Consider the following 135,686-nt stretch of genomic DNA (forward strand, 5'->3'; position numbering starts at 1 on the left):
CCATTACTGGGGGAGGAGACTGCAGGACAGGTGACTACAATCTATTACTCCCTGTTATCAGCCATTACTGGGGGAGGAGACTGTAGGACAGGTCAGTGCAATCTATTACTCCCTGTTATCAGCCAGTACTGGGTGATGAGACTGTAGGACAGGTGACTACAATCTATTACTCCCTATTATCAGCCATTACTGGGGAGGAGACTGCAGGACAGATGACTACAATCTATTACTCCCTGTTATCAGCCATTACTGGGGGGAGGAGACTGTAGGACAGGTCACTGCAATCTATTACTCCCTGTTATCAGCCAGTACTGGGTGATGAGACTGTAGGACAGGTGACTACAATCTATTACTCCCTATTATCAGCCATTACTGGGGAGGAGACTGCAGGACAGGTGACTACAATCTATTACTCCCTGTTATCAGCCATTACTGGGGAGGAGACTGCAGGACAGATGACTACAATCTATTACTCCCTGTTATCAGCCATTACTGGGGGAGGAGACTGTAGGACAAGTGATTACAATCTATTACTCCCTGTTATCAGCCATTACTGGGGGGAGGAGACTGTAGGACAGGTCACTGCAATCTATTACTCCCTGTTATCAGCCAGTACTGGGTGATGAGACTGTAGGACAGGTGACTACAATCTATTACTCCCTGTTATCAGCCATTACTGGGGAGGAGACTGCAGGACATGTAACTACAATCTATTACTCCCTGTTATCAGCCATTACTGGGGAGGAGACTGTAGGACAGGTGACTACAATCTATTACTCCCTGTTATCAGCCATTACTGGGGAGGAGACTGTAGGACAGGTCACTGCAATCTATTACTCCCTGTTATCAGCCAGTACTGGGTGATGAGACTGTAGGACAGGTGACTACAATCTATTACTCCCTGTTATCAGCCATTACTGGGGAGGAGACTGCAGGACAGGTAACTACAATCTATTACTCCCTGTTATCAGCCATTACTGGGGAGGAGACTGCAGGACAGGTGACTACAATCTATTACTCCCTGTTATCAGCCGTTACTGGGGAGGAGACTGCAGGACAGGTGACTACAATCTATTACTCCCTGTTATCAGCCATTACTGGGGGAGGAGACTGTAGGACAGGTCACTGCAATCTATTACTCCCTGTTATCAGCCAGTACTGGGTGATGAGACTGTAGGACAGGTGACTACAATCTATTACTCCCTATTATCAGCCATTACTGGGGAGGAGACTGCAGGACAGATGACTACAATCTATTACTCCCTGTTATCAGCCATTACTGGGGGGAGGAGACTGTAGGACAGGTCACTGCAATCTATTACTCCCTGTTATCAGCCAGTACTGGGTGATGAGACTGTAGGACAGGTGACTACAATCTATTACTCCCTATTATCAGCCATTACTGGGGAGGAGACTGCAGGACAGGTGACTACAATCTATTACTCCCTGTTATCAGCCATTACTGGGGAGGAGACTGCAGGACAGATGACTACAATCTATTACTCCCTGTTATCAGCCATTACTGGGGGAGGAGACTGTAGGACAAGTGATTACAATCTATTACTCCCTGTTATCAGCCATTACTGGGGGGAGGAGACTGTAGGACAGGTCACTGCAATCTATTACTCCCTGTTATCAGCCAGTACTGGGTGATGAGACTGTAGGACAGGTGACTACAATCTATTACTCCCTGTTATCAGCCATTACTGGGGAGGAGACTGCAGGACATGTAACTACAATCTATTACTCCCTGTTATCAGCCATTACTGGGGAGGAGACTGTAGGACAGGTGACTACAATCTATTACTCCCTGTTATCAGCCATTACTGGGGAGGAGACTGTAGGACAGGTCACTGCAATCTATTACTCCCTGTTATCAGCCAGTACTGGGTGATGAGACTGTAGGACAGGTGACTACAATCTATTACTCCCTGTTATCAGCCATTACTGGGGAGGAGACTGCAGGACAGGTGACTACAATCTATTACTCCCTGTTATCAGCCGTTACTGGGGAGGAGACTGTAGAACAGGTGACTACAATCTATTACTCCCTGTTATCAGCCATTACTGGGGGAGGAGACTGCAGGACAGGTAACTACAATCTATTACTCCCTGTTATCAGCCATTACTGGGGGAGGAGACTGTAGGACAAGTGATTACAATCTATTACTCCCTGTTATCAGCCATTAATGGGGGAGGAGACTGCAGGACAGGTGACTACAATCTATTACTCCCTGTTATCAGCCATTACTGGGGAGGAGACTGCAGGACAGGTAACTACAATCTATTACTCCCTGTTATCAGCCATTACTGGGGAGGAGACTGCAGGACAGGTGACTACAATCTATTACTCCCTGTTATCAGCCGTTACTGGGGAGGAGACTGTAGAACAGGTGACTACAATCTATTACTCCCTGTTATCAGCCATTACTGGGGGAGGAGACTGCAGGACAGGTAACTACAATCTATTACTCCCTGTTATCAGCCATTACTGGGGGAGGAGACTGTAGGACAAGTGATTACAATCTATTACTCCCTGTTATCAGCCATTAATGGGGGAGGAGACTGCAGGACAGGTGACTACAATCTATTACTCCCTGTTATCAGCCATTACTGGGGGGAGGAGACTGTAGGACAGGTCACTGCAATCTATTATTCCCTGTTATCAGCCAGTACTGGGTGATGAGACTGTAGGACAGGTGACTACAATCTATTACTCCCTATATCAGCCATTACTGGGGAGGAGACTGCAGGACAGGTGACTACAATCTATTACTCCCTGTTATCAGCCATTACTGGGGAGGAGACTGCAGGACAGATGACTACAATCTATTACTCCCTGTTATCAGCCATTACTGGGGGAGGAGACTGTAGGACAAGTGATTACAATCTATTACTCCCTGTTATCAGCCATTACTGGGGGGAGGAGACTGTAGGACAGGTCACTGCAATCTATTACTCCCTGTTATCAGCCAATACTGGGTGATGAGACTGTAGGACAGGTGACTACAATCTATTACTCCCTGTTATCAGCCATTACTGGGGAGGAGACTGCAGGACAGGTAACTACAATCTATTACTCCCTGTTATCAGCCATTACTGGGGAGGAGACTGTAGGACAGGTGACTACAATCTATTACTCCCTGTTATCAGCCATTACTGGGGAGGAGACTGCAGGACAGGTGACTACAATCTATTACTCCCTGTTATCAGCCGTTACTGGGGAGGAGACTGTAGAACAGGTGACTACAATCTATTACTCCCTGTTATCAGCCATTACTGGGGGAGGAGACTGCAGGACAGGTAACTACAATCTATTACTCCCTGTTATCAGCCATTACTGGGGAGGAGACTGCAGGACAGGTAACTACAATCTATTACTCCCTGTTATCAGCCATTCCTGGGGAGGAGACTGCAGGACAGGTGACTACAATCTATTACTCCCTGTTATCAGCCAGTACTGGGTGATGAGACTGTAGGACAAGTGATTACAATCTGTTACTCCCTGTTATCAGCCATTACTGGGGGAGGAGACTGTAGGACAGGTGAGTACAATCTATTACTCCCTGGTATTAGCCATTACTGGGGAGGAGACTGTAGGACAAGTGATTACAATCTATTACTCCCTGTTATCAGCCATTACTGGGGGGAGGAGACTGTAGGACAGGTGACTACAATCTATTACTCCCTGTTATCAGCCATTACTGGGGGAGGAGACTGTAGGACAAGTGATTACAATCTATTACTCCCTGTTATCAGCCATTACTGGGGGAGGAGACTGTAGGACAGGTCACTGCAATCTATTACTCCCTGTTATCAGCCATTACTGGGGAGGAGACTGCAGGACAGGTGACTACAATCTATTACTCCCTGTTATCAGCCATTACTGGGGGAGGAGACTGTAGGACAGGTCACTGCAATCTATTACTCCCTGTTATCTGCCATTACTGGGGAGGAGACTGCAGGACAGGTGACTACAATCTATTACTCCCTGTTATCAGCCATTACTGGGGGAGGAGACTGTAGGACAGGTCACTGCAATCTATTACTCCCTGTTATCAGCCATTACTGGGGAGGAGACTGCAGGACAGGTGACTACAATCTATTACTCCCTGTTATCAGCCATTACTGGGGAGGAGACTGCAGGACAGGTGACTACAATCTATTACTCCCTGTTATCAGCCATCACTGGGGAGGAGACTGTAGGACAGGTGACTACAATCTGCTACTCCCTGTTATCAGCCATTACTGGGGAGGAGACTGTAGGACAGGTGAGTACAATATATTACTCACTGTTATCAGCCATTACTGTGGAGGAGACTGTAGGACAGGTGAGTACAATCTATTACTCCCTGTTATCAGCCATTACTGGAGGAGGAGACTGTAGAACAGGTGAGTACAATCTATTACTCCCTGTCATCAGCCATTAGGGAGGGAGGAGACTGTAGGACAGGTCACTGCAATCTATTACTCCCTGTTATCAGCCAGTACTGGGTGATGAGACTGTAGGACAGGTGACTACAATCTATTACTCCCTGTTATCAGCCAATACTGGGGAGGAGACTGCAGGACAGGTAACTACAATCTATTACTCCCTGTTATCAGCCATTACTGGGGGAGGAGACTGCAGGACAGGTAACTACAATCTATTACTCCCTGTTATCAGCCATTACTGGGGAGGAGACTGCAGGACAGGTGACTACAATCTATTACTCCCTGTTATCAGCCAGTACTGGGTGATGAGACTGTAGGACAAGTGATTACAATCTGTTACTCCCTGTTATCAGCCATTACTGGGGAAGGAGACTATAGGACAGGTGACTACAATCTATTACTCCCTGTTATCAGCCATTACTGGGGAGGAGACTGCAGGACAGGTGACTACAATCTATTACTCCCTGTTATCAGCCATTACTGGGGGAGGAGACTGTAGGACAGGTCACTGCAATCTATTACTCCCTGTTATCAGCCATTACTGGGGAGGAGACTGCAGGACAGGTGACTACAATCTATTACTCCCTGTTATCAGCCATTACTGGGGGAGGAGACTGTAGGACAGGTCACTGCAATCTATTACTCCCTGTTATCAGCCATTACTGGGGAGGAGACTGCAGGACAGGTGATTACAATCTATTACTCCCTGTTATCAGCCATTACTGGGGAGGAGACTGTAGGACAGGTGACTACAATCCATTACTCTCTGTTATCAGCCATTACTGGGTGATGAGACTGTAGGACAGGTGACTACAATCTGCTACTCCCTGTTATCAGCCATTACTGGGGAGGAGGCTGTAGGACAGGTGAGTACAATCTATTACTCCCTGTTATCAGCCATTACTGGGGGAGGAGACTGTAGAACAGGTGAGTACAATCTATTACTCCCTGTCATCAGCCATTACTGGGGAGTAGTTTAGGACAGGTGAGTACAATCTATTACTCCCTGTTATCAGCCATTACTGGGAGGAGGCGACTGTAGGACAGGTGAGTACAATCTATTACTCCCTGTTATCAGCCATTACTGGGGGAGGAGACTGTAGGACAGGTGACTACAATCTATTACTCCCTGTTATCAGCCATTACTGGGGGAGGAGACTGTAGGACAAGTGACTACAATCTATTACTCCCTGTCATCAGCCATTACTGGGGGAGGAGACTGTAGGACAGGTGAGTGCAGTCTATTGCTCTCTGTTATCAGCCTCTTCAGGTTAGTCTCGTGGTCTCTATATGTAGCTGATAGTGATCGGGGTGGGGGGTGTAGGACAGGTGAGTGCAGTCTATTGCTCTCTGTTATCAGCCTCTTCAGGTTAGTCTCGTGGTCTCTATATGTAGCTGATAGTGATCGGGGTGGGGGGTGTAGGACAGGTGAGTGCAGTCTATTGCTCTCTGTTATCAGCCTCTTCAGGTTAGTCTCGTGGTCTCTATATGTAGCTGATAGTGATCGGGGTGGGGTGTGTAGGACAGGTGAGTGCAGTCTATTGCTCTCTGTTATCAGCCTCTTCAGGTTAGTCTCGTGGCCTCTATATGTAGCTGATAGTGATCGGGGTGGGTGTGTAGGACAGGTGAGTGCATTCTATTGCTCTCTGTTATCAGCCTCTTCAGGTTTGTCTGGTGGTCTCTATATGTAGCTGATAGTGATCGGGGTGGGGTGTGTAGGACAGGTGAGTGCAGTCTATTGCTCTCTGTTATCAGCCTCTTCAGGTTAGTCTCGTGGCCTCTATATGTAGCTGATAGTGATCGGGGTGGGGGGTGTAGGATCGGTGAGTACAGTCTATTGCTCTCTGTTATCAGCCTCTTCAGGTTAGTCTGGTGGTCTGTATATGTAGCTGATAGTGATCGGGGTGGGTGTGTAAGACAGGTGAGTGCAGTCTATTGCTCTCTGTTATCAGCCTCTTCAGGTTAGTCTCGTGGTCTCTATATGTAGCTGATAGTGATCGGGGTGGGGGGTGTAGGACAGGTGAGTGCAGTCTATTGCTCTCTGTTATCAGCCTCTTCAGGTTAGTCTCGTGGCCTCTATATGTAGCTGATAGTGATCGGGGTGGGCGGTGTAGGACTGGTGAGTGCAATCTATTGCTCTCTGTTATCAGCCTCTTCAGGTTAGTCTCCTGGTCTCTATATGTAGCTGATAGTGATCGGGGTGGGTGTGTAGGACAGGTGAGTGCAGTCTATTGCTCTCTGTTATCAGCCTCTTCAGGTTAGTCTGGTGGTCTCTATATGTAGCTGATAGTGATCGGGGTGGGGGTGTAGGACAGGTGAGTACACTCTATTGTTCTCTATTATCAGCCTCTTCAGGTTAGTCTCGTGGTCTCTATATGTAGCTGATAGTGATCGGGGTGGGGGTGTAGGACAGGTGAGTACAGTCTATTGTTCTCTATTATCAGCCTCTTCAGGTTAGTCTGGTGGTCTCTATATGTAGCTGATAGTGATCGGGGTGGGGGTGTAGGACAGGTGAGTGCAGTCTTTTACTCCCTGTTATCAGCCTCTTCAGGTTAGTCTGGTGGTCTCTATATGTAGCTGATAGTGATCGGGGTGGGGGTGTAGGACAGGTGAGTACAGTCTATTGTTCTCTATTATCAGCCTCTTCAGGTTAGTCTCGTGGTCTCTATATGTAGCTGATAGTGATCGGGGTGGGGGGTGTAGGACCGGTGAGTACAGTCTATTGCTCTCTGTTATCAGCCTCTTCAGGTTAGTCTCGTGGTCTCTATATGTAGCTGATAGTGATCGGGGTGGGGGGTGTAGGACCGGTAAGTACAGTCTATTGCTCTCTGTTATCAGCCTCTTCAGGTTAGTCTCCTGGTCTCTATATGTAGCTGATAGTGATCGGGGTGGGGGGTGTAGGACCGGTGAGTACAGTCTATTGCTCTCTGTCATCAGCCTCTTCAGGTTAGTCTCGTGGGCTCTATATGTAGCTGATAGGGATCGGGGTGGGGGTGTAGGACAGGTGAGTGCAGTCTATTGCTCTCTGTTATCAGCCTCTTCGGGTTTGTCTCGTGGTCTCTATATGTAGCTGATAGTGATCGGGGTGGGGGGTGTAGGACCGGTGAGTACAGTCTATTGCTCTCTGTTATCAGCCTCTTCGGGTTTGTCTCGTGGTCTCTATATGTAGCTGATAGTGATCGGGGTGGGGGGTGTAGGACTGGTGAGTGCAGTCTATTGCTCTCTGTTATCAGCCTCTTCAGGTTAGTCTGGTGGTCTGTATATGTAACTGATAGTGATCGGGGTGGGGGGTGTAGGACAGGTGAGTGCAGTCTATTGCTCTCTGTTACCAGCCTCTTCAGGTTAGTCTGGTGGTCTCTATATGTAGCTGATAGTGATCGGGGTGGGGGGTGTAGGACAGGTGAGTGCAGTCTATTGCTCTCTGTTACCAGCCTCTTCAGGTTAGTCTGGTGGTCTCTATATGTAGCTGATAGTGATCGGGGTGGGTGTGTAAGACAGGTGAGTGCAGTCTATTGCTCTCTGTTATCAGCCTCTTCAGGTTAGTCTCATGGTCTCTATATGTAGCTGATAGTGATCGGGGTGGGGGGGTGTAGGACAGGTGAGTGCAGTCTATTGCTCTCTGTTATCAGCCTCTTCAGGTTAGTCTCGTGGTCTCTATATGTAGCTGATAGTGATCGGGGTGGGGGGTGTAGGACAGGTGAGTGCAGTCTATTGCTCTCTGTTATCAGCCTCTTCAGGTTAGTCTCGTGGTCTCTATATGTAGCTGATAGTGATCGGGGTGCGGGGTGTAGGACAGGTGAGTACAGTCTATTGCTCTCTGTTATCAGCCTCTTCAGGTTAGTCTGGTGGCCTCTATATGTAGCTGATAGTGATCGGGGTAGGTGTGTAAGACAGGTGAGTGCAGTCTATTGCTCTCTGTTATCAGCCTCTTCAGGTTAGTCTGGTGGTCTCTATATGTAGCTGATAGTGATCGGGGTGGGGGGTGTAGGACAGGTGAGTGCAGTCTATTGCTCTCTGTTATCAGCCTCTTCAGGTTAGTCTCGTGGTCTCTATATGTAGCTGATAGTGATCGGGGTGGGGTGTGTAGGACAGGTGAGTGCAGTCTATTGCTCTCTGTTATCAGCCTCTTCAGGTTAGTCTGGTCTCTATATGTAGCTGATAGTGATCGGGGTGGGGGGTGTAGGACAGGTGAGTGCAGTCTATTGCTCTCTGTTATCAGCCTCTTCAGGTTAGTCTCGTGGTCTCTATATGTAGCTGATAGTGATCGGGGTGGGGGGTGTAGGACTGGTGAGTGCAGTCTATTGCTCTCTGTTATCAGCCTCTTCAGGTTAGTCTGGTGGTCTCTATATGTAGCTGATAGTGATCGGGGTGGGTGTGTAGGACAGGTGAGTGCATTCTATTGCTCTCTGTTATCAGCCTCTTCAGGTTTGTCTGGTCTCTATATGTAGCTGATAGTGATCGGGGTGGGGGGTGTAGGACAGGTGAGTGCAGTCTATTGCTCTCTGTTATCAGCCTCTTCAGGTTAGTCTGGTGGTCTCTATATGTAGCTGATAGTGATCGGGGTGGGTGTGTAGGACTGGTGAGTGCAGTCTATTGCTCTCTGTTATCAGCCTCTTCAGGTTAGTCTGGTGGTCTCTATATGTAGCTGATAGTGATCGGGGTGGGGGGTGTAGGACAGGTGAGTGCAGTCTATTGCTCTCTGTTATCAGCCTCTTCAGGTTAGTCTCGTGGTCTCTTTATGTAGCTGATAGTGATCGGGGTGGGGGGTGTAGGACAGGTGAGTGCAGTCTATTGCTCTCTGTTATCAGCCTCTTCAGGTTAACAGTCTGGTGGTCTCTATATGTAGCTGATAGTGATCGGGGTGGGTGTGTAGGACAGGTGAGTGCAGTCTATTGCTCTCTGTTATCAGCCTCTTCAGGTTAGTCTGGTGGTCTCTATATGTAGCTGATAGTGATCGGGGTGGGGGTGTAGGACTGGTGAGTGCAGTCTATTGCTCTCTGTTATCAGCCTCTTCAGGTTAGTCTGGTGGTCTCTATATGTAGCTGATAGTGATCGGGGTGGGGGGTGTAGGACAGGTGAGTGCAGTCTATTGCTCTCTGTTATCAGCCTCTTCAGGTTAGTCTGGTGGTCTCTATATGTAGCTGATAGTGATCGGGGTGGGGGGTGTAGGACAGGTGAGTGCAGTCTATTGCTCTCTGTTATCAGCCTCTTCAGGTTAGTCTGGTGGTCTCTATATGTAGCTGATAGTGATCGGGGTGGGGACTGTAGGACAGTTGAGTGCAGTCTATTGCTCTCTGTTATCAGCCTCTTCAGGTTAGGCTGGTGGTCTCTATATGTAGCTGATAGTGATCGGGGTGGGTGTGTAGGACAGGTGAGTGCATTCTATTGCTCTCTGTTATCAGCCTCTTCAGGTTTGTCTGGTCTCTATATGTAGCTGATAGTGATCGGGGTGGGGGGTGTAGGACAGGTGAGTGCAGTCTATTGCTCTCTGTTATCAGCCTATTCAGGTTAGTCTGGTGGTCTCTATATGTAGCTGATAGTGATCGGGGTGGGTGTGTAGGACTGGTGAGTGCAGTCTATTGCTCTCTGTTATCAGCCTCTTCAGGTTAGTCTGGTGGTCTCTATATGTAGCTGATAGTGATCGGGGTGGGGGTGTAGGACAGGTGAGTGCAGTCTATTGCTCTCTGTTATCAGCCTCTTCAGGTTAGTCTGGTGGTCTCTATATGTAGCTGATAGTGATCGGGGTGGGTGTGTAGGACAGGTGAGTGCAGTCTATTGCTCTCTGTTATCAGCCTCTTCAGGTTAGTCTGGTGGTCTCTATATGTAGCTGATAGTGATCGGGGTGGGGGTGTAGGACTGGTGAGTGCAGTCTATTGCTCTCTGTTATCAGCCTCTTCAGGTTAGTCTGGTGGTCTCTATATGTAGCTGATAGTGATCGGGGTGGGGGGTGTAGGACAGGTGAGTGCAGTCTATTGCTCTCTCTTATCAGCCTCTTCAGGTTAGTCTGGTGGTCTCTATATGTAGCTGATAGTGATCGGGGTGGGGGGTGTAGGACAGGTGAGTGCAGTCTATTGCTCTCTGTTATCAGCCTCTTCAGGTTAGTCTCGTGGTCTCTATATGTAGCTGATAGTGATCGGGGTGGGGTGTGTAGGACAGGTGAGTGCAGTCTATTGCTCTCTGTTATCAGCCTCTTCAGGTTAGTCTCGTGGCCTCTATATGTAGCTGATAGTGATCGGGGTGGGTGTGTAGGACAGGTGAGTGCATTCTATTGCTCTCTGTTATCAGCCTCTTCAGGTTTGTCTGGTCTCTATATGTAGCTGATAGTGATCGGGGTGGGGGGTGTAGGACAGGTGAGTGCAGTCTATTGCTCTCTGTTATCAGCCTCTTCAGGTTAGTCTGGTGGTCTCTATATGTAGCTGATAGTGATCGGGGTGGGGGGTGTAGGACAGGTGAGTGCAGTCTATTGCTCTCTGTTATCAGCCTCTTCAGGTTAGTCTCGTGGCCTCTATATGTAGCTGATAGTGATCGGGGTGGGTGTGTAGGACAGGTGAGTGCATTCTATTGCTCTCTGTTATCAGCCTCTTCAGGTTTGTCTGGTCTCTATATGTAGCTGATAGTGATCGGGGTGGGGTGTGTAGGACAGGTGAGTGCAGTCTATTGCTCTCTGTTATCAGCCTCTTCAGGTTAGTCTCGTGGCCTCTATATGTAGCTGATAGTGATCGGGGTGGGGGGTGTAGGATCGGTGAGTACAGTCTATTGCTCTCTGTTATCAGCCTCTTCAGGTTAGTCTCGTGGCCTCTATATGTAGCTGATAGTGATCGGGGTGGGTGTGTAGGACAGGTGAGTGCATTCTATTGCTCTCTGTTATCAGCCTCTTCAGGTTTGTCTGGTGGTCTCTATATGTAGCTGATAGTGATCGGGGTGGGGGGTGTAGGACCGGTGAGTGCAGTCTATTGCTCTCTGTTATCAGCCTCTTCAGGTTAGTCTCGTGGTCTCTATATGTAGCTGATAGTGATCGGGGTGGGGGTGTAGGACAGGTGAGTACAGTCTATTGTTCTCTATTATCAGCCTCTTCAGGTTAGTCTGGTGGTCTCTATATGTAGCTGATAGTGATCGGGGTGGGGGGTGTAGGACCGGTGAGTGCAGTCTATTGCTCTCTGTTATCAGCCTCTTCAGGTTAGTCTGGTGGTCTCTATATGTAGCTGATAGTGATCGGGGTGGGGGTGTAGGACAGGTGAGTGCAGTCTATTGCTCTCTGTTATCAGCCTCTTCAGGTTAGTCTCGTGGTCTCTATATGTAGCTGATAGTGATCGGGTGGGTGTGTAGGACAGGTGAGTGCATTCTATTGCTCTCTGTTATCAGCCTCTTCAGGTTTGTCTGGTGGTCTCTATATGTAGCTGATAGTGATCGGGGTGGGTGTGTAGGACAGGTGAGTGCATTCTATTGCTCTCTGTTATCAGCCTCTTCAGGTTTGTCTGGTCTCTATATGTAGCTGATAGTGATCGGGGTGGGGGGTGTAGGACAGGTGAGTGCAGTCTATTGCTCTCTGTTATCAGCCTCTTCAGGTTAGTCTGGTGGTCTCTATATGTAGCTGATAGTGATCGGGGTGGGGGTGTAGGACAGGTGAGTGCAGTCTATTGTTCTCTATTATCAGCCTCTTCAGGTTAGTCTCCTGGTCTCTATATGTAGCTGATAGTGATCGGGGTGGGGGGTGTAGGACAGGTGAGTACAGTCTATTGTTCTCTATTATCAGCCTCTTCAGGTTAGTCTGGTGGTCTCTATATGTAGCTGATAGTGATCGGGGTGGGGGGTGTAGGACAGGTGAGTGCAGTCTATTGCTCTCTGTTATCAGCCTCTTCAGGTTAGTCTGGTGGTCTCTATATGTAGCTGATAGCGATCGGGGTGGGGGGTGTAGGACAGGTGAGTGCAGTCTATTGCTCTCTGTTATCAGCCTCTTCAGGTTAGTCTCGTGGTCTCTATATGTAGCTGATAGTGATCGGGGTGGGGGGTGTAGGACAGGTGAGTGCAGTCTATTGCTCTCTGTTATCAGCCTCTTCAGGTTAGTCTGGTGGTCTCTATATGTAGCTGATAGTGATCGGGGTGGGGGGTGTAGGACCGGTGAGTACAGTCTATTGCTCTCTGTTATCAGCCTCTTCAGGTTAGTCTCGTGGTCTCTATATGTAGCTGATAGTGATCGGGGTGGGGGGTGTAGGACCGGTAAGTACAGTCTATTGCTCTCTGTTATCAGCCTCTTCAGGTTAGTCTCCTGGTCTCTATATGTAGCTGATAGTGATCGGGGTGGGGGGTGTAGGACCGGTGAGTACAGTCTATTGCTCTCTGTCATCAGCCTCTTCAGGTTAGTCTCGTGGGCTCTATATGTAGCTGATAGGGATCGGGGTGGGGGTGTAGGACAGGTGAGTGCAGTCTATTGCTCTCTGTTATCAGCCTCTTCGGGTTTGTCTCGTGGTCTCTATATGTAGCTGATAGTGATCGGGGTGGGGGGTGTAGGACCGGTGAGTACAGTCTATTGCTCTCTGTTATCAGCCTCTTCGGGTTTGTCTCGTGGTCTCTATATGTAGCTGATAGTGATCGGGGTGGGGGGTGTAGGACTGGTGAGTGCAGTCTATTGCTCTCTGTTATCAGCCTCTTCAGGTTAGTCTGGTGGTCTGTATATGTAACTGATAGTGATCGGGGTGGGGGGTGTAGGACAGGTGAGTGCAGTCTATTGCTCTCTGTTACCAGCCTCTTCAGGTTAGTCTGGTGGTCTCTATATGTAGCTGATAGTGATCGGGGTGGGGGGTGTAGGACAGGTGAGTGCAGTCTATTGCTCTCTGTTACCAGCCTCTTCAGGTTAGTCTGGTGGTCTCTATATGTAGCTGATAGTGATCGGGGTGGGTGTGTAAGACAGGTGAGTGCAGTCTATTGCTCTCTGTTATCAGCCTCTTCAGGTTAGTCTCGTGGTCTCTATATGTAGCTGATAGTGATCGGGGTGGGGGGGTGTAGGACAGGTGAGTGCAGTCTATTGCTCTCTGTTATCAGCCTCTTCAGGTTAGTCTCGTGGTCTCTATATGTAGCTGATAGTGATCGGGGTGGGGGGTGTAGGACAGGTGAGTGCAGTCTATTGCTCTCTGTTATCAGCCTCTTCAGGTTAGTCTCGTGGTCTCTATATGTAGCTGATAGTGATCGGGGTGGGGGGTGTAGGACAGGTGAGTACAGTCTATTGCTCTCTGTTATCAGCCTCTTCAGGTTAGTCTGGTGGCCTCTATATGTAGCTGATAGTGATCGGGGTAGGTGTGTAAGACAGGTGAGTGCAGTCTATTGCTCTCTGTTATCAGCCTCTTCAGGTTAGTCTGGTGGTCTCTATATGTAGCTGATAGTGATCGGGGTGGGGGGTGTAGGACAGGTGAGTGCAGTCTATTGCTCTCTGTTATCAGCCTCTTCAGGTTAGTCTCGTGGTCTCTATATGTAGCTGATAGTGATCGGGGTGGGGGGTGTAGGACAGGTGAGTGCAGTCTATTGCTCTCTGTTATCAGCCTCTTCAGGTTAGTCTCGTGGTCTCTATATGTAGCTGATAGTGATCGGGGTGGGGTGTGTAGGACAGGTGAGTGCAGTCTATTGCTCTCTGTTATCAGCCTCTTCAGGTTAGTCTGGTGGTCTCTATATGTAGCTGATAGTGATCGGGGTGGGTGTGTAGGACAGGTGAGTGCATTCTATTGCTCTCTGTTATCAGCCTCTTCAGGTTTGTCTGGTCTCTATATGTAGCTGATAGTGATCGGGGTGGGGGGTGTAGGACAGGTGAGTGCAGTCTATTGCTCTCTGTTATCAGCCTCTTCAGGTTAGTCTCGTGGTCTCTATATGTAGCTGATAGTGATCGGGGTGGGGGGTGTAGGACTGGTGAGTGCAGTCTATTGCTCTCTGTTATCAGCCTCTTCAGGTTAGTCTGGTGGTCTCTATATGTAGCTGATAGTGATCGGGGTGGGTGTGTAGGACAGGTGAGTGCATTCTATTGCTCTCTGTTATCAGCCTCTTCAGGTTTGTCTGGTCTCTATATGTAGCTGATAGTGATCGGGGTGGGGGGTGTAGGACAGGTGAGTGCAGTCTATTGCTCTCTGTTATCAGCCTCTTCAGGTTAGTCTGGTGGTCTCTATATGTAGCTGATAGTGATCGGGGTGGGTGTGTAGGACTGGTGAGTGCAGTCTATTGCTCTCTGTTATCAGCCTCTTCAGGTTAGTCTGGTGGTCTCTATATGTAGCTGATAGTGATCGGGGTGGGGGGTGTAGGACAGGTGAGTGCAGTCTATTGCTCTCTGTTATCAGCCTCTTCAGGTTAGTCTCGTGGTCTCTTTATGTAGCTGATAGTGATCGGGGTGGGGGGTGTAGGACAGGTGAGTGCAGTCTATTGCTCTCTGTTATCAGCCTCTTCAGGTTAGTCTGGTGGTCTCTATATGTAGCTGATAGTGATCGGGGTGGGTGTGTAGGACAGGTGAGTGCAGTCTATTGCTCTCTGTTATCAGCCTCTTCAGGTTAGTCTGGTGGTCTCTATATGTAGCTGATAGTGATCGGGGTGGGGGTGTAGGACTGGTGAGTGCAGTCTATTGCTCTCTGTTATCAGCCTCTTCAGGTTAGTCTGGTGGTCTCTATATGTAGCTGATAGTGATCGGGGTGGGGGGTGTAGGACAGGTGAGTGCAGTCTATTGCTCTCTGTTATCAGCCTCTTCAGGTTAGTCTGGTGGTCTCTATATGTAGCTGATAGTGATCGGGGTGGGGGGTGTAGGACAGGTGAGTGCAGTCTATTGCTCTCTGTTATCAGCCTCTTCAGGTTAGTCTCGTGGCCTCTATATGTAGCTGATAGTGATCGGGGTGGGTGTGTAGGACAGGTGAGTGCATTCTATTGCTCTCTGTTATCAGCCTCTTCAGGTTTGTCTGGTCTCTATATGTAGCTGATAGTGATCGGGGTGGGGGGTGTAGGACAGGTGAGTGCAGTCTATTGCTCTCTGTTATCAGCCTATTCATGTTAGTCTGGTGGTCTCTATATGTTCCTGATAGTGATCGGGGTGGGTGTGTAGGACTGGTGAGTGCAGTCTATTGCTCTCTGTTATCAGCCTCTTCAGGTTAGTCTGGTGGTCTCTATATGTAGCTGATAGTGATCGGGGTGGGGGTGTAGGACAGGTGAGTGCAGTCTATTGCTCTCTGTTATCAGCCTCTTCAGGTTAGTCTGGTGGTCTCTATATGTAGCTGATAGTGATCGGGGTGGGTGTGTAGGACAGGTGAGTGCAGTCTATTGCTCTCTGTTATCAGCCTCTTCAGGTTAGTCTGGTGGTCTCTATATGTAGCTGATAGTGATCGGGGTGGGGGTGTAGGACTGGTGAGTGCAGTCTATTGCTCTCTGTTATCAGCCTCTTCAGGTTAGTCTGGTGGTCTCTATATGTAGCTGATAGTGATCGGGGTGGGGGGTGTAGGACAGGTGAGTGCAGTCTATTGCTCTCTCTTATCAGCCTCTTCAGGTTAGTCTCGTGGTCTCTATATGTAGCTGATAGTGATCGGGGTGGGGGGTGTAGGACAGGTGAGTGCAGTCTATTGCTCTCTGTTATCAGCCTCTTCAGGTTAGTCTCGTTGTCTCTATATGTAGCTGATAGTGATCGGGGTGGGGTGTGTAGGACAGGTGAGTGCAGTCTATTGCTCTCTGTTATCAGCCTCTTCAGGTTAGTCTCGTGGCCTCTATATGTAGCTGATAGTGATCGGGGTGGGTGTGTAGGACAGGTGAGTGCATTCTATTGCTCTCTGTTATCAGCCTCTTCAGGTTTGTCTGGTCTCTATATGTAGCTGATAGTGATCGGGGTGGGGGGTGTAGGACAGGTGAGTGCAGTCTATTGCTCTCTGTTATCAGCCTCTTCAGGTTAGTCTGGTGGTCTCTATATGTAGCTGATAGTGATCGGGGTGGGGGGTGTAGGACAGGTGAGTGCAGTCTATTGCTCTCTGTTATCAGCCTCTTCAGGTTAGTCTCGTGGCCTCTATATGTAGCTGATAGTGATCGGGGTGGGTGTGTAGGACAGGTGAGTGCATTCTATTGCTCTCTGTTATCAGCCTCTTCAGGTTTGTCTGGTCTCTATATGTAGCTGATAGTGATCGGGGTGGGGTGTGTAGGACAGGTGAGTGCAGTCTATTGCTCTCTGTTATCAGCCTCTTCAGGTTAGTCTCGTGGCCTCTATATGTAGCTGATAGTGATCGGGGTGGGGGGTGTAGGATCCGTGAGTACAGTCTATTGCTCTCTGTTATCAGCCTCTTCAGGTTAGTCTCGTGGCCTCTATATGTAGCTGATAGTGATCGGGGTGGGTGTGTAGGACAGGTGAGTGCATTCTATTGCTCTCTGTTATCAGCCTCTTCAGGTTTGTCTGGTGGTCTCTATATGTAGCTGATAGTGATCGGGGTGGGGGGTGTAGGACCGGTGAGTGCAGTCTATTGCTCTCTGTTATCAGCCTCTTCAGGTTAGTCTCGTGGTCTCTATATGTAGCTGATAGTGATCGGGGTGGGGGTGTAGGACAGGTGAGTACAGTCTATTGTTCTCTATTATCAGCCTCTTCAGGTTAGTCTGGTGGTCTCTATATGTAGCTGATAGTGATCGGGGTGGGTGATGTAGGACCGGTGAGTGCAGTCTATTGCTCTCTGTTATCAGCCTCTTCAGGTTAGTCTGGTGGTCTCTATATGTAGCTGATAGTGATCGGGGTGGGGGTGTAGGACAGGTGAGTGCAGTCTATTGCTCTCTGTTATCAGCCTCTTCAGGTTAGTCTCGTGGTCTCTATATGTAGCTGATAGTGATCGGGGTGGGGTGTGTAGGACAGGTGAGTGCAGTCTATTGTTCTCTATTATCAGCCTCTTCAGGTTAGTCTCGTGGTCTCTATATGTAGCTGATAGTGATCGGGGTGGGGGGTGTAGGACAGGTGAGTACAGTCTATTGTTCTCTATTATCAGCCTCTTCAGGTTAGTCTGGTGGTCTCTATATGTAGCTGATAGTGATCGGGGTGGGGGGTGTAGGACAGGTGAGTGCAGTCTATTGCTCTCTGTTATCAGCCTCTTCAGGTTAGTCTCGTGGTCTCTATATGTAGCTGATAGTGATCGGGTGGGTGTGTAGGACAGGTGAGTGCAGTCTATTGCTCTCTGTTATCAGCCTCTTCAGATTAGTCTGGTGGTCTCTATATGTAGCTGATAGTGATCGGGGTGGGGGGGTATAGGACAGGTGAGTGCAGTCTATTGCTCTCTGTTATCAGCCTCTTCAGGTTAGTCTGGTGGTCTCTATATGTAGCTGATAGTGATCGGGGTGGGTGTGTAGGACAGGTGAGTGCAGTCTATTGTTCTCTATTATCAGCCTCTTCAGGTTAGTCTGGTGGTCTCTATATGTAGCTGATAGTGATCGGGGTGGGGGGTGTAGGACAGGTGAGTACAGTCTATTGTTCTCTATTATCAGCCTCTTCAGGTTAGTCTGGTGGCCTCTATATGTAGCTGATAGTGATCGGGGTAGGTGTGTAAGACAGGTGAGTGCAGTCTATTGCTCTCTGTTATCAGCCTCTTCAGGTTAGTCTGGTGGTCTCTATATGTAGCTGATAGTGATCGGGGTGGGGGGTGTAGGACAGGTGAGTGCAGTCTATTGCTCTCTGTTATCAGCCTCTTCAGGTTAGTCTCGTGGTCTCTATATGTAGCTGATAGTGATCGGGGTGGGGGGTGTAGGACAGGTGAGTGCAGTCTATTGCTCTCTGTTATCAGCCTCTTCAGGTTAGTCTCGTGGTCTCTATATGTAGCTGATAGTGATCGGGGTGGGGTGTGTAGGACAGGTGAGTGCAGTCTATTGCTCTCTGTTATCAGCCTCTTCAGGTTAGTCTGGTGGTCTCTATATGTAGCTGATAGTGATCGGGGTGGGTGTGTAGGACAGGTGAGTGCATTCTATTGCTCTCTGTTATCAGCCTCTTCAGGTTTGTCTGGTCTCTATATGTAGCTGATAGTGATCGGGGTGGGGGGTGTAGGACAGGTGAGTGCAGTCTATTGCTCTCTGTTATCAGCCTCTTCAGGTTAGTCTCGTGGTCTCTATATGTAGCTGATAGTGATCGGGGTGGGGGGTGTAGGACTGGTGAGTGCAGTCTATTGCTCTCTGTTATCAGCCTCTTCAGGTTAGTCTGGTGGTCTCTATATGTAGCTGATAGTGATCGGGGTGGGTGTGTAGGACAGGTGAGTGCATTCTATTGCTCTCTGTTATCAGCCTCTTCAGGTTTGTCTGGTCTCTATATGTAGCTGATAGTGATCGGGGTGGGGGGTGTAGGACAGGTGAGTGCAGTCTATTGCTCTCTGTTATCAGCCTCTTCAGGTTAGTCTGGTGGTCTCTATATGTAGCTGATAGTGATCGGGGTGGGTGTGTAGGACTGGTGAGTGCAGTCTATTGCTCTCTGTTATCAGCCTCTTCAGGTTAGTCTGGTGGTCTCTATATGTAGCTGATAGTGATCGGGGTGGGGGGTGTAGGACAGGTGAGTGCAGTCTATTGCTCTCTGTTATCAGCCTCTTCAGGTTAGTCTCGTGGTCTCTTTATGTAGCTGATAGTGATCGGGGTGGGGGGTGTAGGACAGGTGAGTGCAGTCTATTGCTCTCTGTTATCAGCCTCTTCAGGTTAGTCTGGTGGTCTCTATATGTAGCTGATAGTGATCGGGGTGGGTGTGTAGGACAGGTGAGTGCAGTCTATTGCTCTCTGTTATCAGCCTCTTCAGGTTAGTCTGGTGGTCTCTATATGTAGCTGATAGTGATCGGGGTGGGGGTGTAGGACAGGTGAGTGCAGTCTATTGCTCTCTGTTATCAGCCTCTTCAGGTTAGTCTGGTGGTCTCTATATGTAGCTGATAGTGATCGGGGTGGGGGGTGTAGGACAGGTGAGTGCAGTCTATTGCTCTCTGTTATCAGCCTCTTCAGGTTAGTCTGGTGGTCTCTATATGTAGCTGATAGTGATCGGGGTGGGGGGTGTAGGACAGGTGAGTGCAGTCTATTGCTCTCTGTTATCAGCCTCTTCAGGTTAGTCTGGTGGTCTCTATATGTAGCTGATAGTGATCGGGGTGGGTGTGTAGGACAGGTGAGTGCATTCTATTGCTCTCTGTTATCAGCCTCTTCAGGTTTGTCTGGTCTCTATATGTAGCTGATAGTGATCGGGGTGGGGGGTGTAGGACAGGTGAGTGCAGTCTATTGCTCTCTGTTATCAGCCTCTTCAGGTTAGTCTGGTGGTCTCTATATGTAGCTGATAGTGATCGGGGTGGGGGGTGTAGGACAGGTGAGTGCAGTCTATTGCTCTCTGTTATCAGCCTCTTCAGGTTAGTCTCGTGGCCTCTATATGTAGCTGATAGTGATCGGGGTGGGTGTGTAGGACAGGTGAGTGCATTCTATTGCTCTCTGTTATCAGCCTCTTCAGGTTTGTCTGGTCTCTATATGTAGCTGATAGTGATCGGGGTGGGGGGTGTAGGACAGGTGAGTGCAGTCTATTGCTCTCTGTTATCAGCCTCTTCAGGTTAGTCTCGTGGTCTCTATATGTAGCTGATAGTGATCGGGGTGGGGGTGTAGGACAGGTGAGTACAGTCTATTGTTCTCTATTATCAGCGTCTTCAGGTTAGTCTCGTGGTCTCTATATGTAGCTGATAGTGATCGGGGTGGGGGGTGTAGGACCGGTGAGTACAGTCTATTGCTCTCTGTTATCAGCCTCTTCAGGTTAGTCTCGTGGTCTCTATATGTAGCTGATAGTGATCGGGGTGGGGGGTGTAGGACCGGTAAGTACAGTCTATTGCTCTCTGTTATCAGCCTCTTCAGGTTAGTCTCCTGGTCTCTATATGTAGCTGATAGTGATCGGGGTGGGGGGTGTAGGACCGGTGAGTACAGTCTATTGCTCTCTGTCATCAGCCTCTTCAGGTTAGTCTCGTGGGCTCTATATGTAGCTGATAGGGATCGGGGTGGGGGTGTAGGACAGGGGAGTGCAGTCTATTGCTCTCTGTTATCAGCCTCTTCGGGTTTGTCTCGTGGTCTCTATATGTAGCTGATAGTGATCGGGGTGGGGGGTGTAGGACCGGTGAGTACAGTCTATTGCTCTCTGTTATCAGCCTCTTCGGGTTTGTCTCGTGGTCTCTATATGTAGCTGATAGTGATCGGGGTGGGGGGTGTAGGACTGGTGAGTGCAGTCTATTGCTCTCTGTTATCAGCCTCTTCAGGTTAGTCTGGTGGTCTGTATATGTAACTGATAGTGATCGGGGTGGGGGGTGTAGGACAGGTGAGTGCAGTCTATTGCTCTCTGTTACCAGCCTCTTCAGGTTAGTCTGGTGGTCTCTATATGTAGCTGATAGTGATCGGGGTGGGGGGTGTAGGACAGGTGAGTGCAGTCTATTGCTCTCTGTTACCAGCCTCTTCAGGTTAGTCTGGTGGTCTCTATATGTAGCTGATAGTGATCGGGGTGGGTGTGTAAGACAGGTGAGTGCAGTCTATTGCTCTCTGTTATCAGCCTCTTCAGGTTAGTCTCGTGGTCTCTATATGTAGCTGATAGTGATCGGGGTGGGGGGGTGTAGGACAGGTGAGTGCAGTCTATTGCTCTCTGTTATCAGCCTCTTCAGGTTAGTCTCGTGGTCTCTATATGTAGCTGATAGTGATCGGGGTGGGGGGTGTAGGACAGGTGAGTGCAGTCTATTGCTCTCTGTTATCAGCCTCTTCAGGTTAGTCTCGTGGTCTCTATATGTAGCTGATAGTGATCGGGGTGGGGGGTGTAGGACAGGTGAGTACAGTCTATTGCTCTCTGTTATCAGCCTCTTCAGGTTAGTCTGGTGGCCTCTATATGTAGCTGATAGTGATCGGGGTAGGTGTGTAAGACAGGTGAGTGCAGTCTATTGCTCTCTGTTATCAGCCTCTTCAGGTTAGTCTGGTGGTCTCTATATGTAGCTGATAGTGATCGGGGTGGGGGGTGTAGGACAGGTGAGTGCAGTCTATTGCTCTCTGTTATCAGCCTCTTCAGGTTAGTCTCGTGGTCTCTATATGTAGCTGATAGTGATCGGGGTGGGGGGTGTAGGACAGGTGAGTGCAGTCTATTGCTCTCTGTTATCAGCCTCTTCAGGTTAGTCTCGTGGTCTCTATATGTAGCTGATAGTGATCGGGGTGGGGTGTGTAGGACAGGTGAGTGCAGTCTATTGCTCTCTGTTATCAGCCTCTTCAGGTTAGTCTGGTGGTCTCTATATGTAGCTGATAGTGATCGGGGTGGGTGTGTAGGACAGGTGAGTGCATTCTATTGCTCTCTGTTATCAGCCTCTTCAGGTTTGTCTGGTCTCTATATGTAGCTGATAGTGATCGGGGTGGGGGGTGTAGGACAGGTGAGTGCAGTCTATTGCTCTCTGTTATCAGCCTCTTCAGGTTAGTCTCGTGGTCTCTATATGTAGCTGATAGTGATCGGGGTGGGGGGTGTAGGACTGGTGAGTGCAGTCTATTGCTCTCTGTTATCAGCCTCTTCAGGTTAGTCTGGTGGTCTCTATATGTAGCTGATAGTGATCGGGGTGGGTGTGTAGGACAGGTGAGTGCATTCTATTGCTCTCTGTTATCAGCCTCTTCAGGTTTGTCTGGTCTCTATATGTAGCTGATAGTGATCGGGGTGGGGGGTGTAGGACAGGTGAGTGCAGTCTATTGCTCTCTGTTATCAGCCTCTTCAGGTTAGTCTGGTGGTCTCTATATGTAGCTGATAGTGATCGGGGTGGGTGTGTAGGACTGGTGAGTGCAGTCTATTGCTCTCTGTTATCAGCCTCTTCAGGTTAGTCTGGTGGTCTCTATATGTAGCTGATAGTGATCGGGGTGGGGGGTGTAGGACAGGTGAGTGCAGTCTATTGCTCTCTGTTATCAGCCTCTTCAGGTTAGTCTCGTGGTCTCTTTATGTAGCTGATAGTGATCGGGGTGGGGGGTGTAGGACAGGTGAGTGCAGTCTATTGCTCTCTGTTATCAGCCTCTTCAGGTTAGTCTGGTGGTCTCTATATGTAGCTGATAGTGATCGGGGTGGGTGTGTAGGACAGGTGAGTGCAGTCTATTGCTCTCTGTTATCAGCCTCTTCAGGTTAGTCTGGTGGTCTCTATATGTAGCTGATAGTGATCGGGGTGGGGGGTGTAGGACTGGTGAGTGCAGTCTATTGCTCTCTGTTATCAGCCTCTTCAGGTTAGTCTGGTGGTCTCTATATGTAGCTGATAGTGATCGGGGTGGGGGGTGTAGGACAGGTGAGTGCAGTCTATTGCTCTCTGTTATCAGCCTCTTCAGGTTAGTCTCGTGGCCTCTATATGTAGCTGATAGTGATCGGGGTGGGTGTGTAGGACAGGTGAGTGCATTCTATTGCTCTCTGTTATCAGCCTCTTCAGGTTTGTCTGGTCTCTATATGTAGCTGATAGTGATCGGGGTGGGGGGTGTAGGACAGGTGAGTGCAGTCTATTGCTCTCTGTTATCAGCCTATTCAGGTTAGTCTGGTGGTCTCTATATGTAGCTGATAGTGATCGGGGTGGGTGTGTAGGACTGGTGAGTGCAGTCTATTGCTCTCTGTTATCAGCCTCTTCAGGTTAGTCTGGTGGTCTCTATATGTAGCTGATAGTGATCGGGGTGGGGGTGTAGGACAGGTGAGTGCAGTCTATTGCTCTCTGTTATCAGCCTCTTCAGGTTAGTCTGGTGGTCTCTATATGTAGCTGATAGTGATCGGGGTGGGTGTGTAGGACAGGTGAGTGCAGTCTATTGCTCTCTGTTATCAGCCTCTTCAGGTTAGTCTGGTGGTCTCTATATGTAGCTGATAGTGATCGGGGTGGGGCTGTAGGACTGGTGAGTGCAGTCTATTGCTCTCTGTTATCAGCCTCTTCAGGTTAGTCTGGTGGTCTCTATATGTAGCTGATAGTGATCGGGGTGGGGGGTGTAGGACAGGTGAGTGCAGTCTATTGCTCTCTCTTATCAGCCTCTTCAGGTTAGTCTCGTGGTCTCTATATGTAGCTGATAGTGATCGGGGTGGGGGGTGTAGGACAGGTGAGTGCAGTCTATTGCTCTCTGTTATCAGCCTCTTCAGGTTAGTCTCGTTGTCTCTATATGTAGCTGATAGTGATCGGGGTGGGGTGTGTAGGACAGGTGAGTGCAGTCTATTGCTCTCTGTTATCAGCCTCTTCAGGTTAGTCTCGTGGCCTCTATATGTAGCTGATAGTGATCGGGGTGGGTGTGTAGGACAGGTGAGTGCATTCTATTGCTCTCTGTTATCAGCCTCTTCAGGTTTGTCTGGTCTCTATATGTAGCTGATAGTGATCGGGGTGGGGGGTGTAGGACAGGTGAGTGCAGTCTATTGCTCTCTGTTATCAGCCTCTTCAGGTTAGTCTGGTGGTCTCTATATGTAGCTGATAGTGATCGGGGTGGGGGGTGTAGGACAGGTGAGTGCAGTCTATTGCTCTCTGTTATCAGCCTCTTCAGGTTAGTCTCGTGGCCTCTATATGTAGCTGATAGTGATCGGGGTGGGGGGTGTAGGATCGGTGAGTACAGTCTATTGCTCTCTGTTATCAGCCTCTTCAGGTTAGTCTCGTGGCCTCTATATGTAGCTGATAGTGATCGGGGTGGGTGTGTAGGACAGGTGAGTGCATTCTATTGCTCTCTGTTATCAGCCTCTTCAGGTTAGTCTGGTGGTCTCTATATGTAGCTGATAGTGATCGGGGTGGGGGGTGTAGGACCGGTGAGTGCAGTCTATTGCTCTCTGTTATCAGCCTCTTCAGGTTAGTCTGGTGGTCTCTATATGTAGCTGATAGTGATCGGGGTGGGGGTGTAGGACAGGTGAGTGCAGTCTATTGCTCTCTGTTATCAGCCTCTTCAGGTTAGTCTCGTGGTCTCTATATGTAGCTGATAGTGATCGGGGTGGGGTGTGTAGGACAGGTGAGTGCAGTCTATTGTTCTCTATTATCAGCCTCTTCAGGTTAGTCTCGTGGTCTCTATATGTAGCTGATAGTGATCGGGGTGGGGGGTGTAGGACAGGTGAGTACAGTCTATTGTTCTCTATTATCATCCTCTTCAGGTTAGTCTGGTGGTCTCTATATGTAGCTGATAGTGATCGGGGTGGGGGGTGTAGGACAGGTGAGTGCAGTCTATTGCTCTCTGTTATCAGCCTCTTCAGGTTAGTCTCGTGGTCTCTATATGTAGCTGATAGTGATCGGGTGGGTGTGTAGGACAGGTGAGTGCAGTCTATTGCTCTCTGTTATCAGCCTCTTCAGATTAGTCTGGTGGTCTCTATATGTAGCTGATAGTGATCGGGGTGGGGGGGTATAGGACAGGTGAGTGCAGTCTATTGCTCTCTGTTATCAGCCTCTTCAGGTTAGTCTGGTGGTCTCTATATGTAGCTGATAGTGATCGGGGTGGGTGTGTAGGACAGGTGAGTGCAGTCTATTGTTCTCTATTATCAGCCTCTTCAGGTTAGTCTGGTGGTCTCTATATGTAGCTGATAGTGATCGGGGTGGGGGGTGTAGGACAGGTGAGTACAGTCTATTGTTCTCTATTATCAGCCTCTTCAGGTTAGTCTGGTGGTCTCTATATGTAGCTGATAGTGATCGGGGTGGGGGGTGTAGGACAGGTGAGTGCAGTCTATTGCTCTCTGTTATCAGCCTCTTCAGGTTAGTCTCGTGGTCTCTATATGTAGCTGATAGTGATCGGGGTGGGGGGTGTAGGACAGGTGAGTACAGTCTATTGCTCTCTGTTATCAGCCTCTTCAGGTTAGTCTGGTGGCCTCTATATGTAGCTGATAGTGATCGGGGTAGGTGTGTAAGACAGGTGAGTGCAGTCTATTGCTCTCTGTTATCAGCCTCTTCAGGTTAGTCTGGTGGTCTCTATATGTAGCTGATAGTGATCGGGGTGGGGGGTGTAGGACAGGTGAGTGCAGTCTATTGCTCTCTGTTATCAGCCTCTTCAGGTTAGTCTCGTGGTCTCTATATGTAGCTGATAGTGATCGGGGTGGGGGGTGTAGGACAGGTGAGTGCAGTCTATTGCTCTCTGTTATCAGCCTCTTCAGGTTAGTCTCGTGGTCTCTATATGTAGCTGATAGTGATCGGGGTGGGGTGTGTAGGACAGGTGAGTGCAGTCTATTGCTCTCTGTTATCAGCCTCTTCAGGTTAGTCTGGTGGTCTCTATATGTAGCTGATAGTGATCGGGGTGGGTGTGTAGGACAGGTGAGTGCATTCTATTGCTCTCTGTTATCAGCCTCTTCAGGTTTGTCTGGTCTCTATATGTAGCTGATAGTGATCGGGGTGGGGGGTGTAGGACAGGTGAGTGCAGTCTATTGCTCTCTGTTATCAGCCTCTTCAGGTTAGTCTCGTGGTCTCTATATGTAGCTGATAGTGATCGGGGTGGGGGGTGTAGGACTGGTGAGTGCAGTCTATTGCTCTCTGTTATCAGCCTCTTCAGGTTAGTCTGGTGGTCTCTATATGTAGCTGATAGTGATCGGGGTGGGTGTGTAGGACAGGTGAGTGCATTCTATTGCTCTCTGTTATCAGCCTCTTCAGGTTTGTCTGGTGGCCTCTATATGTAGCTGATAGTGATCGGGGTGGGTGTGTAGGACAGGTGAGTGCATTCTATTGCTCTCTGTTATCAGCCTCTTCAGGTTAGTCTGGTGGTCTCTATATGTAGCTGATAGTGATCGGGGTGGGGGGTGTAGGACCGGTGAGTGCAGTCTATTGCTCTCTGTTATCAGCCTCTTCGGGTTTGTCTCGTGGTCTCTATATGTAGCTGATAGTGATCGGGGTGGGGGGTGTAGGACCGGTGAGTACAGTCTATTGCTCTCTGTTATCAGCCTCTTCAGGTTAGTCTGGTGGTCTCTATATGTAGCTGATAGTGATCGGGGTGGGGGGTGTAGGACTGGTGAGTGCAGTCTATTGCTCTCTGTTATCAGCCTCTTCAGGTTAGTCTGGTGGTCTGTATATGTAACTGATAGTGATCGGGGTGGGGGGTGTAGGACAGGTGAGTGCAGTCTATTGCTCTCTGTTACCAGCCTCTTCAGGTTAGTCTGGTGGTCTCTATATGTAGCTGATAGTGATCGGGGTGGGGGGTGTAGGACAGGTGAGTGCAGTCTATTGCTCTCTGTTACCAGCCTCTTCAGGTTAGTCTCGTGGTCTCTATATGTAGCTGATAGTGATCGGGGTGGGGGTGTAGGACCGGTGAGTGCAGTCTATTGCTCTCTGTTATCAGCCTCTTCAGGTTAGTCTCATGGTCTCTATATGTAGCTGATAGTGATCGGGGTGGGGGTGTAGGACCGGTGAGTGCAGTCTATTGCTCTCTGTTATCAGCCTCTTCAGGTTAGTCTGGTGGTCTCTATATGTAGCTGATAGTGATCGGGGTGGGGAGTGTAGGACAGGTGAGTGCAGTCTATTGCTCTCTGTTATCAGCCTCTTCAGGTTAGTCTGGTGGTCTCTATATGTAGCTGATAGTGATCGGGGTGTAGGACTGGTGAGTGCAGTCTATTGCTCTCTGTTATCAGCCTCTTCAGGTTAGTCTGGTGGTCTCTATATGTAGCTGATAGTGATCGGGGTGGGGGTGTAGGACTGGTGAGTGCAGTCTATTGCTCTCTGTTATCAGCCTCTTCAGGTTAGTCTGGTGGTCTCTATATGTAGCTGATAGTGATCGGGGTGGGGGGTGTAGGACCGGTGAGTGCAATCTATTACTCCCTGTTATCAGCCATTACTGGGGGAGGAGACTGTAGGACAGGTCACTGCAATCTATTACTCCCTGTTATCAGCCATTACTGGGGAGGAGACTGCAGGACAGGTGACTACAATCTATTACTTCCTGTTATCAGCCATTACTGCGGGAGGAAACTGTAGGACAGGTCACTGCAATCTATTACTCCCTGTTATCAGCCATGACTTGGGAGGAGACTGTAGGACAGGTGACTACAATCCATTACTCTCTGTTATCAGCCATTACTGGGTGATGAGACTGTAGGACAGGTGACTACAATCTGCTACTCCCTGTTATCAGCCATTACTGGGGAGGAGACTGTAGAACAGGTGACTACAATCTATTACTCCCTGTTATCAGCCATTACTGGGGAGTAGTTTAGGACAGGTGAGTACAATCTATTACTCCCTGTTATCAGCCATTACTGGGAGGAGTCGACTGTAGGACAGGTGAGTACAATCTATTACTCCCTGTTATCAGCCATTACTGGGGGAGGAGACTGTAGGACAGGTTACTACAATCTATTACTCCCGGTTATCAGCCATTACTGGGGGAGGAGACTGTAGGACAGGTGAGTACGGTCTATTACTCTCTGTTATCAGCCTCTTCAGGTTAGTCTTGTGGTCTCTATGTTCTTGTAGCTGATAGTGATCGGGCTGGGAGTGTAGGACAGGTGAGTGCAGTCTATTGCTCTCTGTTATCAGCCTCTTCAGGTTAGTCTCGTGGTCTCTATATGTAGCTGATAGTGATCGGGGTGGGGGGGTATAGGACAGGTGAGTGCAGTCTATTGCTCTCTGTTATCAGCCTCTTCAGGTTAGTCTGGTGGTCTCTATATGTAGCTGATAGTGATCGGGGTGGGGGTGTAGGACAGGTGAGTGCAGTCTATTGCTCTCTGTTATCAGCCTCTTCAGGTTAGTCTGGTGGTCTCTATATGTAGCTGATAGTGATCGGGGTGGGGGGTGTAGGACCGGTGAGTACAGTCTATTGCTCTCTGTTATCAGCCTCTTCAGGTTAGTCTCGTGGTCTCTTTATGTAGCTGATAGTGATCGGGGTGTAGGACTGGTGAGTGCAGTCTATTGCTCTCTGTTATCAGCCTCTTCAGGTTAGTCTGGTGGTCTCTATATGTAGCTGATAGTGATCGGGGTGGGGACTGTAGGACAGTTGAGTGCAGTCTATTGCTCTCTGTTATCAGCCTCTTCAGGTTAGTCTGGTGGTCTCTATATGTAGCTGATAGTGATCGGGGTGGGGGGGGGAAGACCGGTGAGTGCAATCTATTACTCCCTGTTATCAGCCATTACTGGGGAGGAGACTGCAGGACAGGTCACTGCAATCTATTACTCCCTGTTATCAGCCATTACTGGGGAGGAGACTGCAGGACAGGTGACTACAATCTATTACTTCCAGTTATCAGCCATTGCTGGAGGAGGAAACTGTAGGACAGGTCACTGCAATCTATTACTCCCTGTTATCAGCCATTACTGGGGAGGAGACTGTAGGACAGGTGACTACAATCCATTACTCTCTGTTATCAGCCATTACTGGGTGATGAGACTGTAGGACAGGTGATACAATCTGCTACTCCCTGTTATCAGCCATTACTGGGGAGGAGACTGTAGAACAGGTGACTACAATCTATTACTCCCTGTTATCAGCCATTACTGGGGAGGCGGCTGTAGGACAGGTGAGTACAATATATTACTCACTGTTATCAGCCATTACTGGGGAGGAGACTGTAGGACAGGTGAGTACAATCTATTACTCCCTGTTATCAGCCATTACTGGGGGAGGAGACTGTAGAACAGGTGAGTACAATCTATTACTCCCTGTTATCAGCCATTACTGGGGAGTAGTTTTGGACAGGTGAGTATAATCTATTACTCCCTGTTATCAGCCATTACTGGGAGGAGTCGACTGTAGGACAGGTGAGTACAATCTATTACTCCCTGTTATCAGCCATTACTGGGGGAGGAGACTGTAGGACAGGTGACTACAATCTATTACTCCCTGTTATCAGCCATTTCTGGGGAGGAGACTGTAGGACAGGTGACTACAATCTATAACTCCCTGTTATCAGCCATTACTGGGGGAGGAGACTGTAGGACAGGTGAGTACAGTCTATTACTCTCTGTTATCAGCCTCTTCAGGTTAGTCTCGTGGTCTCTATATGTAGCTGATAGTGATCGGGGTGGGGGGGGTATAGGACAGGTGAGTGCAGTCTATTGCTCTCTGTTATCAGCCTCTTCAGGTTAGTCTGGTGGTCTCTATATGTAGCTGATAGTGATCGGGGTAGGGGTGTAGGACAGGTGAGTGCAGACTATTGCTCTCTGTTATCAGCCTCTTCAGGTTAGTCTGGTGGTCTCTATATGTAGCTGATAGTGATCGGGGTGGGGGGTGTAGGACCGGTGAGTGCAGTCTATTGCTCTCTGTTATCAGCCTCTTCAGGTTAGTCTCGTGGACTCTATATGTAGCTGATAGTGATCGGGGTGGGGGTGTAGGACAGGTGAGTGCAGTCTATTGCTCTCTGTTATCAGCCTCTTCAGGTTAGTCTCGTGGTCTCTATATGTAGCAGATAGTGATCGGGGTGGGGGTGTAGGACAGGTGAGTGCAGTCTATTGCTCTCTGTTATCAGCCTCTTCAGGTTACTCTCGTGGTCTCTATATGTAGCTGATAGTGATCGGGGTGGGGGGTGTAGGACCGGTGAGTACAGTCTATTGCTCTCTGTTATCAGCCTCTTCAGGTTAGTCTCGTGGTCTGTATATGTAGCTGATAGTGATCGGGGTGGGGGTGTAGGACCGGTGAGTGCAGTCTATTGCTCTCTGTTATCAGCCTCTTCAGGTTAGTCTGGTGGTCTCTATATGTAGCTGATAGTGATCGGGGTGGGGGGTGTAGGACCGGTGAGTACAGTCTATTGCTCTCTGTTATCAGCCTCTTCAGGTTAGTCTGGTGGTCTCTATATGTAGCTGATAGTGATCGGGGTGGGGGGTGTAGGACCGGTGAGTGCAATCTATTACTCCCTGTTATCAGCCATTACTGGGGAGGAGACTGCAGGACAGGTGACTACAATCTATTACTCCCTGTTATCAGCCATTACTGGGGGAGGAGACTGTAGGACAGGTCACTGCAATCTATTACTCCCTGTTATCAGCCATTACTGGGGAGGAGACTGCAGGACAGGTGACTACAATCTATTACTTCCTGTTATCAGCCATTACTGAGGAGGAGACTGCAGGACAGGTGACTACAATCTATTACTCCCTGTTATCAGCCATGACTTGGGAGGAGACTGTAGGACAGGTGACTACAATCCATTACTCTCTGTTATCAGCCATTACTGGGTGATGAGACTGTAGGACAGGTGACTACAATCTGCTACTCCCTGTTATCAGCCATTACTGGGGAGGAGACTGTAGAACAGGTGACTACAATCTATTACTCCCTGTTATCAGCCATTACTGGGGAGGAGGCTGTAGGACAGGTGAGTACAATATATTACTCACTGCTATCAGCCATTACTGGGGAGGAGACTGTAGGACAGGTGAGTACAATCTATTACTCCCTGTTATCAGCCATTACTGGGGGAGGAGACTGTAGAACAGGTGAGTACAATCTATTACTCCCTGTTATCAGCCATTACTGGGGAGTAGTTTAGGACAGGTGAGTATAATCTATTACTCCCTGTTATCAGCCATTACTGGGGAGTAGTTTAGGACAGGTGAGTACAATCTATTACTCCCTGTTATCAGCCATTACTGGGAGGAGTCGACTGTAGGACAGGTGAGTACAATCTATTACTCCCTGTTATCAGCCATTACTGGGGGAGGAGACTGTAGGACAGGTGACTACAATCTATTACTCCCTGTTATCAGCCATTTCTGGGGAGGAGACTGTAGGACAGGTGACTACAATCTATAACTCCCTGTTATCAGCCATTAGGGAGGGAGGAGACTGTAGAACAGGTGTCTACAATCTATTACTCCCTGTTATCAGCCATTACTGGGGGAGGAGACTGTAGGACAGGTGACTACAATCTATTACTCCCTGTTATCAGCCATTACTGGGGAGTAGTTTAGGACAGGTGAGTATAATCTATTACTCCCTGTTATCAGCCATTACTGGGAGGAGTCGACTGTAGGACAGGTGAGTACAATCTATTACTCCCTGTTATCAGCCATTACTGGGGGAGGAGACTGTAGGACAGGTGACTACAATCTATTACTCCCTGTTATCAGCCATTTCTGGGGAGGAGACTGTAGGACAGGTGACTACAATCTATAACTCCCTGTTATCAGCCATTACTGGGGGAGGAGACTGTAGGACAGGTGACTACTATTACTCCCTGTTATCAGCCATTTCTGGGGAGGAGACTGTAGGACAGGTGACTACAATCTATAACTCCCTGTTATCAGCCATTACTGGGGGAGGAGACTGTAGGACAGGTGAGTACAGTCTATTACTCTCTGTTATCAGCCTCTTCAGGTTAGTCTCGTGGTCTCTATATGTAGCTGATAGTGATCGGGGTGGGGGGGTATAGGACAGGTGAGTGCAGTCTATTGCTCTCTGTTATCAGCCTCTTCAGGTTAGTCTGGTGGTCTCTATATGTAGCTGATAGTGATCGGGGTGGGGGTGTAGGACAGGTGAGTGCAGACTATTGCTCTCTGTTATCAGCCTCTTCAGGTTAGTCTGGTGGTCTCTATATGTAGCTGATAGTGATCGGGGTGGGGGGTGTAGGACCGGTGAGTGCAGTCTATTGCTCTCTGTTATCAGCCTCTTCAGGTTAGTCTGGTGGTCTCTATATGTAGCTGATAGTGATCGGGGTGGGGATGTAGGACAGGTGAGTGCAGTCTATTGCTCTCTGTTATCAGCCTCTTCAGGTTAGTCTCGTGGTCTCTATATGTAGCTGATAGTGATCGGGGTGGGGGGTGTAGGACAGGTGAGTGCAGTCTATTGCTCTCTGTTATCAGCCTCTTCAGGTTAGTCTGGTGGTCTCTATATGTAGCTGATAGTGATCGGGGTGGGGGGTGTAGGACTGGTGAGTGCAGTCTATTGCTCTCTGTTATCAGCCTCTTCAGGTTAGTCTGGTGGTCTCTATATGTAGCTGATAGTGATCGGGGTGGGGGGTGTAGGACCGGTGAGTGCAATCTATTACTCCCTGTTATCAGCCATTACTGGGGAGGAGACTGCAGGACAGGTGACTACAATCTATTACTCCCTGTTATCAGCCATTACTGGGGGAGGAGACTGTAGGACAGGTCACTGCAATCTATTACTCCCTGTTATCAGCCATGACTTGGGAGGAGACTGTAGGACAGGTGACTACAATCCATTTCTCTCTGTTATCAGCCATTACTGGGTGATGAGACTGTAGGACAGGTGACTACAATCTGCTACTCCCTGTTATCAGCCATTACTGGGGAGGAGACTGTAGAACAGGTGACTACAATCTATTACTCCCTGTTATCAGCCATTACTGGGGAGGAGACTGTAGGACAGGTGAGTACAATCTATTACTCCCTGTTATCAGCCATTACTGGGGGAGGAGACTGTAGAACAGGTGAGTACAATCTATTACTCCCTGTTATCAGCCATTACTGGGGAGTAGTTTAGGACAGGTGAGTATAATCTATTACTCCCTGTTATCAGCCATTACTGGGGAGTAGTTTAGGACAGGTGAGTACAATCTATTACTCCCTGTTATCAGCCATTACTGGGAGGAGTCGACTGTAGGACAGGTGAGTACAATCTATTACTCCCTGTTATCAGCCATTTCTGGGGAGGAGACTGTAGGACAGGTGACTACAATCTATAACTCCCTGTTATCAGCCATTACTGTGGGAGGAGACTGTAGGACAGGTGACAACAATCTATTACTCCCTGTTATCAGCCATTAGGGAGGGAGGAGACTGTAGAACAGGTGTCTACAATCTATTACTCCCTGTTATCAGCCATTACTGGGGGAGGAGACTGTAGGACAGGTGACTACAATCTATTACTCCCTGTTATCAGCCATTACTGGGGGAGGAGACTGTAGGACAGGTGACTACAATATATTACTCCCTGTTATCAGCTATTACTGGGGGAGGAGACTGTAGGACAAGTGACTACAATCTATTACTCCCTGTCATCAGCCATTACTGGGGGAGGAGACTGTAGGACAGGTGAGTACAGTCTATTACTCTCTGTTATCAGCCTCTTCAGGTTAGTCTCGTGGTCTCTATATGTAGCTGATAGTGATCGGGGTGGGGGGGTATAGGACAGGTGAGTGCAGTCTATTGCTCTCTGTTATCAGCCTCTTCAGGTTAGTCTGGTGGTCTCTATATGTAGCTGATAGTGATCGGGGTGGGGGTGTAGGACAGGTGAGTGCAGTCTATTGCTCTCTGTTATCAGCCTCTTCAGGTTAGTCTCGTGGTCTCTATATGTAGCTGATAGTGATCGGGGTGGGGGGTGTAGGACCGGTGAGTACAGTCTATTGCTCTCTGTCATCAGCCTCTTCAGGTTAGTCTCGTGGTCTCTATATGTAGCTGATAGTGATCGGGGTGGGGGGTGTAGGACCGGTGAGTACAGTCTATTGCTCTCTGTCATCAGCCTCTTCAGGTTAGTCTCCTGGTCTGTATATGTAGCTGATAGTGATCGGGGTGGGGGTGTAGGACAGGTGAGTGCAGTCTATTGCTCTCTGTTATCAGCCTCTTCGGGTTTGTCTCGTGGTCTCTATATGTAGCTGATAGTGATCGGGGTGGGGGGTGTAGGACCGGTGAGTACAGTCTATTGCTCTCTGTTATCAGCCTCTTCGGGTTTGTCTCGTGGTCTCTATATGTAGCTGATAGTGATCGGGGTGTAGGACTGGTGAGTGCAGTCTATTGCTCTCTGTTATCAGCCTCTTCAGGTTAGTCTGGTGGTCTCTATATGTAGCTGATAGTGATCGGGGTGGGGACTGTAGGACAGGTGAGTGCAGTCTATTGCTCTCTGTTATCAGCCTCTTCAGGTTAGTCTGGTGGTCTCTATATGTAGCTGATAGTGATCGGGGTGGGGGTGTAGGACTGGTGAGTGCAGTCTATTGCTCTCTGTTATCAGCCTCTTCAGGTTAGTCTGGTGGTCTCTATATGTAGCTGATAGTGATCGGGGTGGGTGGTGTAGGACCGGTGACTACAATCTATTACTCCCTGTTATCAGCCATTACTGGGGGAGGAGACTGTAGGACAGGTCACTGCAATCTATTACTCCCTGTTATCAACCATTACTGGGGAGGAGACTGCAGGACAGGTGACTACAATCTATTACTTCCTGTTATCAGCCATTGCTGGGGGAGGAAACTGTAGGACAGGTCACTGCAATCTATTACTCCCTGTTATCAGCCATTACTGGGGAAGAGACTGCAGGACAGGTGACTACAATCTATTACTCCCTGTTATCAGCCATTACTTGGGAGGAGACTGTAGGACAGGTGACTACAATCCATTACTCTCTGTTATCAGCCATTACTGGGTGATGAGACTGTAGGACAGGTGACTACAATCTGCTACTCCCTGTTATCAGCCATTACTGGGGAGGAGACTGTAGGACAGGTGACTACAATCTATTACTCCCTGTTATCAGCCATTTCTGGGGAGGAGACTGTAGGACAGGTGACTACAATCTATAACTCCCTGTTATCAGCCATTACTGGGGGAGGAGACTGTAGGACAGGTGAGTACAGTCTATTACTCTCTGTTATCAGCCTCTTCAGGTTAGTCTCGTGGTCTCTATATGTAGCTGATAGTGATCGGGGTGGGGGGGTATAGGACAGGTGAGTGCAGTCTATTGCTCTCTGTTATCAGCCTCTTCAGGTTAGTCTGGTGGTCTCTATATGTAGCTGATAGTGATCGGGGTGGGGGTGTAGGACAGGTGAGTGCAGTCTATTGCTCTCTGTTATCAGCCTCTTCAGGTTAGTCTGGTGGTCTCTATATGTAGCTGATAGTGATCGGGGTGGGGGGTGTAGGACCGGTGAGTGCAGTCTATTGCTCTCTGTTATCAGCCTCTTCGGGTTTGTCTCGTGGTCTCTATATGTAGCTGATAGTGATCGGGGTGGGGGTGTAGGACAGGTGAGTGCAGTCTATTGCTCTCTGTTATCAGCCTCTTCAGGTTAGTCTCGTGGTCTGTATATGTAGCTGTTAGTGATCGGGGTGGGGGTGTAGGACCGGTGAGTGCAGTCTATTCCTCTCTGTTATCAGCCTCTTCAGGTTAGTCTGGTGGTCTCTATATGTAGCTGATAGTGATCGGGGTGGGGGGTGTAGGACCGGTGAGTGCAGTCTATTGCTCTCTTTTATCAGCCTCTTCAGGTTAGTCTGGTGGTCTCTATATGTAGCTGATAGTGATCGGGGTGGGGGGTGTAGGACCGGTGAGTACAGTCTATTACTCCCTGTTATCAGCCTCTTCAGGTTAGTCTGGTGGTCTCTATATGTAGCTGATAGTGATCGGGGTGGGGGGTGTAGGACAGGTGAGTGCAGTCTATTGCTCTCTTTTATCAGCCTCTTCAGGTTAGTCTGGTGGTCTCTATATGTAGCTGATAGTGATCGGGGTGGGGGTGTAGGACCGGTGAGTACAGTCTATTGCTCTCTGTTATCAGCCTCTTCAGGTTAGTCTGGTGGTCTCTATATGTAGCTGATAGTGATCGGGGTGGGTGTGTAGGACCGGTGAGTACAGTCTATTGCTCTCTGTTATCAGCCTCTTCAGGTTAGTCTGGTGGTCTCTATATGTAGCTGATAGTGATCGGGGTGGGGGGTGTAGGACCGGTGAGTGCAGTCTATTGCTCTCTGTTATCAGCCTCTTCAGGTTAGTCTGGTGGTCTCTATATGTAGCTGATAGTGATCGGGGTGGGTGTGTAGGACCGGTGAGTACAGTCTATTGCTCTCTGTTATCAGCCTCTTCAGGTTAGTCTCGTGGTCTCTATATGTAGCTGATAGTGATTGGGGTGGGGAGTGTAGGACAGGTGAGTGCAGTCTATTGCTCTCTGTTATCAGCCTCTTCAGGTTAGTCTGGTGGTCTCTATATGTAGCTGATAGTGATCGGGGTGGGGGGTGTAGGACCGGTGAGTGCAGTCTATTGCTCTCTGTTATCAGCCTCTTCAGGTTAGTCTGGTGGTCTCTATATGTAGCTGATAGTGATCGGGGTGGGGGGTGTAGGACAGGTGAGTGCAGTCTAGTGCTCTCTGTTATCAGCCTCTTCAGGTTAGTCTGGTGGTCTCTATATGTAGCTGATAGTGATCGGGGTGGGGGTGTAGGACCGGTGAGTACAGTCTATTACTCTCTGTTATCAGCCTCTTCAGGTTAGTCTGGTGGTCTCTATATGTAGCTAATAGTGATCGGGGTGGGGGGTGTAGGACAGGTGAGTGCAGTCTATTGCTCTCTGTTATCAGCCTCTTCAGGTTAGTCTGGTGGTCTCTATATGTAGCTGATAGTGATCGGGGTGGGGGGTGTAGGACAGGTGAGTGCAGTCTATTGCTCTCTGTTATCAGCCTCTTCAGGTTAGGCTGGTGGTCTCTATATGTAGCTGATAGTGATCGGGGTGGGGGTGTAGGACTGGTGAGTGCAGTCTATTGCTCTCTGTTATCAGCCTCTTCAGGTTAGTCTGGTGGTCTCTATATGTAGCTGATAGTGATCGGGGTGGGGGGTGTAGGACCGGTGAGTGCAGTCTATTACTCCCTGTTATCAGCCTCTTCAGGTTAGTCTGGTGGTCTCTATATGTAGCTGATAGTGATCGGGGTGGGGGTGTAGGACAGGTGAGTGCAGTCTATTGCTCTCTATTATCAGCCTCTTCAGGTTAGTCTGGTGGTCTCTATATGTAGCTGATAGTGATCGGGGTGGGGTGTGTAGGACAGGTGAGTGCAGTCTATTGCTCTCTGTTATCAGCCTCTTCAGGTTAGTCTGGTGGTCTCTATATGTAGCTGATAGTGATCGGGGTGGGGGGTGTAGGACAGGTGAGTGCAGTCTATTGCTCTCTGTTATCAGCCTCTTCAGGTTAGTCTCGTGGTCTGTATATGTAGCTGATAGTGATCGGGGTGGGGGGTGTAGGACAGGTGAGTGCAGTCTATTGCTCTCTGTTATCAGCCTCTTCAGGTTAGTCTGGTGGTCTCTATATGTAGCTGATAGTGATCGGGGTGGGGGGTGTAGGACCGGTGAGTGCAGTCTATTACTCCCTGTTATCAGCCTCTTCAGGTTAGTCTGGTGGTCTCTATATGTAGCTGATAGTGATCGGGGTGGGGGGTGTAGGACAGGTGAGTGCAGTCTATTGCTCTCTATTATCAGCCTCTTCAGGTTAGTCTGGTGGTCTCTATATGTAGCTGATAGTGATCGGGGTAGGTGTGTAAGACAGGTGAGTGCAGTCTATTGCTCTCTGTTATCAGCCTCTTCAGGTTAGTCTCGTGGTCTCTATATGTAGCTGATAGTGATCGGGGTGGGGGGTGTAGGACAGGTGAGTGCAGTCTATTGCTCTCTGTTATCAGCCTCTTCAGGTTAGTCTGGTGGTCTCTATATGTAGCTGATAGTGATCGGGGTGGGGGGTGTAGGACAGGTGAGTGCAGTCTATTGCTCTCTGTTATCAGCCTCTTCAGGTTAGTCTGGTGGTCTCTATATGTAGCTGATAGTGATCGGGGTGGGGGGTGTAGGACAGGTGAGTGCAGTCTATTGCTCTCTGTTATCAGCCTCTTCAGGTTAGTCTCGTGGTCTCTATATGTAGCTGATAGTGATCGGGGTGGGGGGTGTAGGACAGGTGAGTGCAGTCTATTGCTCTCTGTTATCAGCCTCTTCAGGTTAGTCTGGTGGTCTCTATATGTAGCTGATAGTGATCGGGGTGGGGGTGTAGGACAGGTGAGTGCAGTCTATTGCTCTCTGTTATCAGCCTCTTCAGGTTAGTCTGGTGGTCTCTATATGTAGCTGATAGTGATCGGGGTGGGGGGTGTAGGACAGGTGAGTGCAGTCTATTGCTCTCTGTTATCAGCCTCTTCAGGTTAGTCTGGTGGTCTCTATATGTAGCTGATAGTGATCGGGGTGGGGGTGTAGGACAGGTGAGTGCAGTCTATTGCTCTCTGTTATCAGCCTCTTCAGGTTAGTCTGGTGGTCTGTATATGTAGCTGATAGTGATCGGGGTGGGGGGTGTAGGACAGGTGAGTGCAGTCTATTGCTCTCTGTTATCAGCCTCTTCAGGTTAGTCTCGTGGTCTGTATATGTAACTGATAGTGATCGGGGTGGGGGTGTAGGACAGGTGAGTGCAGTCTATTGCTCTCTGTTATCAGCCTCTTCAGGTTAGTCTGGTGGTCTCTATATGTAGCTGATAGTGATCGGGGTGGGGGTGTAGGACAGGTGAGTGCAGTCTATTGCTCTCTGTTATCAGCCTCTTCAGGTTAGTCTGGTGGTCTCTATATGTAGCTGATAGTGATCGGGGTGGGGGTGTTGCGAGTTCTATATAAAGCGCAGACTGAGCAGCAGGAAGAGGAAATCCCGAGCAGCCGGGGACAGGCAGGCTGGCGACAGTCGGTCACTCGCCCCACACATTGTTACTGACTATACTGGGAGGGACTACAGCTTCCAGCATGCACTGACCCCCGAGCTGTGGGATATAGGAGTATATGGGGTACACAGCGCCGTGTGATCTCTGTGAGGGGTTCACCATCTCTCCGGGCGGATTATAACATATCCTGGTGATATCAGACGTATCCGCCGAGTAACGTGACGCTCCAGGTGGCAGATAACCTATTCCAGGGGGTATATTACGCCTCTGGCCGGTGTGTGATTGTCTGATTGTACAGTGGCATGCAAAAGTTTGGGCACCCCTGGTCAGAAATCACAGTTATTGTGAAGAGTTGCAGAAGTTGAAGATGGAATGATCTCTACAGGCAGAAAGTCACAGGCACATCCACCGTGTATTATAGGGAGAAACAAAATTATCTTTTACATTTTAAAATTAATAAAAAAGGAAAATGAGAGGAAGGAAAAGTCTGTCCCCGCACGGTCAGTACTAGCAGCGCCCCTTAGGGGGGGATCACGGCTTGTAAACGCTTCTTGTAGCGGCCAAGAGTCTTTCAATTCTTGTTTGAGGGATTTTCCTCCATTCTTCCTTGGAGACATCTTCCAGTTCTGTGAGACTTCTGGCTCGTCTTGCATGCTGTGCTCTTCCTTGGAGACGTCTTCCAGTTCTGTGAGATTCCTGGCTTGTCTTCCATGCTCTGCTCTTTCTTGGAGACGACTTGCAGTTCTGTGAGATTCCTGGCTTGTCTTGCATGCTCTGCTCTTCCTTGGAGACGTCTTCCAGTTCTGTGAGATTTCTGGCTCGTCTTGCATGCTGTGCTCTTCCTTGGAGACGTCTTCCAGTTCTGTGAGATTCCTGACTCGTCTTGCATGCTCTGCTCTTCCTTGGAGACGTCTTGCAGTTCTGTGAGATTCCTGGCTTGTCTTGCATGCTCTGCTCTTCCTTGGAGATGTCTTGCAGCTCTGTGAGATTCCTGGCTCGTCTTGCATGCTCTGCTTTTCCTTGGAGATGTCTTCCAGTTCTGTGAGATTCCTGGCTTGTCTTGCATGCTCTGCTTTTCCTTGGAGAAGTCTTCCAGCTCTGTGAGATTTCTGGCTCGTCTTGCATGCTCTGCTCTTCCTTGGAGATGTCTTCCAGTTCTGTGAGATTCCTGGCTCGTCTTGCATGCTCTGCTCTTCCTTGGAGACGTCTTGCAGGTCTGTTAGATTCCTGACTCGTCTTGCATGTACTACTCTTCCTTGGAGACATCTGCCAGTTCTGTAAGATTCTGGGCTTTTCTTGCATGCGCTGTTCTTCCTTGGAGATGTCTTCCACCTCCTGAGATTCCTGCTCGTCTTCCAGTTCTGTGAGATTCCTGGTTGTCTAGCATGCTGTGCTCTTCCTTGGAGACGTCTTCCATCTTTGTGAGGTTCCTGGCTCTTCTTGCATGTACTGCTCTTCCTTGGAGACATTTACCAGTTCTGTAGATTCCTGCCTCTTTTTGCATGTGTAGCGCCCCACGGGGCAGGTGGTTAACCTACTCGTCGCCGGGCCGTTGACTGTCGTTGTCAGGGGCGGCCTAGCCCGGCTCCATTGCCCCGAGGCGTACAGAAGATGGCTAGGGAAGGATGATGGGGGTAGTAGTGAGGTGAATGTCGTGACGCCACCTGTGGTATGCAGCCAAGGGAATGGGCCGCCGCTGCTGTCACTGTCCTCCGGGGCAGATGGTAGTGTGACGCCCTGGCCGGGCCAGGTAGTCACAGATATACCCCCGCACTACACCAGTCCCCTAACAAGGTGACAGCAGCCAAACAAACCCTAGTCACCCCCCTCAGTGCTTGATGGACACACCAGGGGGCGGAGCCAGGCGGATGGACACGCCCACCGATGAGTTCGGATGGCCTGGGGCGGGAAAAGTAGTGAGATGAGTTTAGGAGGTGAAGTAAGGTGGAAGCAGGCCTGTGTGTCAGGTCTGCAACTAACTGACAGGTACCAGGGTAGGAGCCGGGGCACCTTTGGCTACGAGGCAGACGAATGCCTCTGCCTGCAAGAGCCGGGAAGACGGCTCGGTGGAACCGTGGTGGACCGGGACAGGGTAGTGGCCCGTCGGTACCGACCCGGGGAACCGACTCGGAAACCGGAGCACAAAGGGGGGTATTCAGAGCCTGAAGCTAGGTCCAGAAGCTACTGGGGGCTAGCTAATTAACTGATTGTGGCCAGGACTATAGGTTCTGTCCCACCCAAAGTGCCGACTGAAGACAAACAGCCCAACGAGGGGGATAGAAAGCCACCACTACGGCAGAGAGATCCCTCGGGGCAGCGTCTGCGGGCAAAGGGCTCCTTAGGCGACCACAAGCCGGGGAGTGGACTCCTGTAGTTGCAAGCGCAGGTAGTCCACCATCACACAAACGGTGCAGGAGAAAGGCAGAGACCACCAACCGGGTGGGGGACCAGACTGCAGCCGGCTGCGGGCACCGACCACCATCACCTTGGTTTACCAGAGACTTGTGTGTGTTACTAATCGTGAGTACATCAGTGCCCTCCAGCCGCCCATCTCCCTGCACCGCCCAACTCTCCCCAACGGGTCCCGGGGCCATCATCCCTACCGACGGAGGGGTTAACATCTTACTGCGCAACATCTCCCCCGGGTGCCCCGTAACTGCAGCGGTGGTGCCCACCTTCACCACAACCCGTGGGTGGCGTCACAAACTCAAACACGGCTCCGACTGTACACCTACGTCCCCCCCAAACCGTCAACCGCTTTTAAATCAGAGTGACCGTGGACCCCCGGGTCCGGAGACCCTCGAGCCACCCACTGAAGGCCCGGACCCGAGCGGCTCGCTACTGCCGAGCACGGGGCGACACAGTAGTAGCAGCTATAGATGATATTGCTCCCCACAGGTAGAGCGGGCCCCAGGGAGGATGATGATGGGAGTAGTGATAGCGGCTGGGAACAGCAGTACGGGTACTAGTCAGAGTCTATGGCTGCTGCGGCTCCAGGTTGTTTCCTCACTTTTGTTAGATGCACCCAGATAATACCGGTCACTTGCTATGATGGGCTCCGTCTAACCCGAATCCCTTCAGAGATCAGTCCGGTTTGGTGTTCGGTGGGTTTCTCCTTGTAACGCCTGTCTGTGGAACCCCTGGCTTGAAGCTACGAGGGGACCCTGGTTTTCACGAGTAGTACTCTTGTCCCTATCTGCAGGTGCCGCGGTTCTGATGTGGGGTCTGAAGTTATCCAAGGCCCCGGATCCTCTCTGGCACTGTGCTGTCAGGCGCTGTGTGGCCAGGGAAGCTTGAAACTTTCCCCATCCAGGCATATTCTGGAAAACCAACGTGAAGTATGATCTTCCCTAGGGTCCTGCCGCCCTGTGTGGTGTTGATTCCGTGGGGAGCAGAGATCCCTCTCCACACGGCAACCGTGTGAACTTCTCCTCCTTCCCACCGGGGCATCTGTAGATGCGACTGCTCCGCTGCTCTCCTGCTGGAGAACTCACTGTTGTGGAGGCTCCTGGCTCCCTCTGCTGGCTGCACCTACCCCTCCCAGGTCCTAAGCTAGTGGGACTGGGGCCCCTGCTGAGGGCATCCTATAAATGCTTTCTCTGTCGGCGACCCCTTGATTACCCGACCCTAGCCCAGTCCCCAGTGGGAACAGGGCAACCTGGCGTGTATTTGAGTGTGTAATGTGGTGAAATCGGGACTGACCTCTTCAGGATCCGAATTTAGCATTACACCCAATGTTGAGTGCAATACTCTGTGGCGACTGAAGCCTCAGGGGCGCCACACATGCACTACTTTTCCTTGGAGACGTCTTTCACTTCTGTGAGATTCCTGCTCGTCTTACAGTTCTGTGAGATTCCTGCTCGTCTTACAGTTCTGTGAGATTCCTGCTCGTCTTACAGTTCTGTGAGATTCCTGCTCGTCTTGCATGCGCTGCTCTTCATTGGAAATGTCATGCAGTTTTTTGAGCTTTTTGCCTCGTCTTTCTGTTTTGTGAGATTCCTCGTCGTCTTGCATGCACTGCTCGTCCTTGGAGACATCTTGCAGTTCTGTGAGATTCCTCGTCGTCTTGCATGCACTGCTCATCCATGGAGACGTCTTCCTGTTCTGTGAGATTCCTGGTCGTCTTGCATGCACTGCTCATCCATGGAGACGTCTTCCTGTTCTGTGAGATTCCTGGCTCATCTTGCATGCACTGCTCATCCATGGAGACGTCTTCCTGTTCTGTGAGATTCCTGGTCGTCTTGCATGCACTGCTCATCCATGGAGACATCTTCCCGTTCTGTGAGATTCCTGGTCGTCTTGCATGCACTGCTCATCCATGGAGACATCTTCCCGTTCTGTGAGGTTTTTGGGTCGTCTTGCATGCACTGCTCGTCCTTGGAGACATCTTGCAGTTCTGTGAGATTCCTGGCTCATCTTGCATGCACTGCTCATCCATGGAGACGTCTTCCTGTTCTGTGAGATTCCTGGTCGTCTTGCATGCACTGCTCATCCATGGAGACGTCTTCCTGTTCTGTGAGATTCCTGGTCATCTTGCATGCACTGCTCATCCATGGAGACGTCTTCCTGTTCTGTGAGATTCCTGGTCGTCTTGCATGCACTGCTCATCCATGGAGACGTCTTCCAGTTCTGTGAGATTCCTGGCTCATCTTGCATGCACTGCTCATCCATGGAGACGTCTTCCAGTTCTGTGAGATTCCTGGTCGTCTTGCATGCACTGCTCATCCATGGAGACGTCTTCCTGTTCTGTGAGATTTCTGGTCGTGTTGCATGCACTGCTCATCCATGGAGAGGTATTCCCGTTCTGTGAGATTCCTGGTTCGTCTTGCATGCACTGCTCATCCATGGAGACGTCTTCCTGTTCTGTGAGATTCCTGGTCGTCTTGCATGCACTGCTCATCCATGGATAGGTATTCCCGTTCTGTGAGATTCCTGGTCATCTTGCATGCACTGCTTATCCATGGAGAGGTATTCCCTTTCTGTGAGATTCCTGGTTGTCTTGCATGCACTGCTCATCCATGGATAGGTATTCCCGTTCTGTGAGATTCCTGGTCATCTTGCATGCACTGCTTATCCATGGAGACGTCTTCCTGTTCTCTGAGATTCCTGGTCGTGTTGCATGCACTGCTTATCCATGGAGAGGTATTCCCGTTCTGTGGGACTTCTGGGTTGCCTTGCATGCATTGCTCTTCCTTTGAAGACGTCTTCCATTTCTATGAAATTCCTGGTTCATCTTGCATGTGCTGCATTGTAAAACCGTCAGCTTGAGCCTTTTGAGGTCGTCTATTGTGGAATTTGACGTGTGTTTATGATCATTATCCATTTGTAGAAGCCATCCTCTTTTTTTCCTCTTTTCACTTTATTCAACGTCAGCTTTTTTACAGATGGTGTTGTGTTATGTTTGCATCAAGAGTTTGGTGAAATTTTATTGAACCCCTTCTTTCCTCTACCCATGAAATGTTTCCCATGCTATTGGCTGCAACCCCCAAGCATGATTGATCCACTCCCATGCTTAATGGTTGGCGAGGTGTTGTTTTCCTGAAATTCTGTTCCTTTTTTTCTCCACATATACCTTTGATCATTTTGTCCAGAGTTCTATTTTATCCTCCTAGGTCCTCAGGACTTGTGTCCAAAATTCTTCAGGCGTGCTTAGATGTTCTTTTGCAGACTTCTGATGCTGAATTTTAGGGTGAGGATGCAGGAGAGATTTTTTTTTCCAGAAGTTTTTTCCATGAAGGCCATATTTTGTGCAGGTGTCTCTGAACAGTAGAACAATGCACCACAACTCCAAAGTCTACTAAATATTCCTGAATGTATTTTGCAGTCAGATGGGGGTTTTGGTTTGCCTCTCTAGCAATCCTATGAGCAGCTCTCACAGAAATTTTGCTTGGTCTCCCAGACCTTATCTTCACCTCCGCAGTTCCTGGTAACTGCCATTTCTTGATAACATTTGGAACTGAGAAACTGGCAACTTGAAAATGCTTTTCTATCGTCTTGTAACCTTCTCCTGCTTTTTTGGTCCTCCACAATTTTCATTTTCAGAGTGCTAGGCAGCTGCTTAGAAGACCCCATGGCTGCTGGTTTTTGGCATGAGGTTAGAGCAGGCCGGGTTTTTATGAACGTGTGAAATCTGCATCACCCGGCCTTTCCTAACGATGATAGTGAACAAGATATAACACTAAGGTCTGAACCTTGGTAAAAAGTTATGAGCACACAAATCTCCAAGGGTGTCCAAACTTTAGCATCAGCCCATTTTTCTTTTTCCAATTTTTAAAATGTAGAAGATGAAAATACTTTTTTGCCTAAATACAAATTAAATGTGTCCTCTGTAACTTCATGCCTTTTAAAGCTGATTTAATCTTCAACTTGCTTAAATGTTCACAGTAATAGTAATTTTGACCAGGGGTGCCAAAACTTTTACATGCCACTGTATATTATGTATCGGTGTGTGACATCTCCGGTCAGTATGTAACGTCTCCAGTTGGTGTGTGGGACATTTCTGGGCGGTGCCTGACGCCTCCGGTTGGCATATGGTGTTTTTCGGTGCTTCGTGACCTCTCACTTCAGTGTCTGATGTCTCCGGCCGGTGTGTGACATCTCCATTTGGTGAGTGACATCTCCGGTTGGTGTGTGATAATCATGAGGGTTGCACGATGGAGAGTTGTCCCTCCTATTTGTGGTGTCAGGAGATTCCAGTGCAGAGCTTTATACACACTTGCTCAGGTTAATACTGCTGGTTGTGCAAATTCTCCTTTATCCAGTGCTGCTAGGGTTAATTAGATCCCCTGGTCTCCTGAACTCTGAATGAAAGTTATAGTCAGCTGTTCTATGTTGCTAATTACCTCTACTATGAAGACTTCTCTCCCAGCCCAGGTAATCGCTGGTGATAGTTTCTGCTTAGCTTGCCCCTAGAGGGAACCTGTGAACTGAGGACCAGGAAGCCATTAATTTGCTGTGTGAATATTTTGAGTTTTTCCCTTCTTTTGTCCTTTTTGGTTTTGCCCCTCTGGTCTGTTTCTTATTACTTCCTCCTGTCGTTTGGAGTGCTTTGTATGATTGCTGTTTATTTTACTCCTGTCTGTCTACTCCTCTCTGTGTCTTTAACTTAGAGCGGGACTAGCGTTCCCACTGCTCTTCGCACTATACAGGGCTGAGTCCAGGGAAAGATCAGGCTAGGCATGTGATCGGCGACGGGATTAAAGGACCCGTACAGAGACGTTAGGGTGTGATGTCTTCCGGCCGGCGTGTGACGTATCCAAGTGGCATGTGACGTCTCCAGCAAGTGAATGATTTTTTTTGCTGGTGCGACGTCTCCGGTCAGTGTGTGATGTCACTGGTCGATGTGTGACATTTCTGGTCTGTGTGTGATCTCTCCGGTCGGCATGTGACGTCTCTGGTACGTGAGTGATGTTTTTCGCTGTTGTGACATCTTTGGTCGGCTTGTGACGTTTCTGGTCAGTGTGGGACATCTCCGGTCAGCGTGTGACATCTCCGGTTGGCTTGTGACATTTGTGGACTGTGTGTGATATCTCTGGTTGGTGTGTGATGTCTCTGGTCAGTGTGTGATCTTTTTCTTCAGTATGACATCTCCAGTCGGTGTGTGACGTCTCCAGTCGGTGTGTGACGTCTGCGCTATGTGTGTATTGACCTCGCTCTGTGTGTGACGACCTTGCTCTGTGTGTAACTGTGGCACCCCTGACCTGGTCAGGCACCACAGAGTACTGCACGCATGCTGGGACAGTGCTTCCAGGTAATTCCAAAAGGCCAGAATGAGGTGTGTACACACAGACACATAGCAACCAGGTCTCCCACACCTTAAGAGGGGACCCTTGGGTAGCCCTGAAGAGGTTAGCTTTCAATTCTCAGCAAGGGGTGCAGTGGAGGGGCTGGAAGCTAGGTTGTGAGTCGCCCGGAGCACTGCGGCGGTTGCCTCCAAGATACTGCAGGGACTTCTCTTTAGGGACCCTTCTGGCAACAGGTATGTCCGGTTATTTACTTCTGAGTCGTGACGCTTCTCTTGGTTTGCGGTCAGGGTGGTGACCGCCACTGCAGTTTAATGAGCGTCTGGGGCTGATGGTGTCTGCAATTTGGTGGTTTAGCCTCCCAAGAGTGAGGCTGGCCCCAGGGGCTCGGGTGTATGTGTGTAGAACAACAGGTCGCAGAAGAACTCAGTCTCAGTCCAAAGTGTCTTGCAACTGGTTTTTACTCACTTTCAAGTGCTTCAAGTGGTACCCGGGCGATGCTGAGATACACCAAGAGAGAACCAGGTATCCTTCAGGCTGGCATAAGGGTAACTGCTGTTTCGCCTTCCTAGCACTTCTTGTTTCGGACAACCCCTGACTAAAAGTACCTTGGGATTCATCCAGGGAAGTCGCAGCTGCCTTTTCTCCCCTTCTAACAGCCAGAGGGGTAGTTGATGTACACAAGGGACGAGTACCTGTACGAGTGCTGAACTGTGGGGAGGAGGAAGCCAGACTACCAAGATACGCTACCATTGCCAAACTGTTTACTTGCCCAAATGACACTATACAACCTGTAGGTCCCCTGACACAAGCTGACTCAAAAGAGAACGAGACCTCCCAAAAGCAGTTAGAGGACTGGTGCCAACAACTCCATGTGGGAACTGACTCTACCCCCACCTACCAGAAACACGGGGTTCACCAGGTCATGCAGGAATTGGAGCAGGTCTTTAGTAAGAACCCATTAGACTTTGGTAGAATCAGAGGGGTGCAACATCACATACCCACAGGCAGTCATCCTCCCATTAAGGAAAGTCATAGGCTTATACCACCAGCCCATTACCAGCGCATAAAGGACATGCTGAAGGACATGAAAGAGGCAGGAGTCATTAGGGACAGTTGCAGCCCTTGGGCAGCTCCCCTGGTCCTGGTGAAAAAGAAGGATGGCACAATGAGGATGTGTGTAGACTACAGACGGATAAATTAGATAACACACAAGGATGCCTACCCTTTGCCATGGATAGAGGAATCCCTCGCTGCCTTAAAAGCTTCTAACTACTTTACCCTAGATCTCACTAGTGGCTACTGGCAAGTATCTGTAGCAGGAGAAGACAGCCTTCACCACCCCCATGGGTCTCTGTGAGTTCAACAGCATGCCATTTGGACTCTGCAACGCCCCGGGACCTTCCAGAGGTTGATGGAGTGCTGCCTGGGACACCTCAATTTTGAAACCGTCCTGCTCTACCTGGATGACGTCATCGTGTACTCCAAGACCTATGAGGACCACCTGAGACACCTGGCTGAAGTCTTTGAAGCACTATCCCGATATGGGACGAAACTGAAGCCATCTAAGCCGAAGTTCCAATACCTAAAGCCGAAGGTCCAATACCTAGGTCATATGGTCAGTGCGGAAGGAGTAGCACCAGACCCAGAGAAGGTCACAGTCATCCAGAAATGGCCCACATCCACCACCGTCTGAGAGGTACGTCAGTTCCTTGGCCTGGTAGGCTACTACAGGAGGTTCATCAAGGGCTATACAAAGATGGCGGTGCCTTTGCAAGAGCTCCTGGTAGGCCAAGCAAGGAAGGGAAAGATCTCCGGCCCACCATTTAACTGTGGAGAAGCAGAAGAACACTCCTTCAGACAAATGAAAGGGGCCCTGACGGGTGAAGAGATTCTAGCCTACCCTGATTACAGTCTACCATTTGTGCTGTATACAGATGCCAGTAATGTGCGGCTGGGAGCAGTGCTTTCACAAGTGCAGAAAGGCAAGGAACGCGTGATCGCTTACGCCAGCAGGAAGCTCCGGCCTACTGAAAGAAATCCAGAAAACTATAGCTCATTTAAGCTAGAGTTCCTGGCCATGGTCTGGGCTATCACAGAGCGATTCAAGCACTACCTGGCAGCTACCAAATTCAGTCTTCATGGACAACAACCCCCTAACCCACTTGGATACTGCTAAATTGGGTGCCATGGAGCAACGTTGGGTAGCCCGACTAGCAAATTGTAATTTTACTGTCAAGTATCGAGCTGGTCGCAAGAATGGCAACGCAGATGCTCTGTCAAGGATGCCTCACTTAGCAGACGAGGGTGAAGATGTAGATGACCTTGAAGAGATCGAGCTGCCAGCGTTCCATCGCCATGGAGCCAACCAGTGTCAGCAGTCACATACCAGCCACCAAGAAGTGACCCTGAATCCACTATCTCACTACAACTGGAAGGAGACTCAGGAGAATGATCCAGCGGTTGGTTTGGTGAAGAAGCTGATCACTCAACCTGGCGCCAGCCTTGACCCAGAAGCTCCGCCTGAGGCACAGTACGTATGGAGAGAGAGGGGTCGATTATTTATCCACCAAAACAAACTCTACAGGAGCATCATTGACCCGAAGACGCATGAGAAGGTGTGGCAGGTGGTTGTGCCACAGAAGGATGCTCGGATGGTGCTGGAAGCCTATCACAATGGCGCAGGCCACTTTGGTTGGAAGAAACTGGAGGCACTCCTTAAAGAAATATTCTACTGGGTGGGCATGAGGACTGCCCTGGAGAAGTGGTATCGAGACTGCGAGCCCTGCAATCTCAGAAGAAAAGACCATCACAGCCAGAGAGCACCGCTCCAGCCGATCCAAACCAAACGACCCCTGGAAATGGTGGCCCTGGACATAGTAAAGTTGGGGCTCAGCAGACAAGGCTACAACTATGCTCTCACTATAGTTGATCATTACTCCAGGTTCCTGGTGGTGGTATCAGTCAAGGACTTGACAGGCCAGACTGCAGCCAGAGCTTTCCAAGCCCATTTCTGTAGACCACATGGCTACCCAGACCAAGTGCTCACTGACCAAGGCCCAGCCTTTGAAGCTGAGGTGTTCAAGGAGTTTTGTAACCTTTACGGCTGCAAGAAGATCCGTACCACACCTTACCATCCTCAGGCCAATGGCATGTGTGAGAAGATGAATCACATTGTTCTTGACCTCCTGAAAACTCTACCACTGGAAGAAAGATGCCTGTGGCCAGAGAAGCTGCCTGTCCTTGTGGACATGTATTACAACGTCCCCGTGAGTTCCACGAACTGCACACCGGCATATCTGATGAGGGCCAGACCTGGAAGACTGCCAGTGGATCTGGAAATGGGAATTGAGACCCCCGAAGACCCTCTACAAGGTGCTGATTGGGATTCCACCCGCCAGGCCCAGTACAAGAGAGTACAAGAGTGTGTGGAGCGAAGCTTGACCCAGCAGCGGAAGAGACAAGAAAAAGCCTACAATCAAAATGCACCTGCTGCCCCTTTGATGCTTGGATTAATGGTTCAAGAGAAAGAGAAGAAATCACAAACTCAACAATCACTGGGAAGCAGAACCCTACACCATGTTACCGTTAACACCTAGCCATGAGAAGACATGCCTCATCAGCAAAGATGGAGGAAAGACGACAGCTGTGGTTTCCAGAGACCACCTTAAGAGATGCCCTGAACAGCTAAGAATCCCTGAGGAAGTTCCCAACCCTTCGCCAAGAACCAAGAGAGAAGATGATCCATACTGTGCTTCGAGATTTCCCTGCAAGTTGGCCTCAATACAATGGAGCCGTTGTAATTCCAGTAATCACCTTCCCTCAACCCAGAGAAGAAGTTAGAGGACAAGAAGAACCTGTTCAGAACCTAGAAGAGCCAAGTGAATCTGAATCAGAAGACAGTGCACTGGTATCCGCACCCAGTACACCCATCACTCACATTGAGACACATACACCGGGTGGGAGGACACAACCTCAAACAGATGACAGCGTAGTACTGCGTAGATCAACCCGCAGCAACTTTGGTCAGCCCCCATTACGGTATAGAGAAAGTACAGTTTAGTCTAAAATGTTTTTATAGAGAAACTGCTTAGTTTAAAAATGTTTGACCTGTTTACAATTAAGCAATGTTTAAGTGAAATGTGCCCACAAGAACTTTTGTGTGAACTGTTGAAGTATTTCCTTCCTTTTAGCACCAAGTTACGTGCACTTTAAAAATGGACCACAGGCTATGAACTGGCTATAGCCACAAACTCTCGCAATATAAAAAGTTACCTCAGTGGTACCAACCTCAGAGCATGCCTGTTTATGGGGCCTGGCTCTCCAACACCAGGGAGCACGCCTGTTTATGGGGCCTGGCTCTCCAACACCAGGGAGCACGCCTGTTTATGGGGCCTGGCTCTCCAACACCAGGGAGCACGCCTGTTTATGGGGCCTGGCTCTCCAACACCAGGGAGCACGCCTGTTTATGGGGCCTGGCTCTCCAACACCAGGGAGCACGCCTGTTTATGGGGCCTGGCTCTCCAACACCAGGGAGCACGCCTGTTTATGGGGCCTGGCTCTCCAACACACGGAAGCTGGTATGCCTGTTTATGGGGCCTACCCTACACCACCCTCCTCAGAAGAGGAAGATTGGAGGAAAGGTCTGGGATAGAGCTGGTCCAGACCTGGTCACCAAAGGGACCAGTGACCTACCTCCTGGGAGTTGCTGGGTGGGACCAGGACTTGTGGGTGGTGGTGGAATGGTACCTGGTATGTTTAAATGTAAATAACCCCCCCCCCCTGTGTGGGAAAAGTTTGTATTTATCTTTTCTTGTCTTTGCAGCCCAAGGACGTGCTGATGATAACTAAGGGGGAATGTGGCACCCCTGACCTGGTCAGGCACCACAGAGTACTGCACCCATGCTGGGACAGTGCTTCCAGGTAATTCAAAAAAGGCCAGAATGAGGTGTGTACACACAGACACATAGCAACCAGGTCTCCCACACCTTAAGAGGGGACCCTTGGGTAGCCCTGAAGAGGTTAGCTTTCACTTCTCAGCAAGGGGTGCAGTGGAGGGGCTGGAAGCTAGATGCAGTGGCAGTCAGAAAAGGAGGAGGAGCAAGCCAGTCTGGAGCAGTGTACAGAAGTTGCTGAAAGAAGCAGATGTACAGCCACGCTAGTCAGACCCTGCATGTGTGGTAGCTGTTAGTGGGGGAGTACAGTGACCAGAAAGTCAGTCTGAAAGACGCCTGAAGAGAGGCAGTCGAGTACGGGGACTGCTGGTGATTGGACACGCACAAGGAACAGGTCCCTAGAGCCAGACATCCATTTACTGATCTGCTAAACCTACCAGTGAGGGGACTAGAGGTTCCTCACCAAAGATACAGAGTTTGAGCCTCAGCAGCAACAGGGGGACCCATAAGGAGATAGTATATACGGATAAGGCTGCACATCAAACTTAGATAATAGTATAATGCCTCAAGCATATGGACAAATATTGGAATATACAATGAAAAATGCTACTTGCTAATTTGAACATGTGAATAATGAATTGCATACCTGCCATGAATATTAGGAAAAAGGAGATATTTAGCAATCGCATTGATCAATGTAACTGAGCCCCAAGGCCTCGTCAAGGTATATCTCTATATTGGGGTCCCTAGCTCTGTGACCCTAACTGTGTGTCATCTCATTGCAATTAAAAACTGCTATGGGTGGAGAGGGGTAACTAAGGACTTTCTTATATAGGAGATGGAAAAAACATGGCCGAAAGGGGCGGAGCTGTGTTCACATTCAGAAAAAAACTACATATAACTGAATAGGATAACTGAAGTGAGCACTAATAAGGAGGAGTATTATCCATAAGTAGTAGTATCCATAAGGAGATAGGGCCAGAAGCCATCTCACCTGGTCCACGTTGCTGGCAAACGGGCCAGAAAGGGGAGGAAAGGCAGTAGCGACTTCCCTGGCTGAATCCCACGATACTGCAAGTCAGGGGTTATCCGAAACAAAAGGAGTGCTAAGAAGGCGAGTTAATAGCTACCCTCAGTTCGGCCTGGAGGAGTTCCTGGTTCCACCTGGTATAATCTCAGCATTGCCCGGGTATCTCACCAACCATCTAAAAGTGAGTAAACAAGTTGAAAGACTTTCTGGACTGTGACTGAATTATTCTGTGACCTGTTGTTCTACACACATACACCCGAGTCCCTGGGGCCAGCCTCACTCTCGGGAGGCCACAACACCCAACTGCAGATTCCATCAGCCCCAGACGCTCGTTACAACTGCAGTGGCAGTCACCCATAACCCCGACCGCAAACCGAGAGTGGCGTCACGACTCAGATGTAAATAACCTGACATACCTGTTGCCAGCGGTAATCAAGTGGAGCCCCTGTGGTGTCCCAGAAGGTGGAGTAACGTCCCTGAGGCGAGCGCTACAGGTGGGCGACACATTCTGGCGTCACAAACAGGATAAGGACTAGACCCATTAGGACAGGTGACACATAACAACCTCGCACTGTGTGTGACGACCTCGCTCTGTGTGTGACGACCTCGCTGTGTGTGTGACGACCTCGCTGTGTGTGTGACGACCTCGCTGTGTGTGTGACGACCTCGCTCTGTGTGTGACGACCTCGCTGTGTGTGTGACGACCTCGCTGTGTGTGTGACGACCTCGCTGTGTGTGTGACGACCTCGCTCTGTGTGTGACGACCTCGCTGTGTGTGTGACAACCTCGCACTGTGTGTGACGACCTCGCTCTGTGTGTGACGACCTCGCTGTGTGTGTGACGACCTCGCTGTGTGTGTGACGACCTCGCTGTGTGTGTGACGACCTCGCTGTGTGTGTGACGACCTCGCTCTGTGTGTGACGACCTCGCTGTGTGTGTGACGACCTCGCTGTGTGTGTGACGACCTCGCTCTGTGTGTGACGACCTCGCTCTGTGTGTGACGACCTCGCTGTGTGTGTGACGACCTCGCTGTGTGTGTGACGACCTCGCTGTGTGTGTGACGACCTCGCTGTGTGTGTGACGACCTCGCTGTGTGTGTGACGACCTCGCTGTGTGTGTGACGACCTCGCTGTGTGTGTGACGACCTCGCTGTGTGTGTGACGACCTCGCTGTGTGTGTGACGACCTCGCTCTGTGTGTGACGACCTCGCTGTGTGTGTGACGACCTCGCTCTGTGTGTGACGACCTCGCTCTGTGTGTGACGACCTCGCTGTGTGTGTGACGACCTCGCTCTGTGTGTGACGACCTCGCTCTGTGTGTGACGACCTCGCTCTGTGTGTGACGACCTCGCTGTGTGTGTGACGACCTCGCTGTGTGTGTGACGACCTCGCTGTGTGTGTGACGACCTCGCTGTGTGTGTGACGACCTCGCTCTGTGTGTGACGACCTTGCTCTGTGTGTGACGACCTTGCTCTGTGTGTGACGACCTTGCTCTGTGTGTGACGACCTTGCTCTGTGTGTGACGACCTCGCTGTGTGTGTGACGACCTCGCTGTGTGTGTGACGACCTCGCTGTGTGTGTGACGACCTCGCTGTGTGTGTGACGACCTCGCTGTGTGTGTGACGACCTCGCTCTGTGTGTGACGACCTCGCTCTGTGTGTGACGACCTCGCTCTGTGTGTGACGACCTCGCTCTGTGTGTGACGACCTCGCTCTGTGTGTGACGACCTCGCTCTGTGTGTGACGACCTCGCTCTGTGTGTGACGACCTCGCTCTGTGTGTGACGTCTGCGCTCTGTGTGTGACGTCTGCGCTCTGTGTGTGACGTCTGCGCTCTGTGTGTGACGTCTACGCTCTGTGTGTGACGTCTCCGCTCTGTGTGTGACGACCTCGCTCTGTGTGTGACGTCTACGCTCTGTGTGTGACGACCTCGCTCTGTGTGTGATGTCTGCGCTCTGTGTGTGACGTCTGCGCTCTGTGTGTGACGTCTGCGCTCTGTGTGTGACGTCTACGCTCTGTGTGTGACATCTACGCTCTGTGTGTGACGACCTCGCTCTGTGTGTGACGTCTGCGCTCTGTGTGTGACGTCTGCGCTCTGTGTGTGACGTCTGCGCTCTGTGTGTGACATCTACGCTCTGTGTGTGACGACCTCGCTCTGTGTGTGACGTCTGCGCTCTGTGTGTGACGTCTGCGCTCTGTGTGTGACGTCTGCGCTCTGTGTGTGACGTCTACGCTCTGTGTGTGACGTCTCCGCTCTGTGTGTGACGACCTCGCTCTGTGTGTGACGTCTACGCTCTGTGTGTGACGACCTCGCTCTGTGTGTGACGTCTGCGCTCTGTGTGTGACGTCTGCGCTCTGTGTGTGACGTCTGCGCTCTGTGTGTGACGTCTGCGCTCTGTGTGTGACGTCTACGCTCTGTGTGTGACGTCTCCGCTCTGTGTGTGACGTCTACGCTCTGTGTGTGACGACCTCGCTCTGTGTGTGATGTCTGCGCTCTGTGTGTGACGTCTGCGCTCTGTGTGTGACGTCTGCGCTCTGTGTGTGACGTCTACGCTCTGTGTGTGACATCTACGCTCTGTGTGTGACGACCTCGCTCTGTGTGTGACGACCTCGCTCTGTGTGTGACGTCTGCGCTCTGTGTGTGACGTCTGCGCTCTGTGTGTGACGTCTGCGCTCTGTGTGTGACGTCTACGCTCTGTGTGTGACATCTACGCTCTGTGTGTGACGACCTCGCTCTGTGTGTGACGTCTGCGCTCTGTGTGTGACGTCTGCGCTCTGTGTGTGACGTCTGCGCTCTGTGTGTGACGTCTACGCTCTGTGTGTGACGTCTCCGCTCTGTGTGTGACGTCTACGCTCTGTGTGTGACGACCTCGCTCTGTGTGTGATGTCTGCGCTCTGTGTGTGACGTCTGCGCTCTGTGTGTGACGTCTGCGCTCTGTGTGTGACGTCTACGCTCTGTGTGTGACATCTACGCTCTGTGTGTGACGACCTCGCTCTGTGTGTGACGTCTGCGCTCTGTGTGTGACGTCTGCGCTCTGTGTGTGACGTCTGCGCTCTGTGTGTGACATCTACGCTCTGTGTGTGACGACCTCGCTCTGTGTGTGACGTCTGCGCTCTGTGTGTGACGTCTGCGCTCTGTGTGTGACGTCTGCGCTCTGTGTGTGACGTCTACGCTCTGTGTGTGACGTCTCCGCTCTGTGTGTGACGACCTCGCTCTGTGTGTGACGTCTACGCTCTGTGTGTGACGACCTCGCTCTGTGTGTGACGTCTGCGCTCTGTGTGTGACGTCTGCGCTCTGTGTGTGACGTCTGCGCTCTGTGTGTGACGTCTGCGCTCTGTGTGTGACGTCTACGCTCTGTGTGTGACGTCTCCGCTCTGTGTGTGACGTCTACGCTCTGTGTGTGACGACCTCGCTCTGTGTGTGATGTCTGCGCTCTGTGTGTGACGTCTGCGCTCTGTGTGTGACGTCTGCGCTCTGTGTGTGACGTCTACGCTCTGTGTGTGACATCTACGCTCTGTGTGTGACGACCTCGCTCTGTGTGTGACGACCTCGCTCTGTGTGTGACGTCTGCGCTCTGTGTGTGACGTCTGCGCTCTGTGTGTGACGTCTGCGCTCTGTGTGTGACGTCTACGCTCTGTGTGTGACATCTACGCTCTGTGTGTGACGACCTCGCTCTGTGTGTGACGTCTGCGCTCTGTGTGTGACGTCTGCGCTCTGTGTGTGACGTCTCTGGTCTATTAGATGCAAGAGCTACTTTCCCATATGTGAGATCAGAACAAGATAATCTGCAGAACACGGCTCCTGATACACACGGTGCTGTATTCTGCAGAGTATCGCAGCACTGACCTGTCCAGTTTTCTATCGCTCCGGCAGCAGATAAGATCCCGGCTCTCAGGATCACAGGAAGCTGCAGTCGGTGTAGGACCCTGACACGCTGGAGCTGAGGGGGGATGACCGGGCATCTAATCTGCCATCACCAGCCCAGGCACTGGGGACCCACAGCTCGGCAGGCAGCATCACACAGGATAGGATTAGATACACGGCTCAGCAGACAGTATCACACAGGATAGGATTAGATACACGGCTCAGCAGACAGTATCACACAGGATGGGGATTAGATACACAGCTCAGCAGACAGTATCACACAGGAGAGGATTAGCTACACGGCTCAGCAGACAGTATCACACAGGAGACGATTAGATACACAGCTTGGCAGGCAGTATCACACAGGATAGGATTAGATACACAGCTCAGCAGACAGTATCACACAGGAGAGGATTAGATACACAGCTCAGTAGACAGTATCACACAGGAGAGTATTAGATACACAGCTTGGCAGGCAGTATCACACAGGATAGGATTAGATACACAGCTCAGCAGACAGTATCACACAGGAGAGGATTAGATACACATCTCAGTAGAGAGTATCACACAGGAGAGGATTAGATACACGGCTCAGCAGACAGTATCACACAGGAGAGGATTAGATACACAGCTCAGCAGACAGTATCACACAGGATAGGATTAGATACACGGCTCAGCAGACAGTATCACACAGGAGAGGATTAGATACACGGCTCGGCAGGCAGCATCACAGAGGTTGGGATTAGATACACAGCTCAGCAGACAGTATCACACAGGAGAGGATTAGTTACACAGCTCAGTAGACAGTATCACACAGGTTAGGATTAGATACACAGCTCAGTAGACCGTATCACACAGGAGAGGATTAGATACACAGCTCAGCAGACAGTATCACACATGGCAGGATTAGATACACCCCCTGATGATGAGGGATCGGTGCCATGTACCCCCTTTGCTGGGGGACACAGTGGAGGCGCCAGGCAGCCCTCTTATCTCCTGGGGAAGTCTCAGACTCGATAAACAGAACAGGGAAGGAAGTGAATGGAGCGGAGTCAGAGAGTCAGCAGAGCGGAGGGGGGAGACGGAGCTCTGCACCGGGGAACCTCCCGCCATATATACAGTGTATGGACATGTATAACGGGCTGTGTACACAGTGCCTTGAAATAGTATTCATACCCCGTGAACATTTCCATTTTTTGTTCATGTTACATCAATAAACTTACATGTATTTTATTGGGCTTTGGTGCAATATACCAACACAAAGTATCAGTACACAGTAGCCCCCTAAGCCAGGACTTTGTAGGACCACCGTCCTCTGTCTTTTGGGGTCTCTCCATCTTTGCACATCTAGAGCTGACATGTTCCTCTTCTCTCACTCAGTGAGATTGGATGGAGAGGTCTGTGGATTTGGGTCTGGGTGACTCGGCCGCTCACACACAAGAATATGTTGTGATCTGAACCCTCCATTGTAGCTTTGCAGGATGTTGAGGGTTGTTGTCTTGCTGGAAGGTGAACCTACACCCTGGTCTCACGTCTTCTGCAGCCTCTAAAAGGTTTTCCTCCAGGATTGCACTGTCTTGCTCTACATCCATCTTCCCATCACCTCTCACCACCTTCCCTACCCCTGCTGAAGAAAAGTCACCCCACAGCAGGATGCAGCCTCCACCATGTATGACTGTGGGGATGGTGTTCTGAGGGTGATGTGCAGATTTAGTTTTCGGCCACATATTATGTTTTGCATTTACCCAGCTCTCCTTTGGTCTCCTCTGATATTGCCCTTTCTTCCACTGCTCGCTGTGCCCCCTACATATCTATTTTCTTGCTGATCCTCCATAAAGGGCAGATTTGTGTAGTTATTAGCTAATAGTCGTCATGTGGACAGTTTCGCCTCCTGAGATGTGATCTCTGCAGCTCCTCCAGTGACCATGAGACTCTCAGCTTCTTCTCTCCTTCTTGGGATGTCAGTTCCATGACCGGCCATGTCTCAGTATCTTGCAGTTGTGTCGTACCTCTTCCATTTTTGGGTGATGGATTGAAAAATGCTCTGTGAGATGTTCAAAGCTTAGGCTATTTTCCATAACCTAACCCTACTTTCTTTCTCTTTATCCCTGTTCTGTCTGATGTGCGCCTAGGTTTTCACGATACTGTTTTGATCACTTAGCTGTCTGGTGGGTTCCTTGGCTTTCACGATGCTGTTTGATCCCTGACCTGTCTGGTGGGCTCCTTGGTTGTCATGATGCCATTTCATCACTGACATGTCTGCTGTCTTAATTGGTTTTCATAATCCTGGTTGATCCCTGACTTGTCTGGTGGGCTCCTTGGTTTTCATGATACTATTTCATCCCTGATGTTCTCACACAAACCTCTGAGGTCTTCACAGAACAACTGTAGTTATACTGAGAAGAAATCACCCAGGAGGAGGCAATGTACTGATCATGTGACCTCTGTGGGCGACAGCCACTCAGGATTACAGGGGGCTCAAAATAAATGGACATCATAATTTTCAGACTTATATGTATAAAATATGTAGAAATCCAGGAATAATTTCCGTTACTCTTCACAAATACTTGTATTTAGTGTTATTATCACATAAAATCTTAATACAATACATTTACGTTTGTGGGTATAGTTCACAGGGTATGAATACTTTTTCAAGGCACTGTATATACAGTACAGACCAAACGTTTGGTCACACCTTCTCATTCAAAGAGTTTTCTTTATTTTCATGACTCTGAAAATTGTAGATTCACATTGAAGGCATCAAAACTATGAATTAACACATGTGGAATGAAATACTTAAAGTGTGAAACACCTGAAAATATGTCTTATATTCTAGGTTCTTCACAGTAGCCGCCTTTTGCTTTGATTACTGCTTTGCACACTCTTGGCATTCTCTTGATGAGCTTCAAGAGGTAGTCACCGGAAATGGTTTTCCAACAGTCTTGAAGGAGTACCCAGAGATGCTTAGCACTTGTTGGTCCTTTTGCCTTCACTCTGCGGTCCAGCTCACCCCAAACCATCTTGATTGGGTTCAGGTCTGGTGACTGTGGAGGCCAGGTCATCTGGTGTAGCACCCCATCACTCTCCTTCTTAGTCAAATAGCCCTTACACAGCCTGGAGGTGTGTTTGGGGTCATTGTCCTGTTAAAAATAAATGATGGTCCAACCAAAACGCAAACCGGATGGAATAGCACGCCGCTGCAAGATGCTGTGGTAGCCATGCTGGTTCTGTATGCCTTCAATTTTGAATAAATCCCCAACAGTGTCACCAGCAAAGCCCCCCCCCCACACCATCACACCTCCTCCTCCATTATTCACGGTGGGAACCAGCCATGTAGAGTCCATCCGTTCACCTTTTCTACAAAGACACGGTGGTTGGATCCAAAGATCTCAAATTTGGACTCATCAGACCAAAGCACAGATTTCCACTGGTCTAATGTCCACTCCTTGTGTTCTTTAGCCCAAACAAGTCTCTTCTGCTTGTTTCCTGTCCTTACCAGTGGTTTCCTAGCAGCTATTTTACCATGAAGGTCAGCTGCACAAAGTCTCCTCTTAACAGTTGTTCTAGAGATGTGTCTGCTGCTAGAACTCTGTGTGGCATTGACCTGGTCTCTAATCTGAGCTGCTGTTAACCTGCGATTTCTGAGGCGGGTGACTCGGATAAACTTATCCTCCGCAGCAGAGGTGACTCTTGGTCTTCCTTTCCTGAGTCGGTCCTCATGTGAGCCAGTTTCTTTGTAGCGTTTGATGGTTTTTGCCACTGCACTTGGGGACACTTTCAAAGTTTTCCCAGTTTTTTGGACTGACTGACCTTCATTTCTTAAAGTAATGATGGCCACTCGTTTTTCTTTACTTAGCTGCTTTTTTCTTGCCATAGAATTTGTATTAACAGTCTATTCAGTAGGACTATCAGCTGTGTATCCACCAGACTTCTGCACAACACAACTGATGGTCCCAACCCCAGTTATAAGGCAAAAAATCCCACTTATTAACCCTGACAGGGCGCACCTGTGAAGTGAAGACCATTTCCGGTGACTACCTCTTGAAGCTCATCAAGAGAATGCCAAGAGTGTGCAAAGCAGTAATCAAAGCAAAAGGCGGCGACTGAAGAACCTAGAATATAAGACATATTTTCAGTTGTTTCACACTTTTTTGTTAAGTATTTAATTCCACATGTGATAATTCATAGTTTGATGCCTTCAATGTGAATCTACAATTTTCAGAGTCATGAAAATAAGGAAAACTCTTTGAATGCAAACTTTTGGTCTGTACTGTACATTGTGCGAGTATACATGTTATATATATGTTGTGCAGCATCAGTTGCAGTTGCCTTTATTATAATCCAGTTTCCTGGATTTTGGGGTGATGATGGGTGCAGTGTTTACATTTGGAGGTGGGTGACACAGTGGGGTGGGATATGGGCTGTGGCGGGGGAGGGGAGCAGTACAGGAAGCTCCATATCTCCCGGTCTTGCAGACTCGCAGCAGTGGAGCCATTGGGACGCCTGTGTCTGGTAAGAGCTGGGAGCTGATTGGGGAGGGGGGTCACCGATGCACCCCTTTACCCTTCCCTGTATTTAGCAGGTGACTGGGAACCCCGATGTCATTACACATGTGATCTATAAAGGTAATGTACTGATCCTGAGTTACCTCTTGTATAACACTCCAGAGCTGCACTCACTATTCTGCTGGTGCAGTCACTGTGCATACATTACATTACTGATCCTGAGTTACCTCCTGTATTATACTCCAGAGCTGCAACCTCCACCATGCGTGACGGTGGGGATGGTGTTCTCAGGGTGATATGCAGGTTTAGTTTTCGGCCACATATAATGTTTTGCATTTACCCAGCTCTCCTTTGGTCTCCTCTGATCATAGCCCTTTCTTCCACTGCTTGCTGTGCCCTCTATATGTCTATTTTTTTGCTGATCCTCCATAAAGGGCAGATTTGTGTAGTGTATAGCTAATAGTCATCCTGTGGACAGATTGGCCTCCTGAGATGTGATCTCTGCAGCTCCTCCAGTGACCATGAGGCTTTCGGATGCTTCTCTCCTTCTTGGGATGTCCGTTTCATGACCGGCCATGTCTCGGTATTTTGTAGTTGTTTTGTACTCCTTCCATTTTTGGATAAAGGATTGAAAAGCGCTCCGTAAGATGTTCACAGAGTTTGGGCTATTTTCTATAACCTAACCCTACTTTCTCTTTATCCGTGACCTGCATGGTGTGCTCCTAGGTTTTCATGATGCTGTTTTATCACTGGCTTGTCTGGTGGGCTCCTTGATTTTCATGATGCTGTTTGATCCCTAACCTGTCTGGTGAGTTCCTTGGTTTTCATGATGCTCTTTGCTCCCAGACCTGTCTTGTGAGCTTCTTGGTTGTCATGATGCTATTTGATCCCTGACCTGTCTGGTGGGCTCCTTGGTTTTCATGATACTATTTCATCCCTGATGTTCTCACACAAACCTCTGAGGTCGGTCTTCACAGAACAACTGTAGTTATACTGAGAAGAAATCACCCAGGAGGAGGCAATGTACTGATCATGTGACCTCTGTGGGCGACAGCCACTCAGGATTACAGGGGGCTCAAAATAAATGCACATCATAATTTTCAGACTTATATGTATAAAATATATAGAAATCCAGGAATAATTTCCGTTAACTTCACAAATACTTGTATTTAGTGTTATTATCACATAAAATCTTAATACAATACATTTAAGTTTGTGGGTATAGTTCACGGGGTATGAATACTTTTTGAAGGTACTGTATATACATTGTGCGCGTATACATGTTATATATATGTTGTGCAGCATCAGTTGCAGTTGCCTTTATTGTAATCCAGTTTCCTGGATTTTGGGGTGATGATGGGTGCAGTGTTTACATTTGGAGGTGGGTGACACAGTGGGGTGGGATATGGGCTGTGGCGGGGGAGGGGAGCAGTACAGGAAGCTCCATATCTCCCGGTCTTGCAGACTCGCAGCAGTGGAGCCATCGGGACGCCTGTGTCTGGTAAGAGCTGGGAGCTGGTTGGGGAGGGGGGTCACCGCTGCACCCCTTTAACCTTCCCTGTATTTAGCAGGTGACTGGGAACCCCGATGTCTTGTCCAGGGGATGCTGAGTAGGTGAATGACTGCAAAATGTTATGGATTCGGGGTTCCCCCTTAACATGTTAGATAACTTTACAATATATTATACTTACAGATGTGACATTACTGAGAGGTCCTGTCCCTGCACTCGCGCCCCAGACTCCGCAGTGTCCTGTCCCTGCACTCGCACCCCAGACTCCGCAGTGTCCTGTCCCTGCACTCGTGCCCCAGACCCCAGAGTCTCCTGTCCCTGCACTCGCACCCCAGACTCCGCAGTGTCCTGTCCCTGCACTCGTGCCCCAGACCCCACAGTGTCCTGTCCCTGCACTCGCGCCCCAGACCCCACAGTGTCCTGTCCCTGCACTCGCACCCCAGACCCCATAGTCTCCTGTCCCTGCACTCGCGCCCCAGACCCCACAGTCTCCTGTCCCTGCACTCGCGCCCCAGACCCCACAGTCTCCTGTCCCTGCACTCGCGCCCCAGACCCCACAGTGTTATGTCCCTGCACTCGCGCCCCAGACCCCACAGTTTCCTGTCCCTGCACTCGCACCCCAGACTCCGCAGTGTCCTGTCCCTGCACTCGTGCCCCAGACCCCACAGTGTCCTGTCCCTGCACTCGCGCCCCAGACCCCACAGTGTCCTGTCCCTGCACTCGCGCCCCAGACCCCACAGTGTCCTGTCCCTGCACTCGCACCCCAGACTCTGCAGTGTCCTGTCCCTGCACTCGTGCCCCAGACCCCACAGTGTCCTGTCCCTGCACTCGCACCCCAGACTCCGCAGTGTCCTGTCCCTGCACTCGTGCCCCAGACCCCATAGTGTTCTGTCCCTGCACTCGCGCCCCAGACCCCACAGTGTTTTGTCCCTGCACTCGCGCCCCAGACCCCACAGTGTCCTGTCCCTGCACTCGTGCCCCAGACCCCACAGTTTCCTGTCCCTGCACTCGCGCCCCAGACCCCACAGTCTCCTGTCCCTGCACACGCTCCCCAGACCCCACAGTCTCCTGTCCCTGTACTCGCACCCCAGACCCCACAGTGTTATGTCTCTGCACTCGCGCCCCAGACCCCACAGTATTATGTCTCTGCACTCGCACCTCAGACCCCACAGTCTCCTGTCCCTGCACTCGCACCTCAGACCCCACAGTCTCCTGTCCCTGCACTCGCGTCCCAGATCCCACAGTAACGAATAACGTTTGGAACACCATTCTAAGTCTGAACTGGGTGCAAAAAACCTAAAAAAACATCACTATGGGGAGATAAGGTATGCACACCAGTGACTATGTATTGTTAGTAGTTTTTCGTTTGTGAACCCTCCCCACCACACCTATTGCCAATCCATACAATACGCATAAATAGCCTGGGTCTCAGCTTCCCATACACGGTAGGTTTTTTAACTGCATGAGAGGACACACACAAGCTAGGGACCCCAACGTAGAGAAATACTTTGGCGTAGTGTTGGGGCTCTATTGCATTGATCAATTCAGTAGCTAAATTTCTCTTTATTCATATGTTCATGGCAGTAATGCAGATTCCATTTTTCACATTTTCACTCTTACATATAGCTATTGGATTTTTCAAGTCAGTATTCACACAGCAGTTTCTGCTATTCCATGTATTCCCCTTACATAGTCACTGGTGTGCATACCAGATCCCACAGTGTCCTGTCCTGTCCCTGCACTCGCGCCCCAGACCCCACAGTGTTATGTCTCTGCACTCGCACCCCAGACCCCACAGTCTCCTGTCCCTGCACTCGCGTCCCAGATCCCACAGTGTTATGTCTCTGCACTCGTGCCCCAGACCCCACAGTCTCCTGTCCCTGCACTCGCACCCCAGACCCCACAGTGTTATGTCTCTGCACTCGTGCCCCAGACCCCACAGTCTCCTGTCCCTGCACTCGCACCCCAGACTCCGCAGTGTCCTGTCCCTGCACTCGCGTCCCAGATCCCACAGTGTTATGTCTCTGCACTCGCACCTCAGACCCCACAGTGTCCTGTCTCTGCACTCGCGCCCCAGACCCCACAGTGTCCTGTCTCTGCACTCGCGCCCCAGACCCCACAGTTTCCTGTCTCTGCACTCGCGCCCCAGACCCCACAGTCTCCTGTCCCTGCACTCGCACCCCAGACTCCGCAGTGTCCTGTCCCTGCACTCGCACCCCAGACTCCGCAGTGTCCTGTCCCTTTACTCGCGCCCCAGACCCCACAGTATTATGTCTCTGCACTCGCACCTCAGACCCCACAGTCTCCTGTCCCTGCACTCGCACCTCAGACCCCACAGTCTCCTGTCCCTGCACTCGCGTCCCAGATCGCACAGTAACGAATAACGTTTGGAACACCATTCTAAGTCTGAACTGGGTGCAAAAAACCTAAAAAAACATCACTATGGGGAGATAAGGTATGCACACCAGTGACTATGTATTGTTAGTAGTTTTTCGTTTGTGAACCCTCCCCACCACACCTATTGCCAATCCATACAATACGCATAAATAGCCTGGGTCTCAGCTTCCCATACACGGTAGGTTTTTTAACTGCATGAGAGGACACACACAAGCTAGGGACCCCAACGTAGAGAAATACTTTGGCGTAGTGTTGGGGTCTATTGCATTGATCAATTCAGTAGCTAAATTTCTCTTGATTCATATGTTCATGGCAGTAATGCAGGTTCCATTTTTCACATTTTCACTTTACATATAGCTATTGGATTTTTCATGTCAGTATTCACACAGCAGTTTCTGCTATTACATGTATTACCCTTACATAGTCACTGGTGTGCATACCAGATCCCACAGTGTCCTGTCCTGTCCCTGCACTCGCACCTCAGACCCCACAGTGTCCTGTCCCTGCACTCGCGCCCCAGACCCCACAGTGTTATGTCCCTGCACTCGCACCCCAGACCCCACAGTCTCCTGTCCCTGCACTCGCGTCCCAGATCCCACAGTGTTATGTCTCTGCACTCGCACCCCAGACCCCGCAGTGTCCTGTCTCTGCACTCGCGCCCCAGACCCCACAGTGTCCTGTCTCTGCACTCGCGCCCCAGACCCCACAGTGTCCTGTCCCTGCACTCACACCTCAGACCCCACAGTGTCCTGTCTCTGCACTCGCGCCCCAGACCCCACAGTGTCCTGTCTCTGCACTCGCGCCCCAGATCCCACAGTGTCCTGTCTCTGCACTCGTGCCCCAGACCCCACAGTGTCCTGTCTCTGCACTCGCGCCCCAGACCCCCACAGTGTCCTGTCCCTGCACTCGCACCTCAGACCCCACAGTGTCCTGTCCTCGTCCCCCACTGTCTGTCACCCCATAACACCCACACTCCTACTTATATAGGAGGGAGCAGATAATGGGGGTTGTAGTCCATATTATTGGTTATTGTAGGGATATTACTACCTGTTGAACAAATAATTAATTGAGACACCGCGTAATTCACTGTTATACATAGAAAACAGAAAGATTCACATCCACAATGCCCTGTAACCTCATTACACAGGTGATGTATAAAGGTAATGTACTCATACTGAGTGACATCCTCTATTATACTCCAGATCTGCACTCACTATTCTGCTGATGCAGTCACTGTGTACATACATTACTGATCCTGAGTTACCTCCTGTATTATACCCCAGAGCTGCACTCACTATTCTGCTGGTGCAGTCACTGTGTACATACATTACATTACTGATCCTGAGTTACCTCCTGTATTATACTCCAGAGCTGCACTCACTATTCTGCTGGTGCAGTCACTGTGTACATACATTACATTACTGATCCTGAGTTACCTCCTGTATTATACTCCAGAGCTGCACTCACTATTCTGCTGGTGCAGTCACTGTGTACATACATTACATTACTGATCCTGAGTTACCTCCTGTATTATACCCCAGAGCTGCACTCACTATTCTGCTGGTGCAGTCACTGTGCACATACATTACATTACTGATCCTGAGTTACCTCCTGTATTATTCTCCGGAGCTGCACTCATGTTCTGCTCTCGTGCAGTGTGCTGGGTGTATGGTGCTCTCTGTCCGCGGTGTTACATGGAAAGCTTACAGCAGGATGGCGCCCCCTGGTGGCAGCTCATGTAACTATGGGATGAGTCGCTTTCCCCTTCGCTCCTAATAACCCTTGTGTTGTTGTGTTCAGGATGATGGTGGAGCGGTCCCCACAGAAGCTGTGACTGAGCCGGTAAGTGTCCCCGCCCCTCTGACTATTTGTAGCTGGAGCGCAGTTCACACTGACACTGGTTCCTCTCATTCCCTTCAGGTTCTCCAGGCTCGTAATCAGTACGAGGGTCCTGCAGAGTGATCGCCTCCATCTTATGTTCCGTTCCCGCCGCTCTCTCTTGGTGTGGCAGCTTTGGAAGCAGCGCTGCACAACACTCAGCCGTAGTCAGGGGGACGCGGCGCCTCCTACCCCTGAGGACCTCCACAATGCCCTGCGGCTAGCGGCCCACCTGCTCTTTAAGAAGCTAAAAGATGAACAACTGTGGCGGTTGTCGGAGGCGGTGGAGAGTCGGGGGCGCTGGGACTCAGGCTGTGTCTGGTTGCCCTGGGAAGGGCGTGGTGGTAAACAGGCGCTGCCGCCTCAGGTGCTGGTTTGTAGGTTGTACCGATGGCCGGACCTCCGCACCACAGCCGAGCTCAAGAGCCTGAGCCACTGCGAGAACTTCTGGAGGAGGAGTGCAGAGGGCACCTCCATCTGCTGCAACCCCTACCATCTCAGCCGGCTGGCAACACCAGGTACCGTGGGGAGAATAAGAGGAAAGACGATGAGAGAAAGGAGAGGGGAACAGAGAACGACTGGAGAGAGGACAGAGGCTAACAGTGGATAACGGGAGAGGGGACGGAGGATAACGGGAGAGGGGACGGAGGATAACGGGAGAGGGGACGGAGGATAACGGGAGAGGGGACGGAGGATAACGGGAGAGGGGACGGAGGATAACGGGAGAGGGGACGGAGGGTAACAGGAGAGGGGATGGAGGGTAACAGAGGATAAAAGGAGAGGGGAACGGAGACCAACTGGAGAGGGGAATGGAGGACAATGGGAGACGGGACGCAGGGTAACGGGAGAGGGGACGGAGGGTAACGGGAGAGGGGACGGAGGGTAACGGGAGAGGGTACGGAGGATAACGGGAGAGGGGACGGAGGATAACGGGAGAGGGGACGGAGGATAACGGGAGAGGGGACGGAGGATAACGGGAGAGGGGACGGAGGGTAACAGGAGAGGGGATGGAGGGTAACAGAGGATAAAAGGAGAGGGGAACGGAGAACAACTGGAGAGGGGAATGGAGGACAATGGGAGAGGGGAAGGAGGCTAACAGAGGATAAAAGGAGAGGGGAACGGAGAACAACTGGAGAGGGGAATGGAGGACAATGGGAGACAGGACGCAGGCTAACGGGAGAGAGGACGGAGGCTAACAGTGGATAACGGGAGAGGGGACGGAGGATAACGGGAGAGGGGACGGAGGATAACGGGAGAGGGGACGGAGGGTAATGGGAGGGGTGAGGGAGGATAACGGGACAAGGGACGGAGGATAACGGGAGAGGGGACGGAGGATAACGGGAGAGGGGACGGAGGATAACGGGAGGGGTGACGGAGGATAACGGGAGAGGGGACGGAGGATAACGGGAGAGGAGACGGAGGATAACGGGAGAGGGGATGGAGGATAATGGGAGGGGTGAGGCAGAATAACTGCAGAGGAGATGGAGGATAACGGGAGAGGGAACAGAATAATGGGAGAGTGAAGGAAGGATAAGGGGAAAGTGGGATGGAGGGTAATTGGAGAGCGGATGTAGATCGATGGGAGAGGGTACGGAGGATAACACGAAGGGGGCAGAGGATAACGGGATAGAGGATGGAGAACGATGGGAGAGGGGACTGAGGATAAAGGGAAGGGGGGACAAAGGATAACAGGAGAGAAGACAGGATAACTGGAGAGGGTACGGAAAATAACTAGAAGGGGGGCAGAGGATAATGGGAGAGCATATGGAGGATAACAGGAGAGGAGTCAGAGTATGAGAGGGGGGAAAGGAGGATAACGGTAGAGGGGACGGTGAATAACAGGAGAGGGGACAGGAAATGCCTGGAGAGATGACAGAGGTTAACGGGAGAGGGGATGTATGTAAACAAGAGAGGGGACGGAGGATAACAGGAGAGGGGACGGAGGATAACGAGGAGAGGGGACACGGAGGATAACGGGAAGGGGAGAAGGAGGATAACGGGAAGGGGAGACGGAGGATAACGGGAAGGGGAGACGGAGGATAACGGGAAGGGGAGACGGAGGATAACGGGAAGGGGAGACTGAGGATAACGGGAAGGGGAGACTGAGGATAACGGGAAGGGGAGACGGGGGATAACGAGGAGGGGGGACGGAGGATAACGAGGAGGGGGTGGAGGATAACCAGAGAAGGAAAAGAAAATAATGACAGAGGGGGCAGAAAATAATGGGAGCATGAACGAGGGATAATGGGAAAGGGGGATGGAGGATAGGGGGAGAGAGGATGAAGATCGACGGGCGAGGGTATGGAGGATACAGGAAGGGTACAGAGGATAACTGGACAGAGGATGGGAGACGGGAGCAGGGACGGAGGATAACGGGACAGAAGAATGAGGATAACGGTAGAGTAGAGAGTGGATAATGGGAGGGGGGACAGAATATAATGGGGAAAGGGGATGGATGATAATGGGGAGGAGGGACAGAGGTAAAGGGAAAGAGACCGGAGGATAACTGGCGAGGGAACGGTGGATATCTGAAAAGGGGACAGTAGATATCGGAAGAGGGGACGGAGGATAACGGGAGAGAGGACAGAAAATATTGGGAAGGTGAATGAAAAATTAGGGGAAGGGGGTATGGAGGGTAACGGGAAAGGGGATTGAGATTTACCGGAGAGGTATGGAGGTTAATTGGAGAGGGTATGGAAGTTAACAGGAAGGGGACAGAGGATAACTGGATAGAGGATGGAGAATGACGGGAGAGGGGACTGAACATAACGATAACGAGAGACAAGAAGGTAGATAATAGGTAAATAGAGGTTAATGGGAGAGGGGATGGAGGTTAATGGGATTTGAGATGGATGTAAACAAAAGTGGGTTGGATGTGAACGGGAGAGCGAGGGCGGAGGATAGGGAGAGCGGGGGTGGAGGATAAGGAGGGCGGGGGATAAGGAGAGCGGGGGCGGGGGGTAAGGAGAGCGGGGGCGGAGGCTAAGGAGAGAGGGGGCGGAGGATAAGGAGAGAGGGGGCGGAGGATAAGGAGCGCGGGGGCGGAGGATAAGGAGAGCGGGGGCGGAGGATAAGGAGAGCGGGGCGGAGGATAAGGAGAGCGGGGCGGAGGATAAGGAGAGCGGGGGCGGAGGATAAGGAGAGAGAGGGGGCGGAGGATAAGGAGGGCGGGGGCGGAGGTTAAGGAGAGCGGGGGTGAAGGATAAGGAGAGCGGAGGCGAAGGATAAGGAGAGCGGGGGTGGAGGATAAGGAGAGCGGGGGGCGGAGGATAAGGAGAGCGGGGGCGAAGGATAAGGAGAGCGGGGGCGGAGGATAATGAGAGCGGGGGCGGAGGATAACGGAAAGGGTGGGGGAAAGATAATAGGAGAGAGACCAGAGGACAATTAGAGAGTGGACGAAGAATAACAAGATACAATATGAAGAATAATGGGAGGTGATTGAAGATAACAGGAGGGAGGTCGGAGAACTTCAAGAGGTAGAAACGTAGGAAAATGAAGAAGGAATGGAGAATTATGGGAAAGGCGAGAGAAGACTGAGGATAACAGGAATGGATGATAATGGGGGAGGAGACGGTGGATAACGGGAAGGGGGGACGGTGGATAACGGGAAGGGGGGACGGTGGATAACGGGAAGGGGGGGCGGTGGATAACGGGAAGGGGGGGCGGAGGATAATGGGAAGGGGGGACGGAGGATAACTGGAGAGAGGACAGCAGATAACCGCAGAGGGGACGGATAATAATGGGAGAGAAGATAAAGGATGACGGTGGTTGAGATGGAAGATGACGGGCGTTGGACGGAGGATGATGGAAGAGTGGGCAGAGGATAACACATGTGAATAGAGAATAATGGCAGAGGGGGCAGAGAATACTGATAGAGGGAACAAAAGATAATGGGAAGGGGGATGGAGGGTAACTGAAGAGAGGAAAGAAGATAACTGGAATGAAGACAGGCTAACAGGAGAGAAGGTGGAGGACAACTGGAGAGAGAACGGCGGATAACTGGAAAGGGGACGGATGATAATGGGAGAGAGAATGAAGAATGATGGCAGAGGGTATGGACGATAACTGGGAAGGGGATGGAGGATAACGGGAAGGGGGACTTAGGATAACAGGAAAGAGGATGGAGAACGACAGAAGAAGGGATAGAGGATAACTGTTGAGATGAGAATAACGAGAGGGGGACGGAAAATAACGAGAGGGGGGAAGGAGGATAACTAGAAAGGAGACTGAGGATAACGAGAGGGGGGATGGAGGATAACAAGATAGGGACGGAGGATAACAAGAGGGAGGATGGAGAATAACGGGAGAGGGGATGGAGGATAACTGGAGAGGGGAGGAAGAACATCAGGAGAGATTACCAAGGATAACGGGAATGAGGGACGGACAATAACTGGAGAGTGGACAGAGGATAACTGGAGAAAGGATGCAGAACAAAGGGAAGGGGGAACAACAGTAGAGGGGACAGAGAATAACCAGAAAAAGGGCAGAGGATGATCGTAGAGGGGATGGAGGATGACAAGAGAGGGGACGGGCAATGATGGCAGAGAAGATGGAGGAGGACGTGAGGAGACAGAGGGTAACAGGAGAGGATAACAGGCGGGGGGGGGCGGAGGATGACCGGTGAGGGGACAAAGGGTAACCGGAGAGGGGATGGAGGATGACGGGGAATGGCGAGACAGAGGATATGATTGTAACAATATAATAGGCTTAGTTTGGGATTCGCGCTCGTTATTCACACATTATTTCTACCCTGAGCAGAAGCGTTGGCCTCGTCCTGCCACAAGACCCGAGAGGCCGCCCGCCCCGCCCTGTGTAAAGTGACGCCCCCGGAGAAGGAGTCCAGCCGCCATGCTGCGCGGGGATTACACGGTACGGATGGTGGTCCCGCAGGTGGAGATGTGGGGTCCCGGGTTAGAGCTTACAGTACAGTGTCCGGCACTAGGACAATATGAATGACCCCGCAGTGTAGGATCTAGGGCGCGGCTCCTGTGTGATCGGAGGCTGATGTCTTTGTCTTTTGTTGCAGACACCACTCTGTCTCGAGGATCCATCCGTGAGGGTCTCTGGTGTAAGCTGGCGTACTGGGAGCACCGCACACGTGTGGGGCGCCTCTACAGTGTCACCCAACCCTCCGTCCACATCTTCCATGACCTGCCCAAGGCCAGTGGGTTCTGCCTGGGCTACCTGGGCTCCGAGCCCCGCAACGAAACCGTGAAACGGACCCGGAAGAAAATTGGCCTGGGCCTGGTCCTGAGCCATGAGCAGGGGGAGGTGTGGGTGTATAACCAGAGCGAGCACCCCATCTTTATCAACTCGCCCACGCTGGCTGCGGTCACTGCTCGTGGGCAGGCGGTGTGCAAGGTTCTGCCCGGCTACTCCATCAAAGTGTTTGATACAGAAATAGCAGCTAATTTATTGGGGCGCTCTGACCTGGGGGATGGGCCCTATGACCCCCACAGCGTTCGCATCAGCTTTGCCAAAGGATGGGGTGCCTGCTACTCCCGACAATTCATCACTTCCTGCCCCTGCTGGCTGGAGATTCTACTCAACACCCCAAAATAAGTGGCTGAAGCCAGGGATGGACGTGCGGCATCTCCAGATATTCAGTGTTATCTGCTGAATAATGGCTAACGACATGCCGCCATCGCACAACGTCACTCACTGAAGATATGGAAGCATAGCACTGTCATCTACTCCTATCAATCTCCATCGAGTGCCAGGATCCGTCTCCAGAAAGCTCCATCATCAGGTGCTGGGATCCATCTCCAGCACACGCTCCATCATCAGGTTCAGGGATCCGTCTCCAGAAAGCTTCATCATAGGTGTCGGGATCTGTCTCCAACACAAGCTCCATCATCAGGTGCAGGGATCCATCTCCAGCACAAGCTCCATCAGGTGCCGGGATCCCGTCTCCAGCACAAGCTCCATCATCAGTAGAAATATGCAGTCAGTGGGTTGTCGGTGGTATCTGCACCAGATCCACCTCTAGATCCCAGGATTTATGTCCTGCGGACTGTGAGATCTTATCGCCATCTGGTGGAGACCCCGGTGCATACCGCTGCAGAGTATTATCGGCCCTGCAGTCTCAGCATCTTCTTGATGTAAAAAGCAAGATCAAGCAGCGATATCCCCCCCCCCCCCCCCATAACTGGAACAAATGGCCAAAAACTGGAAAATGCTGGGATGATCCAGTAAGGTCCATGCATCGCCCACCAGCTGTGCTCCCCCCGACTCCCCCACTGCACAGAATATGTCACCATGTGGTGTGGATCCCATGACAAGACCCTCGTCTGGCCCTGGTGGGCTGCATGCATTATTACAAGGGGGATCTGCTCGCTAAAACTACAAGGGTGTTAGCAAATGAAAGCAGGGGCTGACAAAGCCGTAGGGGCCACATTGTACTTTTGTTAGGGGCCCGTTACCTCTGCCCTCCCTTGATATATTGAAGCATGTGTCTGGTTCAGGTTGTGATGGGGTGACAGGTGGAGCAGAGCTTAGTGTAATAGAACCTGAAGTGAGAGCGCACAAGGAAGTGCAGCAAGTATGGGGTACAGGGGGTACGTCTACACCCAAGAGGGGAGGCCCCCGAACCTGTGCTGTATGTCACCCACCTGGAATCCAACACTTATCCTGCGCCACCTGTCATGTTCAAAGGCTGCTATGTGGAGTGACCAGCAGATGGCACTGTGTGGGCTGTTATGTGGCCTGAGCAGCAGGTGGCGCTGTGTGGGCTGCTATGTGGACTGACCAGCAGGTGGCGCTGTGTGGGCCTGTTATGTGGCCTGACCAGCAGGTGGCGCTGTGTGGGCTGCTATGTGGACTGAGCAGCAGGTGGCGCTGTGTGGGCTGTTATGTGGCCTGACCAGCAGGTGGCGCTGTGTGGGCTGTTATGTGGCCTGACCAGCAGGTGGCGCTGTGTGGGCTGCTATGTGGACTGACCAGCAGGTGGCGCTGTGTGGGCTGTTATGTGGCCTGACCAGCAGGTGGCGCTGTGTGGGCTGCTATGTGGACTGACCAGCAGGTGGCGCTGTGTGGGCTGCTATGTGGACTGACCAGCAGATGGCGCTGTGTGGGCTGTTATGTGGACTGACCAGCAGGTGGTGCTGTGTGGGCTGTTATGTGGACTGACCAGCAGGTGGCGCTGTGTGGGCTGCTATGTGGACTGACCAGCAGATGGCGCTGTGTGGGCTGTTATGTGGACTGACCAGCAGATGGCGCTGTGTGAGCTGTTATGTGGACTGACCAGCAAATGGCGCTGTGTGGGCTGTTATGTGGACTGACCAGCAGGTGGTGCTGTGTGGGCTGTTATGTGGACTGACCAGCAGGTGGCGCTGTGTGGGCTATGTGGACTGACCAGCAGATGGCGCTGTGTGGGCTGTTATGTCGACTGACCAGCAGGTGGCGCTGTGTGGGCTGTTAGGGGGCGCTGTGTGGGCTGCAATGTGGACTGACCAGCAGGTGGTGCTGTGTGGGCTGTTATGTGGACTGACCAGCAGGTGGCGCTGTGTGGGCTGCTATGTGGACTGACCAGCAGGTGGCGCTGTGTGGGCTGTTATGTGGACTGACCAGCAGGTGGCGCTGTGTGGGCTGTTATGTAGACTGACCAGCAGGTGGCGCTGTGTGGGCTGCTATGTGGAGTGACCAGCAGGTGGCGCTGTGTGGGCTGTTATGTGGACTGACCAGCAGGTGGCGCTGTGTGGGCTGTTATGTGGACTGACCAGCAGGTGGCGCTGTGTGGGCTGTTATGTGGACTGACCAGCAGGTGGCACTGTGTGGGCTGTTATGTGGACTGACCAGCAGGTGGCACTGTGTGGGCTGTTATGTGGACTGACCAGCAGGTGGCGCTGTGTGGGCTGTTATGTGGACTGACCAGCAGGTGGCGCTGTGTGGGCTGTTATGTGGACTGACCAGCAGGTGGCACTGTGTGGGCTGTTATGTGGACTGACCAGCAGGTGGCGCTGTGTGGGCTGTTATGTGGACTGACCAGCAGGTGGCGCTGTGTGGGCTGTTATGTGGACTGACCAGCAGATGGCGCTGTGTGGGCTGTTATGTGGACTGACCAGCAGGTGGCGCTGTGTGGGCTGTTATGTGGACTGACCAGCAAATGGCGCTGTGTGGGCTGTTATGTGGACTGACCAGCAGGTGGCGCTGTGTGGGCTGTTATGTGGACTGACCAGCAGGTGGCGCTGTGTGGGCTGTTATGTGGACTGACCAGCAGGTGGCGCTGTGTGGGCTGTTATGTGGACTGACCAGCAGATGGCGCTGTGTGGGCTGTTATGTGGACTGACCAGCAGGTGGCGCTGTGTGGGCTGTTATGTGGACTGACCAGCAAATGGCGCTGTGTGGGCTGCTATGTGGACTGACCAGCAGGTGGCGCTGTGTGGGCTGTTATGTGGACTGACCAGCAGGTGGCGCTGTGTGGGCTGTTATGTGGACTGACCAGCAGGTGGCGCTGTGTGGGCTGTTATGTGGACTGACCAGCAGATGGCGCTGTGTGGGCTGTTATGTGGACTGACCAGCAGGTGGCGCTGTGTGGGCTGTTATGTGGACTGACCAGCAAATGGCGCTGTGTGGGCTGTTATGTGGACTGACCAGCAGATGGCGCTGTGTGGGCTGTTATGTGGACTGACCAGCAGATGGCGCTGTGTGGGCTGTTATGTGGACTGACCAGCAGATGGCGCTGTGTGGGCTGTTATGTGGACTGACCAGCAGGTGGCGCTGTGTGGGCTGTTATGTGGACTGACCAGCAGGTGGCGCTGTGTGGGCTGTTATGTGGACAGACCAGCAGATGGCGCTGTGTGGGCTGCTATGTGGACTGACCAGCAGGTGGCGCTGTGTGGGCTGTTATGTGGACTGACCAGCAGGTGGCGCTGTGTGTGGGCTGTTATGTGGACTGACCAGCAGGTGGCGCTGTGTGGGCTGTTATGTGGACTGACCAGCAGATGGCGCTGTGTGGGCTGTTATGTGGACTGACCAGCAGGTGGCGCTGTGTGGGCTGTTATGTGGACTGACCAGCAGATGGCGCTGTGTGGACTGACCAGCAGATGGCGCTGTGTGGGCTGTTATGTGGACTGACCAGCAGGTGGCGCTGTGTGGGCTGTTATGTGGACTGACCAGCAGGTGGCGCTGTGTGGGCTGTTATGTGGACTGACCAGCAGGTGGCGCTGTGTGGGCTGTTATGTGGACTGACCAGCAGGTGGTGCTGTGTGGGCTGTTATGTGGACTGACCAGCAGGTGGTGCTGTGTGGGCTGTTATGTGGACTGACCAGCAGGTGGCGCTGTGTGGGCTGTTATGTGGACTGACCAGCAGATGGCGCTGTGTGGGCTGTTATGTGGACTGACCAGCAGGTGGCGCTGTGTGGGCTGTTATGTGGACTGACCAGCAGGTGGCGCTGTGTGGGCTCTGTGCAGGGTTTTTATTTATGACATTATGTATCACATCTATTATGTGCTTGATTTCTCGTATTTCTATTATTATGGGGTGAATGTACCCCGCTTTTATAGAGGGGCGGGCGTTGATTCTCACATACCGGGGATGGCGCCCTCTGCTGTAACTTATAATAAACTTTTCATTACCTGTACCCTCGTGTAGTCGTCTCTACAGCGTGAGTCCCGCCGATGCCAGCCATGTGAGCAGTAGAAAGAGGTGGCACGAAGCCTCCAATATAATCACTGTGTAATAATACTTGACCCATGTTGTACATATACATATAGGGCTATGAAAAGTCTTCACGCCCCTGGTAAAATGTCTGCTTTTTGTCCTGAACAATCATTTTAGGACTTTTTCCCTTTTTTATGTCACCTACAATCTGTATTAATCGACTGAGGAACAAAACTACAATCATGTTGTTGCATAAGTTTTCACACCCTCTAGTAATTGGAGCTGTGGTTGTACTCATAGTATCAGTGCAAGGCCACCGTCATTCACAGCCTTTCTGATTAAGCTGGGATGTTACCGGGGTGTGTAGACTTTTTTAATCCCCTGTGTATGTATTAATATCTGATCTTTCACGATGTGCTGTTTCCCCTTCTCGCGGTAGTCTGCCCCCCTTGTTTCCTGCCGCCCCCGCTCAATCTCAGCCTCTCTCTCCCCTGTAATGTGGGGGTCTTGCGGTTTCTGCTCCTCACATCTCAGCTGTAGTTATATATAGGCTCGGCTGAGGCGGAAGTCTTAGTGACGGAGGTTGTCTTCTCTCCCGTCTGGTGGTCTTGGTGGTGTGTGCATCTGGGTTTCACCAGGGAAGTGGGGTGTCTGTGAAGTCGTGCTCAGCATGGGGCTGTGGTTAGGCGCACTGGTGGAAGGTGGGCGACCTCTATCTCCTGAAGTCGTATCTATATACATCTCCCAGCCGCCGCTCGCGGGAAAGATGGAAGATAACTGGAAAAATGTATCATGCGGAGGACCCAGCCTCACTGATCTCTCTTAGGGCCTATCTGGCCATATTATAAGGAGCTACATAACATGCCGGTTAGTTCCCAGTCTAAACCCTACATTTAGCGTAAAGTCTCCTTGTAGGCTGGAAACGTCTGAAGGCCAACCATGGAAGGCTTCCTTTGGTGGGAAAGAGATTCCTCAAAATCAGGAAAGCCACCACCATCCATGAATGGCAAATTAATCCAACCGGTCACGTAGCGTCACAGGCCCAAGAACATATAAGGATGTCACCTCCTTGTCTACCTGATTGGGCCATCAGACTCCTCTGTGGTACTTTTTCCCCTCTTGGTCATATTGACCCTCTTTTCTTGCCTGAGGTTGAGGCCATGACAGAGAACGTACATTGATGAAGTGGGTAAATCACTAGTCTTCATTTTTGTGCCAAAGAAAGATGTTTTTGTGGCCCGTGAAGCTCTGTACCAATATCTGTTAAGGTGGTCTTCGTCATGCTCCAATTATTTTCCGGTAACAATCTAAACACATCTTTTCTAGTTTACATCAATAATGGTCTTCGCTTTTCTTCCAAGTTTCTTCTTGAGTGGACGTTCTCCATCGTCTACGATGACACAAGGTCTTCTTCAGCAGGCCACTCCATCGTGGTTTACATTGTGTCTGCTAAGGGGTTGTCAAGTGACCTTTGGTGCTTTCTTGACGTAGAGCCCTCTCATTCTTTTCGGCCCCTTTCTCAGTACTCTCACACAAAGTGTCCGAGCCCAAGTAGGGGTCATCTGAAGCAGTGAAGGCCTTGGAAAACATTGAGAGGGAAGTTCCTGTCAGTGGCTGATGCTTGTCAGTTGTGGCCTCAGGTTCTCCTCTATGCTGGGTGTTCATCGTCATACAGCTTTACAATGTAAACTCCTATATATCGACGTGGCCATATCTGAGACCTCTGTACACGGGGCACTTACTTTGTGCTCTGAGCACAGTGGGGTGCAGGGTCTCGCCCTCGGTTTGGGCTTGTTTGTGTGGCAGAGGGCTGGCACCTGCACACATCAGGTGAGGGCGGAGGCAGGACAGGTTGTTGTGCCCAGCGGGTAGTAGGGGGGAGGGGATGCTGGATGGAGGGGATGCTGCAGAACAGGTCCGTCCTGTAATCCCTCCCTGGGTGTTTGTGTGTGGGGGGAGGATCATTATAAGATGTGTCATGGCCGGGCGCGGAGCCTGTGACAGCGCTGTGACCATGGTAACATATCGCAAGCTTTGCCGAGGAGATCGCAACTGACAATCCTCAATGGGGGTCACACAGTGATAGCAGAGGAAACCAGGATCAGTCAGCCCCTCCATAGGTGGACACCGGACGTCACCTGATGAAATGTGACATCATCGTTCAACAGTGCTGCAGACACAGGCTCAGTACATGGCTCCGGTGCCATCATGAAGCTGTGACATCATCACACGCACCGCTGCAGACACAGGCTCAGTACAGGGCCCCGGTGACATCATGAAGCTGTGACATCATCACACGCATCGCTGCAGACACAGGCTCAGTACAGGGCCCCGGTGACATCATGAAGCTGTGACATCATCACACGCATCGCTGCAGACACAGGCTCAGTACATGGCTCCGGTGCCATCATGAAGCTGTGACATCATCACACGCACCGCTGCAGACACCGGCTCAGTACAGGGCCCCGGTGCCATCATGAAGCTGTGACATCATCACACGCATCGCTGCAGACACCGGCTCAGTACAGGGCCCTGGTGACATCACAGCCATGACATCATCACACGCACCGCTGCAGACACCGGCTCAGTACAGGGCCCCGGTGACATCACAGCCATGACATCATCACACGCACTGCTGCAGACACAGGCTCAGTACAGGGCCCCGGTGACATCACAGAGCCATGACATCATCACACGCACCGCTGCAGACACAGGCTCAGTACATGGCTCCGGTGCCATCATGAAGCTGTGACATCATCACACGCACCGCTGCAGACACCGGCTCAGTACAGGGCCCCGGTGACATCACAGCCATGACATCATCACACGTACTGCTGCAGACACCAGCTCAGAACAGGGCCCCGGTGACATCACAGAGCCATGACATCATCACACACATCGCTGCAGACACCGGCTCAGTACAGGGCCCCGGTGACATCACAGCCATGACATCATCACACGCACTGCTGCAGACACCGGCTCAGTACAGGGCTCCGATGCCATAATGAAGCTGTGACATCATCACACGTACCGCTGCAGACACCGGCTGAGTACAGGGCCCCGGTGACATCACAGCCATGACATCATCACACACATCGCTGCAGACACCGGCTCAGTACAGGGCCCCGGTGACATCACAGCCATGACATCATCACACGCACCGCTGCAGACACCGGCTCAGTACAGGGCCCCGGTGACATCACAGAGCCATGACATCATCACACGCACCGCTGCAGACACCGGCTCAGTACAGGGCCCCGGTGACATCACAGCCATGACATCATCACACGCACTGCTGCAGACACCGGCTCAGTACAGGGCTCCGGTGCCATCATGAAGCTGTGACATCATCACACGTACCGCTGCAGACACCGGCTGAGTACAGGGCCCCGGTGACATCACAGCCATGACATCATCACACGCACCGCTGCAGACACCGGCTCAGTACAGGGCCCCGGTGACATCACAGAGCCATGACATCATCACACGCACCGCTGCAGACACCGGCTCAGTACAGGGCCCCGGTGACATCACAGCCATGACATCATCACACGAACTGCTGCAGACACCGGCTCAGTACAGGGCCCCGGTGACATCACAGAGCCATGACATCATCACATGCATCGCTGCAGACACAGGCTCAATACCTAGCCCTGGTGACATCATGAAGTTGTGACATCATCACAAGCATCACTGCAGACACAGGCTCAGTACACAGCCCTGGTGACATCATGAAGCTGTGACATCACACGCACCGCTGCAGACACCGGCTCAGTACAGGGCCCCGGTGACATCACAGCCATGACATCATCACACGCATCGCTGCAGACACCGGCTCAGTACAGGGCCCCGGTGACATCACAGAGCCATGACATCATCACATGCATCGCTGCAGACACCAACTCAGTACAGGGCCCCGGTGACATCACAGCCATGACATCATCACACGCATCGCTGCAGACACCGGCTCAGTACAGGGCCCCGGTGACATCACAGCCATGACATCATCACATGCACCGCTGCAGACACCGGCTCAGTACAGGGCCCCGGTGACATCACAGAGCCATGACATCATCACATGCATCGCTGCAGACACAGGCTCAGTACCTAGCCCTGGTGACATCATGAAGTTGTGACATCATCACAAGCATCACTGCAGACACAGGCTCAGTACACAGCCCTGGTGACATCACAGCCATGACATCATCACACGCACTGCTGCAGACACCGGCTCAGTACAGGGCCCCGGTGACATCACAGCCATGACATCATCACACGCACCGCTGCAGACACCGGCTCAGTACAGAGCCCCGGTGACATCACAGCCATGACATCATCACATGCACTGCTGCAGACACCGGCTCAGTACACAGCCCTGGTTACATCATGAAACTGTGACATCATCACACGCATCACTGCAGACACAGGCTCAGTACACAGCCCTGGTGACATCATGAAGCTGTGACATCATCACATGCATCGCTGCAGACATAGGCTCAGTACACAGCCCTGGTGACATCATGAAGCTGTGACATCATCACACGCATCGCTGCAGACACAGGCTCAGTACACAGCCCTGGTGACATCATGAAGCTGTGACATCATCACACGCATCGCTGCAGACACAGGCTCAGTATACGGCCCTGGTGACATCATGAAGCTGTGACATCATCACATGCACCGCTGCTGACACAGGCTCAGTACACAGCCCTGGTGACATCATGAAGCTGTGACATCATCACACGCATCGCTGCAGACACAGGCTCAGTACACAGCCCTGGTGACATCATGAAGCTGTGACATCATCACATGCATCGCTGCAGACACAGGCTCAGTACACAGCCCTGGTGACATCATTAAGCTGTGACATCATCACATGCACCGCTGCAGACACAGGCTCAGTACACGGCCCTGGTGACATCATGAAGCTGTGACATCATCACATGCATCGCTGCAGACACAGGCTCAGTACACAGCCCTGGTGACATCATGAAGCTGTGACATCACACGCATCGCTGCAGACACAGGCTCAGTACACAGCCCTGGTGACATCATGAAGCTGTGACATCACATGCATCGCTGCAGACACAGGCTCAGTACACAGCCCTGGTGACATCATGAAGCTGTGACATCATCACACGCATCGCTGCAGACACAGGCTCAGTACACAGCCCTGGTGACATCATGAAGCTGTGACATCACCACACGCATCGCTGCAGACACAGGCTCAGTACACAGCCCTGGTGACATCATGAAGCTGTGACATCACACGCATTGCTGCAGACACAGGCTCAGTACACAGCCCTGGTGACATCATGAAGCTGTGACATCATCACACGCATCGCTGCAGACACAGGCTCAGTACACAGCCCTGGTGACATCATGAAGCTGTGACATCACCACACGCATCGCTGCAGACACAGGCTCAGTACACAGCCCTGGTGACATCATGAAGCTGTGACATCACACGCATTGCTGCAGACACAGGCTCAGTACACAGCCCTGGTGACATCATGAAGCTGTGACATCATCACACGCATCGCTGCAGACACAGGCTCAGTACACAGCCCTGGTGACATCATGAAGCTGTGACATTGTGGCGCCCCTGACCTGGTCAGGCACCACTGAGTACTGCACCCATGCTGGGGACAGTACAACACAGGTAATCCAGAAGGCTGACAGGGGTGTGGTACACAGGCGCATAGTGATCAGGTCTCACACATGTACCCATGAGAGGACCCCTGGGGATCCCAGGAGGGGGAAAAGCCTTGACCTTCACTGGAATAGTGGAGGGGGCCAAAAGCCTCCATCTCCTCTCAAGGGGTGTGGTAAGAGAGTCTGGTTGCTAGGTGGCGTAGGCAAGAACAGGAGAGGAGGGGCAGTGAGTCAGTTAGAGCAGAACTCCATAGGGCTCAGTGAGGAGCAGACCTGTGGGGCTGATGCTGTCTAACAGCGCCCGCGCAGTGGCTACTGACGGGGGAGAACGGTCAACTAGGAGTGCTACCCGAAATCCATCTTCAGCTAGAGAGAGAGCAACGGAGTGGGAAGTAAGGAGACTGCTAGAGAGTACCAGGCCCAAACGGGCGGCAGATCCCGAAGCGGAGATAGATCCAGCTTTCTTTTGCTAAACCTGCCGGTGTGGGGCTCTCAAAGCCCACGCCACAACACCACAAAAGCCGCAGCCACGTAACCGCAGTGAGGGCCCATAGGTCACAGGAGGCAAGAAGCTGGAGTGATCTGGCCCAGGCAACAAGCACACGGCGAACGAAGGGGAGTGAGGCTTCAGCAACTTCCCTGGGTGACCCCCATAGGGACTCAAAGTCGGGGTCACCCCAAACCACCAAGGGCTAAGGAAGGCGAGTTGGTAGTCACCCTCACAAGTCAGCCTGAAGGACACCTGGTTCCCGCCTGGTTCATCCCAGCTACGCCCGGGTTACTCACCCTGCCACCTGAAGTGAGTAAAAACCCTGAAAGACATTCTGCCTGTGTGGAGTTATTCTGCGCCTTGTGGTACTACGCACCTACATCGGGCCCTGGGGCTTGCCTCACTCTCAGGAGGCTATCCCAACTAACTGCACATACCATCAGCCCCAGGCGACCCTCAACCTGCAGTGGCGGTCCCTACTGGCCGCAATACTGAGAGTGGCGTCACGACAAGAAGAAGATCTCCTACCTGTGACCAGATCCAGCTACGTGGAGTCCCTGAAGGTAATGCACCGACACAACACCTGTGGGGCTTCACATCTGGCGTCACGAACAGGATAAGGACTAGACCTGTTCAGACAGGTGACCATGTGCCTGGGCGGTCCGCTTGAAAAATTGGAAGCGCCGCCATATTGCCACCATGAAAAGCGCGCTGAAAAACAACAGCAGCCCGCGCTGGAAGAAGTTACCGCCCACGAAGAGGTGTGGCTACCCAGAGATCCCCTGCAGAGTTCTGACCTCGCTTGTGAAGAGAGCGGAAGCGTCCAGAGACGTCGGGACAGAAAGGGAGCCAGAAGCCTGCTGCTGGGAGAGGAGCTGCTGAAAGAGGCAGAGCGGAAACTGAACAGCTTGCTATCAGAGGCAACGGCGAGTCCACAGCTGGAGAGTCGTGCAGAAGAGGGCGCAGAAGAAATGGCGTCTGACCGCAGAAATCCAGAACCGGGCTCCGCTGCCTGGTGGTATCGGGAGCTGGCCCAGTTCTGCGACCGACTGGAGACCCGGGTTGTGGAGCAGATCCGGGAAGAACGAATGGAAATGCTGGAGATGACCGCGGCGGTTCGGGCCTATGAAAGGAGAGCCGCGCGCCGAGTGCCAGACAGGACGGCGATGACGCAGACCCCGATGCTGCCACCGGTGGGTGAGTCGAGTGATGCCCCGGCCAGCGCAAGTGCCCCGACCCCTGCTGCCACGCCCGCGGTCCCCGAAGAGGCGTCCGGTGCGGCGACGCTGAAGCAGGCCGCAGCCACGCCAGGTGCGGCCTTCCAAGCCCCAGCGGCCGCAGCGATGCCCTGCTCGGCCCACCAAGACCCGGTCCCTGCAGCAACGCCCAGTCCGGCCCGCAAAGAACCGGCTGCCACCGCGACCCTCATCCGCGCCGCAGGCGTAACGCTGACCCAGGCCGCCGCCCTGCTAGGCCCGGCCCGCCGAGACCCCACCGCCGCAGCAACGCTCGTCCGCGCCGCAAGTGAGGTGCTGAACCAGGCCGCAGCCACGCCAGGCGCGGCCCGCCAAGCCCCGGCCGCCGCAGCGATGCCCTGCTCGGCCCACCAAGACCCGGTCCCTGCAGCGACGCCCAGCCCAGCCTGCACAGATCCCATCACAGCTGCGACGCCGATCCAGGCCGCCGCCATACAGGGCGCGGCCCGCCAAGACCAGGCCGCCGCCATGCCGGGCGCGGCCCGCCAAGACCAGGCCGCCGCCAAACAGGGCGCGGCCCGCCAAGACCAGGCCGCCGCCATGCCAGGCGCGGCCCGCCAAGAAGAGATTACCTCATCATTTACCCCGGCCTGCAAGGCCAGAGCAGACACCGCTCCCCAGTCCAAAGAGGTCCCTGCTAGGAAGACCCTGATAGGAGAGGACCCCGAATACTGGAAGCTGAAGGCTGACCTAGAGGCCCAGTTCCCACAAGAGATGGTGGATCGGTATCTGCTCCCTCCGCATACCCCCAAGGAGATTCAGGCAACCCCTGCAGCCGCGCCAGAGAGTCCACCGCCCAGACCAGCTGAGGACCACTCATCTCCAGCGCTACCACAACCAGAGTGCTCAGAAGCACTAAGGGGGAGAGGAGGCCAGGAAGCTGAGGAGCTGACTCCGGAGCCACCGGCAGTGGAGCAATACCCAGAGCCGGAGATGCTGCCATATTCCCGTTGGGACGATGAAGACAGAGACACTGAAGAAGAAAGAAAATACAATGAACCCACAGACGAAGAAAGAGATCAAGAAAGCAGCAGGTGCCGCAGCCCAACAGGCCAAAGCCCTGGTATGGAGGAGTAAAGGAAAGTAAGAAGTCAGCAGTTAGAAAGTTAAAGTTTTGAAAAGTTTGTTTTGCAACGTTTACGTTTAAGCATGTGCCCACAAAAACTATTGTGAGAAAACCATAAACCTTAAGGCTATGAACTGGCTATAGCCACAAACTCTCGCAGTGTAAATAGTTACACCAGAGGGCACCACCGCCACCAGAGTCAGCCTGTTTAGGGGCTTGGCTCGTCTGCAACCAGGAGGAGCCCGTCCGTATATAGGGCCTTGGCTCACCTGCGACCAGAGAGCATGCCTGTTTATGGGGCCTGGCTCTCCACCACAAAGAGGGTACCTGGTCAGCACCAACTGTGGAGGCCGTCTCTGCATCCTGCCAGAAGAGGCTGAAGGCGCGGATCCACCAAGCCAGGTATACCCTGAAACCACCAGCCCATGTAAGCCGCCTCTACATCCTGCCAGAAGTGGCTGAAGCCGCGGCCAACGTGAAAGGGTTTTGGGGTGGGTTAACGGACTTGTGGGTGGAGGGTGGTGATGTATGGTACCTGGTGCTTTTAAATGTTTTACATGTTTTAATGTTTTATGCATTTTAAAATGTTGTCTTGCAGCCCGAGGACGTGCTGGTGATAACTAAGGGGGAATGTGGCGCCCCTGACCTGGTCAGGCACCACTGAGTACTGCACCCATGCTGGGGACAGTACAACACAGGTAATCCAGAAGGCTGACAGGGGTGTGGAACACAGGCGCATAGTGATCATGTCTCACACATGTACCCATGAGAGGACCCCTGGGGATCCCAGGAGGGGGAAAAGCCTTGACCTTCACTGGAATAGTGGAGGGGGCCAAAAGCCTCCATCTCCTCTCAAGGGGTGTGGTAAGAGAGTCTGGTTGCTAGGTGGCGTAGGCAAGAACAGGAGAGGAGGGGCAGTGAGTCAGTTAGAGCAGAACTCCATAGGGCTCAGTGAGGAGCAGACCTGTGGGGCTGTTGCTGTCTAACAGCGCCCGCGCAGTGGCTACTGACGGGGGAGAACGGTCAACTAGGAGTGCTACCCGAAATCCATCTTCAGCTAGAGAGAGAGCAACGGAGTGGGAAGTAAGGAGACTGCTAGAGAGTACCAGGCCCAAACGGGCGGCAGATCCCGAAGCGGAGATAGATCCAGCTTTCTTTTGCTAAACCTGCCGGTGTGGGGCTCTCAAAGCCCACGCCACAACACCACAAAAAGCCGCAGCCACGTAGCCACAGTTAGGGCCCATAGCTCACAGGAGGCAAGAAGCTGGAGTGATCTGGCCCAGGCAACAAGCACACGGCGAACGAAGGGGAGTGAGGCTTCAGCAACTTCCCTGGGTGACCCCCATAGGGACTCAAAGTCGGGGTCACCCCAAACCACCAAGGGCTAAGGAAGGCGAGTTGGTAGTCACCCTCACAAGTCAGCCTGAAGGACACCTGGTTCCCGCCTGGTTCATCCCAGCTACGCCCGGGTTACTCACCCTGCCACCTGAAGTGAGTAAAAACCCTGAAAGACATTCTGCCTGTGTGGAGTTATTCTGCGCCTTGTGGTACTACGCACCTACATCGGGCCCTGGGGCTTGCCTCACTCTCAGGAGGCTATCCCAACTAACTGCACATACCATCAGCCCCAGGCGACCCTCAACCTGCAGTGGCGGTCCCTACTGGCCGCAATACTGAGAGTGGCGTCACGACAAGAAGAAGATCTCCTACCTGTGACCAGATCCAGCCGAGTGGAGTCCCTGAAGGTAATGCACCGACACAACACCTGTGGGGCTTCACAACATCATCACACGCATCGCTGCAGACACAGGCTCAGTACACAGCCCTGGTGACATCATGAAGCTATGACATCATCACACGCATCGCTGGAGACACAGGCTCAGTACACAGCCCTGGTGACATCATGAAGCTGTGACATCACCACACGCATCGCTGCAGACACAGGCTCAGTACACAGCCCTGGTGACATCATGAAGCTGTGACATCACCACACGCATCGCTGCAGACACAGGCTCAGTACACAGCCCTGGTGACATCATGAAGCTGTGACATCATCACACGCATCGCTGCAGACACAGGCTCAGTACACAGCCCTGGTGACATCATGAAGCTGTGACATCATCACACGCACCGCTGCAGACACAGGCTCAGTACACAGCCCTGGTGACATCATGAAGCTGTGACATCATCACACGCATCGCTGCAGACACAGGCTCAGTACACGGCCCTGGTGACATCATGAAGCTGTGACATCATCACACGCATCGCTGCAGACACAGGCTCAGTACACAGCCCTGGTGACATCATGAAGCTGTGACATCATCACACGCATCGCTGCAGACACAGGCTCAGTACACAGCCCTGGTGACATCATGAAGCTGTGACATCATCACACGCATCGCTGCAGACACAGGCTCAGTACACAGCCCTGGTGACATCATGAAGCTGTGACATCACCACACGCATCGCTGCAGACACAGGCTCAGTACACAGCCCTGGTGACATCATGAAGCTGTGACATCACCACACGCATCGCTGCAGACACAGGCTCAGTACACAGCCCTGGTGACATCATGAAGCTGTGACATCATCACACGCATCGCTGGAGACACAGGCTCAGTACACAGCCCTGGTGACATCATGAAGCTGTGACATCACCACACGCATCGCTGCAGACACAGGCTCAGTACACAGCCCTGGTGACATCATGAAGCTATGACATCATCACACGCATCGCTGGAGACACAGGCTCAGTACACAGCCCTGGTGACATCATGAAGCTGTGACATCACCACACGCATCGCTGCAGACACAGGCTCAGTACACAGCCCTGGTGACATCATGAAGCTGTGACATCACCACATGCATCGCTGCAGACACAGGCTCAGTACACGGCCCTGGTGACATCATGAAGCTGTGACATCATCACACGCATCGCTGCAGACACAGGCTCAGTACACAGCCCTGGTGACATCATGAAGCTGTGACATCATCACACGCATCGCTGCAGACACAGGCTCAGTACACGGCCCTGGTGACATCATGAAGCTATGACATCATCACACGCACCGCTGCAGACACCGGCTCAGTACACAACCCTGGTGACATCATGAAGCTATGACATCATCACACGCATCGCTGCAGACACAGGCTCAGTACACAGCCCTGGTGACATCATGAAGCTGTGACATCATCACACGCATCGCTGCAGACACAGGCTCAGTACACAGCCCTGGTGACATCATGAAGCTGTGACATCATCACACGCATCGCTGCAGACACAGGCTCAGTACACAGCCCTGGTGACATCATGAAGCTGTGACATCACCACACGCATCGCTGCAGACACAGGCTCAGTACACGGCCCCGGTGACATCATGAAGCTGTGACATCATCACACGCATCGCTGCAGACACAGGCTCAGTACACAGCCCTGGTGACATCATGAAGCTGTGACATCATCACACGCATCGCTGCAGACACAGGCTCAGTACACGGCCCTGGTGACATCATGAAGCTATGACATCATCACACGCACCGCTGCAGACACCGGCTCAGTACACAGCCCTGGTGACATCATGAAGCTATGACATCATCACACGCATCGCTGCAGACACAGGCTCAGTACACAGCCCTGGTGACATCATGAAGCTGTGACATCATCACACGCATCGCTGCAGACACAGGCTCAGTACACAGCCCTGGTGACATCATGAAGCTGTGACATCATCACACGCATCGCTGCAGACACAGGCTCAGTACACGGCCCCGGTGACATCATGAAGCTGTGACATCATCACACATATCGCTGCAGACACAGGCTCAGTACACAGCCCTGGTGACATCATGAAGCTGTGACATCATCACATGCATCGCTGCAGACACAGGCTCAGTACACGGCCCCGGTGACATCATGAAGCTGTGACATCATCACACGCATCGCTGCAGACACAGGCTCAGTACACAGCCCTGGTGACATCATGAAGCTGTGACATCATCACACGCACCGCTGCAGACACAGGCTCAGTACACAGCCCTGGTGACATCATGAAGCTGTGACATCATCACACGCATCGCTGCAGACACAGGCTCAGTACACAGCCCTGGTGACATCATGAAGCTGTGACATCATCACACGCATCGCTGCAGACACAGGCTCAGTACACAGCCCTGGTGACATCAAATAGCTATGACATCATTATAAGATACTGCTGCAGACCCATGCTCAGTAAACGAGGCCTTGGTCACATCATGCAGATGTGACATCATCACATCACACTACTGCAAAAGTTCAATGCACAGCCCCGGTGACTTCACAGAGCTGTGACATCATACGACCCCGCTGCAGACCCAGGCTGCCTCAATACACCACACCGGTTGGCTGCAGACATGGGCTCATTATTCAGCTCCGATGACATCACAGAGCTGTGACATCATCATATGGCACCGCTTCAGACACAGGCTCAGCACACAGCGTCCAATGACATCACAGAGCTGTGACATCATCACACAACACCGCTGCAGAAACAGGCTCAGAATACAGGGTGTGATGATGTTACTGCATGGCCTCTGTATAACTGTGGGTGTCCATGTTCTGGTTCTGTGTGGCCCCTGTATAACACTGTTGGGGCCCCCGTACTCCAGTCCTGTGTGGCTACCGTATAACCCTGTGTAGCCCCCATAATACACTGTGGGGGCCTCAGTGCTCTTGATCCTGTGTGGTCCCTGTATAACACTGTGGTGGTCCCCGTGCTCCGGTCCTGTGTGACCTGTATAACACTGAGGAAGCCCCTGTATAACAGTGTGGGTTTGCCCCAGTGCTCTGATCCTGTGTGGCCCCTGCATAACACTGTAGGGGCACCCCATGGTACGATACTGTGTAGCCCCTGTATAACACTGTAGGAGCCCCCGTGCTCCAGTCCTGTGTGGCCCCTGTATAACACTGTAGGGGCCTCCGTGCTCCAGTCCTGTGTGGCCCCTGTATAACACTGTAGGGGCCCCCATGATCCAGTCTTGTGTGGCCCCTTTATAATACTGTAGGGGCCCCCATGCTCCGGTCCTTTGTGACCCCTGTATAACACTGTAGGGGCCCACCTGCTCTGGTCCCTTGTGGCCCCTGAATAATACTGTAGGGGCCCCCGTAATCTGGTCCTGTGTGGCCCCTGTATAACACTGTAGGGACCTCCGTGCTCCAGTCTTGTGTGGCCCCTGTATAACACTGTAGGGGGCCCCGTGCTCCGGTCCCGTGTGGCCCCTGTATAACACTGTAGGGACCTCCGTGCTCCAGTCTTGTGTGGCCCCTGTATAATACTGTAGGGGGCCCCGTGCTCCGGTCCTGTGTGGCCCCTGTATAACACTGTGGGGCCCCCATGCTCCGGTCCTGTGTAGCCCCTATATAACACTGTAGGGGCCCCCATGCTCCGGTCCTTTGTGGCCCCTGTATAACACTGTAGGGGCCCACGTGCTCCGGTCCCTTGTGACCCCTGTAAAACACTGTAGGGGTCCCCATGCTCCAGTCCTGTGTGGCCCCTGTATAATACTGTAGGGGCCTCCGTGCTCCAGTTCTGTATGGCCCCTATATAACACTGTAGGGGCCCCCGGGCTCTGGTCCTGTGTGGCCCCTGTATAACACTGTAGGGTTCCACGTGCTCCGGTCCCTTTTGGCCCCTGTATAACACTGTAAGGGCCTCTGTGCTCCAGTTCTGTGTGGCCCCTGTATAAAACTGTAGGGGTCCCCATGCTCCAGTCCTGTGTTGCCCCTTTATAATACTGTAGGGGCCCCCGTGCTCCGGTCCTGTGTGGCCCCGTTTAACACTGTAGGGGCCCTCAGGCTCCATTCCTGTGTGGCCTCTGTATAACACTGTAGGGGTCCCCATGCTCCAGTCCTGTGTTGCCCCTTTATAATACTGTAGGGGCCCCCGTGCTCCGGTCCTGTGTGGCCCCGTATAACACTGTAGGGGCCCCATGCTCCAGTCCTGTGTGGCCCTTGGGCCCCCGTGCTCCAGTCCTTCGGGGCCCCTGTATAACACTGTAGGGGACCCCGTGCTCGGACCTGTGTGGCCCCCGTATAACACTGTAGGGGCCCCCGTCCTTCAGTCCCGTGGCCCCTGTAAACCACTGTAGGGGCCCCCGTGCTCCGGTCCCGTGTGGCCCCTGTATAACACTGTAAGGGCCCCCGTGCTCCGGTCTCGTGTGGCCCCTGTATACCACTGTAGGGGCCCCTGTGCTCCGGTCCCGTGTGGCCCCTGTAAACCACTGTAGGGGCCCCCGTGCTCCGGTCCCATGTGGCCCCTGTATAACACTGTAGGGGCCCCTGTGCTCCGATCTTGTGTGGCCCCTGTATAACACTGTAGGGGCCCACGTGCTCCGGTCCCTTTTGGCCCCTGTATAACACTGTAAGGGCCTCTGTGCTCCAGTTCTGTGTGGCCCCTGTATAAAACTGTAGGGGTCCCCATGCTCCAGTCCTGTGTTGCCCCTTTATAATACTGTAGGGGCCCCCGTGCTCCGGTCCTGTGTGGCCCCGTTTAACACTGTAGGGGCCCCCAGGCTCCAGTCCTGTGTGGCCTCTGTATAACACTGTAGGGGTCCCCATGCTCCAGTCCTGTGTGGCCCCTTTATAATACTGTAGGGGCCCCCGTGCTCCGGTCCTGTGTGGCCCCGTATAACACTGTAGGGGCCCAATGCTCCAGTCCTGTGTGGCCCTTGGGCCCCCGTGCTCCAGTCCTTCGGGGCCCCTGTATAACACTGTAGGGGACCCCGTGCTTGGACCTGTGTGGCCCCTGTATAACACTGTAGGGGCCCCCGTCCTTCAGTCCCGTGGCCCCTGTAAACCACTGTAGGGGCCCCCGTGCTCCGGTCCCGTGTGGCCCCTGTATAACACTGTAAGGGCCCCCATGCTCCGGTCTCGTGTGGCCCCTGTATACCACTGTAGGGGCCCCTGTGCTCCGGTCCCGTGTGGCCCCTGTAAACCACTGTAGGGGCCCCCGTGCTCCGGTCCCATGTGGCCCCTGTATAACACTGTAGGAGCCCCTGTGCTCCGATCTTGTGTGGCCCCTGTATAACACTGTAGGGGCCCCCTGTGCTCCAGTCTCGTGTGGCCCCTGTATAACACTGTAGGGGCCCCTGTGCTCCAGTCTCGTGTGGCCCCTGTAAACCACTGTAGGGGCCCCCGTGCTCCGGTCTCGTGTGGCCCCTGTAAACCACTGTAGGGGCCCCTGTGCTCCGGTCTCGTGTGGCCCCTGTATCACACTGTAGGGGACCCCGTGCTCGGACCTGTGTGGCCCCTATATAACACTGTAGGGGCCCCCGTGCTCCGGTCTCCTGTTGCCCCTGTAAACCACTGTAGGGGCCCCCCGTGCTCCGGTCTCATGTGACCCCTATAAAAAAGGGGCCACCATGCTTCGGTTTGGATACTGTAGAGGCCCTCGTGCTCTGGTCCTATGTGGCCCCTGTATAACACTGTGGGGCCCCCTCGTATAACATTTTGGAGCCTCTGTATAACTCGTAGGGACTCCCATGCTCCAGTTCTGTGTGGCCCCTGTTTAACATTGTGTGACCCCTGTATAACACTGTGGGGCCCCCGTTCCTGTGTGGCCCCTATATAACACTGTAGGGGCCCCCATGCTCCAGTCCTGTGTGGCCCCTGTATAATACTGTAGGGGCCCCCGTGCTCCGGTCCTGTGTGGCCCCTGTATAACACTGTGGGGCCCCCGTGCTCCGGTCCTGTGTGGCCCCTGTATAACACTGTGGGGCCCCCATGCTCCGGTCCTGTGTAGCCCCTATATAACACTGTAGGGGCCCCCATGCTCCGGTCCTTTGTGGCCCCTGTATAACACTGTAGGGGCCCACGTGCTCCGGTCCCTTGTGACCCCTGTAAAACACTGTAGGGGCCCCCATGCTCCAGTCCTGTGTGGCCCCTGTATAATACTGTAGGGGCCCCCATGCTCCAGTTCTGTATGGCCTCTATATAACACTGTAGGGGACCCCGGGCTCTGGTCCTGTGTGGCCCCTGTATAACACTGTAGGGGCCCCTGTCCTTCAGTCCCGTGGCCCCTGTAAACCACTGTAGGGGCCCCCGTGCTCCGGTCCCGTGTGGCCCCTGTATAACACTGTAGGGGCCCCTGTGCTCCGGTCTCGTGTGGCCCCTGTAAACCACTGTAGGGGCCCCCGTGCTCCGGTCCCGTGTGGCCCCTGTATAACACTGTAGGGGCCCCTGTGCTCCAGTCTCGTGTGGCCCCTGTAAACCACTGTAGGGGCCCCCGTGCTCCGGTCCCGTGTGGCCCCTGTATAACACTGTAGGGGCCCCTGTGCTCCGGTCTCGTGTGGCCCCTGTAAACCACTGTAGGGGCCCCCGTGCTCCGGTCCCGTGTGGCCCCTGTATAACACTGTAGGGGCCCCTGTGCTCCAGTCCCGTGTGGCCCCTGTAAACCACTGTAGGGGCCCCCGTGCTCCGGTCCCGTGTGGCCCCTGTATAACACTGCAGGGGCCCCTGTGCTCCGGTCTCGTGTGGCCCCTGTAAACCTCTGTAGGGGCCCCTGTGCTCCGGTCCCGTGTGGCCCCTGTATAACACTGTAGGGGCCCCTGTGCTCCGGTCTCGTGTGGCCCCTGTAAACCTCTGTAGGGGCCCCTGTGCTCCGGTCCCGTGTGGCCCCTGTATAACACTGTAGGGGCTCCCGTGCTCCTCCCGTCTGGCCCCTGTATAACACTGTAGGGGACCCCGTGCTCGGACCTGTGTGGCCCCTGTATAACACTGTAGGGGCCCCCGTGCTCCTCCCGTGTGGCCCCTGTAAACCACTGTAGGGGCCCCTGTGCTCCGGTCTCGTGTGGCCCCTGTAAACCTCTGTAGGGGCTCCCGTGCTCCTCCCGTGTGGCCCCTGTATAACACTATAGGGGACCCCGTGCTCGGACCTGTGTGGCCCCTGTATAACACTGTAGGGGACCCCGTGCTCGGACCTGTGTGGCCCCTGTATAACACTGTGGGGCCCCTGCATAACACTATAGGGGCCCCCGTGCTCCGGTCATCCTCCCGCCTCCGTCCTGTCAGATTTTTCCAGTTGCCGCTTTAAGAACGCGGAGAAGATTTCTCGTCATCTTCCTGCAGGTCCCGCCCCTCCCGCTGACTGTCATCCAGCTCCGCCAATCGTGGAGCGGCATTTTTCCGGTCTGTCCCCCGTCTCGTCCAGTCAGCGCTCTCCGGGCTGAGCAGCACTTCCTGGTTGTCAGTTAAGGGGGCCCCATGAGGATGGCAGCTGGGCAGAGATTAAAGGTGGCAGGGAGGAGCCAGTGACAACCTGTGGCAGGTGGGGAGGGGGGGCCGCCAGGTACTGGGGGGTCCCGGTCCCGGAAGTGGCGGCAGGGCGGAGCCGTAACCAGGGACAGGTGAGGCTGGGAGGGGACAGCACAGGTGTGACAGGCTGGGGAGGAGGAGGACAGGCAGCTTCCTGCAGCAAAGCCCACCCAGCCAGTCAGCCAGCAGGAGAGGACGAGAGGGCACAGACCGGGACCCCGAGATCCAGAGGGCACCGAGGCAAGATCCGGAGGACACCGACCGGGACCCCAACATCCGGAGGGCACCGACCGGGACCCCAACATCCGGAGGGCACCGACCGGGACCCCAACATCCGGAGGGCACCGACCGGGACCCCAACATCTAGAGGGCACCGACCGGGACCCCAACATCCGGAGGGCACCGACCGGGACCCCAAGATCAAGAGGGCACCGAACCGAGATCCGAAGGGCACCGACTGGGACCCCAACATCTGGAGGGCACCAAGCGGGACCCCGAAATCCAGAGGGCACCGACCGGGACCCCGAGGGCATCGAGCCAAGATCCAGAGGGCACCTACCCGGACCCCGAAATCCAGAGGGCACTGACCGAGACCCCAAGATCCGGAGGGCAGCGAGCCGGGATCCGGAGGGGACTGACCGGGACCCCGAGATCCGAAGGGCACGGACTGGAACCCTAAGATCCGGAGGACACCTTCCGGGACCCCGAGATCCGGAGGGCACTAACCGGGACCCCGCGATCCGGAGGGCACCGAGCGGGACCCCGCGATCCGGAGGGCACCGAGCGGGACCCCGCGATCCGGAGGGCACCGAGCGGGACCCCGCGATCCGGAGGGCACCGAGCGGGACCCCGCGATCCGGAGGGCACCGAGCGGGACCCCGCGATCCGGAGGGCACCGAGCGAGACCCCGAGATCCGGAGGGCACCGAGCGGGACCCCGAGATCCGGAGGGCACCGAGCGGGACCCCGAGATCCGGAGGGCACCGAGCGGGACCCCGAGATCCGGAGGGCACCAACCAGGGATCCAGAGAGCAACGTGCCGGACCCCTGAGAAGAAGAGCAACAAGCTGGGCTTAAAATAAAGAGGACACAGATCCAGGACACTGCAGAACGGACCAACACGCTGGGACCCCGAATTCCAGAGGGCACCCCCTATAAACGGGACTGGAGCACAACAAGTCGGGACCCCAAGATAGAGGACATCTGTCACTGCAGAGTCGGTGAGTGTACCAGCCCAGTCTCCCTTCATCTCCTACCCACCATCATATATACAGGACCCTCCTCCAGTCACATATACAGGAGCCCCCCTCTGACACATATACAGGAGCCCCCCTCCGACACATATACAGGAGCCCCCCTCCGTCACATATACAGGAGCCCCCCTCCGTCACATATACAGGAGCCCCCCTCCGTCACATATACAGGAGCCCCCCTCCGTTACATATACAGGAGCCCCCCTCCGTCACATATACAGGAGCCCCCCTCTGTCACATATACAGGAGCCCCCCTCTGTCACATATACAGGAGCCCCCCTCTGTCACATATACAGGAGCCCCCCCCCCTGTCATATATACAGGAGCCCCCCCCCCTGTCATATATACAGGAGCCCCCCCCCCTGTCATATATACAGGAGCCCCCCCCCTGTCATATATACAGGAGCCCCCCCCCTGTCATATATACAGGAGCCCCCCCCCTGTCATATATACAGGAGCCCCCCCCCTGTCATATATACAGGAGCCCCCCCCCCTGTCATATATACAGGAGCCCCCCCCCCTGTCATATATACAGGAGCCCCCCCCTGTCATATATACAGGAGCCCCCCCCTGTCATATATACAGGAGCCCCCCCCCCTGTCATATATACAGGAGCCCCCCCCTGTCATATATACAGGAGCCCCCCCCGTCATATATACAGGAGCCCCCCCCCCGTCATATATACAGGAGCCCCCCCCTGTCATATATACAGGAGCCCCCCCCTGTCATATATACAGGAGACCTCCCCCCGTCATATATACAGGAGCCCCCCCCCGTCATATATACAGGAGCCCCCCCCTGTCATATATACAGGAGCCCCCCCCGTCATATATACAGGAGCCCCCCCCGTCATATATACAGGAGCCCCCCCCCGTCATATATACAGGAGCCCCCCCCCGTCATATATACAGGAGCCCCCCCCCGTCATATATACAGGAGCCCCCCCCCCGTCATATATACAGGAGCCCCCCCCCTGTCATATATACAGGAGCCCCCCCCTGTCATATATACAGGAGCCCCCCCCTGTCATATATACAGGAGCCCCCCCCTTTCATATATACAGGAGCCCCCCCCCCCCTTTCATATATACAGGAGCCCCCCCCCCTTTCATATATACAGGAGACCCCCTCCCTGTCATATATACAGGAGCCCCCCCCCTTTCATATATACAGGAGCCCCCCCCCCTTTCATATATACAGGAGACCCCCTCCCTGTCATATATACAGGAGACCTCCCCCTGTCATATATACAGGAGACCCCCTCCCTGTCATATATACAGGAGACCCCCTCCCTGTCATATATACAGGAGACCCCCTCCCTGTCATATATACAGGAGACCCCCTCCCTGTCATATATACAGGAGACCCCCTCCCTGTCATATATACAGGAGACCCCCTCCCTGTCATATATACAGGAGACCCCCTCCCTGTCATATATACAGGAGACCCCCTCCCTGTCATATATACAGGAGACCCCCTCCCTGTCATATATACAGGAGACCCCCTCCCTGTCATATATACATACAGGAGACCCCCTCCCTGTCATATATATATACAGGAGACCCCCTCCCTGTCATATATATATACAGGAGACCCCCTCCCTGTCATATATATATACAGGAGACCCCCTCCCTGTCATATATACAGGAGACCCCCTCCCTGTCATATATACAGGAGACCCCCTCCCTGTCATATATATACAGGAGACCCCCCCCCCCCCTGTCATATATATACAGGAGCCCCCCCCCTGTCATATATACAGGAGCCCCCCTGTTATGTATATACAGGAGCCCCCCTTCATATGCACATGACCCCCTCCTTCCAGGACGCCTCCTGTCCGTGTCGGGGGCTCGTCCCTTGTTGTGCTCAGTTGCACAAGTTGAAGATGCCATTAGCTTCTAGAAGGCAGCAGCCGCAGAGGACACATCATCATCACCTCTGTATATTAAGGGGGAAAAATCTATTTATCTTTTACATTTTAAAAATTACAAAAAGGAAAATGGGCCGATGCAAAAGTTTAGACACCCTTGGTGATTTGTGTGCTCAGGTAACTTTGACCAAGGTTTCAAGCCTGTTAGGGGTATGTCTTGTTCTGTATCATGGGCAGGAGGCCGCTGATACAAATGTCACAGCTTTATAGAAACCAGGCCTCCTCTAGCCTTGTGCTAAAATCAGCAGCCAGGGCAGCTGCCTAGCACTCTGAAAATTCATGTTCTCGTTTACTCAGTTAAACATGTAATTAAGAAATAGCCGGTACCAGGAACAGTGCAGAATAAAGATGTGTGAGAACTGCTGATAGGATTGCTAGAGAGGCAAATCCGAGCCCCTGCATGACTGCAAAAGACCTTCAGGAAGATTTATCAGACTGGAGTTGTGGAGCATTGCTCTACTGTTCAGAGACACCTGCACAAATATGGCCTTCATGGAAGAGTCAACCATTAAGCATGGTTGTGGATCAGTCATGCTTTAGGGTCGTGTTGCAACCAATGGCACGGGAAACATTTCATGGGTAGTGGCAAGAATGGATTCATTGAAATTTCAGCACATTCTTGATGCAAACATGACACCATCTGTAAAAAGCTGAAAAGAGGAGAAAAGAGGATGGCTTCTACAAATGGATAAGGATACTAGGCACATGTCAAAATCCACGCAAGCTGAATGTTTTACAATGTCTCTCACAGTCCCCTGATCTGAACATCATTGAAAATCTGTGGCTAGACCTCAAAAGAGCAGAGCATGCAAGAGCCAGGAATCTCACAGAACTGGAAGACGTCTCCAAGGAAGAGCAGTGCATGCAAGACGAGTCAGGAATCTCACAGAACTGGAAGACGTCTCCAAGGAAGAGCAGAGCATGCAAGACAAGCCAGGAATATCACAGAACTGGAAGACTTCTCCAAGGAAGAGCAGAGCATGCAAGACGAGCCAGGAATCTCACAGAACTGGAAGACTTCTCCAAGGAAGAGCAAAGCATGCAAGACGAGTCAGGAATCTCACAGAACTGGAAGACGTCCAAGGAAGAGCAGAGCATGGAAGACGAGCCAGGAATCTCACAGAACTGGAAGATGTCTCCAAGGAAGAGCAGAGCATGCAAGACGAGCCAGGAATCTCACAGAACTGGAAGATGTCTCCAAGGAAGAGCAGAGCATGGAAGACGAGCCAGGAATCTCACAAAACTGGAAGACTTCTCCAAGGAAGAGCAGAGCATGCAAGACGAGCCAGGAATCTCACAGAACTGGAAGATGTCTCCAAGAAAAAGCAGAGCATGCAAGACGAGCCAGAAATCTCACAGAACTGGAAGACATCTCCAAGGAAGAGCAGAGCATGCAAGACGAGCCAGAAATCTCACAGAACTGGAAGATGTCTCCAAGAAAAAGCAGAGCATGCAAGACGAGCCAGAAATCTCACAGAACTGGAAGATGTCTCCAAGGAAGAGCAGAGCATGGAAGACGAGCCAGGAATCTCACAGAACTGGAAGACGTGTGCAAGGAAGAGCAGAGCATGGAAGACGAGCCAGGAATCTCACAGAACTGGAAGACGTGTGCAAGGAAGAATGGAGGAAAATCCCTCAAACAAGAATTGAAAGACTCTTGGCCGCTACAAGAAGCGTTTACAAGCCGTGATCCCCCCTAAGGGGCGCTGCTAGTACTGACCGTGCGGGGACAGACTTTTCTTCAGACCATTCTCTTTTTTTTGTTAATTTTCAAATGTAAAAGATGACTTTTTCTTTTTGCATAAAATACACGGTGGATGTGCCTGTGACTTTCTGCCTGTAGAGATCATTCCATCTTCAACTTCTGCAACTCTTCACAATAACTGTGATTTCTGACCAGGGGTGCCCAAACTTTTGCATGCCACTTTATATAGGTGCCCCCCGTCATATACATTATATATAGGAGTCCCCCCATCGCGTATATGTAGGAGTGTCCCCCCCCAGTCACGTATGTGCAGGATTCCGTGCCGATCGCGTATATGTAGGAGGTCTCCCCGCCCCCCCCATCCCCCTCAGTCGCGTTTATGTAGGAGCCCGTCCCCGTTCTCATCCCCCACCCGGCATGGGTAGACAAGTCCCCAATCTCTGTAATCTCTGTCTCCCCTCGGTCCTGGTACTGCCCAGTATTTTTGGGGCCTCTGTCCCCCCTCGGTCCTGGTACTGCCCAGTATTTTTGGGGCCTCTGTCCCCCCTCAGTCCTGGTACTGCCCGGTATTTGCGGGCCTCTGTCTCCCCTCGGTCCGGGTACTGCCCGGTATTTGCGGGCCTCTGTCTCCCCTCGGTCCGGGTACTGCCCGGTATTTGCGGGCCTCTGTCTCCCCTCGGTCCGGGTACTGCCCGGTATTTCCGGGCCTCTGTCTCCCCTCGGTCCTGGTACTGCCCGGTATTTGCGGCGCTTCTGTCTCCCCTCGGTCCGGGTACTGCCCAGTATTTGCAGGCCTCTGTCTCCCCTCGGTCCTGGTACTGCCCGGTATTTGCGGCGCTTCTGTCTCCCCTCGGTCCGGGTACTGCCCAGTATTTGCAGGCCTCTGTCTCCCCTCGGTCCTGGTACTGCCCAGTATTTGCTGCACTTCTGTCTCCCCTCGGTCCTGGTACTGCCCAGTATTTGCGGGGCCTCTGTCTCCCCTCGGTCCTGGTACTGCCCAGTATTTGCGGGGCCTCTGTCTCCCCTCGGTCCGGGTACTGCCCGGTATTTCCGGGCCTCTGTCTCCCCTCGGTCCTGGTACTGCCCGGTATTTGCGGGGCCTCTGTCTCCCCTCGGTCCTGGTACTGCCCAGTATTTGCGGCGCTTCTGTCTCCCCTCGGTCCGGGTACTGCCCAGTATTTGCAGGCCTCTGTCTCTCCTTGGTCCTGGTACTGCCCAGTATTTGCAGGCCTCTGTCTCTCCTTGGTCCTGGTACTGCCCAGTATTTGCAGGCCTCTGTCTCCCCTCGGTCCTGGTACTGCCCAGTATTTGCGGGGCCTCTGTCTCTCCTTGGTCCTGGTACTGCCCAGTATTTGCGGCGCTTCTGTCTCCCCTCGGTCCGGGTACTGCCCAGTATTTGCAGGCCTCTGTCTCCCCTCGGTCCTGGTACTGCCCAGTATTTGCGGCGCTTCTGTCTCCCCTCGGTCCTGGTACTGCCCGGTATTTGTGGGCCTCTGTCTCCCCTCGGTCCGGGGGTGTTGCCCCCAGAACTTGCACTCAATGTCATGTCTGCTGTGTTATTATGGCGCCAGGGTCAGTGCGACAGCAGGTAAGGGCTGCAGAAAGCTATGAAGTCCCCCCTCACCGTCACCTTTGAATGGCCGCCCCTCCCTGTGCAGTTAAACCTGCTCACACTAATCCCGGCTTTCCTTGCTGACGGCAGCCTGTGGGGGTCTGTAATTATGGAGGTCGCTGTGGATTTAAGGGTGGGACACAGACAATCATGTAACGTCACTGACTGACCGCAAACCTCCTATCCTAATATCGTGCGAAAGTTATCCCCGAGTAGTGTCGCCAATGCTGAGTTATCCCCGAGTAGTGTCACCAATGCTGAGAGTTATCCCCGAGTAGTGTCACCAATGCTGAGAGTTATCCCCGAGTAGTGTCGCCAATGCTGAGAGTTATCCCCGAGTAGTGTCGCCAATGCTGAGAGTTATCCCCGAGTAGTGTCGCCAATGCTGAGAGTTATCCCCGAGTAGTGTCGCCAATGCTGAGAGTTATCCCCGAGTAGTGTCGCCAATGCTGAGTTATCCCCGAGTAGTGTCGCCAATGCTGAGAGTTATCCCCGAGTAGTGTCGCCAATGCTGAGTTATCCCCGAGTAGTGTCACCAATGCTGAGAGTTATCCCCGAGTAGTGTCGCCAATGCTGAGAGTTATCCCCGAGTAGTGTCGCCAATGCTGAGTTATCCCCGAGTAGTGTCGCCAATGCTGAGTTATCCCCGAGTAGTGTCGCCAATGCTGAGTTATCCCCGAGTAGTGTCGCCAATGCTGAGTTATCCCCGAGTAGTGTCGCCAATGCTGAGAGTTATCCCCGAGTAGTGTCGCCAATGCTGAGTTATCCCCGAGTAGTGTCGCCAATGCTGAGTTATCCCCGAGTAGTGTCGCCAATGCTGAGAGTTATCCCCGAGTAGTGTCGCCAATGCTGAGAGTTATCCCCGAGTAGTGTCACCAATGCTGAGAGTTATCCCCGAGTAGTGTCGCCAATGCTGAGTTATCCCCGAGTAGTGTCGCCAATGCTGAGTTATCCCCGAGTAGTGTCGCCAATGCTGAGTTATCCCCGAGTAGTGTCGCCAATGCTGAGTTATCCCCGAGTAGTGTCGCCAATGCTGAGAGTTATCCCCGAGTAGTGTCGCCAATGCTGAGTTATCCCCGAGTAGTGTCGCCAATGCTGAGAGTTATCCCCGAGTAGTGTCGCCAATGCTGAGTTATCCCCGAGTAGTGTCGCCAATGCTGAGTTATCCCCGAGTAGTGTCACCAATGCTGAGAGTTATCCCCGAGTAGTGTCGCCAATGCTGAGTTATCCCCGAGTAGTGTCACCAATGCTGAGAGTTATCCCCGAGTAGTGTCACCAATGCTGAGAGTTATCCCCGAGTAGTGTCACCAATGCTGAGAGTTATCCCCGAGTAGTGTCGCCAATGCTGAGTTATCCCCGAGTAGTGTCACCAATGCTGAGAGTTATCCCCGAGTAGTGTCGCCAATGCTGAGTTATCCCCGAGTAGTGTCGCCAATGCTGAGAGTTATCCCCGAGTAGTGTCGCCAATGCTGAGAGTTATCCCCGAGTAGTGTCACCAATGCTGAGAGTTATCCCCGAGTAGTGTCACCAATGCTGAGAGTTATCCCCGAGTAGTGTCACCAATGCTGAGAGTTATCCCCGAGTAGTGTCACCAATGCTGAGAGTTATCCCTGAGTAGTGTCACCAATGCTGAGAGTTATCCCCGAGACCTGGCCAAGTTGTCTGCGCTGACCCCGACCACCACTGAGTGACTCACAAGTGGAAACGTCAGGAATGGGCTAAGAAATGTGTGATACAGATTGTTCACACCTCCTCCCCCCGGGTTTCTGAACTAGTGAGCAGGGGGTCCCCTACATTAGTGATGGCCACCCCCCAATGTCTCTACCCTAGCCCAGTCCCAGTGAGAGGGCATCTAACTGTGTGTTGTGGTGGTTTTACCACCAATGACTTCATCCCGGGTGCGGAAGAGTACTGCACCTCTGGTGAGGTGTAGTACCCTGTGGCGGCTGAAGCATCCGTAGCGCCACACTCCCCCACAGCGACTGCAACCAATCACAGGCGGGGGGAGGAGTCAATATGTATGAGGCTAATGAGCGGGTCGGGAAGAAGATGAGAGGCGGGGGAGCAGTGTGACAGCCGGTGATCGGGGAGAATGAGACAGAGACACAGACACTTACGGACACTGACACTGCGGCACACGGGCACCGGCACACGGGCACCGGCACACGGGCATCGGCACACGGGCATCGGCACACGGGCATCGGCACACGGACACCGGCACACGGACACCGGCACATCAAAATCACTCCGGCATTGATTTTGTCATTCTGGAACTAAGTTGGTGAGCTGTGTTTTTATTGACAAGCCGCAGATAAAGCGCCGCAGTGTGATCGCATGCGTCTTTCCTTGCGTTTTTGTTGCCCTCATTGATTTCAATGGGTGACAAATGTTGACAGAAACCCGGGAGGAATGAACGTGCTGCATCTTTTTTTATCACAAACTTTTGACAAAAAAACGCTGACAAATAAACTGCAATGTGCGCAAATCTGACTTCTCATAGACTTTGCTGGGAAGTCAAATGTCAGAAAGTTCTGACACCAAAACTGCACAAAAAACGCAGCAAAAACTCAGCGTGTGCATGCAGCCTTAGGCTATGTGCGCACTAGAAATGTGAAGTTTTGGGAGTGAAAAGATTTACGGACCTCCGGAAAAAATCCGCACCAAATCCGCATGCGGATTAGCCGCGGATTAGCCACGAATTTGCCGCGATTTTCCCGCGGGTGGTTCCCTGCGGATTTTGCAGGCTGTACTGCCGAAATCCGCAGGTACCTGCGGAAAAGAATGGACATGCTCATTTTCTCAAGAAATTTTCTCGAGAAATTCTTCTCAAGGAAATTTCTTGAGAAAAATCCGCACAGTGCGCACAACTATTTTTTTTTCTCATAGAATTTGCTGGGAAATGTCTGCACAAAGATTGCAGACATTTCTCAAGAAATTTCCGCGGCAAATCCACGGGAAAAACGCACTAGTGCGCACAGAGCCTTAAGCAGTATTATCTGTACTCTGCTCTTTATAGCAGCGCTCTGCTCCCTCCTGGCTGTTGGTTCCTGAGGGCTGGTTTCTGCCCCAGGTTCGGGCCACTCGTGGCACATCCTCCAGCATAATGCCCCGCTTTGTGTGGGCCACAAGACTTGAAATCCTCTGTCCGGCAAATTCTGCTGACAGGACATTAAGTGCCCAGTTTTGACTTTTCCACTTCGTTGTCTTGCTCAGTGGTGGTCGGGCTCAGCCTCCTCACCTCGGCCGTGTCTCTGAGCACTGAAAACCTTATACTTCTGTGTCTTGCTCAGTGGTGGTCGGTTTTGGGCCGTGTCTCTGAGCACCTTGTTCTTCTGTGTTCTGCTCAGTGGTGTGTATACTCTTGCTCTGTATGACTGGTATATACTGTGTCCGTGTATGTATACCCCAGACCTACACATCTGGTATATACTATATGTGTGTACCCCAGTGCTGTACGTCTGGTATATACCGTGTGTGTGTATACCCCGGTGCTGTACGTCTGGTATATACCGTGTGTGTACCCCGGTCCTGTACATCTGGTATATACCGTGTGTGTACCCCGGTGCTGTGCGTCTGGTATATACCGTGTGTGTGTGTATACCCCGGTCCTGTACGTCTGGTATATACTGTGTGTGTATACCCCGGTCCTGTACGTCTGGTATATACCGTGTGTGTACCCCGGTCCTGTACGTCTGGTATATACCGTGTGTGTACCCCGGTCCTGTACGTCTGGTATATACCGTGTGTGTATACCCGGTCCTGTACGTCTGGTATATACCGTGTGTGTATACCCGGTCCTGTACGTCTGGTATATACAGTGTGTGTATACCCGGTCCTGTACGTTTGGTATATACTGTGTGTGTATACCCCGGTCCTGTACGTCTGGTATATACTGTGTGTGTATACCCGGTCCTGTACGTCTGGTATATACCGTGTGTGTATACCCGGTCCTGTACGTCTGGTATATACCGTGTGTGTATACCCGGTCCTGTACGTCTGGTATATACAGTGTGTGTATACCCCGGTCCTGTACGTCTGGTATATACTGTGTGTGTATACCCCGGTCCTGTACGTCTGGTATATACCGTGTGTGTATACCCCGGTCCTGTACGTCTGGTATATACCGTGTGTGTATACCCCGGTCCTGTACGTCTGGTATATACCGTGTGTGTATACCCCGGTCCTGTACGTCTGGTATATACCGTGTGTGTATACCCGGTCCTGTACGTCTGGTATATACCGTGTGTGTATACCCCGGTCCTGTACGTCTGGTATATACCGTGTGTATACCCCGGTCCTGTACGTCTGGTATATACCGTGTGTGTATACCCGGTCCTGTACGTCTGGTATATACCGTGTGTGTATACCCTGGTCCTGTACGTCTGGTATATACCGTGTGTGTATACCCCGGTCCTGTACGTCTGGTATATACTGTGTGTGTATACCCCGGTCCTGTACGTCTGGTATATACCGTGTGTGTATACCCCGGTCCTGTACGTCTGGTATATACCGTGTGTGTATACCCCGGTCCTGTACGTCTGGTATATACCGTGTGTGTATACCCCGGTCCTGTACGTCTGGTATATACCGTGTGTGTATACCCCGGTCCTGTACGTCTGGTATATACCGTGTGTGTATACCCCAGTCCTGTACGTCTGGTATATACCGTGTGTGTATACCCCGGTCCTGTACGTCTGGTATATACCGTGTGTGTATACCCCGGTCCTGTACGTCTGGTATATACCGTGTGTGTATACCCCGGTCCTGTACGTCTGGTATATACCGTGTGTGTATACCCCGGTCCTGTACGTCTGGTATATACTGTGTGTGTATACCCCGGTCCTGTACGTCTGGTATATACTGTGTGTGTATACCCCGGTCCTGTACGTCTGGTATATACCGTGTGTGTATACCCCGGTCCTGTACGCCTGGTATATACCGTGTGTCTATACCCCCGGTCCTGTACGTCTGGTATATACCGTGTGTGTATACCCCGGTCCTGTACGCCTGGTATATACCGTGTGTGTATACCCCGGTCCTGTACGTCTGGTATATACTGTGTGTGTATACCCCGGTCCTGTACGTCTGGTATATACCGTGTGTGTTTACCCCGGTCCTGTACGTCTGGTATATACCGTGTGTGTATACCCCGGTCCTGTACGTCTGGTATATACCGTGTGTGTATACCCCGGTCCTGTACGTCTGGTATATACCGTGTGTGTATACCCCGGTCCTGTACGTCTGGTATATACCGTGTGTGTATACCCCGGTCCTGTACGTCTGGTATATACTGTGGGCCCCTCACCCCCTCCAGCCCTCAGATAAGGAAGTTCCCAACTGACAGGCGTCTTAAAGGCGCAGCGTCGTGCTGTGTGTGGCTGTGCCCTCGGGGTCCGGTGGCCGGCCCGTGTGAGCTGTGACGGGGCTGTATACAGATGAGGAGCGGCTGGTAATTGCCGGGCAGAACGACCTCTCCGGCTTCTTTCCTTGCACACGACGGGTGCCGGCTCCACCTGCTGACTCATCTTGTTGGTGAAGTGACAGCTCTGCGGCCCGGGATGCCCCTCTGTGCCGGGTGGCTGGAGCCCGGGGCCGCGCAGCGCAGGCTCTGAGGCCGCGGACCGGACGGGTCACATTCTGATGCTGCACATTCCAGGTGATCTTGTCTCTGTCTTCTCCTCACAGGATTAGGTGGAGGGCGTAGGAATGGCCGCAGCCTTCTGTGTCAGTCCATACTGCTGGGCTGCCATTAGGTTCATGAAGCAAGAGGGATTCTGGGAGGACAGATCTGGCAGTAAGGGGTTAATGCCGGGCAGCCGGAGGTAGGAGGGTGACCCTGAGTTCCTCCATGTCCTGCCAGTGATGGCCTCGGGGTCTTTATCCTGGGACCTGGTCGGATTTGTCGGGGGTCCCTGGGGGGCAGGAGATTACAGATGATGAAATGAGCGAGAAATCGCTGAACAGCGGAGATGCGCTCATCATACTGGGGCCTGGGGACCTCCAGCTGCTCCGCGCAACACGCTCAGATATTGCATGAGCAGCTCGACGGTATGCAGCCAGTGCCACCTGCTGCGCTGTCCTGGGCCGCCTGCTGCGCTGTCCTGGGCCGCCTGCTGCGCTGTCCTGGGCCGCCTGCTGCGCTGTCCTGGGCCGCCTGCTGCGCTGTCCTGGGCCGCCTGCTGCGCTGTCCTGTGCTTACCGCTGCGCTGTCCTGTGCTTACCGCTGCGCTGTCCTGTGCTTACCGCTGCGCTGTCCTGTGCTTACCGCTGCGCTGTCCTGGGCCGCCTGCTGCGCTGTCCTGGGCCGCCCGCTGCGCCGCTCACACGCTGCCTCCCACTGCGCCGGTCACTGCTGCTTGCTACATCAACCACCCCACATCTCCCCCTCCATACTGGAGTAATGCCATTTGGATGAAGGTGACACCTGGGATGTGTGCGTTGACCTTTGTAGCAGCATGACCTGATTGTTGTAGCACCTCCTTCTATGTGACCCCAGTAATAAGAGGACACCGTGTAGTTGTATGTCCCCCTCCTTGTGGTGACCCTGGCAGTGGTGGGATCCCCGTTAGCAGTAGGACCTCCCTCTGTGGTGATTTCAGTAGTGCTAGGACCCCCTCTATGAGGTGGTAGGATCTCCCACTATCAGTGAACCTGCTAATGGTAGGACGTCCCTCTTTGTGGTGTCCCTATTAGTGGTGACCCCCCTGTAGTGGTAGGAGCACCTTCTATGTGGTCACTCTGTAGTGGTAGGATCCCCGATAGTAGTAGGATCTCCCCTCTATGTGGTGACTCCTGTAGTGGTAGGACCTCTCTCTACGTGGTGATCCGGTAGTGATGGGATCCTCAGGAATGGTAGAACCTCCCTCTATATAGAGACTCCCTGTAGCGGTAGGACCTCTGTCAATGTGGTGACCTCTGAAATGGTAGGATCTCCTTCCATGTGGTGGCCCTGGTAGTGGCGGGACTCCCGGTAGTGGTAGGACCTACCTCTATGTGGTGACCCCTGTAGTGGTAGGACCTCCCTCTTTGTGGTGACCCCTGTATTGGTAGGACCTCCCACTATATAGTGACCCCCTGTAGTGGTTGGACCTCCCTCTATGTGGTGACCGCTGAAGTGGTAGGACCTACCTCCATGTGGTATCCCTGGTAGTGATGGGATCCCTAACAGTGGTAGGACCTCCCTCTATGTGGTGTCCCCATTAGTGGTGAGACCCCAGACCTCCCTCATTGTGGTGACCCCTTTAGTGGTAGGACTTTCCCATATGTCCTGACCCCAGCAATTGCAAGACATATTGATTCTGGTGGGTGTGGCATCACTGGTAGTGGTAGGACTCCCCTCTTTGGTAGTGGTGGGATCGTCAATGGTGGTATGACCTCCCTCTATTTGGTGACCTTGGTAGTGGTGGGACCCCCAATTGTTGTAGAACCTCTCTCTATTTGGTGACCCTGGTAGTGGTAGGACCTCACTCTATGTGGCGAATGTTGTAGTGGTAGGATCACCAATAGTGGTAGGACCTCTCTATGTGGTGACTCCTGTAATGACAGGACCTCCCTCTATGTGGTGTCCCCTGTAGTGATAGGAGCTCCCGGTATGTGGTGACCTTGTTTGTGGTGCAATCCCTGATAGTGGTAGGACCACCTCTATTTGTTGACTCCTGTAGTGGTAGGACTTCCCTCTATGTGGTGATCCAGTAGTGGTGAGACCCTCAGGAATGGTAGAACTCCCTCTACATAGTGACCCCCCCGTAGAAGTAGGACCTTCCTCTATGTGGTGACCCCCTGAAATGGTAGGACCTCCTTCCATGTGATAGTCCAGGTAGTGGCGGTACTCCCGGTAGTGGTAGAGCTACCTCTATGTGGTGGTCTGGTAGTGATGGGATCCCCGATAGTGGTAGGACCTCCCTCTTTGTGGTGACCTCTATAGTGGTAGGACCTCCCTCTATGTGGTGTAGTGTGCTAAGCCCCCACTAGGATGTGGTGATCTGGTAGTGATGGGATCCTCAATAGTTGTAGGACCTCCCTCTATGTGGTGTCCCCTGTAGTGATAGCGAGATCTCCTGTGTGGTGACCCTGGTAGTGGTTCAATCCCTGATAGTGGTAGGACCACCTCTATTTGGTGACTCCTGTAGTGATAGGACCTCCCTCTATTATTATTATTATTATTATTATTATTATTGCGCCATTTTTTCCATGGCGCTTTACAAGTGAAAGAGGGTATACGTACAACAATCATTAACAGTACAAAACAGACTGGTATAGGAGGAGAGAGAGAACCCTGCCCGCGAGGGCTCACAGTCTGCAGGGAATGGGTGGTGGTACAATAGGTGAGGACAGAGCTGGTTGCGCAGTGGTCTACTGGACTGAGGGCTATTGTAGGTTGTAGGCTTGTTGGAAGAGGTGGGTCTTGAGGTTCCTCTTGAAGCTTTCCACGGTAGGGGAGAGTCTGATATGCTGAGGTAGAGCGTTTCCAGAGTATGGGGGAGGCACGGGAGAAATCATGTACGCGATTGTGGGAAGAGGAGATAAGAGAGGAGTAGAGAAGGAGATCTTGTGAGGATCTGAGGTTGCGTGCAGGTAGGTACCGGAGACTAGGTCACAGACGTAAGGAGGAGACAAGTTGTGGATGGCTCTGTGGTGATCCGGTAGTTGTGGGACCATCAGCAATGGTAGAACCTCCCCCTATATCGTGACCCCTGTAGTGGAAGGACCTTCTTTCTATGTGGTGACCCCTGAAGTAGTAGGACCTCAATCCATGTGGTAGCCCTGTTTTTGGCGGGACTCCAGTAGTGGTAGGACCTACCTCTATGTGGTGATCCAGTAGTGAAGGCATCCCTGATAGTGGTAAGACCTCACTCTATGTGGTGTCCCCATTAGTGGTGAGACCCCCAGACCTCCCTCAATGTTGTGACCCCTTTAGAGGTAGGACTTTCCCATATGTCCTGACCCCAGCAATTGCAGGACATATTGATTCTGGTGGGTGTGGGATCACTTGTAGTGGTAGGGACTCCCCTCTTTGGTAGTTGTGGGATCCTCGATGGTGGTATGACCTCCCTCTATTTGGTGATTTTGGTAGTGGTGGGACCCCCAATAGTGGTAGAACCTCTCCATTTGGTGACCCTAGTAGTGTCAGGACATCCCTCTATGTGGTGAATATGGTAGGATCGCCAATAGTGGTAGGACCTCTCTTTGAGGTGACTCCTGTAATGGTAGGACCTCCCTCTATGTGGTGACCTGAAATGTTAGGACCTTTCTGTATGTGGTCACCCCTGTAGTCTTAGGACCTCCCTGTATGTGATGACATTGGTAAGAGACTGTGATCTCCTGTGTTGGGGACATAGGATATTTTTGGGCATGGCTTGTTAGTCTGGACCATGTATAGCTCTGATTTCCTTGGATGTTGGGGTGACCTAGAAATATGTGGCCGGACCCCGTCTCATGTCCAGGATTCCTAATTTGGGCATCAGATATCAGAACGACCCAGAGAGCGGAGCCCCGCCATCTGCATATTTTATGAGCTTCCTCCATTTCCGAGCTCTCCCCTCCCCCGAGTCCAATAGATCTAAAATATTAATCTCGCTTACACCATATGGGCGTGCTAACCACGGCAGAGTATACACTATATACATGATGGTGTCAGGGTGATGGCCCCTTACTTTACACAATGAGTGAGGTGACACCCCCCTTATGTTATACAATAAGCGAGGTAACGCCCCCCGTACGTTATACAATGGGGGGGGTACATTATACAATGGGCAGTGATGGCCCCCTGTACATTATACAATGGGGGGTGATGGCCCCCTGTACATTATACAATGGGGGGTGATGGCCCCCTGTACATTATACAATGGGGGGTGATGGCCCCCTGTACATTATACAATGGGGGGTGATGGCCCCCTGTACATTATACAATGGGGGGTGATGGCCCCCTGTACATTATACAATGGGGGGTGATTGCCCCCTGTACATTATACAATGGGCGGTGATGGCCCCCTGTACATTATACAATGGGGGTGATGGCCCCCTGTACATTATACAATGGGGGTGATGGCCCCCTGTACATTATACAATGGGGGGTGATGGCCCCCTGTACATTATACAATGGGGGGTGATGGCCCCCTGTACATTATACAATGGGGGGTGATGGCCCCCTTACTTTACACAATGAGTGAGGTGACACCCCCCTTATGTTATACAATAAGCGAGGTAACGCCCCCCGTACGTTATACAATGGGGGGGGGTCACAGCCCGCGTACATTATACAATGGGCAGTGATGGCCCCCTGTAATTATACAATGGGGGGTGATGGCCCCCTGTACATTATACAATGGGGGGTGATGGCCCCCTGTACATTATACAATGGGGGGTGATGGCCCCCTGTACATTATACAATGGGGGGTGATGGCCCCTGTACATTATACAATGGGGGTGATTGCCCCCTGTACATTATACAATGGGCGGTGATGGCCCCCTGTACATTATACAATGGGGGTGATGGCCCCCTGTACATTATACAATGGGGGTGATGGCCCCCTGTACATTATACAATGGGGGGTGATGGCCCCCTGTACATTATACAATGGGGGGTGATGGCCCCCTGTACATTATACAATGGGGGGTGATGGCCCCCTGTACATTATACAATGGGGGGTGATGGCCCCCTGTACATTATACAATGGGGGTGATGGCCCCCTGTACATTATACAATGGGGGTGATGGCCCTCTGTACATCTGTACATTATCCAATGGGGGGTGATGGCCCCCTGTACATTATACAATGGGGGGTGATGGCCCCCTGTACATTATACAATGGGGGTGATGGCCCCCTGTACATTATACAATGGGGGGTGATGGCCCCCTGTACATTATACAATGGGGGTGATTGGCTCTGTGACTATTGTACCAGTGGACCTAGCTTGCGGTCTGTGGCTCGCAGCGATGCAGGCTTTCTGGCACAGAGCGCTGGTTACGTCCATCTCATTGTTGTGTTTTATTAGAAGGCCAGGCACGAGATTGGTAATTAGAGTAAAGCAATCCTATTCCATTACTCTCGTTGGTGTCTCAGCGACCTCGATAAAACCATTGTCCTCCAGCCACTGGTCCCATTATGTGGAAGGTGACTGTAGACCCAGTGGAGCCGTCACCACAGAGGGTCTTACAGGCAGGTGAGGGGCTCTGTCTCAGGAACATACCTCCACCAGTGCACAGTTGGGGGGTTCCCGTTCCTGGTTTGGTGTCTTGTAGATTGGGCGCATCTCATTCTGACCGTCTACCCGGAGTAGCTGTAAGACCATGGAAAGTAATTGCATTGTTACCCTGCCTAGAAGACTAATACAGCCAACAACCTCCGAACCTCCGATCTCCACAGCCCCCCGTATGTTATACAGTGGAGGGGGGGGGACAGGCCCCGTACGTTATACAGTGGGGGTGACAGGGCCCCGTACGTTATACAGTGTGGGGGGGGGATGGACGGACGGGCCCCTGTACGTTATACAGTGGGGGGGGGGGGTGACGGGCCCCGTACGTTATACAGTGGGGGGGTGACTGGCCCCGTACGTTATACAGTTGGGGGGGGTGACGGGCACCGTACGTTATACAGTGGGGGGGTGACGGGTACCGTACGTTATACAGTGGGGGGGTGACGGGTACCGTACGTTATACAGTGGGGGGTGACGGGTACCGTACGTTATACAGTGGGGGTTGATGGGTACCGTACATTATACAGTGGGGGGGTGACGGGCACCGTACGTTATACAGTGACGGGTACCGTACGTTATACAGTGGGGGGTGACGGGCACCGTACGTTATACAGTGGGGGGGGGTGACGGGCACCGTACGTTATACAGTGACGGGTACCGTACGTTATACAGTGGGGGGGGTGACGGGCACCGTACGTTATACAGTGGGGGGGGTGACGGGCACCGTACGTTATACAGTGGGGGGGGTGACGGGCACCGTACGTTATACAGTGGGGGGGGTGACAGGCCCCGTACGTTATACAGTGGGGGGGGGTGACGGGCACCGTACGTTATACAGTGGGGGGGTGACGGGCCCCGTACGTTATACAGTGGGGGGGGGGTGACGGGCACCGTACGTTATACAGTGGGGGGGTGACGGGCACCGTACGTTATACAGTGGGGGGGGTGACGGGCACCGTACGTTATACAGTGGGGGGGTGACGGGCCCCGTACGTTATACAGTGGGGGGGGTGAGTGGCACCGTACGTTATACAGTGGGGGGGTGACGGGCCCCGTACGTTATACAGTGGGGGGGTGACGGGCCCCGTACGTTATACAGTGGGGGGGTGACGGGCCCCGTACGTTATACAGTGGGGGGGTGACGGGCCCCGTACGTTATACAGTGGGGGGGTGACGGGCCCCGTACGTTATACAGTGGGGGGGTGACGGGCCCCGTACGTTATACAGTGGGGGGGTGACGGGCCCCGTACGTTATACAGTGGGGGGGGTGACGGGCCCCGTACGTTATACAGTGGGGGGGTGACTGGTACCGTACGTTATACAGTGGGTGGGTGACTGGTACCGTACATTATACAGTGGGGGGGGGGTGACGGGCACCGTACGTTATACAGTGGGGGGGGTGACGGGCACCGTACGTTATACAGTGGGGGGGGGTGACGGGCACCGTACGTTATACAGTGGGGGGGTGACGGGCCCTGTACGTTATACAGTGGGGGGGTGAGTGGCACCGTACGTTATACAGTGGGGAGGTGACAGGCCCCGTACGTTATACAGTGGGGGGGTGACGGGTACCGTACGTTATACAGTGGGGGGGTGACGGGTACCGTACCTTATACAGTGGGGGGGGGGCCTAGAAGATTAATGCAGCCCACAACCTCCGATCTCCACAGCCCCCCCGTATGTTATACAGTGGGGGGGGGGGGGGGTGACAGGCCCCTTACGTTATACAGTGGGGGGTGACGGGTACCGTACGTTATACAGTGGGGGGTGACGGGCACCGTACGTTATACAGTGACGGGTACCGTACGTTATACAGTGGGGGGGGGTGACGGGCACCGTACGTTATACAGTGGGGGGGTGACGGGTACCGTTCGTTATACAGTGGGGGGGTGACAGGCCCCGTACGTTATACAGTGGGGGGGTGACGGGCACCGTACGTTATACAGTGGGGGGGGGGCCTAGAAGATTAATACAGCCCACAACCTCCGAACCGCCGATCTCCACAGCCCCCCCGTATGTTATACAGTGGGGGGGGGGGGGGTGACAGGCCCCTTACGTTATACAGTGGGGGGTGACTGGTACCGTACGTTATACAGTGACGGGTACCGTACGTTATACAGTGGGGGGGTGACGGGCACCGTACGTTATACAGTGGGGGGGTGACTGGTACCGTACGTTATACAGTGGGGGGGGTGACTGGTACCGTACGTTATACAGTGGGGGGGTGACTGGTACCGTACGTTATACAGTGGGGGGGTGACTGGCCCCGTACGTTATACGTGGGGGGGTGACTGGGCCCCGTACGTTATACAGTGGGGGGGCGACTGGGCCCCCGTACGTTATACAGTGGGGGGGCGACTGGCCCCGTACGTTATACAGTGGGGGGGGCGACTGGCCCCGTACATTATACAGTGGGGGGGGTGACGGGTACCGTACGTTATACAGTGGGGGGGGTGACGGGTACCGTACGTTATACAGTGTGGGGGGGGGGCCTAGAAGATTAATACAGCCCACAACCTCCGAACCTCCGATCTCCACAGCCCCCCCCGTATGTTATACAGTGGGGGGGGGGGTGACAGGCCCCTTACGTTATACAGTGGGGGGGGGGGCGGACGGGCCCTGTACGTTATATAGTGGGGGGACGGGCCCTGTACGTTATACAGTGTGTGGGGGGGGGGGTGACGGGCCCCGTACGTTATACAGTGGGGAGGGGGGGGGGGGGGTCGGTCCACTGTAGATTATACAGTGTGGGGGGGGGTGACGAGCCTCATATGTTATATAGTGTAGGGGGGGTGACGGGCCTTGAACGTTATACAGTGGGGGGGGTGACGCCGCCGTATGCCAGATGTTATATAGTGGGGGGTGACTGTCCACTGTACACTATACAGTGGGGGGGTGACGGCCCCCAGTACGCCGTATGTTATACAGTGGGGGGGGTGACGGCATCCTGCATGTTATACAGTGGGGGGTGACGGCCCCCAGTACGCCGTATGTTATACAGTGGGGGGGTGACAGCATCCTGCATGTTATACAGTGGGGGGTGACGGCCCCCAGTACGCCGTATGTCATACAGTGGGAGGGGGGTCACTGCCCCCTGCACGTTATACCGTGGGAGGTGATGGGCCCCCCCCCCATACGCCATATGTTATACAGTGGGGGGGGTGACGGGCCCCGTACGTTATACAGTGGGGAGTGACGGCCCCCCCCCATACATTATACAAAGTGGGTGAGGCCCCCATACTTTTCACAGGTGGGGGATGGCATACACATTATTGGGGACATGGGCGATTTCGGCTTCCTCCAGGTGCATTATGGTGGTAGTGCGCGTCTCTTGTGAGCAGGGCGTGGAGGGGGAGCCGGTACCAGGAAGGCGGAGGAGGGGTGTGTGCCCACCTGTCCTACTTAGCAGGGCGGCCCTGCAGGATTGTCAGGACGATGTCAGAGAACCAGTCTGTTTAGTGGAGTGGGGTGCGGCCCGGCAGTGGGTGGAGGCCACGTACAGACCTGCCAGCCTCACCTGTGTAACCCTTTCCCTACCCCACCACTCCATGTTGGGGGCCCTGTATAATCCGTATGTGGCTCAGTCACGAATCCCCCCCCTTACCCCGGATGTCACAGTCATTACCGCCCAGCCAGTCATTATCTTCCCTCGGACCCTGGATGTCCGTCATCACTCCGGGTGTCACAATCATTACTGGCCCCCCTATTTAACCCTGTCAGTAGTTACTTGTCCCCACATCACCCCGTATGTCAGTTGTTAATGTCCCCCCATCAGCCTGGGTGACAGTCGCTACCTTCTCCCCATCACTCCGTGTGTCAGTCGTTACTGTCCCTCCAGCACCCCGGGGTGTCAGTTGTTAATGTCCCCCACATCAGCCCTGGTGTCACAGTTGTTACCGCCCCCTCATCACCCCAAGTGACAGTTAGTACCTTTACCCCCTCACTCCGGGTGTCAGTCACTTCCTAGTGTGTCACAGTCCATACAGTCCCCCCATTAATCACCCGAGTATCTCACCGTCATTATCGTCCCCCTATTACCCTGAGTGTGTCACAGTCATTACTGTCCTCCATCACCCCGAATTTGTCAGTCGTTATCATCCCTCTATCACCCGAGTGTGTCACGGTCGTTTCCATCCCGCCATCACCTCAGGTGACAGTTATCTTTGCCCCATCACCCTGAGTGTCAGTCGCTACCTTCCCCCTGCCCCTCAACCCAGGTATCACCGTCATTTAGCTTTCCCCATTACCCTGAGTGTGTCACAGTCATTACCTTCCCCCGGATCACCCAGTGTGTGTAGTCCTTACCATTCCTCCATCAGACATCAGAGTGTGTCAGTCATTAATGTCCTCCCATCGCCCTGGGTGTCGGTCATTACTGTCCCCCCCCCCCATCACCCCAAAGGTGTTAGTTGTCGTTATCATCCCCCCCCCCCCCCCGAGTGTGTCAGAGTTTCTTGTACCCCCTCCATGACTTCAGGTGACACAGACGTTATCGTCCCCCCTTCACCCTAAGTGTCAGTCACTACTGTCCCTCCATCACACCAAATGTGTCAGTCATTCTCGTGCCCCATCACCCTGGATTTCACTCATTACCATCTCCCCATCACCTCAGATATCAATTAGCGTCCCCTCACCACCCCAGGTGACGCAATCATTACCGTCCCCCCTATTACTCCTGGTGTCAGTCCTTGCTGTATACCCATTACCCCGGGAGTCAGATGCTACCTTCTCCCACCATCTGAGTGTGTCACAGTCAATACTGTCCCCCCTCATCACCCCAGATGTCAGTCATTACTGCCCCTCCATCGCTCCCTAGTGTGTCACAGTTAATACCATCACCCCGAGTGTGTCACAGTCATTACCGTCCCTCCATCATCTCAAATTTGTCAGTCATTACCATCCCCCCATCACCTCGGTTGTCATAGTCCTTACCATCTCCTCATCACTTTAGGTGTAAATTACCGTCCCCCCTCTTCACCCAGGTGTCAGTCATTACTGTCCATCCATCATCCGAGTGTGTCAGTCATTATCGGCCCTCTATCATCCCTTGGGGCCCTGTTTGGTAGACTTGGGCCAGGATTGTGGTGTGTGTCCTTGTGTGGTAGACAGTGATCCAGATTGGGGTGTGTGTTCTTGTGTGGTAGACGAGGACCCAGATTGGGGTGTGTGTCCTTGTGTAGTAGATGAGGGTCTGGATTGGAGTGTGTCCATGTGGTAGATGAGGACCAGATGAGGACCAGGATAGGGGTATCCCCCCCATCACCCTAGGTGTCAGTCATTACTGCCCCCCCATTGCTCTTTAGTGTGTCACAGTTAATACCATCATCCCCAAATTTGTCACAGTCATTACTGTCTCTCTATCATCCCAAATGTGTCAATCGTTACCATTTCCCCATCACCTCGGTTGTCATAGTCATTACCATCTCCTCATCACTTTAGGTTTAAATTACCGTCCCCGGTCCTCATCCATGTGTCGGGCATTACTGTCCATCCATCATCCGAGTGTGTCAGTCATTATCATCCCTCTATCACCCTGTGTTTCCCTGTGTGGTTGACTTGTGCCCGGATTGGGGTGTGTATCCTTGTGTGGTAGACGAGGGCCCGGATTGGGGTGTGTGTCCTTGTGTGGTATATGAGGGCCCGGATTGGAATGTTTTTTCCTTGTGTGGTAGATGAGGGCCAGGATTGGGGTGTGCTTCCTTGTGTGGTAGACGAGGGCCCGGATTGGGGTGTGTGACCTTGTGTGGTTGACTTGTGCCCGGATTGGGGTGTGTGTCCTTGTGTGGTATATGAGGGCCCGGATTGGAATGTATTTTCCTTGTGTGGTAGATGAGGGCCAGGATTGGGGTGTGCTTCCTTGTGTAGTAGACGAGGGCCTGGATTGGAGTGTGTCTCCTTGTGTGGTAGGCGAGGGCCCGGATTGGAGTGTGTCTCCTTGTGTGGTAGACGAGGGCCCGGATTGGAGTGTGTCTCCTTGTGTGGTAGGCGAGGGCCCGGATTGGAGTGTGTCTCCTTGTGTGGTAGACGAGGGCCCGGATTGGGGGGTATTTACTTGTGTAGTAGACGAGGGCCTGGATTGGAGTGTGTCTCCTTGTGTGGTAGGCGAGGGCCCGGATTGGAGTGTGTCTCCTTGTGTGGTAGACGAGGGCCCGGATTGGAGTGTGTCTCCTTGTGTGGTAGGCGAGGGCCCGGATTGGAGTGTGTCTCCTTGTGTAGTAGACGAGGGCCCGGATTGGAGTGTGTCTCCTTGTGTGGTAGGCGAGGGCCCGGATTGGAGTGTGTCTCCTTGTGTGGTAGACGAGGGCCCGGATTGGGGGGTATTTACTTGTGTAGTAGACGAGGGCCCGGATTGGGATGTGGATTTGCACTAACATTCTAAGTGCTGGGTCTGTGCAGTGTACGGGGGTTGCATGGTGGTCCGGTGGTCAGTATCTACACAGCCTCTCCCCCTCTCATCTGCTTGTTTGCTCTCCCGCTTTTTCTGTTTTCCAGAGACCCCCAGCTTTGGCCGCCCGCAGACCCCTGCATGCTGACACTGCAGCTGTGGTTCAGGCAGCGTTGCGCCATGTTGCGGGGGTCCAGGGTCCTCTTTGTGGTGTCTCCTCGGGGGTCTGACTCAGCATCTTTCTATCACCCACACCCAGGATCTACTTCCCCCCCCCCCAATCCCCCCAAGTGGCGCCCCTCCCTGCCCCGTCTTATCATCAGGGCCCCCTCCCCCGGCTGCAGAGCTTGCAATCTAGTGGAATGAGTGCAGTCACATTTCCCTTTTCTGCTCCCGGTGACGTGGCGGTCCGGGGGTTGTCAGGCTGTGGTCGTGGGGTGGTGTCAGCCCTCCGCCTCCCCCTTCACCTCTTTGTCTCTTGTGGGTAAACATAAGCTTTCTTGTGGATGGGTGCCAGCTTGGGGGGGGGCTGCCAATATCCGGGTGCTCTGTGCCAACAGGGCGTTGTGTGTACTTAGTCTACCTGCACCCCTTGCCTGGTGCTGGGGGAGAACTGGATGGAGGGGGCTGCTGCCGAAATTGTGTCTGCTGTGCAGATCAGCCCACTGCATCCCGGTAATAGTATTACATGTGTGGGTACAGGGGTCTTACACCTCAGGGTGCGGGGGTCCTCTACCTCTCACATAATTGGTTGTGGGGGTCCTCTACCTCTGACATATCTAGTTGTTTGGGTGTTCTTCTTAGAGCTCAGGGTGTGGGGATCCTCTTACACATCTGGTTGTGGGGGTCTTCTTATATCCTCTTGCATCTTGGCAGGCGGGGGTCCTCTTACATCTTTAGAGGGCAGGGTTCCTCTTACATCTTGGGGGGAAGCAGGTGTCCTCTTTGCAGCTCAGGGGGGCAGGGGTACGCTTAAATATCTTGGGGTGGGGGTCCTCTACCGCTCCTCCTGCAGGCTTCTTTTGGGGTGCGGGGAACCTCTTACATTCTGGGGGAGGTGCGGGGGTAGTCGAGGGTCCTCTTACATCTCTTGGGATTGGGCTCTCTACGCCTCCTCCGGCCGGCTTATATCTGGGTGTGGGAGTCCTCTGATATCTCTGTGGGTGGGAGTCCGCTACCCCCTCCGGCTGGCTTATATTGGGGCTCGGAGGTTTTCTTATATCTCTGGAGGTGGGGGTCCTCTAACCCTACTCCAGCTGGCTTATATTGGGGTTCGGGGGTCCTCTAACATCTCTGGGGGTGGGGGTCCGCTACCCCCCTCCAGCTGGCTTATAACTGGGTTTGAGGATCCTCTTACATCTCTGAGGTCCTCTTCCGCTACTCCGGCTGGCTTATATTGGGGTTTGGGGGGTCTTCTTACATCTCTGGGGGCGGGGGTTCTTTACCCGTCCTCCAGTTAGCTTTTATTGGGGTTCGGGGGTCCTCTAACATCTCTGTGGGTGGAAGTCCGCTACCCCCCTCTGGCTGGCTTATATTGGGGTTTGGGGGGCCTCTTACATCTCTGGGGGCAGGAGTCCTCTACCGCTACTCTGGCTGGCTTATATTGGGGTTCGGGGGTCCTCAAGTCTCTCTGGGGGCAGGCTTCCCCTCCTCCAGCTGGCTTATATTGGGGTTCGGGTGTCCTCTAACCTCTCTGGCGGTGGGAGTCCGCTATCCCCATCCGGCTGGCTTATATTGGGGTTCGGGTGTCCTCTAACCTCTCTGGGGGTGGGAGTTTGCACCCCCATCTGGCTTATATTGGGGTTCGTAGGGCCTCTTACATCTCTGGGGGCGGGGGTTCTTTACCCCTCCTCCGGCTGGTTTATATTGGGGTTCGGGGGTCTTCTAACATCACTGGGGGTGGGGGGTTCTCTACCCCCCTCCGACTGGCTTATATTGGGTTGCGGGGGTTCTCTTACATCTCTGGGGATGGGGGTTCTTATATTGGGGTTTGGCCGAGGTCCCTCTTGGGCCCATTGCGCCCCTGCAGTGGGTGACCCTTGTTGCAGAGGGCCAGGTGGGGGAGGGGTGCTGGCTGCTATCTGTTGCGTGACGGGGGGTTATTCCGAGCCCCTGGATGGGAGCGGCAGGACAATCCGACCAAAGTCCTTGAAGCTGCGACCATAAAATAGGGCGCTCCGCCTGCTGCCCGCCGAGCTACTCCTGTCAGATGGGGGAGGGGGTCTGCATACACCTGGCACTGGCGCCCCACAGTGGTGGCCCTGAGAAGTGGGGACTTGTTAACCTTTCTGTGTCCATACAGTCCCAGTGCTGTGGGTGCCCCTGGCTCTCGGGTGAGTGGCCGCTCACTGGTGTCAGGGGACTCAGGTCCTGCTCTTGGTCTGGCAGTGATGTGGTTAAGTGAGGTTACGCAGCACCTGAGCTGTGCCGGGGCCTGTGCCAGCTGGCACCGCCCCAGGACCCGGTTAATACCCTGTGCCTGCTTGGCATTTTTCACCTCTTTGAATGGAGGGCGTTCCCGGATCTGCTGGCCCCGTTCTTGCCCTGCGGTGCCCCCTCCTATAATTACAGGGCAGATTCTGGTCATTAAGATTCCTGACCGGTGACTCGGGGACGGAGCCCTCTGCCCTGCGCCCGTCACTAGTTTTGCAGGAGCCTCCCTGACCCAGATACTGGAGGTGTCATGCAGGTGGCATCGGGGGGCCGCAGCGGTTCCTGGGGGGATGGCACAGGATCTGATGTACGGGGTGGAGTCTCTTACCGGCCGGCTGCCATGTTGTCTGCTCGTGGGGTGCAGGAGGCAGGAGGCACAGCATCCTCCGCACCTCGTACACAGCACACAGCAGGCGCCGCCCCTCCACCCCCACTCACCCCAACTTCAAAGGGGGAGCAGCTCGTCCTCCCATCACACTGCTGGGAAGTCTGTCTGTGGGCGGACGCCTGTGTGTCAGAAGGATTTTTGGGGTTACGTGAACCTGTCGTTTTTGTCTCTTTCACAGTGATCGGAGAGGTGAGGAGCTCACAGCTGCCGGAACGTGAGGACGAGGTGGAGGACGAGGCTGCCAGGACGTAACCCACAGGTACCAGGCGGAGTCCTTCCTGTCTGACATGTCAGGAGGCCATGTTGTGGCCGCCGGATGACACTCTCTCTGGCGCACTTTTCATTTTGTGACCCACCTGTGGTCTGTGTAACGGAGCGCCGTGTCTAATCTGTGTCATGTGTTTGGTGTGCCGTAAGGCCTGTGTCTGCTGTCTCTGCTGGGGTCCCTTACCGCCCTGGGTTGCCAGGGTCTCGTGCCTCCCCAGGTGGCCGGGGTCTCGTGCCTCCCCAGGTGGCCGGGGTCTCGTGCCTCCCCAGGTGGCCGGGGTCTCGTGCCTCCCCAGGTGGCCGGGGTCTCGTGCCTCCCCAGGTGGCCGGGGTCTCGTGCCTCCCCAGGTGGCCGGGGTCTCGTGCCTCCCCAGGTGGCCGGGGTCTCGTGCCTCCCCAGGTGGCCGGGGTCTCGTGCCTCCCCAGGTGGCCGGGGTCTCGTGCCTCCCCAGGTGGCCGGGGTCTCGTGCCTCCCCAGGTGGCCGGGGTCTCGTGCCTCCCCAGGTGGCCGGGGTCTCGTGCCTCCCCAGGTGGCCGGGGTCTCGTGCCTCCCCAGGTGGCCGGGGTCTCGTGCCTCCCCAGGTGGCCGGGGTCTCGTGCCTCCCCAGGTGGCCGGGGTCTCGTGCCTCCCCAGGTGGCCGGGGTCTCGTGCCTCCCCAGGTGGCCGGGGTCTCGTGCCTCCCCAGGTGGCCGGGGTCTCGTGCCTCCCCAGGTGGCCGGGGTCTCGTGCCTCCCCAGGTGGCCGGGGTCTCGTGCCTCCCCAGGTGGCCGGGGTCTCGTGCCTCCCCAGGTGGCCGGGGTCTCGTGCCTCCTCAGGTGGCCGGGGTCCCGGGCCTCCGCAATGTAGTTACAGACTCTATTATTACGCAATGTATAAGTGGTGTAGTAAGAATCCCGGTTATTACGTGGTGTATATATATAGTGTAGTTGCATAACCCTGGTAATTACATGGTGTATACACGGTGCAGTTAATGAATCCTAGGTATTATGCAGTGTAGACACGTTGTAGAAATAGTCCTGGTTACTGTATACGCTACAGTGTATACAGTGTGTAATTTCATAAGCCCAGTTACTACGCGGTGTATACTCTGTGTAGTTACAGAATCCCGGTTATTACGCGGTGTATACACGGTGTAGTTACAGAATCCCGGTTACTACGCGGCGTATACACTGTGTAGTTACAGAATCCCGGTTATTACGCGGTGTATACACTGTGTAGTTACAGAATCCCGGTTATTACGCGGTGTATACACTGTGTAGTTACAGAATCCCGGTTATTACGCGGTGTATACACTGTGTAGTTACAGAATCCCGGTTATTACGCGGTGTATACACTGTGTAGTTACAGAATCCCGGTTATTACGCGGTGTATACACTGTGTAGTTACAGAATCCCGGTTATTACGCGGTGTATACACTGTGTAGTTACAGAATCCCGGTTATTACGCTCTGTATACACTGTGTAGTTACAGAATCCCGGTTATTACGCTTTGTATACACTGTGTAGTTACAGAATCCCGGTTATTACGCTTTGTATACACTGTGTAGTTACAGAATCCCGGTTATTACGCGGTGTATACTCTGTGTAGTTACAGAATCCCGGTTATTACGCGGTGTATACACTGTAGTTACAGAATCCCGGTTATTACGCGGTGTATACACTGTGTAGTTACAGAATCCCGGTTATTACGCGGTGTATACACTGTGTAGTTACAGAATCCTGGTTATTACGCGGTGTATACACTGTGTAGTTACAGAATCCCGGTTATTACGCGGCGTATACACTGTGTAGTTACAGAATCCCGGTTATTACGCGGTGTATACACTGTGTAGTTACAGAATCCCGGTTATTACGCGGTGTATACACTGTGTAGTTACAGAATCCCGGTTATTACGCGGTGTATACACTGTGTAGTTACAGAATCCCGGTTATTACGCTCTGTATACACTGTGTAGTTACAGAATCCCGGTTATTACGCGAGGTATACACTGTGTAGTTACAGAATCCCAGTTATTACGCGGTGTATACACTGTGTAGTTACAGAATCCCGGTTATTACGCTTTGTATACACTGTGTAGTTACAGAATCCCGGTTATTACGCGGTGTATACTCTGTGTAGTTACAGAATCCCAGTTATTACGCGGTGTATACACTGTGTAGTTACAGAATCCCGGTTATTACGCTCTGTATACACTGTGTAGTTACAGAATCCCGGTTATTACGCGAGGTATACACTGTGTAGTTACAGAATCCCGGTTATTACGCGGTGTATACACTGTGTAGTTACAGAATCCCGGTTATTACGCGGTGTATACTCTGTGTAGTTACAGAATCCCGGTTATTACGCGGTGTATACACGGTGTAGTTACAGAATCCCGGTTATTACGCGGTGTATACACTGTGTAGTTACAGAATCCCGGTTATTACGCTCTGTATACACTGTGTAGTTACAGAATCCCGGTTATTACGCTCTGTATACACGGTGTAGTTACAGAATCCCGGTTATTACGCGGTGTATACACTGTGTAGTTACAGAATCCCGGTTATTACGCGGTGTATACTCTGTGTAGTTACAGAATCCCGGTTATTACGCGGTGTATACACGGTGTAGTTACAGAATCCCGGTTATTACGCGGTGTATACACGGTGTAGTTACAGAATCCCGGTTATTACGCGGTGTATACACTGTGTAGTTACAGAATCCCGGTTATTACGCGGTGTATACACTGTGTAGTTACAGAATCCTGGTTATTACGCGGTGTATACACTGTGTAGTTACAGAATCCCGGTTATTACGCGGTGTATACACTGTGTAGTTACAGAATCCCGGTTATTACGCGGCGTATACTCTGTGTAGTTACAGAATCCCGGTTATTACGCGGCGTATACACGGTGTAGTTACAGAATCCCGGTTATTACGCGGCGTATACACGGTGTAGTTACAGAATCCCGGTTATTACGTGGCGTATACACTGTGTAGTTACAGAATCCCGGTTATTACGCGGTGTATACACTGTGTAGTTACAGAATCCCGGTTATTACGCTCTGTATACACTGTGTAGTTACAGAATCCCGGTTATTACGCTCTGTATACACTGTGTAGTTACAGAATCCCAGTTATTACGCGGTGTATACACTGTGTAGTTACAGAATCCCGGTTATTACGCGGTGTATACACGGTGTAGTTACAGAATCCCGGTTATTACGCGGTGTATACTCTGTGTAGTTACAGAATCCCGGTTATTACGCGGTGTATACACTGTGTAGTTACAGAATCCCGGTTATTACGCTCTGTATACACTGTGTAGTTACAGAATCCCGGTTATTACGCTCTGTATACACTGTGTAGTTACAGAATCCCGGTTATTACGCGGTGTATACTCTGTGTAGTTACAGAATCCCGGTTATTACGCGGTGTATACACTGTGTAGTTACCGAATCCCGGTTATTACGCTTTGTATACACTGTGTAGTTACAGAATCCCGGTTATTACGCGGTGTATACACGGTGTAGTTACAGAATCCCGGTTATTACGCGGTGTATACACGGTGTAGTTACAGAATCCCGGTTATTACGCGGTGTATACACTGTGTAGTTACAGAATCCCGGTTATTACGCTTTGTATACACTGTGTAGTTACAGAATCCCGGTTATTACGCTTTGTATACACTGTGTAGTTACAGAATCCCGGTTATTACGCGGTGTATACATTGTGTAGTTACAGAATCCCGGTTATTACGCGGTGTATACACGGTGTAGTTACAGAATCCCGGTTATTACGCGGTGTATACACTGTGTAGTTACAGAATCCCGGTTATTACGCGGTGTATACACTGTGTAGTTACAGAATCCCGGTTATTACGCTCTGTATACACGGTGTAGTTACAGAATCCCGGTTATTACGCGGTGTATACACTGTGTAGTTACAGAATCCCGGTTATTACGCGGTGTATACACTGTGTAGTTACAGAATCCCGGTTATTACGCGGTGTATACACTGTGTAGTTACAGAATCCCGGTTATTACGCTCTGTATACACGGTGTAGTTACAGAATCCCGGTTATTACGCGGTGTATACACTGTGTAGTTACAGAATCCCGGTTATTACGCGGTGTATACACTGTGTAGTTACAGAATCCCGGTTATTACGCTCTGTATACACGGTGTAGTTACAGAATCCCGGTTATTACGCGGTGTATACACTGTGTAGTTACAGAATCCCGGTTATTACGCGGTGTATACACTGTGTAGTTACAGAATCCTGGTTATTACGCGGTGTATACACTGTGTAGTTACAGAATCCCGGTTATTACGCGGTGTATACACTGTGTAGTTACAGAATCCCGGTTATTACGCGGCGTATACTCTGTGTAGTTACAGAATCCCGGTTATTACGCGGCGTATACACGGTGTAGTTACAGAATCCCGGTTATTACGCGGCGTATACACGGTGTAGTTACAGAATCCCGGTTATTACGTGGCGTATACACTGTGTAGTTACAGAATCCCGGTTATTACGCGGTGTATACACTGTGTAGTTACAGAATCCCGGTTATTACGCTCTGTATACACTGTGTAGTTACAGAATCCCGGTTATTACGCTCTGTATACACTGTGTAGTTACAGAATCCCAGTTATTACGCGGTGTATACACTGTGTAGTTACAGAATCCCGGTTATTACGCGGTGTATACACGGTGTAGTTACAGAATCCCGGTTATTACGCGGTGTATACTCTGTGTAGTTACAGAATCCCGGTTATTACGCGGTGTATACACTGTGTAGTTACAGAATCCCGGTTATTACGCTCTGTATACACTGTGTAGTTACAGAATCCCGGTTATTACGCGGTGTATACACTGTGTAGTTACAGAATCCCGGTTATTACGCGGTGTATACTCTGTGTAGTTACAGAATCCCGGTTATTACGCGGTGTATACACTGTGTAGTTACCGAATCCCGGTTATTACGCTTTGTATACACTGTGTAGTTACAGAATCCCGGTTATTACGCGGTGTATACACGGTGTAGTTACAGAATCCCGGTTATTACGCGGTGTATACACGGTGTAGTTACAGAATCCCGGTTATTACGCGGTGTATACACTGTGTAGTTACAGAATCCCGGTTATTACGCTTTGTATACACTGTGTAGTTACAGAATCCCGGTTATTACGCTTTGTATACACTGTGTAGTTACAGAATCCCGGTTATTACGCGGTGTATACATTGTGTAGTTACAGAATCCCGGTTATTACGCGGTGTATACACGGTGTAGTTACAGAATCCCGGTTATTACGCGGTGTATACACTGTGTAGTTACAGAATCCCGGTTATTACGCGGTGTATACACTGTGTAGTTACAGAATCCCGGTTATTACGCTCTGTATACACGGTGTAGTTACAGAATCCCGGTTATTACGCGGTGTATACACTGTGTAGTTACAGAATCCCGGTTATTACGCGGTGTATACACTGTGTAGTTACAGAATCCCGGTTATTACGCGGTGTATACACTGTGTAGTTACAGAATCCCGGTTATTACGCTCTGTATACACGGTGTAGTTACAGAATCCCGGTTATTACGCGGTGTATACACTGTGTAGTTACAGAATCCCGGTTATTACGCGGTGTATACACTGTGTAGTTACAGAATCCCGGTTATTACGCTCTGTATACACGGTGTAGTTACAGAATCCCGGTTATTACGCGGTGTATACACTGTGTAGTTACAGAATCCCGGTTATTACGCGGTGTATACACGGTGTAGTTACAGAATCCCGGTTATTACGCGGTGTATACTCTGTGTAGTTACAGAATCCCGGTTATTACGCTTTGTATACACTGTGTAGTTACAGAATCCCGGTTATTACGCGGTGTATACTCTGTGTAGTTACAGAATCCCGGTTATTACGCGGCGTATACACTGTGTAGTTACAGAATCCCGGTTATTACGCGGTGTATACACGGTGTAGTTACAGAATCCCGGTTATTACGCGGTGTATACTCTGTGTAGTTACAGAATCCCGGTTATTATGCTTTGTATACACGGTGTAGTTACAGAATCCCGGTTATTACGCGGTGTATACTCTGTGTAGTTACAGAATCCCGGTTATTACGCGGCGTATACACTGTGTAGTTACAGAATCCCGGTTATTACGCGGTGTATACACTGTGTAGTTACAGAATCCCGGTTATTACGCGGTGTATACACTGTGTAGTTACAGAATCCCGGTTATTACGCGGTGTATACGCTGTGTAGTTACAGAATCCCGGTTATTACGCTTTGTATACACTGTGTAGTTACAGAATCCCGGTTATTACGCTTTGTATACACTGTGTAGTTACAGAATCCCGGTTATTACGCTTTGTATACACTGTGTAGTTACAGAATCCCGGTTATTACGCGGTGTATACACTGTGTAGTTACAGAATCCCGGTTATTACGCTCTGTATACACTGTGTAGTTACAGAATCCCGGTTATTACGCGGTGTATACGCTGTGTAGTTATAGAATCCCGGTTATTACGCGGTGTATACTCTGTGTAGTTACAGAATCACGGTTATTACGCGGTGTATACACTGTGTAGTTACAGAATCCCGGTTATTACGCTTTGTATACACTGTGTAGTTACAGAATCCCGGTTATTACGCGAGGTATACACTGTGTAGTTACAGAATCCCGGTTATTACGCGGCGTATACACTGTGTAGTTACAGAATCCCGGTTATTACGCGGCGTATACACTGTGTAGTTACAGAATCCCGGTTATTACGCGGCGTATACACTGTGTAGTTACAGAATCCCGGTTATTACGCGGCGTATACACTGTGTAGTTACAGAATCCCGGTTATTACGCGGCGTATACACTGTGTAGTTACAGAATCCCGGTTATTACGCGGTGTATACACTGTGTAGTTACAGAATCCCGGTTATTACGCGGTGTATACACTGTGTAGTTACAGAATCCCGGTTATTACGCGGTGTATACACTGTGTAGTTACAGAATCCCGGTTATTACGCGGCGTATACACTGTGTAGTTACAGAATCCCGGTTATTACGCGGCGTATACACTGTGTAGTTACAGAATCCCGGTTATTACGCTCTGTATACACGGTGTAGTTACAGAATCCCGGTTATTACGCGGTGTATACACTGTGTAGTTACAGAATCCCCGTTATTACGCGGTGTATACACTGTGTAGTTACAGAATCCCGGTTATTACGCGGTGTATACACGGTGTAGTTACAGAATCCCGGTTATTACGCGGTGTATACACGGTGTAGTTACAGAATCCCGGTTATTACGCGAGGTATACACTGTGTAGTTACAGAATCCCGGTTATTACGCGGTGTATACACTGTGTAGTTACAGAATCCCGGTTATTACGCGGTGTATACACTGTGTAGTTACAGAATCCCGGTTATTACGCTCTGTATACACTGTGTAGTTACAGAATCCCGGTTATTACGCTCTGTATACACGGTGTAGTTACAGAATCCCGGTTATTACGCGGTGTATACACGGTGTAGTTACAGAATCCCGGTTATTACGCGGTGTATACACGGTGTAGTTACAGAATCCCGGTTATTACGCGGTGTATACACTGTGTAGTTACAGAATCCCGGTTATTACGCGAGGTATACACTGTGTAGTTACAGAATCCTGGTTATTACGCGGTGTATACACTGTGTAGTTACAGAATCCTGGTTATTACGCGGTGTATACACTGTGTAGTTACAGAATCCCGGTTATTACGCGGTGTATACACTGTGTAGTTACAGAATCCCGGTTATTACGCGGCGTATACTCTGTGTAGTTACAGAATCCCGGTTATTACGCGGCGTATACACGGTGTAGTTACAGAATCCCGGTTATTACGCGGCGTATACACGGTGTAGTTACAGAATCCCGGTTATTACGCGGCGTATACACTGTGTAGTTACAGAATCCCGGTTATTACGCGGAGTATACACTGTGTAGTTACAGAATCCCGGTTATTACGCTCTGTATACACTGTGTAGTTACAGAATCCCAGTTATTACGCGGTGTATACACTGTGTAGTTACAGAATCCCGGTTATTACGCGGTGTATACACGGTGTAGTTACAGAATCCCGGTTATTACGCGGTGTATACTCTGTGTAGTTACAGAATCCCGGTTATTACGCGGTGTATACACTGTGTAGTTACAGAATCCCGGTTATTACGCTCTGTATACACTGTGTAGTTACAGAATCCCGGTTATTACGCGGTGTATACACGGTGTAGTTACAGAATCCCGGTTATTACGCGGTGTATACACTGTGTAGTTACAGAATCCCGGTTATTACGCGGTGTATACTCTGTGTAGTTACAGAATCCCGGTTATTACGCGGTGTATACACTGTGTAGTTACCGAATCCCGGTTATTACGCTTTGTATACACTGTGTAGTTACAGAATCCCGGTTATTACGCGGTGTATACACGGTGTAGTTACAGAATCCCGGTTATTACGCGGTGTATACACGGTGTAGTTACAGAATCCCGGTTATTACGCGGTGTATACACTGTGTAGTTACAGAATCCCGGTTATTACGCTTTGTATACACTGTGTAGTTACAGAATCCCGGTTATTACGCTTTGTATACACTGTGTAGTTACAGAATCCCGGTTATTACGCGGTGTATACATTGTGTAGTTACAGAATCCCGGTTATTACGCGGTGTATACACGGTGTAGTTACAGAATCCCGGTTATTACGCGGTGTATACACTGTGTAGTTACAGAATCCCGGTTATTACGCGGTGTATACACTGTGTAGTTACAGAATCCCGGTTATTACGCTCTGTATACACGGTGTAGTTACAGAATCCCGGTTATTACGCGGTGTATACACTGTGTAGTTACAGAATCCCGGTTATTACGCGGTGTATACACTGTGTAGTTACAGAATCCCGGTTATTACGCGGTGTATACACTGTGTAGTTACAGAATCCCGGTTATTACGCTCTGTATACACGGTGTAGTTACAGAATCCCGGTTATTACGCGGTGTATACACTGTGTAGTTACAGAATCCCGGTTATTACGCGGTGTATACACTGTGTAGTTACAGAATCCCGGTTATTACGCTCTGTATACACGGTGTAGTTACAGAATCCCGGTTATTACGCGGTGTATACACTGTGTAGTTACAGAATCCCGGTTATTACGCGGTGTATACACGGTGTAGTTACAGAATCCCGGTTATTACGCGGTGTATACTCTGTGTAGTTACAGAATCCCGGTTATTACGCTTTGTATACACTGTGTAGTTACAGAATCCCGGTTATTATGCTTTGTATACACGGTGTAGTTACAGAATCCCGGTTATTACGCGGTGTATACTCTGTGTAGTTACAGAATCCCAGTTATTACGCGGCGTATACACTGTGTAGTTACAGAATCCCGGTTATTACGCGGTGTATACACTGTGTAGTTACAGAATCCCGGTTATTACGCGGTGTATACACTGTGTAGTTACAGAATCCCGGTTATTACGCGGTGTATACGCTGTGTAGTTACAGAATCCCGGTTATTACGCTTTGTATACACTGTGTAGTTACAGAATCCCGGTTATTACGCTTTGTATACACTGTGTAGTTACAGAATCCCGGTTATTACGCTTTGTATACACTGTGTAGTTACAGAATCCCGGTTATTACGCGGTGTATACACTGTGTAGTTACAGAATCCCGGTTATTACGCTCTGTATACACTGTGTAGTTACAGAATCCCGGTTATTACGCGGTGTATACGCTGTGTAGTTATAGAATCCCGGTTATTACGCGGTGTATACTCTGTGTAGTTACAGAATCACGGTTATTACGCGGTGTATACACTGTGTAGTTACAGAATCCCGGTTATTACGCTTTGTATACACTGTGTAGTTACAGAATCCCGGTTATTACGCGAGGTATACACTGTGTAGTTACAGAATCCCGGTTATTACGCGGCGTATACACTGTGTAGTTACAGAATCCCGGTTATTACGCGGCGTATACACTGTGTAGTTACAGAATCCCGGTTATTACGCGGCGTATACACTGTGTAGTTACAGAATCCCGGTTATTACGCGGCGTATACACTGTGTAGTTACAGAATCCCGGTTATTACGCGGCGTATACACTGTGTAGTTACAGAATCCCGGTTATTACGCGGTGTATACACTGTGTAGTTACAGAATCCCGGTTATTACGCGGTGTATACACTGTGTAGTTACAGAATCCCGGTTATTACGCGGTGTATACACTGTGTAGTTACAGAATCCCGGTTATTACGCGGCGTATACACTGTGTAGTTACAGAATCCCGGTTATTACGCGGCGTATACACTGTGTAGTTACAGAATCCCGGTTATTACGCTCTGTATACACGGTGTAGTTACAGAATCCCGGTTATTACGCGGTGTATACACTGTGTAGTTACAGAATCCCCGTTATTACGCGGTGTATACACTGTGTAGTTACAGAATCCCGGTTATTACGCGGTGTATACACGGTGTAGTTACAGAATCCCGGTTATTACGCGGTGTATACACGGTGTAGTTACAGAATCCCGGTTATTACGCGAGGTATACACTGTGTAGTTACAGAATCCCGGTTATTACGCGGCGTATACACTGTGTAGTTACAGAATCCCCGTTATTACGCTCTGTATACACTGTGTAGTTAAAGAATCCCGGTTATTACGCGGTGTATACACTGTGTAGTTACAGAATCCCGGTTATTACGCTCTGTATACACTGTGTAGTTACAGAATCCCGGTTATTACGCGGTGTATACACTGTGTAGTTACAGAATCCCGGTTATTACGCGGTGTATACACTGTGTAGTTACAGAATCCCGGTTATTACGCGGCGTATACACGGTGTAGTTACAGAATCCCGGTTATTACACGGTGTATACACTGTGTAGTTACAGAATCCCGGTTATTATGCTTTGTATACACTGTGTAGTTACAGAATCCCGGTTATTACGCGGTGTATACTCTGTGTAGTTACAGAATCCCGGTTATTACGCGGTGTATACACTGTGTAGTTACAGAATCCCGGTTATTACGCGGTGTATACTCTGTGTAGTTACAGAATCCCGGTTATTACGCTTTGTATACACTGTGTAGTTACAGAATCCCGGTTATTATGCTTTGTATACACTGTGTAGTTACAGAATCCCGGTTATTACGCGGTGTATACACTGTGTAGTTACAGAATCCCGGTTATTACGCGGTGTATACACTGTGTAGTTACAGAATCCCGGTTATTACGCTTTGTATACACTGTGTAGTTACAGAATCCCGGTTATTACGTGGTGTATACACGGTCTAGTGGTAATCCGGTTATTACACGGTTATAGTAAGAATCCCTGTTAGTACGCGGTGTATACATGGTGTAATTACAGAATCCCATTCATTCCCTGTTGTATACACAGGGCAGTTACAGAATCCCAGTTGTGTAGTGCAGTATCCCGTTTAGCAGTGTATACACACAGAGTAGTGAGAAAATCCATTTTATTGCACAATGTATACACAATGTAAAGAAAATGTAGCATACATGGTGTAGTGAGTATTTACGCTATGTATACACGTTGTAGTGAGATAATCTGGTATTGTGCGGGTGCATACTCGTTATAGTTACATAAGCCTGGCTATTACTCTATGTATACATGGTATAGGACAATTATCCCAGTTATTATGTGGAGTAAGTCGGTGTAGTGAGATTATGGTTATATTGTATACACGTGTATTGAGCTATGTTGTGTGTACATGGTGTAGTGCTACAATCCTGGTTATTATGCTGTGTATACATCAAGTAATGAGATTCTTTGCTCTTTCCTGGTGTATGTACGGTATAGAGAGATAATACCGGGTGTTGGTGTATACGTGGTGTGGTGAGAGAATCCCAGTCACGTGAGGTCTACAAGGTGTTGAGCAATAATTCCATTTATTTCACAGTGTCTACTTTATGTAGTGTGATAATACTGGTGTATACACTGTGTAGTGTGATAATACTGGTGTATACACTGTATAGTATGATACTATCCCAGGCGCCCTCCCTATCTCGCTCGCTTGCGCGGGCCGCCAAGGCGACCTCCCTGTCATGCTCGCTTGTGCGGGTCACCCAGGCGCTCTCCTTGTCTTGCTCGCGCGGGTCGCCCAGGCGCCCTCCCGGGTCGCCCAGGCGCCCTCCCGGGTCGCCCAGGTTCCCCTCTCTCCCGTGGGTTAGCCTGGTGTCCCCCTCTCTCCCGTGGGTTAGCCTGGTGTCCCCCTCTCTCCCGTGGGTTAGCCTGGTGTCCCCCTCTCTCCCGTGGGTTAGCCTGGTGTCCTCCTCTCTCCCGTGGGTTAGCCTGGTGTCCCCCTCTCTCTCGTGGGTTAGCCTGGTGTCCCCCTCTCTCTCGTGGGTTAGCCTGGTTTCCCCCTCTCTCCCTGGTTCTTCTCCCTCTTGAAAAGCAGCCTGGTTCCCCCTCTCTCCCTTCCGCAGGTCAGCCTGATTTCCACTCTCTCCCTTGTGAGGGACAGCCTGGTCCCCCCTCTCTCCCTCGCGCGGGTCGCCCAGGTTCCCTCGCTCTCTTCTGCTCGCTCGCGCAGGTCAACCAGGTTCCCTCGCTCGCGCGTGTCCCCCAGGGGCCCTCCCTGTCTCGCTCGCGCGGGTCGCCCAAGCGCCGTCCCTGTCTCACTCGTGCGGGTCACCCAGGCGCTCTCCTTGTCTTGCTAGCACGGGTCGCCCAGGCGCCCTCCCAGTCCCGCGGGTCGTCCAGGTTCCCGCGGTCCCTGGCTCTTCACTCTCTCCTGTAGGTTAGCCTGGTTTCCCCTTTCTCACGTGGGTTAGCCTGGTTTCCCCTCTCCCCCATCTGTTAGCCTGGTTTCCTCCTCTCTCCCATGGGTTAGCCTGGTTTCCCCCTCTCTCCCGTGGGCTAGCTTCGTTTCCCCCTCTCTCCCGTGGGCTAGCTTCGTTTCCCCCTCTCTCCCGTGGGCTAGCTTCGTTTCCCCCTCTCTCCCGTGGGCTAGCTTCGTTTCCCCCTCTCTCCCGTGGGCTAGCTTCGTTTCCCCCTCTCTCCCGTGGGCTAGCTTCGTTTCCCCCTCTCTCCCGTGGGCTAGCTTCGTTTCCCCCTCTCTCCCGTGGGCTAGCTTCGTTTCCCCCTCTCTCCCGTGGGCTAGCTTCGTTTCCCCCTCTCTCCCGTGGGCTAGCTTCGTTTCCCCCTCTCTCCCGTGGGCTAGCTTCGTTTCCCCCTCTCTCCCGTGGGCTAGTGTGACGGGGGTGTACAACAGAGCAAAGGATGGACGAGGCCGAGGGACGATCCAACAGGTTTATTAACAGGAATGCAAGAACAGCACACGATAAGTCCACGTAAAACAGATTCGGGGGCCCTTCCCGACAATCCTCGGACCGGATTACAAAGCAATCGTCCTTACAGTAGTCCAAAGAGTTCCACACAATCCCACGGGCCGCCACACAGGCCTAGCTCCGTCCGTGTCCACAGCCACACAGGCTGGAGCTCCTGCTCCCTTCAAGTTTCAGCTCACTCTGCCTGAATCTCCCAGGTAAGCAGAGTTTACACTAGTTGGACTCTAGGCCCACCTCCCCCTACTCCCAGGGATGGAAGTGCCTCAAGAGGATATAACCTTGCATTTTAGGGGGGTGATTACCTACAACAATAGAAATGTACACAGAAGTAGTTCAAATAAGACAATGAACCCAGCTTGAAATAGGAATCTGTACAGCATATACAGTGAGAGGGTAAATTACATCTTCACAATCCCTCCCCCTCCCAACTTGTGTACGTACTAGGGACCTCTACAGGTCACTGGTTAAGTACACACAGGCAGAGCGTTACTTACATGTGGCTTCATGCAGCCACGAATTGGCATCGTAGCTCTCCCACATCATTGCCCAGGAGAACAGCTGCAGGCAGACCACCCATCACCCCAACCACACATCGCCTGACCCCAAAACCAAAGCTCAGATCCACAGTGGCTGTGGGAATAGTCCTCCATTGTCCACCAGCCAGTTCAATGACAATCCCAGGTCCTCTATGGATTGCCTCAGGCCGAACCACTCGGGGATCAGCCAGTGTGAGGAAAGCACCCGAGTCACAAAATCCAACAAGTCTCTGTCCATCCAGCACAACCTCCTGCAAGTGCTTACCTCGATGAGCAGAAGTCGTCATAACTGCAGGTCGCACCCCGTAAACTCCTGGTGGTGCAACATGGGCTGAGTCACTAGGCCAGTCCTCACATAGCGGTGCCACATCTTCCTCCATGGCGCTGGGCTGTAAATAATTAACAATCCGATTGGGCGCAGGATCAGTCCTCATTTGAACAGCTGGGCAGGAGACTTGCCGATGCCCTGGCTGTCCACATTGATAGCATCTGAGCTGGGTCTCCCTCCATCCAAGGCGTCCTCTTGGGTAAGGGGTAGGGGAACTTGGAGGCCGGCTCTCACCTGAAGGTGCTGTAGGGGTTTGAGGATGATTCCTCCATGGCCTGGCTGGGCATGAGGCCTGCAAATGCCCGGGATGCCTACAAACATAACACCTGCGCTCTGTTACTTCCTCTCCCCGGCGTATTCCAGAAAGTGCAGTAGAAGCAACTGGAGGCACATTAACACGGGTATCAACATGTGGTGGCTTAGAGGAACGGGGAACAATGGGGACAGAATAACTGGGGGCATCCGGTGTTGTGGAGCTGTTAGGCGTCTCTCCATCCTCCAACAGAAC

General features: G+C 52.1%; 2 protein-coding genes across 6 annotated transcripts; both read left to right on the forward strand.

The window, feature by feature from the left end:
- The first annotated feature begins 60,627 nt into the window (after positions 1 to 60,627).
- LOC142258572 (mothers against decapentaplegic homolog 6-like) lies at positions 60,628 to 76,008 on the forward strand. Of its 5 annotated transcripts, none has more exons than XR_012727815.1 (6): positions 62,109 to 62,150; positions 66,357 to 66,398; positions 66,477 to 66,952; positions 71,193 to 71,303; positions 71,461 to 75,414; positions 75,479 to 76,008. XR_012727815.1 is itself a non-coding variant. In XM_075331203.1 (5 exons), the coding sequence occupies exons 3-5, from the start codon at positions 66,532 to 66,534 to the stop codon at positions 71,994 to 71,996; spliced, it is 1,068 nt and encodes a 355-aa protein (XP_075187318.1). In that variant the 5' UTR covers positions 60,628 to 60,656; positions 66,357 to 66,398; positions 66,477 to 66,531; the 3' UTR covers positions 71,997 to 76,008. The 5 variants fall into 5 exon arrangements, 3 of the variants coding, with proteins under 3 accessions (XP_075187318.1, XP_075187317.1, XP_075187316.1); XR_012727816.1 differs by having other exon boundaries at positions 71,461 to 75,298; XM_075331203.1 differs by lacking the exon at positions 62,109 to 62,150 and adding an exon at positions 60,628 to 60,656 and having other exon boundaries at positions 71,461 to 76,008.
- Positions 76,009 to 76,974: 966 nt separating this feature from the next.
- LOC142257685 (uncharacterized) lies at positions 76,975 to 120,948 on the forward strand. Its single transcript, XM_075329821.1, has 4 exons — positions 76,975 to 77,041; positions 77,362 to 77,522; positions 93,915 to 95,007; positions 120,866 to 120,948. Exons 1-3 carry the CDS (start codon positions 76,975 to 76,977, stop codon positions 94,836 to 94,838), a joined length of 1,152 nt encoding a protein of 383 aa, XP_075185936.1. The 3' UTR covers positions 94,839 to 95,007; positions 120,866 to 120,948.
- Positions 120,949 to 135,686: the final 14,738 nt, after the last annotated feature.

This window comes from Anomaloglossus baeobatrachus, chromosome 12 (assembly GCF_048569485.1).
Source record: "Anomaloglossus baeobatrachus isolate aAnoBae1 chromosome 12, aAnoBae1.hap1, whole genome shotgun sequence".
Classification (NCBI taxonomy): domain Eukaryota; kingdom Metazoa; phylum Chordata; class Amphibia; order Anura; family Aromobatidae; genus Anomaloglossus; species Anomaloglossus baeobatrachus.

What these genes read in the sequence shown, in the direction of transcription:
- LOC142258572 (XM_075331203.1), top strand. Translation starts at nt 66,532, where the DNA reads ATGTTCCGTTCCCGCCGCTCTCTCTTGGTGTGGCAGCTTTGGAAGCAG. An exon ending in CAGCCGGCTGGCAACACCAG is followed by an intron (nt 66,953 to 71,192) that starts GTACCGTGGGGA and finishes TACCCTGAGCAG; the next exon opens with AAGCGTTGGCCTCGTCCTGC. An exon ending in TGCTGCGCGGGGATTACACG is followed by an intron (nt 71,304 to 71,460) that starts GTACGGATGGTG and finishes CTTTTGTTGCAG; the next exon opens with ACACCACTCTGTCTCGAGGA.
- LOC142257685 (XM_075329821.1), top strand. Translation starts at nt 76,975, where the DNA reads ATGGAAGGCTTCCTTTGGTGGGAAAGAGATTCCTCAAAATCAGGAAAG. An exon ending in GCCACCACCATCCATGAATG is followed by an intron (nt 77,042 to 77,361) that starts GCAAATTAATCC and finishes CATCTTTTCTAG; the next exon opens with TTTACATCAATAATGGTCTT. An exon ending in ACCTTTGGTGCTTTCTTGAC is followed by an intron (nt 77,523 to 93,914) that starts GTAGAGCCCTCT and finishes CAGGTGTGACAG; the next exon opens with GCTGGGGAGGAGGAGGACAG.